The sequence below is a fragment of the Ornithorhynchus anatinus genome, chromosome X2, assembly GCF_004115215.2.
Source record: "Ornithorhynchus anatinus isolate Pmale09 chromosome X2, mOrnAna1.pri.v4, whole genome shotgun sequence".
NCBI lineage: Eukaryota > Metazoa > Chordata > Mammalia > Monotremata > Ornithorhynchidae > Ornithorhynchus > Ornithorhynchus anatinus.
This window is the reverse complement of record NC_041750.1, coordinates 3,648,268-3,783,613: the sequence shown is the minus strand read 5'-3', so window position 1 is coordinate 3,783,613 and position 135,346 is coordinate 3,648,268. Positions and strand designations below refer to the sequence as shown.

General features: G+C 58.0%; 9 protein-coding genes and 1 long non-coding RNA gene across 18 annotated transcripts; 6 read left to right on the top strand and 4 right to left on the bottom strand.

Moving 5' to 3' along the window:
• The first annotated feature begins 1,748 nt into the window (after nt 1–1,748).
• Nucleotides 1,749–20,895, top strand: RNF44 (ring finger protein 44). 5 transcript variants are annotated; one of them, XM_029053149.2, is made up of 11 exons: nt 1,749–1,933; nt 15,752–15,938; nt 16,041–16,260; nt 16,437–16,586; nt 18,653–18,784; nt 18,896–19,057; nt 19,439–19,575; nt 19,691–19,778; nt 19,905–20,026; nt 20,301–20,400; nt 20,612–20,895. In XM_029053149.2, exons 2-11 carry the CDS (start codon nt 15,832–15,834, stop codon nt 20,672–20,674), a joined length of 1,281 nt encoding a protein of 426 aa, XP_028908982.1. In that variant the 5' UTR covers nt 1,749–1,933; nt 15,752–15,831; the 3' UTR covers nt 20,675–20,895. The 5 variants fall into 5 exon arrangements, with proteins under 5 accessions (XP_028908982.1, XP_028908981.1, XP_028908980.1 ...); XM_029053148.2 differs by having other exon boundaries at nt 18,650–18,784; XM_029053147.2 differs by having other exon boundaries at nt 18,635–18,784.
• Nucleotides 20,896–26,779: 5,884 nt separating this feature from the next.
• FAF2 (Fas associated factor family member 2) lies at nt 26,780–46,552 on the bottom strand. 2 transcript variants are annotated; one of them, XR_003755436.2, is made up of 12 exons: nt 46,414–46,552; nt 35,808–35,876; nt 34,652–34,786; nt 33,565–33,641; nt 32,113–32,251; nt 31,782–31,867; nt 31,589–31,680; nt 30,247–30,424; nt 29,904–30,075; nt 29,581–29,724; nt 27,976–28,977; nt 26,780–27,589 (listed from the first exon to the last, which is right to left on the bottom strand). XR_003755436.2 is itself a non-coding variant. In XM_029052798.2 (11 exons), the coding sequence occupies exons 1-11, from the start codon at nt 46,474–46,476 to the stop codon at nt 28,795–28,797; spliced, it is 1,338 nt and encodes a 445-aa protein (XP_028908631.1). In that variant the 5' UTR covers nt 46,477–46,552; the 3' UTR covers nt 26,781–28,794. The 2 variants fall into 2 exon arrangements, 1 of the variants encoding a protein (XP_028908631.1); XM_029052798.2 differs by having other exon boundaries at nt 26,781–28,977.
• Nucleotides 46,553–48,847: 2,295 nt separating this feature from the next.
• CLTB (clathrin light chain B) lies at nt 48,848–58,270 on the top strand. 2 transcript variants are annotated; one of them, XM_029052372.2, is made up of 6 exons: nt 48,848–49,159; nt 53,677–53,723; nt 55,395–55,512; nt 55,722–55,833; nt 56,542–56,595; nt 57,745–58,270. In XM_029052372.2, exons 1-6 carry the CDS (start codon nt 48,973–48,975, stop codon nt 57,914–57,916), a joined length of 690 nt encoding a protein of 229 aa, XP_028908205.1. In that variant the 5' UTR covers nt 48,848–48,972; the 3' UTR covers nt 57,917–58,270. The 2 variants fall into 2 exon arrangements, with proteins under 2 accessions (XP_028908205.1, XP_028908206.1); XM_029052373.2 differs by lacking the exon at nt 56,542–56,595 and having other exon boundaries at nt 48,849–49,159.
• Nucleotides 58,271–60,091: 1,821 nt separating this feature from the next.
• HIGD2A (HIG1 hypoxia inducible domain family member 2A) lies at nt 60,092–61,705 on the bottom strand. The gene is made up of 2 exons (XM_029053412.2): nt 61,508–61,705; nt 60,092–60,434 (listed from the first exon to the last, which is right to left on the bottom strand). The coding sequence occupies exons 1-2, from the start codon at nt 61,659–61,661 to the stop codon at nt 60,256–60,258; spliced, it is 333 nt and encodes a 110-aa protein (XP_028909245.1). The 5' UTR covers nt 61,662–61,705; the 3' UTR covers nt 60,092–60,255.
• A 154-nt stretch (nt 61,706–61,859) lies between these two features.
• On the top strand, nt 61,860–66,913 carry NOP16 (NOP16 nucleolar protein). The gene is made up of 5 exons (XM_029053411.2): nt 61,860–62,021; nt 63,947–64,055; nt 65,706–65,784; nt 66,176–66,282; nt 66,535–66,913. The coding sequence occupies exons 1-5, from the start codon at nt 61,915–61,917 to the stop codon at nt 66,676–66,678; spliced, it is 546 nt and encodes a 181-aa protein (XP_028909244.1). The 5' UTR covers nt 61,860–61,914; the 3' UTR covers nt 66,679–66,913.
• A 597-nt stretch (nt 66,914–67,510) lies between these two features.
• ARL10 (ADP ribosylation factor like GTPase 10) lies at nt 67,511–72,042 on the bottom strand. The gene is made up of 4 exons (XM_029052492.1): nt 71,830–72,042; nt 70,979–71,147; nt 70,148–70,323; nt 67,511–68,844 (listed from the first exon to the last, which is right to left on the bottom strand). The coding sequence occupies exons 1-4, from the start codon at nt 71,977–71,979 to the stop codon at nt 68,665–68,667; spliced, it is 675 nt and encodes a 224-aa protein (XP_028908325.1). The 5' UTR covers nt 71,980–72,042; the 3' UTR covers nt 67,511–68,664.
• A 6,760-nt stretch (nt 72,043–78,802) lies between these two features.
• On the top strand, nt 78,803–92,403 carry KIAA1191 (KIAA1191 ortholog). Of its 3 annotated transcripts, none has more exons than XM_029053271.2 (9): nt 78,803–78,953; nt 82,465–82,575; nt 82,874–82,971; nt 85,916–86,106; nt 87,478–87,604; nt 89,379–89,503; nt 90,814–90,923; nt 91,188–91,330; nt 91,925–92,403. In XM_029053271.2, the coding sequence occupies exons 3-9, from the start codon at nt 82,944–82,946 to the stop codon at nt 92,131–92,133; spliced, it is 933 nt and encodes a 310-aa protein (XP_028909104.1). In that variant the 5' UTR covers nt 78,803–78,953; nt 82,465–82,575; nt 82,874–82,943; the 3' UTR covers nt 92,134–92,403. The 3 variants fall into 3 exon arrangements, with proteins under 3 accessions (XP_028909104.1, XP_028909103.1, XP_028909106.1); XM_029053270.2 differs by having other exon boundaries at nt 82,285–82,575; XM_029053273.2 differs by lacking the exon at nt 82,874–82,971 and having other exon boundaries at nt 78,804–78,953; nt 82,285–82,575.
• A 728-nt stretch (nt 92,404–93,131) lies between these two features.
• Nucleotides 93,132–109,011, bottom strand: SIMC1 (SUMO interacting motifs containing 1). Its single transcript, XM_029053342.1, has 11 exons — nt 108,903–109,011; nt 104,373–105,008; nt 102,904–103,136; nt 101,499–101,568; nt 100,386–100,537; nt 99,206–99,331; nt 98,774–98,902; nt 97,066–97,222; nt 95,728–95,812; nt 94,142–94,335; nt 93,132–93,155 (listed from the first exon to the last, which is right to left on the bottom strand). Exons 1-11 carry the CDS (start codon nt 108,972–108,974, stop codon nt 93,132–93,134), a joined length of 1,878 nt encoding a protein of 625 aa, XP_028909175.1. The 5' UTR covers nt 108,975–109,011.
• Nucleotides 109,012–111,690: 2,679 nt separating this feature from the next.
• THOC3 (THO complex 3) lies at nt 111,691–117,734 on the top strand. Its single transcript, XM_029052663.1, has 6 exons — nt 111,691–111,908; nt 113,506–113,662; nt 115,318–115,522; nt 115,974–116,135; nt 116,265–116,365; nt 116,953–117,734. The coding sequence occupies exons 1-6, from the start codon at nt 111,753–111,755 to the stop codon at nt 117,114–117,116; spliced, it is 945 nt and encodes a 314-aa protein (XP_028908496.1). The 5' UTR covers nt 111,691–111,752; the 3' UTR covers nt 117,117–117,734.
• A 7,236-nt stretch (nt 117,735–124,970) lies between these two features.
• Nucleotides 124,971–132,123, top strand: LOC114807348. The gene is made up of 3 exons (XR_003755415.2): nt 124,971–125,167; nt 129,326–129,377; nt 132,028–132,123. It is a non-coding gene; the product is annotated as an uncharacterized LOC114807348 (long non-coding RNA).
• The last annotated feature ends 3,223 nt before the right edge of the window (nt 132,124–135,346 follow it).

The following is a 135,346-nucleotide window of genomic DNA, read 5'->3' as shown; positions in this document are numbered from 1 at the left end:
ATGATGATAATAATGCATTTAAATGCTTGGTAGGTGCCAGGCACTGTACTAAACGCTGAGGATACGAACAAATCGGGTTGGATGTAGTCCCAATATTACAGGTGTGGGGTGGATGGAATAACTCTCCTCCTCCCCCTCTTCCGTCCCACCCCCTCAGCACTGTACTCGGCCGCTCAACTGTATATATCTTCATCACCCTATTTATTTTGTTTATTTTGTTTAATGAGATGTACATCACCCTGATTCTATTTATTTGCCATTGTTTTTATGAGATGTTCTTCCCCTTGACTCTTTTTATTGCCATTGTTCTTCTCTGCCTGTCTCCCCCGATTAGACTGTAAGCCCGTCAAAGGGCAGGGACTGTCTCTATCTGTTGCCGACTTGTACATTCCAAGCGTTTAGTACAGTGCTCTGCACATAGTAAGCGCTCAATAAATACTATTGAATGAATGAATAATAATAATAATAATGACCATTAAGGCATTTGTTAAGCGCTTTCTATGTGCCAGGTACTGTTCTAAGCTCTAGGGTAGATATTCATTCATTCAATCGATTTACTGAGCACTTACTGTGTGCACAGCACTCATGAGCCAATCAGGTTGGACACAGACCCTGTCCCACATGGGGCTCGCAATCTTTATCACCATTTTACAGATGAAGAAACTGAGGCCCAGAGAAGTGAAGTGACTTGCCCAAGGTCACAGAGCAGACAAGTGGAGGAGTTAGAATTAGAACCCAAGTCCTTCTGACTCCCAGGTACGGGCTCTATCTCCTGGCCATGCTGTTTCCCACCTGCATAATGGAGGCCTTTTATGGGCAAGGAATGTGTCTGTTTATTGTTGTATTGGACTCCCCCAAGCGCTTAGTCCAGTGTTGTGCACACAGGAAGTGCTCAATCAATACGATTGAATGAATCGAATGAGTGATTCATTCATGAATGAATATTACTATTAGAGGACAATGACTTATTAATGACTAATTAGAGGACAGTGACTAATCAATTAGAATGAACGACTGAATGAATGATCAATCGATTGAAAGAAGGGGTCTCTCCCCAGCCACGTGCCCTCTTGGAGGCGGCTGGGGGAGGATCGCGGCTTAGTGCAAAGAGCCCGGGCTTGGGAGTCGGAGGACGTGGGTTCGAATCCCGCCTCGTCCACCTGTCTGCCGTGTGACCTGGGGCAAGTCACTTCACTTCTCTGGGCCTCAGTTCCCTCGTCTGTAAAATGGGGATGAAGGGTGTGAGCCTCAGTGGGACAACCCGATGACCTTGTATCTACCCCAGCGCTTAGAATAGTGCTTGGCACCTAGTAAGGGCTTAACAAATACCATTATTATTATTATTATTATTATTATTGTTAGGTCTGGGGGAGGGAGCGCTGCTGGCCGCTTCCCCTGGGGGGCGCAGACGGCGAGGCCCGCGGCCGGTTCCATCTGGAGGGGGCGGCGGGGTCCCCCCCCGGCCCCGCGGCGCGGATGGTGCGGCCCGCGGCCGGTCCCACTGGGCGGCGGAGGGGAGCCGCCCTCCCGCGCCTGCGCAGAGGAGCGGGCGCCCACCCCCTCGCTCCGCGGCGCGGATGGTGCGGCCCGCGGCCGGTCCCACTGGGCGGCGGAGGGGAGGCGTGCGGCTGCGCAGCAGCGGCGGCGGGGGCGGGGAGGGGGGCGTGGCCCCCGCGCTCCGCGGCGCGGATGGTGCGGTCCGCGGACGGTTCCACTAGGCGGCGGGCGGCGGGGGGGGACCCGGAGGCAGGCGGGCGGCGGCGGGGGCTGCCGAGGCAACATGAGCAGAGGCTGAGCGCGCGGCGGCGGCGGCGCGCGCACCGGAGCCGGACGGAGCCTCGGGGGCGCTGCGGCCGCGAGCACGCCCCCTCCCCTCCCCCTCCGCCCGGGGGGCCGGACTGTGCCGGCCCGCTCAGCCCCGCAGCGACGCCAGGTAAGGCGCCCGGGCCCGGACCCCGGGGCCGCCCCCGTGCACGCCGACCTCGCGCGCAGCTGCACCGCGGGGTGGGGGGTGGGTGTCCCGGGGCGGAGAGGGGCCGCTGCTGCAAGTGTCTCGGGCCGAGCGGCGTTGGCAGCCGCCGCGGGGGGGATCAGTTGGGGGCGGAGGGGGAGGGGGGGAAGCGGCGCTCGGGAACCGATTGGCTGGATGAAGATTACATAACGGGGCGGGGGGAGGGGGGGAAGCGGCGACAACAGCGTTTGGCACAGAGTGAGCGCTGAACGAGGTGCTTTGGTGTAATTAAGCGCTCCCCGAGCCGGCCGGGGGGGCGACCTTTTCCCCCTCGCAGCGAGGCGAGCGGGGGAGGGCCGAGCCCGCCCCCTCCCCTCTGTTCCGCGGGCGGGACGCCGCGCCCCCCGCTCCGGTCCCGGCCGGGGCTCAGCTGGGGCGGCCGCCGGGACGGAAGAGGGGCGGGGGGCCGAGGACTACAAGCCCCGGCATGCTCTGCGCCGCGCCCTCGCGTCACGTGGTGCAGGGCCCTGGGGCCTCTCGGCGCGCATGCGCGCCCCCCCCGCCCGGTCACCCGGGTAACGCAGCCAGCCGCTCTCCCGGCCGGCCGGCAGGGGGCAGCAGCGCGCAGCGCCCCCCCTCCGAGCTCGCGCGCGCCCTCTCGTGGCGCCCCCGTGGTTGGCGGCGAAACGACAATAATAATAACTGTGGTATTTGTGAAGCGCCTACTATGAACCAGGCACTGTACTAAGCGCCGCGGTGGAGACAAGCAAATCGGGTTGGACCCCTTCGCCGTCCCACAGTCTCGATCCCCATCTTAGTAGTAACGGGAATGGTGGTGGTGGTTAAGCGCTTACTGTGTGCCAAGCTCTGTTCCAGGCGCTGGGGTAGATACAGGGTGATCAGGTGGCCCCGCGTGGGGCTCACAGTCTTCATCCCCATTTTACGGATGAGGGAACTGAGGCCTGGAGGAGCAAAGTGACTTGCCCAAGGTCACAGAGCCGAGAAGTGGTGGAGCTGGAATTAGAACCCATGACCTCTGACTCCCAAGTCTGTGCTCTTGCCTCTAAGCCACGCTGCTGCTTAGTGGCTTTGTGTGTGTGTGTGTGTGTGTGTGTGTATATATATATATATGTATGTAGGTATATGTAGAGAGAAAGCGAGCGCGAGTGCCCTCATTCTTTCAGTTCATTCAGTCGTATTTATTGATAGCTCACTCCTAGGCCCGAGTTCTAGTCCTGCTGTAAGTGTGCTGTTTGTCCTTGGAAAAAATCACTTAGCCTCTCTGGAGTAAATTCAGTGAGCCCCTTGGAACATCAGTCATTCAATAGTCCCTTTCCTGGCTCCGTGTGTGTGTGTTTCGACTTGGTATTTATTGTTTACCTTGTCCCAATCAAATCAGATCATCTAATCTAAGCAGTGTCTTAGAGCCCAGGGCCCCGATCTCATCCCCACTTTGCAGAAAAGGAAACGGGGGAGGGTTGCGGGAGGGGCCGGAGAGGTTAGTTGACTTTCCTGATGTCACACAGCAGGCCAGTGGTGGAGCTGGAGCCGGGCCCAGGGGCTCCACTCCCGATCCCCTGCTCTTTCCTGCTAGACTCCCCCTCCTCCCCTCCTCCTCTGGCCAAGTGGAGCTGAAGGAAGCCAAACAAACACAAGTCGTTAATTTGGGAGGAGGGGGAGGCCTCCCCCAGAGAGATGAAGGAAGTGGGGGGTGGGGGGGACCCTTCCGTCTCCTGGGGCGGAGAACTGTGGTGCAACGACAGCAGGAAGCCGAGCTGGGTCTGCAGACCCAGGCCTGCCTACCTTTCCGGCAGTTGCCCAAGGAGGTGAGATTCGCATCTGACACCTACCTTAGCCGCCTCCTCCTGGGGCCTGGCTCGGGGCCAGGGAACGCGGACTGCCAGGATGAAGCCTCCTGGAGAAGTTTCCCCTCTGGAATTCATTCAGTCATATTGATTAAGCGCTAACTGTGTGCAGAGCACCGTAGTGAGCGCTTGGGAAAGAACAGGACCTCAGTAAACAGTGACAGTCCCTGCCCACAACCAGCTCACAATCTGGACCGTCAATCAGTGGAATTTAGGGAGCGCTTACCGGGGACTAAGCGCTAAAGAGAGATCCTAGCCGGACCGCGGTTTGGTCAGCCTGGGGAAATACTTGCCGTCCTGGGTTTTTGTGTGTGCGTGTGATATTTGTTAAGCACTTACTGCGTGCCAGGCATTGTAAAAATGTGGGTATCTGTTAAGGGCTTACTATGTGCAGAGCCCTGCTCTAAGCGCTGGGGTGGATACAGGGTAATCAGGTTGTCCCACGTGGGGCTCACCGTCTTAATCCCCATTGTACAGATGAGGGAACTGAGGCACAGAGAAGTTAAGTGACTTGCCCAGAGTCACACAGCTAAGTGGCGGAGGCAGGATTAGGACCCCCGACTTCTGACTCCCAAGTCCGTGCTTTTGCCACTAGGCCATGCTGCTTCATATTTATTAAGTGCTTACTATGTGCCAAGCTCAGTTCTAAGTACTAGGGTAGATAGGGGCTGATCAGGTTGTCCCTAGTGGCAAGAGCAGGAGCTTGGGAGTCAGAGGTCGTGGGTTCTAATCCCGGCTCTGCCACTTGTCTGCCGGGTGACCTGGGCAAGCCACTTCTCTGTGCCTCAGTGACCTCCTCTGTCAAATGGGGATGAAGACTGCGAGCCCCACGTGGGACAAGCTGATGACCTTGTCTGCCCCAGCGCTTAGAACAGTGTTGAGCAAGTACCATCATTATTATTGTCATTAGTAGTAGTAGTAGTCTTCATCCCCATTTGACAGATGAGGGAACTGAGGCCCAGAGAAGTGAAGCGACTTGTCCAAGGTCACACAGCAGACAAGGGGCGGAAGGGGGATTGGAACCCACGACCTCTGACTTCCAACCCGGGCTCTTTCCACTAAACCACGCTGCTTCGTGTTTCTACCCAAGAATTTAGAACAGTACTTGGCATATAGTAAGTGCTTAACAAATACCACTCCATTAATAATAATAATAATCCCTGTTTGATTGAGGCAACTGAGGCCTAGAGGAAAGGAAATGACTCGCGCAAGGTCCCACAGCAGGCAGCTGGCGGAGGCGAAATTCGAACCCAGGCCCGGGCTCTAACCATTAGGCGCTCCCCCCCCCCCCGCCGCGCGCGTGCGCGTTTCGGTTCCCAGGCTCCCGCGAGCCCGCAGCGGGCCGGGGGCCGTGACATCATTGGCCACTCGGCCAATCCCCGCGCGCCGGACGTTAGTTCATTTGCATCGCCGCTCTCCATTGGCTGGGGGGGGACGCTCGGGTTTTCCGCCCCCCCCTCCCCTCCCCTCCCGTCCCCTTTTTCTTAAAGCGGCCACGCTGTAAATCCGAAGCCCCGGCGAAGCGGCTTCGGGACTCGGTTGGGTGCTGACGTCACCGCGGTGCAGCCTGGTAAGGCTGACGTCATCGCCGGGCAACAGCCTTCCCCGGGATTTTTCGGATTCCGGCACGGGCCCCGTGGACATCCGGGCGGGGGGAGGGGGCGGGGAGCGGGCCGCCCCCAGCCCAGGCCACGTGCTTTGAACTCAGCTCCCCCGGCCCCGAGGGATTTAACTCTTCGAGCTCGGATGCACTGGGCTCTGTTGTTTGGTGTGTTTTTTTGTTTTTTTTTTTTTAAACCTCATTGTTATTTTTTGACCAGCGTCTTCCGGGGCAACGGGTATTTCCACCAACGGCCCAAAGGACTGGCCATTCGGTTTTGGAGTCAGGCGGCCCCCACTTGGCGGGGGGGGGGATTTTGTGTCCGCAACCCCTTCCTCACCTCGAGCTCGCCGGAAGTTAGGGCTGGTGCATGAGCCCAAGGGGCGAGCTTTAGGATCGCTCGGGAGAGAACGATGACACAGTAAGTGCGAGGACCCCCCTCCCGCCCCCCCCCCGACGACAAGAGGGCGTGTCCTTGGGGTCTCGGCCCGGACCAGCGGGGGACGCCCCCTTCCGGTGCCCTGTGAGAGCCGCCCCTTCCCCCCCGGGAGGGACAAAGTTAGTAACCCCCGGGACCTTCCAACCCCGAGGGTCACCCGGGCTCTCTAATAATCATAGCAGTAACGGTCATAATAAACGGATCCTGCTGGTACGATTTTTTTTTTTTTTTTTTTGTTTTTAAACGTGACGTTCGGTGCCTCCGGAAGAGCCGCTGCGGGGGCGGGGGGCGGGGGGGAGACCGAGACCGGCCTCCCGAATGCAAGATGGCGGCGCGGGGCTCTCTGTGGGAGGGGGGTCACGTGCGCCCAGAGGGGGCCGCCGATTGGCTCCCGCGGGGGCGGGGGGCGGGGCCGGGGGGGGCGCAGGCGCGTTTAGGCGGCGGGGCGCGCGCCTCCGCGCGCGCCGCCGGTCCTCGGCCCCGCGCAGGCGCGCCGCTGGCTGTTGGGAAGCCAATGTGGGGTTGGTGCCTCGCGGCGGCCGCCGAGGCGGGCGGTTCTTAAAGGGCCAGGCCGCCCCGGAACGCGCCGCCCCCCCCCCCCCCCCGGGAGGAAACAAAGGGGCCCCGGAAGCGGGCCCGGGGGGCGGGGTTCTTAAAGGGGCCGGGCCCCCAGCCCCGGGCCCACCGGACGGGACGGGAGCGGAGCGGACAAAGGGAACGCGAGCCCGGGCTTCGTGGCACGGGTAAGTGCGGAGCGGGGCGGGGGCGGGAGCCGCCTCCCCTTTCCTTTGTTGTGGCTTTAGTTTCCCACCGAGCACATGGTCGGGGGGAGGGGGCGGGGAGCGGCCGCTCTTAAAGGCACAGGGACCCCCCCCGCCCCCGGGGAGGAGGCGACGAGGGACGAGTCGCTTTATTGTTGGGAAGGGCGTCGTTGCAGCGCGCGGGGCTCCCTAATAACAACGAGCGCACGGCGGGAAGCGCTTGGCAGGGGCGGCCGCTGCAATAAGAGTCGCCTCGTGAAGGGCTTGCGCCGTGCTAAGCGCGGGGGCAGGGTCACCGGCCGGGCCCCCGCCCTGAATCCCCATTTTGCAGAGGAGGGAACTGCGAAGGAAGGGGCCGAGCATCAGGTTGGTATTTGCGAAGCGCTTCCTCGGGGCAGAGCTGGCGCGGGGGGGGGGGGAGATCCAGGGGCATCGGGTGGTTCCCCCCCTCCCCTCCCCCCCTCCCCCGGTGAGGCTCCCGGTCTTCATCCCCATTTGACGGAGGAGGTCACCGAGGCCCGGGGAAGCGAGGCGAGGCGCCCGCGGTCACCCAGGTGGCGGAGCCCGGAGTCGAACTCGTGACCCGGGACGCCCCAGCCCGGGGCTCCTATAATAAGAAGAAGAAGTTGGTATTTGTTAAGCGCCTACTACGTGCCGAGCACTGTTCTAAGCGCGGGGGTAGACACAGGGGAATCAGGTTGCCCCACGAGGGGCTCACAGGCCTCATCCCCGTTTTCCAGATGAGGGAACTGAGGCCCAGAGAAGTGAAGTGACTCGCCCACAGTCACACAGCCGACAAGTGGCAGAGCCGGGATTCGAACTCATGAGCCCTGACTGCAAAGCCCTCGCTCTTTCCACTGAGCCCCGCTGCTTCTCTGGCCCCTGAGCCCCGCCGCCCCGCTGGCTAGAGAGGAGCGGATGGGGTTGGAGGCGGCCGTCCCCATTTCACAGACGAGGGAGCCGAGGCCCAGAGGAGCGGACGAGCGCCGGAGCCGGGATTCGAACTCACAACCTCCCGATCCCCGTCCGTCCCCCCCCCCCCCCAGGCCCCGGGTTCTGTCCGCTACACCCCGCCGCCCCTCCTATAAATACGACCGGAGGAAGCCGACGGAGGAGACGCGGCCCCTGACCCCCCGAGGAGCTTCCAGTCCAGCCGGGCGACACGAGGACGGACCGCGCCAGGCCCCCCCGGGGAATGTCGGAAATAAATTAAATTCCTTCCCCGTACCTGTAAAGATCCGGGCCGAAATGGCTTTGGAGGTGGTGGGCGCGCAAGGGCCGAGGCCGTGGGGAAGCCGAAGAGAAGCTGTAGGAATGAGGTGGGGGTCGGGAAGGTGACAGGGTGGGGAGATGATGCTCGGGACGGGGTCCGACGCATAGTAGGTGCTTAAGAGATACCCCCCCGGGGGGGGGGGAGATCATCTGTTTCTCCAGCTGGGGAAACCGAGTCACCGAAGGGCGAAGGCAGTTGGCCACAGGCCCGTGGCGGGGCTTGGTAGAGGGGTTACGGGAAGGATGCCTCCAAGTCAAGAGCGATTCAGCTTCGCGGCGCGAGGCCCGGGCGTCGCCGCGAGAAGCAGCGTGGCCTAGTGGAGAGAGCCCGGGCCCCGGAGTCGGCGGACCTGGGTTCGAATCTCCGCCCCGTCCCCGCTGGGCCACTCGGGTCGCTTTATTTCTCTGCGCCTCAGTTCCCTCGGCTGTACAAGTGGGGATTCCGTACCTGTCCCCTGTCCCAGCGCTCAGTATAGCGCTTGACCCGTATCACACGTTTTCCCCCACTTCAAAGCCCTACCGAAGGCTCACCTCCTCCGAGAGGCCTTCCCGGACTAAGCCCCCCTTTTCCTCAGCTCCCCCTCCCCTCCGCGTTGCCTCGACTCGCACCCTTTGCTCTCCCCGCCTCTCCCCACGGCACTCGTGTATATGTACGTACGCAGCTTTATAACTCCATTTATTTCTATCTGCCCGTTTACTTGTTTTGATGCGCATATATCTATGATTCTGTCTATATTGAGGCCCGTTGATTTGTCTTGATGTCTGTCTCCCCCATTCTAGACTGTAAGCCCAGCGTGGGCAGGAATTGTCTCTATTGCTGAACTGTACTTTCCAAGCGCTTCGTACAGCGCTCTGCACGCAGTAAGCGTTCTAGAAATGCGATCGAAGGAATCAGATGAATGTAGTAAGTGTTTACCATATACCCTTGTTATTATTCTTTATTACCGGGTTGCTGGGACTCCTAATCCCAACGAGGCAGGGATTTTGAGTGACTCTGCTGACCGAGGTGGTCTTGGATGGCCCTGGGCTGGGGCCCGGGGGTCTCGGGAGACACCCCCCCCCCCTCCGGTTTCCATCCAGGTAGTGATAATTGTATCTGTGAAGCACTTAGGGTGCTCCAGGCACTGTACTGAGCGCTGGAGCAAATCGGGTCGGACGCAGTCTCTGTCCCACGTGGGGCTCGCGGTCTCAAGCCCCGTTTTTACGGATTGAGGTGACTGAGGCACAGCGAGGTGAGGGGACTCGTCCGAGGTCACGCGGCAGACAGGTGGCGGAGCCGGGATGGGGACCCGCCACCCGCTGACTCTGTGCGGGGTCCTGTGCCGAGCACCGGTTGCAGGGGTGGTCTGGGCCCTCGGGGGGGTTTAGGATCCAGCAGGGGAGACAGACACCAAACAACCCACAGGCCGGGGAGGAAGAAGTGGTTGGCATAAGAAGCGGGCGCAAGCGTCCGTGCGGAAAGCCGTGCGTGCCCCCGCTCGCACCCGCCCTCCTGCCCTTCGCCTCCGCAGATCGCCACCCTCCCCGACTCCACCGCGCGAGGCTCAAATCACACCTCCAGGAAGCCTTCCCGGACTGATCTCTCCGCTCCCTCCCCTGCCCCCCGTCGAGCCCTTAGGTGCTCCCCCCCTCAACCCCAGCACTCGTCTACCTTTCTTTAAACCGTTGCTTCCCCCGCCGGCCGTTTACGTTGACATAAAAATTACGGTATTTGTCGCAGGGTACTGAGCACTGGGCTAGACGCAAGGACAGCCCCTGCCGACACGGGGCTCGTAACTGTTAATCTAAGGGGGAGGGAGAGCGGCTGTTGGGTCCCCGTTTTGTTTTGTTTTTTAACAGACGAGGAAACTAAAGCCCGGAGACGTTAACCGAGTTGTCCAAAGTCACGCAGGAGGCCACCGGCAGAGGCCGGATTAGAACCCAGGTCCTCGGGCTTCTATTTGTTAATTTTTAGCGGTCCTTGTTAGGCGTTTACGGTGGGCCGGGCACTGTTCTAAGCGCTGGGGTAGAGACGCGGTTGTCAGGTCGGACACGGCCCCTGTCCCTCATGGGGCTCACGGTCCCTATTTTACAGGTGAGGGAACCGAGGCCCGGAGACCTGAAGCGCCTGGCCCAAGGTCACACAGCAGACAAGAGGGGGAGTTTGGTTTAACGCCCGCCTGCCCCACTCGATCGAAAGCTCCTTGAGATCGGGGATGGTGTCTACTAACCGTAGGGTTGTCTCCCAAGTGCTTCGTACGGCGAGGGCGGGGATCTCCTGGACTCTCCCGAGTGCTCAGTGCAGTGCTCTGCGCCGAGTTAAGTGCTCCGGGAATACCATTGATCGCTTGACCTGGGGAGAAGAAAAGTGAGCGGGGGAGGGCCTCCCGGAGGAGGGGGCCGTTTCTATAGCGCTCCGGAGACGGCGGAGGTTCACCATGGATCGGAAAGGGGAGGGGGGATTCTCAGCTGCTCGTTGTGGGCGGGGAATGTGCCCGTTTGTTGTTGTATTGGACTCTCCCAAGCGCTCAGTACAGTGCCCTGCACGCCGTAAGCGCTCGATAAATACGATCGACTGAGCGAGCGAATTGTCCGGCCATCCGCAAGAGTCCCGTGGGAGAGCGGAGGATTCTCAAGGTTGGAGTCCACCGTGAAGAAGAGACACCCCCGCCCCTCCCCGTCCCTCCTCTCCCCGGGCCTGTAGAGAATAATAATAATAATGTTGGGATTTGCTAAGCGCTTACTATGTGCCGAGCACTGTTCTAAGCGCTGGGTTAGACACATGGGAATCAGGTTGTCCCACGTGGGGCTCACAGTCTTAATCCTCATTTTACAGATGAGGTAACTGAGGCACCGAGAAGTTAAGTGACTTGCCCAGAGTCACACAGCTGACAAGCGGCCGAGCCGGGATTCGAACCCATGACCTCTGACTCCAAAGCCCGTGCTCTTTCCACTGAGCCACGCTAGAGAAGCAGTGCGGCCTAGTGGCTAGATCCCGGGCCTGGGAATCGAAAGGACCTGGATTCTAATCCCGGTTCCGCCACTTACCTGCTGTGTGACCTTGGGCAAATCACTTCTCTGGGCCTCAGTTATCTCATCTGTAAAATGGGGATTGAGACTGGGAGCCCCACGTGGGACGGGGACGGTGTCCAACCCGATTTGCTCGTAGCCATTTCAGGGCTTAGTATAGTGCCCGGTTCATAGTAAGCGCTTAACAAATACCGTCATCGTTATTCTGTGCCTCGGTTCCCTCATGAGTAAAATGGGATTCAATGCCTGTTCGCCCTCCTACATAAACTGGGAGCCCCACGTGGGACCCGTTTATCAGGTATCTCCCCCTGCTCTCAGTACACTGCCTGGCATAGAGTAAGCGCCTAACGAATACCACAACTATTACGACTATGGTGTAATTACAGTATAATAATTGAGGTACTCATTAAGTGCTTACTTGATGCCATTCATTCCATTCATTCCATCCATTCAACCGTATTTATTGAGCACTCGCCGGGTGCCGAGCACTCGACCGAGCGCTTGGAAAGGACAATGGGGCAAGAGAGACAATCCCCGCTCACACCGGGCTTACAGTCTAGAAGGTGCCGAGACTGTACTAGATGTTGGGAGAGACGGCGGATCGGACACAGGGGTGGGGGGTGGCGATACGAGGACACGATTAGACATAGTCCCTGTCCCAAACGAGGCTCGCGGTCTAAAGGGGAGGAAGAGCGGGGAGTAATCTCCATGTTAACCGTGGTTTTCGTTAAGCGTTTACCCCGTGTCGGGCACTGTAGTACGCGCCGGGACAGATGCAACGATAATCGGGTCCCACTTGGGCTTCGCCGCCTGCGGAGGGAGAACGGGGTTCGAATCCCCATGCTGCAGGTGAGGAAACCGAGGCCCAGGCTTGGCCAAGGTCCCACCGCAGGCGGGTGGCGGAGCCGGGGTGAGAGCCCGGGTCTCCCGACCCCCAGGCCCGATGCGGAAGGAGGCAGGCCCGGGAAGCGGCTCCTCTCTTCTTGGGCCGTTCCAGGGGTGCAGAGGGGCAGGGTCCGGGGGAGGGACCTCACGCTCCCCCTCTCCTCTTCCTCTCCCCCTCCCCGCTGCCCTTCCTCCTCCTCCTCCTCCTCCCTCTCATTCATCCATGCGATTGTATTTATTGAGTGCTTCTCGTGTGCAAAGCGCCGTGCTAAGCGCTTGGGAGAGCACAGGAGAGCGGTGAATAATAACAACAATGTTGGTATTTGTTAAGCGCTTACTAGGTGCAGAGCACTGTTCTAAGCAATAGAATAGAATAGACCCAATCCCTAGGGACAGTGAGCTCCGGACCATTTCTGAGCTTCGACGGAGTTCCCGGGAACAGGCGAGAGAGAGCGAGGGGGAGAGATTGAGGAGGAAGGGCGGCGGGGGAGAGGAGAGGGAGAGACAGTCTTCTGTCCAGTGTCCGGTTAATTTGATCCATGTGGCCCGCTAATGCAAGACACACACACAAAACATCTACACCGAGGCCCAGATTATCAGCATGGGATGTCCACCCTCAGAACCTTAACCAGATTAATACCAGGTACACGTACGTGCACGCGTGCGCACGCGTGTTGAGTACGCGGGCGGGGGGAGCAGTCTGGGGGTCCCGAGCGCGGATTGGCCTCAGGGTGTCGGGATGGCGGGGGGGGCGGGAGACCCCGGGCCCACACCTCTTTTCCCTCGGAGACGGGACCGGGTTACGGGTGGGGGGCGGAGGGGAGGGAATCCCGGACTCGACGGCCCCGGTGGATGTGTCCCCGGGGGCGATAACGTCCATCGATCGGTCCCACCGATTGGAGTGTTTACCGTCTCCGGCTCACCGGAGCGAGCGCTCGGGAGAAGACGGCGTGAGGAGTTGGTAGACACGTTCCCGGCCCACGAGGAGTTTACCGTCTAGAGGGAGAGACGGGCATTAATAGAAATAATTAAATGACGGATGTGGACATAATTGCCGTGGGGCCGAGGCGGGGAGGGAAGCGCTCGAAACCAAGTGCGACGGTGCCGCAGAGGGGAGCGGGAAAAGAGGAATAAGACATTTATCAAGTGCCCTCCAGGTGCCCCGCTCCGGGTCCGACAGAAAATAATCTCATCGGACAGTCCCCGTCCCACAGGGAAGGAGAGCGGGCGTTGGTTCATTCATTTGTATTGATTGAGCGCTCACTGTGTGCAGAGCGCTGTACTCAGCGCTTGGAAAGTACAATTCGGCAACAGATGGGGACGATCCCCGCCCGACAACGGGCTCCCAGTCTAGAAGGGGGAAGACAGACAGCAAAACAAAGCAAGTAGACAGGCATCCATAGCATCAAAGCGGGTAAATAGAATTATAGGCACCTCATCTCCCCATTTTACAGCCGAGGGAACTGAGGCCCAGAGAGGTTAAGCCGGGTGCCCCGGGGTCTCGGGAACAGCTTGGACTGTGTGCGCTGCGGTGTCTGACCGCACGGTCTTGGATCCATCCAGGCGCTGCTTGGGTTGCTACTCGGTACTTACTGAGCAGTTAAATACCGTTTTTATTACTGTTTATTTACTGAATCTGACCTAATTATCTCAAATCTACCCCAGTGCTTGGCACATAATCCCTAAATTCGCGATTATTATTATTGTTGTTGCCGGTGTCCGACCTGATTATCTTGCATCTGTCTCATCACTTAGCTCGGTGCTTTGTATATAATAAGCCCTTAAATGCAGTTATCGTCGTCGTCGGACTGTGTTCGACCTGATTATCGTGTCTCCACCCCAGCATTTAGCTCAGTGCTTGGCACACAGTAAGCCCTTAAATACCGTTGTTCTTGTTAGACTGTCCCCGACCTGATGATCTACCCCAATGCCTAGTACAGAGCTTGGCACATTGTAAGCGCTTCACGAGTGCCGCGGTTATTATTATTCATTCGATAGTTTTTATTGAGCGCTTATTGTGTGCAGAGCACTGTACTAAGCGCTATCAGCATAAGACGCAGTCTCTGGCCTCGGGTTTACCAGTCTGAAGTGGGGAGCAACGCATAGGGATTGATTGGTTGATTGAGAAGCAGCATGGCGTAGTGGATAGAGCACAGGCCTGGGAATCACGAGGACCTGGGTTCTAATCCCGGCTCCACCACTTGCCCGCAGTGTGACCTCGGGCCAGTCACTTAGCTTCTGTGTGCCTCAGTTGCCTCCTCTGTAAAAGGGGGATGAAGATTGAGTCCTATGTGGGACAGGGACTGTGTCTGATCCGATCATCCCCTTTCTAAAACTCAGTGTTTAGTGCAGGGCCTAACACCTAGTAAATGCATAAGACTGTAAACTTGTTGTGGGCAGGGAATATGTCTGTTTTATTGTTACGTTGTTCAGTCCCGGACGCTTTGTGGTGCTCTGCACGTAGTAAGCGTTCAATAAATATGATTGAATGTAGGAATGAACAAATGCCGTAATTACTATTATTATTATTATTATTATCCGGTGGCGGGGGAATCTCCCGGGCCCTGCGTTGACAGAGGCCTGCTGGGGGCCAAGCTCTGTACTGGGCAGTTGTCCGGGGGCAGGGGGTGGGCTGGACCCACAGGCCCTTGTGGTCCGAGCTGGACTACAGTGCTCTGCACACAGTAAGCGCTCCGTAACTCTAGATTGCAAGCCCGTTGTGGGCGGGGATTGTCTCTCTCGTCATATGGTACTTTTCAAGTGCATAGAACCGTGTCCTGCACACAGAAAGCACTCAGTAACTCTAGACTGCAAGCCCGTTGTGGGCGGGGACTGTCCCTCTTTTTTGTCCTATTGGGCTTTCCAAGCGCGTGACACAGTGCTCTGCACACAGTCAGCGCTCGAGAAATACGAATGAATGAATGAATGAAATCTGAATGAATGAATGAATGAATGGACGTCGGCTGAATGGCTGCCTGGCCCGGGGGGAGTTCGCCGAGTGTCCAGCAGGGGGCAGGAGGGGCCGGGCGAGCGGCGGCCGGGGGGGGCGGGGCTCCGGGGGAGGCGAGGAGTTCGCAGGGTGGCCAGCAGGGGGCGGAGCTCCGGACGGGGCCGGGAGTTTGCGGAGTGACCAGCAGGGGGCAGCACGGGGGTCGGGAGTTTTGGGGGAATGGCCAGCAGGGGGCAGCACGGAGGCCGGGAGTTGGCGGAGTGGCCAGCAGGGGGCAGCACGGGGGCCGGAAGGTGGCGGAGTGGCCAGCAGGGGGCAGCACGGGGGCCGGGAGGTGGCGGAGTGGCCAGCAGGGGGCAGCACGGGGGCCGGGAGTTTTGCGGAGTGACCAGCAGGGGGCAGCACGGGGGCCGGGAGTTGGCGGAGTGGCCAGCAGGGGGCAGCACGGGGGCCGGGAGTTTTTGCGGAGTGACCAGCAGGGGGCGGCACGGGGGCCGAGAGTTGGCGGAGTGGCCAGCAGGGGGCAGCACCTGGGCCGGCCCTCGTTCGGGTCCGCGGCAAATCCATCTACCTCCGGCACAGAGTCCCGACACCCGAGTTGAACTGTCCTCTCCCAACGCTCGGTACGGTGCTCTGCACACAGGAAGGACCCAAGAAATACGATTGTCCGAACGAGTCCCAGCCCCGACCCGGCCAAGGGCCCCCTCGGTGACCGCGGACAATTCACCGTTCCCTCCCCGGGACGTGATGTGGATAAAATGAGAAGGTTGGAGTGGTCGGGCTCCGGGAAAATGAAAGCACCGCGGATCCGATGTCTAGGATGATGGTTGTTTCCCAGACCCTGGCAGGCCCCCCACCCCGGACCCCCACCCCTCCCCCCGCCCTACGCCGGGTGTTTCGGACGGGTCAGGGAGCGGAGGAGGGGGGAGAGGGAGGGCCGCCCGTACGTGCCCGTCCCGCTCCGGCCGGCCACCGGCCCCCTCCCGGCCCGCCTGACGCACCCCCTCTCCGCCCCCCAGCAGAGCCCGCGGGACTGGCACCGCCCCCCGCCCCGAGCCCGCGGCCCCGAAGCCCTCCCCGCCTGGCCGACGTCTCCCCAATGCGACCATGGGAACTGGCGGTGACTAGGCGGCCTCCCTCCGACCCCTTGGCCCAGCGGCGCTTCTCCGGGGGTCCCTGCGGCGTCCCGGCCCATCTCCGGCGAAGGTGAGGGGGTCCGGGAGGGGGCGGGGTCCGGGCGGCGGGGAGGACGGGGGGCGGGGGGAGGCGGGGTCCGGGCCCCCTGACCGGCGGCCCTCTGCGTCGCAGCCCGGCCACGCGGCGCCCTTGGGGTCGCCGGGACCGCCCCCCGGCCGCCGGGCCGGCCCAGGATGAGAACGCGGCCCGGCCCCCGTTCCCGCAGCCGCCGCCCCGCGCCCCGCTAGATGAGCCCCGAGCCTTCGCTCTCGCCAGCACAGCGCCCCGAATGCTGCACCCGGCCGCCCACCCGCCCCAGCAGACGCCATTCATGGTCGATCTCCACGAGCAGGTACGGCCGCGGGGCCCACCCGGAGGAGGGCTGGGCGTAGACGGTTAAGCCGCCCGACAAATGCCATCGACGGATCGCCGGCGGATCGGGAGCCGCCCGGGATCGGCCCGGGGGCCGAGGGGGCCTGGTCGCCGCCCCCCCCCGACTCAGCTTGGCTCCGGTTTTGCTTTTTCCAGGTTCATCAGGGCCCGGTCCCTCTGTCCTACACGGTTACCACGGTGACGGCCCAAGGCTTCCCCATCCCTGGGTGCAGCACGCAGCAGCTCCCAGGATGCTCCGTCATGTTCAGCGGTCAGCATTACCCCCTCTGCTGCCTCCCGCCCCCGGTGAGCAGGGGGAGCCCCGGGGGCGGGGGGCGGCGGGGCGGACGGACGGAGCCGAGAGCTCGTCGCACCCCTCGGCCACGTCGTCGTCGTCCCGTCTTTTATAAACGTTCACAACCCCCGCTTCGCGTGGTCCGTACCTTTCACCCCCTCCCGAGCCGGGAAGGCGGGCGTGTGACTCTCGGTCTTCTGTGGGCAGAGCACCGTGCCGGGGGGCGGAGCACCGGGCCGGGCTCCCGAGCACCGGAGGGGGTGCCTGCCCGTTGTCGAGCACCGTGCCGGGCACCTGGAGGGCGCGATCCGAGCGGTTGGTGCCGTCCCGGCCTCTGGGAGACTTAGGCTCTGGCGGGGGAGATGGGCGGGCGCGCCGAACCGGTGGGGATGAGCTTGGCGTCGTCGGTCGAATTTATCGAGAGCTTACTCTTGTGCAGAGCCCTGTACCGAGCTCTTGGGAGAGTATAAACGGACACGTTCCCCGCCCACAACGAGCCGACGGTCTAGATTGGGAGACAGACATTAGTAGAGATAGGTGAATGATAGGTATGGACAAAGTGGTGTGGGGCTGGGGGCGGGTGGTAAATAGAGGGGGCGAGTCAGGGCGACGCAGAGGGGAGAGGGAGAAGCGGAAAGGAAGGCTCAGTCAGGGAAGGCCTCTCGGAGGAGATGGGCCTTCGATGAGGCTTCGAAAGGGGGCGGGGTCCCCGTCCGTCGGATATGAGGAGAGAGGGAGGGTGTCGAAGACCTGAGGCGGGGCGTGGGCGAGAGGTCAGAGGCGAGCCAGACGAGATGGAGGTATAGCGAGAAGGTTGGCGGTAGAGGAGCAAAATGCGCGGGCCGGGCCGTAGCGGACGATCGGCGAGGGGCGGTAGGAGGGGGCGTGGAGATCGGGGGCTTTAAAGCCGAGGGTGCGGAGGCAGACCCAAAGGAGACGGGGGAGCGGGTCAAGGGTGGCCGACGGCGTCGGCCAACCCGGGGGCCGGACTGTCGCCCGTCGAAGCCCCGCGGGGGTGGGCCCTGGGAGGCCCTCACACCCCGCTCACCTCTGGTGACCGAGAGAACCCGGTTATGGACCAGCGCCGCAGGAGGGTCCTGCGGGTGATGGTGCCGTAAGGGGCACCTCCTCCCTCTCTCTCCGTCCTCGGTCTCAGTGCCGGGGGTGGGTTGGGGCGCCCCTTGTCCCCTTCGGCCAGGTGGAGACCCAGGGGGTGATGGGTGGATTGGGTCCCCGAGGAAAGAGATTCCCTGGTTTTCAGGTGGGTGGGCAGGCACCCCGCCCCCGCCCCTGCCCCTCCCTCCTCTGGCCCCTTCCCCCCACCCCGCCAACCCCAGAACCCGGAGCCGGGCTGGGACCCCAGCTGACCGCCTCCCCCTTTCTCTCCCCGAACCTGCCCCTCTCCCTTTTCCGCCATCTCTCTTTCTCTTTGTGGTACTCTGTCTCTCTGAGTGTTTGACCCTCTCCCTTTCTTTTTCCTCCCGTCTCTTCTGGTCTCTTCTTCTCTGTCCCCTCAACTCTCTTTTGCTCTGTCTCTGGTTGGCTTCATCTGTCCGTCTGACTTTCTCTGCCTCTCCACGTTGGTCTCTGTCTCCCTGCCTGTTTCTGCTCTCTGTCTCTTTGTTTCTATCCCTGGGTTTCTTTCGTTGCCCCCACCTGCCTTTCTGTGTCTCTGTTTCTCTTTGTCCCTGTCTCTCTCTCGCTCTGTCTCCACGTATCTTTCTATGTTTGTCTCTGAGTTTCTTTCTCCATCCTCCTGTCCGTCTCCTTCCGTCTTTTCTCTCTGTCCCTGTGTCTCTCTCTGTCTGTTTTTCTCTTTGTCCCTGTCTCTCTCTGTGTGTCTTGTTCCATCTGGCTTTCTCTTTGTCCCGTGTCTCTTCCGACTCTCTGTCCGGTTTTCTCCCTCTCCGTGCCTCTCCGTCCCCGCTTCTCTGTCTCCGTCCGCCTCTCCGTTCCTCTCTCTTTCTCCGTCCTCCTGGTCTCCATCCGCCTCGGTCTCCGCCTCCGTCGGTGTCGGCGTCTCTCCCCCCCCCCCGCCCGTGTCCGGCAGCTGATCCAGGCGTGTGCCCTGCAGCAGCTGCCCGTGTCCTACCAGACGTTCCCCCCGCTCATCTCCAGTGACCATTACATCCTGCACCCCCCACACCAGCCGCCCCACATGGCCCCCCTGGGCCAGTTCGTGCCTCTCCAGCCCCAGCACCCGCGCATGGTAAGTCGCGGGGCCGGGGGGCCGGGGGGCGGGGGGCGTCGAGGAGCCCGGCTGACCGCCCCCCCCCCCCCCCCCCGCCGCCCCTCGTGCTCTCTGTCTCCCCCGGCCCAGCCTCTGCAGAGGATAGACAACGACGTGGAGCTACGAGAACAGAACCCCATCGGGGCCTTCACCTACACTCCCCCCTCCCACCACACCCCGGCCCTCTCCCCCTCCGTCCCCCTGCATTACCTCCCCCACGACCCGCTGCACCAGGAACTGCCCTTCGGCGTGGTAAGTTGGGTCGGTCGAATCCGTTGAGCGCTTCCCCCGCGCGGAGCACTGTCCCGAGAGGACGGGAGGACGATAGACGCGTGCCCTGCCCGCGGCGAGCCTACGGTCTGGCGGGCGCGGGGGGCGGGCACCCCTCCTGGCGCCACCCTCCCGGCCGCCCTGCTTCCGGGCCCTCCTCCCGCTCCCCTCGGCCACCCTCCCCCCGGTGGGCACCGAGCCCGGGCAGGGGAGGGGGGGCGGCCGCGGGGACCCGCCCCCGGGCCGTTCCCGACGGTCCGTCCGGGGGTCCCCGAGCCCGGCGGGCGGTCCCCGGGCGGCGGGGGGGAACCGTCCCCTCCAGGGCGCTCCTCCTCCTCCTCCTCCTCCTCCTCTCTCCCTCAGCCGTACCCTCCCATGATGCCACGGAGACTGAGCGCCCAGAGATACCGACTGCAGCAGCCCCTGCCCCCGCCGCCCCCGCCCCCGCCTCCCCCGCCCCCGCCGCCGCCCTACTACCCCAGCTTCCTGCCGTATTTCCTGTAAGTACCCAGCCGGCCCCGGATCGGGACCGGGGGCGGTGGAGTCCGGTGGGAGCCCGGCTTGGCAGCCCTCCGCCCTCCGCCCGTCTCCCTCACGCCCCCGTCCTCTCCCCAGCTCCATGCTTCCCGTGTCACCGACGGCCGTGGGCCCCACGATCAGCCTGGATCTAGACGTGGATGACGTGGAGATGGAGAACTACGAGGTGACCGCTCCCCGCCGGGCCGGGCCTGCGGGGCTCCCTCCGCGAGCCGGGGGAGAGGACGGGGCCGGAGGGCGGTCCCGGCCCCCCGCCCTCTCACCCCCTCCTCCCCGTCCTCGTCCCGCACAGGCGTTGCTGAGCCTGGCCGAGCGGCTGGGGGAGGCCAAGCCCCGGGGGCTGACCAAAGCCGACATCGAGCAGCTGCCCTCGTACCGCTACAACCCCGAGAACCACCAGTCGGAGCAGACTCTGTGAGCGCCCCCCTCCCCGCCCCGGCCCCTCCGGACCCCCGGCCCGCCGCGGGCGGGGGACGCGTCCGTCCCGTTGTTCTAGCGCCCTGCGCACGGTGAGCGCTCAGTCGACGTGATGGACGTGACCGACTCGCCCCAGGCCTCGCCGCCCCTCCGGGTCACGTGGGGCCCCGGGCCCTCCCGAGGATCACCGAGCCCATCCCCCGCCTTTCCCCGGGCCTCCGGGGCGGCCCCCGAGGGCTCTGACCGGGGGGTGTCCGCCCCGCCCCCGCAGGTGCGTCGTCTGCTTCAGCGACTTCGAGGCCCGGCAGCTCCTCCGCGTCCTCCCCTGCAACCACGAGTTTCACGCCAAGTGCGTGGACAAGTGGCTGAAGGTAACGAGCACCCCCGGGGCGTCCCGAGGCCGGGAGGGAGGGGGCGGCTCCAAAAGGGCCGGGCCGGGCCCGCAGATCCCGGACCCCCCGGCCCGGGCAGACCCGGGGGGCGGGGGGTGGAAGGGCTGGGAGGGTGAGGGGGGGAGGACGACTCTCCCCTCGTGTCCCTCGGCTGCGCCCCCATCCCGGGCCCGCTCTCCCCCCAACGCAGGCAAACCGGACTTGCCCCATCTGCCGCGCGGACGCCTCGGAAGTGCACCGGGAGGCGGAGTGAGGGCCCCCGCCGCTCCCCCCCGCACGCCACCGCCGGAGACGGAGAGGACCTCGGGCGGCCCGGCCCGGCCCGGGGTCGGGGGGCGGGAGAACCCCGGCCCGCCTCATCCAGCGAGGCCCCGGCTCCCCCCGGACTCGCACTCCCAGCCCCGGGGCCCCTCTCCCCGGCCCCCGGCCCGCCCGCCCGCCCGAGCCGGTTCTGGGACTGCGCGCGCCATGGTCGGCCACGCCTCCGAGCCCCGCTCCAAAGACTGGCCCCTCCGGCCCCCCGGGCCCCGCTCCGCCTCCCCCGCCCCCCCGCCCGCCTGCCGTCCGCAGGGCCCCGGGGCCTCTCTCGTCTCTGCCCGCCCTCGGGGGGCCGGAGCCCGGGGGGCCTGCGAGGGGCCGACGGGGGTGGGCCGAGGATACGAACACCCTCCTCTCCCCCCGCTCCCCTCCCCGTGGGCGGCCACCCCCCCACCCAGCGATGGGGGTCATCGGAGCGAGTGCCGGCGGGGGGCGGTCCCCCGGGACGGACTCGACCGAGCGGGTTCCCCCCCGACCCCGACGGGACCGGAGGCCGAGCCCGGGGGGAGCCGGGAGTCCGGGCGCCCCGAGGGGCTCTCGCCCCCTTGCACTGAGACGGGGCGTCGCCCGCGGCGACTTAAGGGGTCGGATCCCTCCGTCTCTCCGGTGGAGCTCGGACGGGGCCGTCGGGCCCCGGGATCCCGGCCCCCTCCCCGGGCCCGACGGATCCAATCGGCAAGCCACAGGTGTGAGACCCCCCCCCCCCCACCTCACCCCCCAACCCCGTTCCCACAGGGGGTACCTGACAGCAACAGAGCGAAGACGGACAGGTCTGTGACTCCCTCCCTCCCTCCCACACCCCCCCCAGGCCTCCCACCGCCAAGCCTTTGCCCCGAGGCTCCCCGGGAGAGCCGGGGCCGCCCCCGCCCGCCGGCCGGCCCCCGCCAACCAGCCACTACATTCCAGCCCGGCCGCCGGGGACCCCCCGCCTCCACCCCGGGGGGTCCCAGCTGGACGCCTGGAGGGGCACGGGGTGTCGCGGCCCCTCTCCGCCCTCAGAAGGTCAGCGGGGTGGGGTCCCTCCCGCCCGCCTCCCTCCCCCAACCTCCAGGGACCAGCAGGTGACAAAGCCCGGTGGCGCTGGGGGATGGGAGCGGAGGGGGGTCTCGGCCCCCCTCCCCCCCCCCCCACCGCCCCAGGGCTTCCCCTTCCCCCGGGCGGGGAGCCCGGCGGCCCCCTCAGCCAGGCTCACGTCGGGACTAGGTCACAATCTCTCCTCCCTTCCCCGTCCCCACGGGCCGCTCTCCGGCGCAGCTTTAGAACTCGGGGGGACCCCGGGGGAGCGTGTCCTCCCCCCTCCCCTCCCAGGCAGACCCCGAGAGAGACCGGGGGAGCGGGCCGGGGCCACCGACCCCATCCAGCACCAGAATTTCCCCTCTCCGACGTTGTTTTGCATGGACCTATAACAAGCAGCAGTTTTTTCCAAATCGTGTGTGGGGGTTTGGGGGTGTCCTTTTTCTGTTGGTTTTTTTTTTTTTTGGTTTGTTTTCTGGGTTTTTTTCTGTCGGTTGGTTTTTTGGTTTTTTTTTTTCCCCCCCTTAAGTGAGTGGAAGAGTGTTAGGGCAAGGAAGAAAAAAAAAAAAACACACATATACAAAAAAAAAAAGCCAAGAAAAAAATCGTAACCTCTGTAAATGTTTCACCAATATGCATGCGTGTATGACCAGCTTGGACGTTGGTATTGGCCAGCTGTGGGGGAGGGAGGGTGGGGGCGAGGGCGGGGGTCTTTGTGCTCAGCTGATTACTGCCATGCAACTGTACTGCACATATCCACAAACGCCTGACCGTATGACCGTAAGATTTTCAGGGTATTTTTCACCTCCTCCGTTCCCCTCGTCTCCACCCCCCGCCCCCCTCCCCGCTTCCCCTTGCCGTGGGTCAGCACCCCCGTCCCGTCCCCCCGCCGGGACCACCGCCCTCAGCCCCGCTGGAGCCGGAGGAGCCCGGGCCCTGTGGGGAAACTGACTTCCTCCGGTCCGTTCCCGGGAGCCCGGATCCCGGCCGTCCTGCGGGGGGCCGGGGCGGGGGGGGGGGGACCCTCCCCGGGGCGAGGCCCCTGCTGGAGCGGGCCTGGCGGCACCTGAGATCTGAGGGAGGGTCTCCGGGCCGGTGGGGGGGGGACGGACGGGTCACCGCACCCCCTCCTCCCCCCCCCCCCCCCGTGAAGCCGAGGGTCCGCCGGCGTGGACCGCCCGCCCGAGGTAAGACGGCTCCGGGACCTTCTGGGGGAGCGTGGGGGGCGGGGGGAGGAGACCCCAGCAGAGGAGCCCCCCGGGCCCCCGACCCCTCCTCTCCCCCCCTCCCCTCCGGGGCCGCTGCCCTCCCCCAAAACGAGCCACGTGAGGAGGCCCGGCACATCTGAGCAGGCGGCCGCTCCAGCTCCTGTTGCCTCAGGGATGGTCCAACCACCATCGTTCTCTAGAGCAGCGGCCCGAACCCCCGCCCCCCGACCCCTCGGGACCAACTCCCTCCCCGCCATCGCCCCTCACGTCCCTCCCTGACGACGATAGCCAAAAGTCTTACTGTATATAGAACTCCAGGTGACATTTCTATATTTATAGTGAACAGTGTTGAAAAAACCCCTCTGTTTTACACAGACAAATCACACTCCCCGTCCCCCGCCCCCGCCACGCCACCCCGACGGACGACGAAGACGACAAAAAAAAAAAAACGGTTGGAAAACCCTTACGGTCCCCTGGGCGGCAGAAAACAAAGGCTCTCTCACAGCTCGTGTGCTGCAGAATTTTCCTGACGACAGCTAGGGGGAAATCAAAATCAAAGTGAAAAATGGGAAAAAAAAAAAAAAAAAGGAAAAAAGGACCATTTAAAAATGCCCAAAAAAAAGAAAAAAAAACCCCAATTATCTAGGATGTTTGTGATTTGCTGACTGCGCTGTAGGTGCCACTGTTACCAATGATTTTCCTGTGGTGGGAAAAGTGGATTGTTTTTACTGTTTTATTTTCACAGCTCCTGGGCGTCTGGTCGGGGAGCGACCGCCCCCCCCCACCCCCCCACCCCCCACCGGCTCCCAGGACCTGTGTTCTGTGTTAGAAAGTTTTTATATATATATATAAATATATATATATATAAATATATATATAATTTTTTTTTTGCTCTTGTTACTTGCACATTTTACAGTTACCTCATTTTTCCCATGTATGTATTTGAAGAAAATGCTAATATATAGAGAAAAAAAATGGTTCTTAAAGCTCTAAACGTGTGGTTTTTTTTCCATTCCATTGGATTCATATTGGTTTGTAGCCTTTAAGATAACTAGTATGTTGTATTATATATATGTGTATACTGATTGAAATTTTTAACAGATTTGTACTTTTTTTAAAATGAAAGTTGCTAGTTCTGCTTGACCTAGTAGTGCAATCATTATTTTTTTTAATGTTGTGGCTGATTAAGAGGGATATTCACTAATAAATGTATAATGTATACCAAGACGGTTGACAGGTCTTGACTGCTTTCTGTCCGGAGGGAGGAAGTAGGTCGGGGGTGATGGGAGAGAGAATCCCCCCCAGAGATTCTGATCGGTCGAAGGTATTGGCGTACCTACCGAGGGGAGGGCCGTGTGCTGAGCGCCTGCTGAGAGTAGGACGGTGGACCGGTCGCCTGCTGGAGGAGAGGTTAGTACCTAGCTCAGTGGAAGGCGCCAGAGGGCCTGAGTTCTAATCCCGGCCCCACCCCGTACCCGATGGGGGACCTTGGCCAAGTCACTTCTCTGTGCCTCATCTGCCAAATGGGGATTCAAAAGATCCCCGTCCTCCCTCTCAGTTTGACAGGGAACACCATGTGGGACCTGATTATCTCCTGTGTTCTCCGGTGTTTAGTACAGTGCTTGGCACGTAGTGAGCACTTAATACTATTATCATGATTATCATCAACAGAGGTGTGTACCGGGAACCTACGGAGGGGAGAACCACGTACCGAGTGCCTACTGAGACCAGAACATTGGACCAGCCGCCTATGGAGGAAAGAGCTCTGTACTGAACACCTGAGGAGAGAAATGTACCAGGTACCTACGAAGTCTGAGCACCTACCGAGAGCAAAAAATTGGACCAGAACAGTAGACTGGCCGCCTAGTGAGGGGAGACCTCAGTATTGAGTGCCTAACGAGAGCAGAGGAGTGTACTGGGCACCCGTGAAGGGGGAGAGTCCTGTACTGAGCACCTACTGAGAGCAGAGGGGAGTGTACCAGGTACCTGCAGAGGAGACAGCCCAGTACCGAGGGTTTACTGAGCAAAATATTGGACTGGCCACCTACTGAGTAGAGAGCCACTGACCTGAAGAGTGGACTGAGCACCTTCTGAGAGCAGACCACTGTGCTGGGTGCTTCGTTCCACCCAGCGAGATCACGGACGGACAGGGTCAAGAGGGCGTGATTGGGCACGGCGCAGACGACTTGCTCTATAATCATTTACTTGCCGTGGGGACTGGAGGGATGCCGATCCGTGGTGACAGTAAGAGAGTGGATCCTCATCTTCCTCATCATCACTGAATGCAGGGAGGGGAACCAAGCCCTTCGGTGGGCTACAGGAGCAGTAACTTACTGAGCGCCTCCCGACTTCAACACGCCAAACTACCAATAACAACTGGGGGACTGAAGATGCCTACCATACGCCAAGCACTGGGCTGAGCGCTGGGGTAGATACAAGACAATCAGATCGGACCCCGTCCCGTCCCTGCCCTGCTTGGGGCTCACAGTCTTAAAGGACAGGGATTGAACCCCCATCTTGCAGATGAGGAAACTGAGGCCCAGAGAAGTAACGACTCGCCCAAGGACACGGACCAGGTAAGCGGCCAAGCCCGGATTAGAACCCCCGTCCCCCGACTTCCATTTCTGGGCTCTTTAGGCCACGCTGCTTCTCGGCCGGCTGGCGTGCAGCTAAATAAATAGGAATTGCGCTGTGTGTTAAGCACTGGTTTGAACGTTGGGATCGATACAAGTTAAGCAGGGAAGCAGCAGGACCTAGTGGTTAGCGCACAGGCCCGGGACTCGGAAGGGCCCGGGTTCTAATCCCACCTCGGTTAGTTGTCTATTACGTGACTCTGGGCAAGTCACTTCACTGTGCCTCAATCACCTCATCTGTAACATGGGGATTAAGACTGTGAGCTTCATGTGGGACGGGGACTGTCCGACCTGATTAGCTTCTGTCTAGCCCAGCATCTAGAACAGTGTTTGACACATAGTGTGCGCTTGACAAATACCATCATCATCATTATTATTAGGTTGGACCCAGTCCCTATCCCACTTGGGGCTCACAGTTTAAGCAGGGTGGGGAACAGGCACTGAATCACCCAAGTGAGCAGGGAAGTGGCAGGGCCGGGATTAGAACCCAGATCCTCTGACTCGCAGGCCTGTGATCTTTCCACTAGGCCCTGCCGCTTCTCACCCCGCTCGCTAATTGCCGGGGGAAGATCTGGCAGAGGCTCGAGATTCGTTCCCCACCCGGAGAGAGCTTCCACTCTAGCGGAGGAAAGGCACAGCCTGGAATAAAAATCAGTAAAATAGCGAACCTAACTCTATTGTGCTTTCCTAAGCAGTTAGCACAGTGCTCTGGACAACAGCATGAATTCGAAAAGCACTACTGATGACCCGAAGTCTTCCCCAGGGCAGAGATTGGGTCTCCTCTCTTGGACTCCCCTGACCACTTAGGGAGCTCTGCTCACGATAGGTGCTCAGTAAATACTACCGATTGAGCCCTGCATTGGAGCCAATTAAGGTCAGTCTTTAAACGGAGTCAAGGTGGAACAGGTGAAATATTGAGCAGCTTTCCCCTTTTCCACCTTCTCCTTTCCCTCCATCCACACCTGGCCCCATCCCCCCTCCTTCCTCTCAACCAGTGGTATTTTTTGATCACTGGGTACAGGATGTTGTGCTAAGCGCTTAGCACAGAGTTGACAGACGCACTCCGTGCCCTCAGGGGGCTTAGAGTCTAGAGGCTTTTGTCCGCCTACTCGACCCCCGCTGCCTTCAACTCAGAAGACCCCTCTTAAGCTGCTTCCCCCGACAGAAGAGGCCCCACGCCGGGTGCTGCTGGAACTTTTGTTATAAAACATTTAATGTTAACCTACAATACAATGTAATCTTTATGGAAAAAATCTGAAAGTACACTCGATTGACTCAGTCCATCCCCGCATAACTCTTCGGGTGCAGGATGGGAAGGGGTAGAGCCCGGGAACAGCGAGGGCTACCTTCCCCGCCCGCCGCCTCGGAAACGGGGCTCTGAAGCGGAGCCCCTTGCTCGAGGACCCAAGCGGGGAAGTTGGCTCTACCGCCGGTTTTCCACGGGTGCCTTTAGCCCTCGGCGCCCTGGATAAAGTTTCATCTCGACCGCTCGGTTGACGGTGGACATCCTTTTATATCATAACGCGAGTTGTTTTTTTTTTCATTAAAAAAAAAAAAAAGGATAGGTGTCATCTTGTTCTCTTGGTTCCCTGCCGTTCCAACTCCGCAGCAGAGACGGGCACAAGGAGGACGACGCTTCCTTGGGAGTCGTGCGGGATGGGGATCGGGTACCTGCAGACGGCCGGAAGGGCGCGCCCGGCTGGAGGCGGCGGCCCTCTCGGAGGGCTCCCACGCGGTCTAGCGGCAGCGCTGTCCGGGAGGTGGGTTGGCCGGTGAGAGCCGATGACTCCTTCCCCCGTGACGTCTTCTCGGGTGAGCTGTGGGGTTCCCCCGCCCTGCCCTCCCGGGGCAAGGGCAGATCACACTGGTGTGGAGGGGAGGCGGATCGTGGCTGGCTCCCCTGGGGCGAGGACGATGACCCCCAGGGTGGCGAGATTTGGGGGAAGGGGTTGTGGGTGGACCCCCGAGACGGCAGGATTGTTTAGCCTCCTCCGCCTAAACCAAAGCAAGATGGCAGCTCCACGTTACCCACCCCCGCTCTCCCTCATAATTACTAGGGGGTCAAGGCCCCAGGATGAGGGGTGCCTTAGGGTCGCGTTCCCGAAAGGAAGGGGAGCTTTGACGTTTGAAAACCCAAAGAGTTTAGACCTTCAAAGGCACCTCTTCCTCAGGCCAGACCCTGCTAGTAATGCCACCTACCCTTCTCAACGGAAGGAACCAAGATAACCTTCCCAGTTCTCAGGGGCCTGACCTACAGCGCCCCCGGCCCACTGGGGACACCTCGTCCAGAAACTCGCCCTGACTGAGGGCCGGACGCTCCCTCCCCGAGGGCTCCCCGCGCCTCCCGTCAGCCAGATTCTGGGTCCGCGCTCCCTCCTCACCTCCCAAAACACGCCCGGCGGCTCTCGGGCCCACAGACGACGCGACCTTCTGTCTGCCGAAGCCAGCGGGGCCGGGGAGAAGGGAGGGAGGGCACATCCCCACCCCCGTCTCCGGCAGTCATGGCCCGGGCCCGCCGTGGGGTGTCGGGTGCGAGCCACGGGCACGTCCAGTCATCCTCGGTCGGGCAGGCCGGGGAAGGGGGCAAGGATAAGAGACGCCCCCGGAGAGGAAGGCAACCGACAACGGCCCCTCCTCGGGGTGGGGGCGCTGCTTCAGCTCACCGAGGACGGAGCCGGTCCCGTGCACAGAGAACTCGCGTGCTTCGGAATTGGCTTTTTATCAAATAAAATGAGGGGAAAAAAAAGACACCCAGGCCGGCCCCGTTCCTTTGGTCATTACAAAGCAACAGAAAAAGGAGAACGCTTGTCTCTTGGTGAGGAGCTGGAGGGGAGGCTTCTCTCTGCCCGCCCCCTTCCCTGTCTCCATCCGCCCGTCCCGGGGGGCGGGGGAGTTGCAGGGAAGACGGGCGCCGGGGGCTTTAGAGTTATTTTTCCGGAAAAAGCGAGGCAGAACGGACACCGCAAGGTCCCGGGCTGGTCCGAGTGGAAGGGGCGGGGAGGAAGTGGGGGTCCCTCTCGCAGGCAGTGTGGGTTCCGATCTCTCCGGAGGGCGGCAGCAGTCTTTTTAAAAAAAATATTGTATTATAATAATAATAATATGAATTTTCTCTCTTTTTTTTTCGTTCTCCATTCCTTCGTTCTGTTTGGGGGCAGAGGAGAGGGGGAGGGCGGGGGGAAGGGGGGCAGGGGACGACGGCGTCAGTCGTCCGTGAGGTCCTGAACGAACAGGACTTCGGTGTGGCTGAGTCCGGCCTCCTGCAGGGTGGGAGGGTTGGGCTGGTCCTCGGACGGGAGGCAGGGCAGCACGCGGCGGGGGAAATTGGCCTCGATCTGAAACTTCTCCGGACTCTCCTTCAAGGAGAACAGGAAGTCGTGGATTACCTGGAGTTGGGGAGGAGGAAGGGGAAGGACACACACACACACACACACGATCACTGCTGAGGACTCTCTCTAGACTGGAAGCTTGTTAGGGGCAGGGAACGGGTCTGCTAATTAGGTTACGTTGGACTCTCCCAAGTGCTTAGTACAGTGCTCTGCACATAGTAAGTGCTCAGTAAATACGATCTGTTGACTGACAGATCTCAGGGGCTGTTGGAAATTTTAAGATTCATCCTCCCTTTCCTGCTGTCCAACTGTGTAGGGCCGGTTCGAGGGGAAATAGAGTCTGGCTCGTTAACTTAGCCCTTCCGAGTCAGGGAAAAATGGGGAAGAGATCCAGAACCACCGGGGGCGGATCACGTCGCGGGCCCGGCCCGCTCCTGGCTCCTCAGAGGAGTCCAGAACCCCGGCTGAGGTCCCCGCCCTGGCAGATCAGGGAACGCGCCCTGCTCGACAGGAGGGCTTGCCCTCCCTGGCCTGTGCCATCGAGGCCTGACAAAAGAGATGATGCTCCCCAGGGGTGGCCGCGAGGGGAAGGGGCCGGCCGAGAAGGAGCCCGAGCCGCCACCTTGACCCCACTCTCCTGCCCTCCCCGCCGGAGCTCACCGTGAGCGACTGGGAGAAGTGGAATCTTCGCTCCACGCGGGAATCGTTGGGCAGCTTAAAAATGATCTTCACGCTCTCGGGGTCGTCTGGGGACGGCTCAGGGGGCAGGTGCTCGGACTTGCGCTCCTTCTCCTCCTGCAGGTTCTGGGGAACCATGCGGGGAGGGGGTTGGGAAAGCGGAGCCGACGGCGCCGCCACCCCCCCGGTTCCCTCCACCCCGCGGGTAACGAACGGCTCCCCCGACCCGGCCGGGGATGGGGCCGGGGAGACCTCGGGGCGGGATGTGCTCGGCGGGTCCGGCTCTTGGAGGCGGGCCCTCTTACCCGCCGCCGCCTCTCCTCCGCCAGCTTCTGCTGCTGGACCTCCTCCTCCTTGCGCCGCCTCTGCTCCCGCTCTTCCCGCTTCTTCCGCTCCTTCTCCTGGTCGGCCCGGAGGGAGGCCAGGTAGGCCTCGTCCTGCTGCTGCCTCAGCACTTGAGTCTGGTTCCTCTCTTCCCTGCGTGGGCCAGGCAGCGTTGGGAGGGGGCCACGGCGCTGACCCGCGGCCCCCACCAGCGCTCGCCCCCTCGGGCCGCCGCCTGGGCCGGGCAAGCGGAGGAGGGCGGTCGGCTGGGGGGAGAGAAGAGGCCCTCGGGGCCCGGCCACCCTCCCCGACCAGGACCGGTACCTCTCCAGGCGCTCAGACACCAGGTGTGTCTGATTGGCCTCCATGATGATGGTCAGCTGGTTGACCAGGTCGTCGGGCTGGATGAGGCCCTCGAGCCTTCCCACGACGGTCATCCTCCGATCCTTCAACATAATCATGGCCAGAAATGGGTACGTGTTCTCTCGCAAGGCCTGGGACACTGAGAGACAGACCAAACGGTTGGAGACGGGAAACGCGCTCTCTGAAGCCAGACGCGGTCGTGGAGGGGGCGCCCCCGCTCTCCTCCCCCACCATCGCTCCCCAAGCGGATGCCGGGTCCCGGGTAGACCAGCTGGCTACGCTGGGTCTGTTTATCGGACCGCACAATCGATCGCCGATCACGGCCCGGTGACGCCGCTCTGAGTTTCGGAATCGGCCGCGCGATCGATCGGTCGGTCGAATCGCTGATGGGATTTGAGCGCTTACTGCGTGCCGAGCGCTGTACTGCGCGCTTGGCAGAGGGCAATACGAGTTGGTACGACACGTTCCCTGCCCGCAAGCAGCTTCCGGTCTAGTGGACGCCTAAGGGGCCATTCGCTTTCTGAAACCTCATGTCCTATGGGAGCCCTCTGCCCATTCCTTTCTGATCCTCCCACCAACTGCCGCTTTGACCCTTTTGTTCCACCTTGGCACCTAAATACCGACAACTCCCCAGAGCCCCGATGAATGTACCGGACACGTAGGATCACTAAAGCACCGTCTGCTTTCCAGACCTCCTTTCCCCCCTTCCTTTCCTTTGTAGTGCATAGCTCTTGCGGGCAGGGAACGTGACTGCTAATTCTGTCATGTCGTACGCTCCCCAGTCCTTAATTCAGCGCTCTGCATATAGTAAGCGCTCAATAAATACGATTGATTTCAGCGTCTGTCCCCCAGACTAGAATGTAAGCTCCCTGAGGGCAGGGATCGGGTCTACTAATTCTGTCCTCTCCCAAGGGCTCAATCCAGTGCTCTGCACACAAAGGAGCTCCCTAACCCCGACCGACCGACCGCGGAGGTCGGTAGCATGAGCATGGAGGTGTTAGAGGTGCCAGCCCGAGCCCCCAGAGGCTGACCTCTCCCTCCCCAAAGCTGACTAGTTGGCCCGAAGGCCCAGGGCTTTTGGTGAGCTCTCTGTGGGCCACCAGGGGCTCGGCAGGCAAGGGCTGGAGATGGGGGCTGAGATCTGCGCTACCCTTAGCCCCATCCACTTTGGGGCGGCTGGGGGTGGGGATCAGCTGGACTCCCCAAGCAGTCAACGGCACGCCCTCCGGGGGCCCCACGGAACGACAGGACCCGACGCACCCCTGACGCACCCCCGAGCCGAGACAGCGGCAGGGCCACTTACCCCGGTAGCCCTCCGGCTTGTTTGTGGAGCACGCCCAGAAGAGCATCCTCGTGTTGATGAGGGCCACCACGTCAGGGGCGCAGAGCGTGTTGCTGTGGGGAGGGAGGACGCACACATGAGCCCCCCCCCCCCCCCCGATGCCGCTCGCCTCCGGCACCCCCCAGCCGACCACGGGCCCATCCCGGCCGCTCACCGGCAGAAGTGGTCCGAGTCCTGGTGGTCGTCCCCGTGCAGATACACCAACAGGAAGCGCAGCTCCCGCTTGGCGTCGTTCAGGGCCTGGGGGAAAGGGGCGACAGACGGACGGGGTGAGCGACTAATTCCCGGGGTCCACGCTGAGGCCGGCCCTTCCGCTCCGAGGCTTAACAGAATTCCGGGTCCCCGTGGATCTGGCTCAGGAGGCCCACAGGGAGAGGGGAAGAGTTGCGACTTCGGGGGCTTCCCTCCCAAGAAGTCCCCCGACGCTCGGAGCTCCTTGCTTCGCCTTGACGAGCAGAGCGGCCCCCGGGTGGTCTGGCACTGACCTGGCTGTAGGTCCCCTGGTAGAAGACCGGGTGCGTCCGCCCGTACTTCTCTTCGAACGTGTGCACGAACGACACGATGTCCCCGACGGGGTCGGTGACCCGGCTGCGGGGGTCCGGGCGGAGGAAGCGAAGGGCAAACCTGGGTGGGGAGCCAACGAGAGGGGCCGCGTCAGTGCCTGTTTCCCCCGGCCCGGATGCGAAGGGGGGAAAATATATATATATATATATATCGGGCTAAGTAGGTAAAGCCTCCCCAGCTGCCAATGTGGGCGGGGGCTCCTCTAGCCCCCAACCCTCGAAGGAGACAAAGAGGGCTCACCAAGTACCCCCTCTCGGGTGCCGGGCTGAAGCAATGTAGTCTCAGGCTGCCTCCCTGGGCCTGGGCGGCTCCAGGGACTCCCCGGTGGAAACTGCCCAGACCACGTAGTGCTGGGTGTAGGCCAACCTGCCCGCCCACGCCCTCGCCCACACTCCCGCCCACACCCCGGCCCTTGCTGGAGGAAAACAGCCACGGCCCTGAGGATGGTGCAAGGGGCAAGACAACCATACAGGTGCATTACTCTTTGCAAGCTCACTGGCTGGGACAAGTTCCGGCGGGCCTCCGGGTGACCGCACCCCTCGTCTCGTCACACACGCCCTGCCCTGGCCGCCCACCCCTATCAGGCAGGGCGCTCACGCTCTGGGGGCTCGGGGCGGCAGCTGGGCCGCCCATTGTCCCTCCCCGCTCCCCGCCAAGACCACAGAGGGGCCTGGCTTCCCCAGCCTGTTCTCTTTCGGGCCGGGCTTTCTCATCAGCTGCAGTCGATCGATGGCACTTACTAGGTGAGGAGCACCGTACCAGCACTTGGGTGAGCAGAGTACTAGTGATTAACAGACACATTCCCTGCCCACAACAAGCTTACAGGCTAGAGGGGGCTGAATAGGAATAAATGAGTCATTTATAACAGATCATTTAAAGATACAAACAAGTGCCGTGGGGGCACATTCTGCAAATGCAGCTGGCGCCGAGTCAATGCCTCGGACCGTTCGGGGCAGAGAAGGCGGCGGAGGCCCATTTGGTGACGGTGGCGGAGACGGGGAAGCGGGGTTGGGCCGGGAAGTGAGCGAGACGGATGTGGGGAGGTTGAGGGAGGCTGAAGACTTGAGGCGGCGAGGAGAGACGTGAGGGAGGGAGGGACTTGGGAGACAGAGGAAATGATCAGCGGACAGTGCCGGTGGGCTGGTTTCTGGAACCGGTCTGTGAGGCTGCCTGAAAACGTCGTCGGCTCCCGTCCCGCGCGGGACTTTGGGCCCCAACCTCTCACCTTGGGCAAGGACTGCACCGGCCGGCCCCCAAACGGCTCGCCGACTCAGCCGGCCAAGTCAGTGAAGACGGGCCACACCCCGGCCCTGGGTTTTTTTTGCCAGACGCCATTTGGCGGCCCCGGACACGGAAACGTGAGATACGCTTACCTAAAGATATCGAGTAACGTGTAGTACGTAAAGCGGAACGGAAGCATTATCAAATAATAACCCCAGCCTAGCAGGCCCTGAAATGGGAAAAGACACAGTCAGACATGCGACACGTTTCCGTCTCCCAGCATTTACTATTTAGATTTCGTCATTTTAACAAAGAAGATGGGAAGGCAAGAGTAAGGGTCGTGGGTGGGAGTGGAGAGGTGTGATCTTGGGAAGGAGTATATGTTGGAGTAGATACCAGCTAATCAGGTTGGACCCACTCTGTCCCACATGGGGCTCACAGTCCCCATTTTACAGATGAGGGAACTGAGGCATAGAAGTGAAGTGGCTTGCCCAAGGTCATACAGCAGACAAGCGGCGGAGCCAGGATTCAAACCCAAGCCCTTCTGCCTCCCAGATCCAGGCTCTTTCCGCTAGGCCACACTTTAGGCAGCCCCCTCCGTTCCTCCAAAGTGGAGGTTCGGGATCCTGATGCCCATCACCTAGGCAGAACCCTGGAGCAAAGGCATCCCAAAGAGCTCCTCCAGATTGAGTTGCCGTTGCTTTGGCTAATCTCCAGACTGTCCCATCCTCTGTTTGCGCAACCAAAGGTAGGTGAGCACTGTACTGCGAGCTTGGGAGAGTCCAACAGAGTGACGAGACCCAATCCCTGCCCTCGAGGAGCTCCGCAGGGCATCGCGCCGAGCGCTCGGGACGGTCCGACCAAGGGAGAGGACAGAGGGGGTTCCTGTCCTCGGGAAAGCTTACACTCTAACAGGAGCTTCATTCTCCCCTCGACTTGGTGGGGAGTCTGAGAACGCTTGCCTACACCGGTCCCGTGTTTCCGACAGTCGAAAGGGACGCTTTTGTGGCGACCGAATCGCCTGGGAAGAAACGCAGGAAGAGTCGGGAGGGGGCGACTCCCCCTACAGAAAAGGCAGATCACGACTGAAACACTGCTCTCGCTTAATGACTATTACTGTGGGGTTCGGGGAGAGATTCAGGGGACCCTCTGGTCTTCCTTCCTCTGTCGTCCGACAGACGTTCAAATGCCTCTAGGCCACCACCAGCATGTCCCGGGAGGAGGGGGAGAACTACTTGCCCTGGGTTGCGGCCGGGAAACGACGTAGCTGTAGATCCGGTGGTCTGCTGTGTTCACCTGCAGAGGCCGGGCGGGGGGCTGGGTGAAGACCCTCGGTACCCCCTCTTGTTCATTCAATCTGTCCTGTACGGCTGCCTGGGAGGTGGAAAGGTGACAGGTTTCAGGGTTTCAAGGGTCCTAGGGCATCTCTGCCTCCCAAGGTCTAAGGTCCGGTCAGCCCTCTCCTCTGAAACTCGCTTCCTCTCCACTGCCAAACCCTGCCGATTCTATTTCGGCAAGATTTCCCCAAACTATCCCGGCTGGGGTGATCCGGACAACCGTCCACTGATCCGGCCCTGGAACCGGCCTCCTAAGTCGACCTCTGATGCCGCCCTCGGGCTCAGAAGCCATCGGGGCTCCCAACTGTCCAGCCTCGGCCCCGTCACCCTCTCCCTCAGCCAAGTCGCCCCAACTGCCCCTCCTCCTCTCCCCTCTTTGCGATCCAGGTCTGTCTTCCTTTCCGGACACCCCTCTCCCCGAGTAATTCCAGGAACTCTTCGACTTCATCTTTCGGCCCAGAAATGGACCTCCCTGGACGCCACACTGATGATTTGGGGGCTACGTGCGTTGCGCTACCAACTTGTGGTTGTCTTGTTTTCCCTGCCATTACACTGTTCTTTGCGGGGTCACTTGCCCTTCTGCTCGCCCCACGTTGGCTTTCCACAGTGATTTCCTCCCAGGGGCCACTCAAGTCCTGCTGGCTGACTGAATGAAAGGGAGATTTATAGGGGACATCTGATACAAATTAGAGACCATCCCACCCCTATCAAAGGTGCGTGACTCTGTGTGCGCACGTATGATCCTGACAGCAAACTAGGCAAACTGTATGTCGAAATGAGGCAATGCCTCGGAATCCTAAACAAACAAATGCCAACAGGAAGCCCAGGGTACTTACGGTGGATTGCTTAAGAATTCCACCGACCCTATACTGTCTGGGACACAGCAAGGTGACGGCGTCCTCGAAGGCCGAGGCTCTGAGGAGCCAGAAGAGGCTGAACCTCAAACAAGATGGAGGGCTGGCTAATTTTTTAAAGGTTTCCCACTCTTCACTGGGCCAGGAAGTACATTATTAAGGAAGGAAAGAAGTGAGCCTGAAAGGGATTCCAGTTGGGGGTACCTCTATATTCCAGTTGTGCTGTTCCAGGGTCTGTCGACACTGGTCCATGGATTCAATGCCAGTCAAATCCTGGAAGGGAGGGATGAGGAGAGACATGTTACTACGGGGACGCAAATACAACATTAGGTTCGAGGGCCATTTCTGGGTCGTATCGGTCTGGCTTGAGAGAGTGCAGGGCTTGGACTTGAAGAAGGGAAGGGACTTCCGTTTTCTAAAAACTGACATTCACAACAAAAATGATAACCGAATTAATCAGCCGTATTTACTGAGCACAAACCAAAGTAGACGCGCTGGTGGGATTCCTCTCTTTTTCTACATTCTTCTTCCGGCTCAGATTCTGATCCAGGGCCAGAACTAGAGGACCTTTGCTCTCTCGGCTTTGCCAAGCCACGTGGTTTTGCTTTCGGCCTTGAGGCCGTGGTGGCAGCGGGTTGGCATTTGGGGTGAAGTCCCCCCAGAAAGTTGGTTCGGCAGACGAAAGGGTCTTGGCCGCACCGAGTTCCTCCCCATGTACGTCGCCTCATGGTAGTCCTGGCGAATGACTCTTTTTTTTCTTTTTTATGGTATTTGTTAAGCACTTACTATGTGCCAAGCACCGTTCTAAGCACTGGGGTAGATACAAGGTTATCAGATTGGATGCAGTCCCTGTCCCGCATAGGGCTCACCATCTTAATCCCCATCTTATAGATGAGGGAACTGAGGCCCAGAGAAGTGAAGTGACTTGCCCGAGGTCAGATAGCAGACAAGTGGCGGAGCCAGGATTAAAACTAGATCCTTCTGACTCCCAGGCCCAGGCTGTGGCCACCCGGCCACGATGCTCTGGCTTGAGCCCGCAGAGGCCAACACCAGCTTTCTGACGCCCGATTTCAAGGAAACCGTCCGCGAATGTCGGTCTTTACGTCGAGGCTCACTGACCCCCTTGATGGAAGATGGGTGAGATTTTTCATCCTAAACTGCAGGATGGGGCCTGGGAGATGTGGTTCCCTCTGATAATCCTGACCCTCACTCGGCCTCTCTCTCCCTTTCAAATAACAATGGTGATACTCGTTAAGTGCTTACTATGTGCCAAATAGTGGACTAAACGACGGGATTGATAGAAGATCATCAGATCCCACATGGGAGCCAAAGTCTAAATAGGAGAGAGCCCATGGATTGAATCTCCACTCTGCAGATGAGGGATCTGTGACACAGACTGGCCCATGGTCACACAGCAGATACGTGGAACAGCTGGAATTAGAACCCAGGTCCTCTGACTCCCCAGTCTCTGATTTCCATTAGGCCACGCTGCTTCTCCAAATACAAGGCAAATACTTGTCCCCAAATTTCTTTTAGCCATTATCGGGAGACGGGGCTTCTGAACATTTTACAAGGGGCAGTGTTCTATGGAGAAATCGTAATCTGTAGCTTTCAGTGGGGGAATTGTTCCACCTGGGGAAAAGCAGAATCCTCAAGGCGGAGTGTGGAACCAGCAAGTTTGAAAATGCCAGCCTCGCCGCTGCCGGGCCAGCTGAAGGTGAAAAGGGACCCGACAGGTCAAAATGGCCACGACGAGGATCACAGGCGCCTGGCTAGGGAGAGTTGAAAATCGGATTGCCCTCAGTTCTCGACAAGTTGGGATTTCTCTTTTGCACCACCTGCTTGCCCTCAATCACTCGATCAATCGTATATATTGAGCGCTGTGCACGGAGCACTGGATTAAATACATGAGAGAGTCCAGTGGAGTTGGTAGAAGTAGTCCCTGCCCACAACAAGCTTACAGTCTAGAGAGGGATACAGACATTAACATAAATAACATAATATTTAATACATTTATACCTTTGGCTGAAGCACAATGGGGGAGTGCATTCTCTATCTCTGGCTTATCTGTTTCTACACTTGTTTGCATCGAGCGCGTTTGTTGAGCCCTGGTGATGTTGAAGAAAGTAATGACGAAGATAACAATAATAGTAATTGTGGCATTTGTTAACCATTTCCTATGTGCCAAGCACTACACTAAGCGCTGGGGTACAGACAAGATGATCAGGTCAGACCCAATCCTCGTCCCACATGGGGCTCCCAGTCTCAGCCAGAAGGGCAACAGCTCCTGAATCCCCTTAACACAGATGAGGAAACTGAGACCCGGAGATGTGAGGTGACTTGTCCGAGGTGCTCCGGAAGGCCAGCGGCAGAGTGGGGATTAGAACCCAGGTCCTCTGACTCCCAGGGGTTCTCTGATTTTTCAAGAATGCGGGGGGTCGCATCCCGGCTTTAGCTCGCATCGATGAAAACTCTCACGGTGGCTCTCGCCCGGGCGAACCCCGCGGGTGACCATTTCCTGTGACTCCACGTGGCGCAGTGTCCTGCAGGCTCGCACTGTCAGAAGACGGGAAGGCTCCCCTAATCGGCCGCTGCGGTGTGCAAGCGCGTGTTCTGGTGGCACTGAGTGTATCCACATACTCTCCCCCTAATGAGCAGGCTGTTCGAATGGCGACACCGAAGAAGGACATGCTGAAAAACCTCCGATGAACAACTGAATGCTTCAAAGGTTGCTAGGTGCTCGCGTGTTTTCCACCTCTTTCCGGCTCCGGAGAACTGCAGCGAACCTTCGAAAGAGGCTTTAGAGGGAACATTCTTTCCGATCCAACTGCGGAAAATGCTGGGAAGGCAAATTCTATTGTCTCGTGCTCACGTTTGTGAGCAGAAATGTGAGGGGGCTGCTAGTAGGCTCCAGTACACATGCTCAATGCCTGCGATGTAAATTTAGACGCCCCCACCCCTCATTCTCCAGCTAACCCTGACCTACGTCACTTAACGATGCCCAACAGCCCGAATGGCAAAGTTGCCATTAAATTCTGTGACAATGAGGTGCTGGTACACAACACCCAGTTATCCCATAATGTGAGGGTTGTGTTCCCGGAAAACCTCACATTAAGGAAAACTCGCACGCGCACAAAGAGTCTCTTCAATAACGCGTCCCACGCTGAACCCCAGTATACTGGAAAAATGCTTCCCTGGCTCCCTAATCACCTTCCAGACAAAACAGATGCAAGGTAGCCTAATGGCTACAGTTCGGGCCTGGGAGTCCATGGACCTGGGTTCTAACTCTGGTTCCGCCGCTTGCCCGCTGTGTGCCCTTGGGCAAGTCACTGCACTTCTCTGGGCATCGGCTGTAAAATGGGGATTACGACTGTGAGCCCCACGTGGGACAGGGACTGTATCCAACCTGATTAGCCTGTATCTACCCGAGCGCTTAGTACAGAGCCTGGCACACAGAAAGCACTTGGCACATCATTAAAAAAAAAAACCCAAACATGCCTGGAGACGTGTTACGGTACAATGGAGCACAGAGTAAAGTGGAGTAGACCGATCAATTCACCGATTTTTCAAAGACTAACGTGCTTTAAAAAGCCACTCTCCATTTTGAAATCCACTGTAAGCACCTCAGTTTATACTATCACTAGGCGAAAAATAAAAACATTCAGCAGGGAAAAAAAAGTCCCCCTGGAAACATTCTCCACAAATATCAATAATTTTTATACAAATCTTTAGTTTTAAATGCATCACTGGGAATGTCCAAAAAAAAATAAAATACTTTAGTTCCTTATCGATTTCCTTCTTGTTTACATGCCTTTGGCCCAGTGTTTCAACAGCTCCCTTGAAATAATTAAAGAAAATGCTACCAATCCCTGTTTTACTCTGGACGCTGTCAGCAAAACCAAAAAACAGAGATAAAAGTTGAAAGCCTTTGGAGATGAAAAATAGGGAAATAATCAAAAGTCCCACCTTTCACACGACAGGACTAGAGTGATACTGACTAAATATAAACTCTTTTCATTTGGTGAAAAGGTGGGCACATTTGCCTCTTTCCCAAATAACCAGAGTTGGAGAATGGGATGAAAATGGCTCTAATTTCACTTTAATTTTCATACGGGCCACCTGTGGCTTCGAGTGTTAACAGGGCAGCCATCTGAAAAGGCTTAGACCACTTCTGAATGACGGCGAAATTCTGGGTTTGCATGCTCTGGGGGTAAGGATTTCTCGACTGAAGACTTCTCTATGTAGAAGTTTTTATCCCTCCTATCTAGAAAAGCATTTCTTTGCCCGTGAGCATTCATCGAAGTGACAGCCGTGGCCCGGGTATCGATGTCATAACAATTTTTCCCATTCGTCTCCCTGGAGGAAGTCCAAACTCTCCCAGGGTAGTCTCAAGACTCAATAGGAAAACCCAGGAGGAGAGAGATAGCTATGGGAAGATAACTATTCTGAAAGGACCCCCTCCTTTCGGGAATCCCGCAGAAAGCCGTGAGGAACAAAACTTTTTCTGCCCGCTGCCCCTCTCCCCCTGCACTGTCCAACGAATGGCGACTAAACAAAAATACGGAAAGGCGGTCAAAACGAAGTTTTACTAAAACCACCTCTCCTCCAAGAGGCCTTCCCCAACTAAGCCCTTATTTCCCCTACTCCCCCTCCCTTCTGCGTACAAATCATTTGGATTTGTACCCTTTATTCACCCGCACCTTCAGTCATTGGTATTTACCGAGCGCTTACTATGTGCAGAGCACTGTGCCAACTGCTCGGGAGAAGGCAATGTAACAATAATAGACATATTTCCTGCCTACAAAGAGCAGCCCCATAGCACTTAAGTACACATTCGGACTTTATGCCTCTCTCCCTCTCTAGACTGTAAGCTCCTCGTGGGCAGAGAACACCAACTCTGTGCTCTACCAACTGCTCTGCACACAATAAGTGCTCAACAGATCTCACTGAAAACAAGATTTGTCCCAATGTGATTTGTTGAACCAGAAGTCACAGGATTTTCATACTTTGGAATCTGGACCTCAGAGAATGGCTAAGCAGTGAATGAAGCTGATGGTAACCACCAACCACTCATATCTTTCAAATTTTTCCCTTTCCTCTGAAGTTACTATCATCGATGGCCTGAGGCATCGGGCACAGGGGTTTCTGCTCTGTCATCACCCCTGTGAGTTTCTAATCTCACACTCTGACTGCAGAAGGCAAGACTGGCGGAGAGATCAGTAATGCAAACCACTCTGGTGAAGCCTAATCAATAACACTGCACTTCTGACACCTTCCAACCAAAATAATTCACTCTACAAGAATTGCTTCCCCCGACTCTTGTCCAACCCTCTACCTTAGTTCCCTTAAAACTACAGCTCCTCAAAGGAAAACAAAAATCCCCGTGAACGAAGAGGTTTTCCAATCCCTGAGGTCTCGTCTCAGGATGTTAAGGATTCAAAGACGATAGATTCAGTAGATTCTTGGGGAAAAGAAAATCCTTACGGAAGTATTTCCATCTCTAATCATCACTAAAATGAGATTCAAACATGTCAGGAGCAGCTAAGACTTTGAGGACCGATCTTGAGGCCTGGTGGTCATCGTCAACTACCAAGAGTTCCCACCTACGCAGAGGTGGGTAAAGTGCTTCTTTTTTCCTGAATATTATATCTTTATGCTTTCAATTTCTGCCAGTGTGCCAAATCACCAGGATGAGCCATGTTTCATTGCGGAACTTTGTGCCCACTGAGATGCGGAAAGTCACCCCACCTCCCCTGGCCATAAAAACAGACTCTGCAGTTGGTGCAAGTTTACAGCCACTGACCTACTTTCTTTAACTTGTCCCCAGATTCAAAGACAATAATAAGTGACCAATTTCAAAACACAAGCTATAGGAAAATCTACCTGAGACCACATAGGTCTTTAATACCAAACCAGAGGAATTTTCAGAGATGAAATTGCATTTTTATTATCAAAAGTTTCCCCCGATTAGACTGTGAGCCCGGCGTTGGGCAGGGATCGTCTCTACCTGTTGCCGAATTGTCCAAGCGCTTAGTACAGTGCTCTGCACACAGTAAGCACTCAGTAAATACTATTGAATGAATGAAATGGATTTTTAATTTTTTGTTGGGGGGGGGAACCAAAAGGGTAAATGTTGTGTCTTGCAAAACCTAATCACAGAAGGTTCCAATTTCTGGCAGCGATAAAGTCACTGCAAAGGGCTGAATCTAAGCGCTCGCTCCAAAATCATCAGTTCCTCCTAGGGCACCACCCTTTTCCTTCTCGCTGATTTAAGTTGATTTACAGCAAATTTCCCCATGAATTACACTACAGGGAACCTCTGCGGTGAATTTTCCAGGAAGCAGAGAAATGGAGCGGAGAGGTACAACGGAGGGAGAGGCGGTGGGGCCTGGTGGACAGGGCACGGGCCTGGGAGTCAGAGGACCTGGGTTCTAATCCTGGCTCTGCCACCTGATACTGGGTGAGACCTTGGGCAAGTCACTCGATATTTTCTTTCTCTGTTTCCTCATCTCTAAGCGGGGGATAAGAAGATACCTGGTCTCCCTCAGACAGAGAGACCCAGGTGGAGCAGGGGTTGTGTTGAACGTGCTCACACCTGTATCCACCTTAGCTCTTAGCACAGGGTGAGTGCTTGACCTCACAGTGAGCACTCAACCTCATGATGAGCGCTTACCTCACAGTGAGCGCTTACCACAGAGTGAGTGCCTTACCTCACAGTGAGCGCTTTACCTCATAGTGAGCCCTTACCACAGAGTGAGCGCTTACCACAGAGTGAGCGCTTACCACAGAGTGAGCCCTTTACTTCAGAGTGAGTGCTTTACCTCAGAATGAGCGTTTATCTCAGAGTGAGCGCTCTACCTCAGACTGAGCGCTTATCTCACAGTGAGCGCTGACTGCACAGTGAGGACTTCACAGCGAGCGCTTACCACAGAGTGAGCGCTGATCTCATAGTGAGCCCTTTACTTCAGAGTGGGCGCCTTACCTCAGAATGAGCATTTACCTCAGAGTGTGCACTTTACCTCAGGGCGAGCGCTTATCTCACAGTGAGCGCTGACTACACAGTGAGGACTTCACAGCGAGCGTTTACCACAGAGTGAGCGCTTATCTCATGGTGACCCCTTTACTTCAGAGTGAGCGCTTTACCTCAGAATGAGCGTTTACCTCAGAGTGCGCACTTTACCTCAGGGCGAGCGCTCTACCTCAGACTGAGCGCTTATCTCACAGTGAGTGCTGACTGCACAGTGAGGACTTCACAGCGAGCGCTTACCACAGAGTGAGCGCTTACCTCACAGTGAGGACTTTGCCTCAGAGTGAGCGCTTATCTCATAGTGAGCACTTTCCCTCAGAGTGAGCGCTTTCCCTCAGAGTGAACGCTTATCTCACCGTGAGCCCTTTTACTTTACCTCATGGGGATGACTTTACCTCAGCGTGAGCGCTTATCTCTCAGTGAGCACTTTCCCTCAGCCTGAGCGCTTATCTCCCAGGGAGCCCTTTTACTTCAGAGTGAGCGCTTTACCTCAGGGCGAGCGTTTACCTCATAGTGAGCACTTTACCTCAGACTGAGCACTTATCTCACAGTGAGCGCTTTCCCTCAGAGTGAGCGCTGATCTCACAGTGAGCCCTTTTACTTCAGAGTGAGCGCTTTACCTCAGGGCGAGCGTTTACCTCATAGTGAGCGCTTTACCTCAGACTGAGCACTTATCTCACAGTGAGCGCTTTCCCTCAGAGTGAGCGCTGATCTCACAGTGAGACCTTTTACTTCAGAGTGAGCGCTTAACCTCAGAGTGTGCGCTTATCTCATAGTGAGCCCTTTACTTCAGAGTGAGCGCTTTACCTCAGAATGAGCGTTTACCTCAGAGTGCGCACTTTACCTCAGGGCGAGCGCTTTACCTCAGACTGAGCGCTTATCTCACAGTGAGCGCTGACTGCACAGTGAGGACTTCACAGCGAGCGCTTACCACAGAGTGAGCGCTTATCTCGGGGGGGGGGAAGCTTTAGTTGGCAGTGAGGGCTTACCACAGAATGAGCACTTATCTCACAGTGAGGACTTTGCCTCACAGTGAGCACTTTCCCTCAGAGTGAGCGCTTTACCTCAGAATGAGCGCTTCTCTCATAGTGAGCCCTTTTACTTCAGAGTGAGCGCTTATCTCATAGTGAGCCCTTTACTTCAGAGTGAGCGCTTTACCTCAGAATGAGCGTTTACCTCAGAGTGCGCACTTTACCTCAGGGTGAGCGCTTTACCTCAGACTGAGCACTTATCTCACAGTGAGCGCTGACTGCACAGTGAGGACTTCACAGCGAGCGCTTACCACAGAGTGAGCGCTTATCTCAGAGGGGGGGAGCTTTAGTTGGCAGTGAGTGCTTACCACAGAATGAGCGCTTATTTCACAGTGAGGACTTTGCCTCACAGTGAGCGCTTTCCCTCAGAGTGAGCGCTTATCTCACAGTGAGTGCTTTACCTCAGAATGAGCGCTTTCCCTCAGAGTGAGCGCTTATCTCATAGTGAGCCCTTTTACTTCAGAGTGAGCACTTTACCTCAGAATGAGCATTTACCTCATAGTGGGCGCTTTCCCTCAGACTGAGCGCTTATCTCATAGTGAGCGCTTTACCTCAGAGCGAGCGCTTTCCCTCAGACTGAGCGCTTTACCTCAGAGTGAGCCCTTATCTCCCAGTGAGCCCTTTTACTTCAGAGTGAGAGCTTTACCTCAGAGCGAGTGTTTACCTCATAGTGACCGCTTATCTCACAGTGAGCGCTTATCTCATAGCGAGTGCTTTCCCTCAGAGTGAGCGCTTATCTCACAGTGAGCGCTTTCCTCATAGTGAGCCCTTTTACTTCAGAGTGAGAGCTTTACCTCAGAGCAAGGGTTTACCTCATAGTGAGCGCTTTCCCTCAGAGCGAGCGCTGATCTCACAGTGAGCCCTTTTACTTCAGAGTGAGCGCTTTACCTCAGAGTGAGCGCTTATCTCATAGTGAGCACTTTCCCTCAGAGTGAGCGCTTATCTCCCAGTGAGCGCTTTCCCTCAGACTGAGTGCTTATCTCATAGTGAGCCCTTTTACTTCAGACCGAGTGCTTATCTCCCAGTGAGCGCTTTCCCTCAGCCTGAGCGCTTACCTCCCAGTGAGCCCTTTTACCTCAGAGTGAGCGCTTTCCCTCAGACTGAGCACTTATCTCCCAGTGAGCGCTTTCCCTCAGAGTAAGCGCTTATCTCATAGCGAGCGCTTTCCCTCAGAGTGAGCGCTTATCTCCCAGTGAGCCCTTTTACCTCAGAGTGAGCGCTTTCCCTCAGACTGAGCGCTTATCTCCCAGTGAGCGCTTTACCTCAGAGTGAGCGCTTATCTCATGCTCGGTCACTTGTCAGCTGTGTGACTTTGGGCAAGTCACTTAACTTCTCGGTGCCTCAGTTACCTCATCCGTAAAATGGGGATGCAGACTGTGAGCCCCACGTGGGGCACCACGATTTCCCCGTGTCTACCCCAGCGCTTAGAACAGTGCTCGGCACATAGTAAGCGCTTAACAAATACCAACATTATTATCTCATAGCGAGCGCTTTCCCTAAGCAGCGTGGCTCAGTGGAAAGAGCACGGGCTTTGGAGTCAGGGCTCATGAGTTCGAATCCCAGCTCTGCCACTTGTCGGCTGTGTGACTGTGGGCGAGTCACTTAACTTCTCTGTGCCTCAGTTCCCTCATCTGTAAAATGGGGATTAAGACTGTGAGCCCCACGTGGGACAACCTGATTCCCCTATGTCTACCCCAGCGCTTAGAAGAGTGCTCGGCACATAGTAAGCGCTTAACAAATACCAACATTATTATTATTATTTCACAGTGCACGCTTTTCTCATGGTGAGCCCTTTTACTTCAGAGTGAGCGCTTTCCCTCAGAGTGAGCGCTTATCTCACAGTGAGCGCTTTCCTCATAGTGAGCCCTTTTACTTCAGAGTGAGCGCTTTCCCTCAGAGCGAGCGTTTACCTCAGAGTGAGCGCATTCCCTCAGCCTGAGCGCTTATCTCCCAGTGAGCCCTTTTACTTCAGAGCGAGGGCTTTCCCTCAGAGTGAGCGCTTACCTCATAGCGAGCCCTTTTACTTCAGAGGGTGCGCTTTAATGTTGGTATTTGTTAAGCGCTTACTACGTGCCGAGCACTGTTCTAAGCGCTGGGGTAGACACAGGGGAATCAGGATGTCCCACGTGGGGCTCACAGTCTTCATCCCCATTCTACAGATGAGGTCACTGAGGCCCAGAGAAGTGAAGTGACTTGCCCACAGGCACACAGCTGCCAAGTGGCCGAGCCGGGATTCGAACTCATGACCTCTGACTCCAAAGCGCGTGCTCTTTCCACTGAGCCACGCTGCTTCTCTACCTCAGAGTGAGCGCTTCACCCCATGGGGATGACTTAACTTCTCTGTGCCTCAGTTCCCTCATCTGTAAAATGGGGATTAAGACTGTGAGCCCCACGTGGGACAACCTGATTCCCCTATGTCTACCCCAGCGCTTAGAACAGTGCTCGGCACATAGTAAGCGCTTAACAAATACCAACATTATTATTATTATTATGACTCTACCTCAGCGTGAGCGCTTATCTCCCGGTGCGCCCTTTTACTTCAGAGTGAGCGCTTTACCTCAGAGTGCGCGCTTTACCTCACGCTAAGCGATTAAAGCTTCCTCCTAGGTGAGGAAGACTCAACTTGAGTGTCGGGAAGCTGAAGAGGGAGGGGGGAGAAAGAGGGAGATGGGGAAGGTGAAGCGGACCAGCTGAAGAGGAGGAGGAGGAGGAAGGGGCCCTCTCTCTCCCCGCCGCCCCAGGCCCCCGCTACCTGGAACTGCAGCAGCTTCTCCGTCTGCTCCTGCGTTAAATCCCGCTCCTCAGGCGCCGCCATTTTGCCGCCGCCTCCTCAGCGCCCGTGACCCGTCCGCACCGTCACCCACCGGAAGTGACCTCAGCCGCGCCCCCTTCCGGGCGCCCCTGGGGCCGCCAGCACGGCGGAGGGACCCGAGCGCCGCCGGAAACACCCGAAGGCCCCCACGTGACTACGGCCGAGGGGCCACGTGATGGGACGGCGCCCTTCGGCCCCCGGCGGAAATCCCCGAAGGCGGGATTCGGGTGGTTCCGGGCCCGCCCACCCCTGTCCCCGCCACGGGAAATTCCTCCAGAATGGAAAAACAACCGGGGTAGAGCAGTGGAGGACCTCTCCCTCCTCATTTAGCTCCATTATCATAACGACCTTGATGCTATTTATTACTACTACTACTACTAATAATGCTGGTATTTGTTAAGCGCTTACTATGTGCAGAACACTGTTCTAAGCGCTGGGGGAGATTCTATTTAGTTGCCACTGTTTTTTACGAGATGTGCTTCCCCTTGACTCTATTTATTGCCATTGTTCTTGTCTGTCCGTCTCCCCGATTAGTAATAATAATAATAAGCAGCTTGGCTCGGGTACATAGCCCATAGTAAGCGCTTAACAAATACCAACATTATTATTATTATTATTATTATAATGTTGGTATTTGTTAAACGCTCACTATGTGCAGAGCACTGTTCTAAGCGCTGGGGTAGACACAGGGGAATCAGGTTGTCCCACGTGGGGCTCACCGTCTTCATCCCCATTTTACAGATGAGGTCACTGAGGCCCAGAGAAGTGAAGTGACTCGCCCACAGTCACACAGCTGACGAGTGGCATTAGATTAGACTGTAAACCCGTCGAAGGGCAGGGACTGTATCTGTTGCCGACTTGTTCATTCCAAGCGCTTAGTACAGTGCTCTGCATAGAGTAAGCGCTCAATAAATACTACTGAATGAGATACAGGGTAATCAGGTTGTCCCATATGAGGCTCACAGTTAATCCCCACGTGCCCCTCCGTGCATGCCCTGTTCTATGAGAATAATAATAATAATGTTGGTATTAAGCGCTTACTGAGTGCTTGAATTAATTTAATGTTTAATGTTGGTATTTCTTAAGCCCTTACTATGTACAGAGCGCTGTTCTAAGCGCAGGGGGAGATACAGGGTCATCAGGTGGCTCCACGTGAGGCTCCCAGTCTTCATCCCCATTTTACAGATGAGGGAACTGAGGCCCAGAGAAGTGAAGCGACTCGCCGACAGTCACCCAGCTGGCAAGGGGCGGAGTCGGAATTCGAACCCATGACCTCTGACGCCCAAGCCCGGGCTCTCAATGGAAAGAGCCCGGCCTTGGGAATCAGAGGTCATGGGTTCGAATCCCGCCCCTGCCGCTCGCCAGCTGTGGGACTTTGGGCAACTTCTCTGGGCCTCAGTTCCCTCATCTGGGAAATGGGGATGAAGACCAAGCCCCATGTGAGACAACCTGATCACCTTCTATCCCTCCAGTGCTCAGAACAGTGCCTTGCACATAGTAAGCGCTTAACAAATACCACCATTATTATTATTCTCGGGGCCTCAGTGACCTCATCTGGAAAATGGGGATGAAGACTATGAGCCCCACCTGGGACAACCTGATGACCTTGTACCCCTCCTCCCCACACAGCTTAGAACAGTGCTCGGCACAGAGCGTGACTCAGTGGAAAGAGCCCGGGCTTGGGAGTCAGAGGTCATGGGTTCGAGTCCCCGCTCTGCCACTTGTCAGCTGGGTGACCGTGGGCGAGTCACTTCACTTCTCTGGGCCTCATTTCCCTCATCTGTCAAATGGGGATGAAGACTGTGAGCCCTATGTGGGACAACCTGATGACCTGTATCTCCCCCAGCGCTTAGAACAGCGCTGTGCACATAGTAAGCGCTTCACAGAGACCAACATGATTACTTCTCTGGGCCTCGGTTCCCTCATCTGTCAAATGGGGATGAAGACTGTGAGCCCTATGTGGGCAACCTGATGACCTGTATCTCCCCCAGCGCTTAGAACAGCGCTCTGCACGTAGTAAGCGCTTCACAGAGACCAACATGATTACTTCTCTGGGCCTCAGTTCCCCCATCTGTCAAATGGGGATGAAGCCCGGGAGCCTCACGCGGGACAACCCGATGACCCCTGTATCTCCCCCGGCGCTTAGAAGAGCGCTCTGTACGTAGTAAGCGCTTCACAGATACCAACATGATGATCAATAAATACCAACAGGTTGATTGGGAAATGCCAAAAAAAAAAAAAAAAAGAGGCCGGCCACGCGGCGAGGCGCTCGTCCCGCTGCCGCCCCCTGGCGGCGGCGGCGGGCAGTGCGGAGGACGCCCCCTGGCGGCGGCGGCGGGCGGTGCGGCGGGTGACGTCACCGGCTCCTCCCGCAGCCGCTCCTGCAGTCGCTCGTGCAGCAGCAGCAGCAGGTCCTGCAGCTCTGCAACCCGTGCAACCGGTGCAACCGGTGCAGCTGCCGCGCCGGGGTCCCCCGGAGGTGGCGGCGGGGAGGCGAAAATGGCTGATGACTTCGGCTTCTTCTCGTCGTCGGAGAGCGGGGCGGCGGAGGCCCCCGAGGAGGACCCGGCCGCCGCCTTCCTGGCGCAGCAGGAGAGCGCCATCGCCGGCATCGAGAACGACGAGGGCTTCGGGCCGGCCGAAGGCGCCCCCGCCGCGGGCCCGCAGACCCCCGACACCCCCGCCGGTGAGGAAGGACCCCTGGGGCCCGCTCCACCCCTCTCCTCTCGCCCCCCTCACCCTATCCTCAGTCCTGCCCCCCAAGATCTACCCCCACTTTACTTTACCCCCCAGCCTTGCCTCCCACTCTGCCCTCAATCCTGCCCCCCATTCTACCCCCCGGCACCCCCACTCTACTCCTTAGCTTGCCTCCTCTACCCTCAGTCCTGTCCCCCAAGATCCACCCCCGCTTTACCCCCCGGCCTTGCCCCCCACTCTACCCTCAATCCTGCCCCCCAAGCTCTATCCCCATTTTACTCTCAGCCTTGCCCCACCGTCCCACCCCCACTCTGCCCCCCAGCGTGGACCCCACTCTACCCTCAGTCCTGCCCCCCAAAATCCACCCCCACTTTTCCTCCCCACTCTACCCTCAGTCCTGCCCCCCAAGATCTACCCCCACTTTCCCACTCCACCCTCAGTCCTGCCCCCCAGGATCTGCCCCCACTTTACCTCCCCACTCTACCCTCAGTCCTGCCCCCCAAGATCTGTCCCCACTTTACCTCCCCACTCTACCCTCAGTCCTACCCCCCAAGATCTACTCCTAGTCCTGCCCCCCAAGCCATACCCCCACTCCTCCCCCCCCCCAGCTTTTCCCCCCCACTCTACTCTTGGTCCTGCCCCCCAGGGTCAACCCCCAGCCTTGCCCACTGCCCCATCACCAGCTTTGCCCCCAACCCCACCCTGTCTTGCCCCCCAAGGCCTACCCCACTCTGCCCTCCCCCCAGTCTCACTCCAGCCCCCAACTCTGCCCATCTGCCCACAGGGCTCGGGCTGCGAGCCCATGCCATCCAGGGGCAGAGGGCAGGGGGCAGAGGGCGGGCGGGCCCGGGACAGATTCTGTGTGGAGACATTTCACCATGAGAAAGCAGAAACTCCCCTTCCCGCTTCAGACCTGGCATTCTTTGGCAACCCCGGAAAGGGACGAGAGGATAATGATGAGGGAACGAGGCCCACGCCAGCCTCATCAATCAGATTTATGGAGCGCTTTCCGTGTGCAGAGCACTGTACTAAGCACTTGGGAGAGTAAATACAATATAGGGATAAGCAGACACATTCCCCGCCCACAGCCAGCTTAATGGCTTGGGAATCAGGGGATCCGGGTTTGGATCGTAACAGCAATAATAATGATCGTGGTATTCGTCAAGCGCTTGCCGAATGCCAGACGCTGTGCTACATGTTGGGGGAGAGACAAGCTCATCAGTTTGGACACACATGGGGCTCACGGTCTTAATCCCCGTTTTACAGACGAGGTAACTGAGGCCCAGTGAAGTGACTAACCCAAGGTCATAAAGCAGACGCGTGGCGGAGCTCGGATTAGAACCAAGGTCCTTCTGGATTCTCTCCAGGAGGCCACACTGCTTTTTTGGTCCATCACTGGCCTGCCAGGTGTTCTTGGGCAAGCCACCTGACTTCTCTTGTCCTTTAATTTCCTCCGCTGTAAAGTAAGGTCTAAATACCTGCCCTCCCTCCCCCATTAATGGCAAGCCCCATGTGGGACAGGCCCGACCTGATTAATCAATCAGTGGTATTTATTGAGCCCTTACTCCGTGCGGTACTGAGCGCTTGGGAGAGTAGCGCTTAGAACAGTGCTCAGCACATAGTAAGCGCTTAACAAATACCAAAATTATTACAGTCCAACGGAATTAACTCGCATCCAGGCGTTTAGCAAATACCACGGTGGTTGTTAGGAGTGTTATTCAATGCCGGAGCTCTAAGCCAAGTGCTGGGTGGCTCCAGATAATCAGGGCCGACCCCGTCCCCCCTGCATTGGAAGAGACAGGGAGGGCAGATAATTTTATCCACCTTTTCCAGTTCTTGTCTGGGGGGTGTGGGGAGGGGGCTTGGTGGCTTTTACCCACTCATCCTAGGTAACTGTCACAGTTCTCTTCACTCCACCCCACCACGTACCCCCTGCCACTCTCCCATTTCCTCCTAAATAGCTGGTGATAGTAATAATAAGAATAATTATGGTATTTGTTAAGCACGTACTATATGCCAGGCAGCTCTGGAGTATAAGCAGGTCCATAACTGTGGTATTTGTTATACACTATGTGCCAAGCACTCCCCCTCTAAGGTCGATGTGGCAGGGAATGTGTGTGTTTATTGTTATATTATACTCTCCCAAGTGCTTAGTACAGTGCTCTGCACACAGCAAGTGCTCAGTAAATACAATTGACTACTAAGTGTTGGAATTAGAGGCAAGATAAGCGGTCCGTAATTGTATTTAAGTGCTTACTGTATGCCAACCACTGTGCTAAGCGCCATTGCAGTAGACAGAAGATAATCAGGTCCATAATGATGGTGTTGAAGTGCTTACCGTCTGCCAAGCACTGTGCCGAGCCCTGGGGTAGATGAAAGATAATCACGTCCCCCGTGGGGCTCACAGAGGAGGGAGCTGATGCAGGACTAACCTAGAGGAAAGAGGCCGGGCCTGGATTCTAAACCCGACAGGGCCGCTTGCCTGCTCGGTGACCTTGGACAAGTCACGTGGCTTCTCTGGGCTTCAGTTTCGTCATCTGTAAACTGGGGGTTAAATCCTGCTCCCTCCTACTCAGCCCGGGAGCCCCAGGTGGGACAGGGACTGTATCCGTCCTGATGTTCTTGTATCTACCCCTGCCCTTAGTACGGTCCTTGGCACTTAGTGAGCACTTAATAATTATTATTAGGGGGAATTAGAGTATTGATGGATGAGCAGATGGTCAGGCAGGGTGGAGTCGGGCCCTCAAATAGCTTAGAGGACTGGGTCTGAGTCCACCCTGGGGCGGGGTGGAGGTGGTGTGTGTTTTTGGGTTTTTTTATGGTATTTGTTAAGCGCCTACTATGAGGCCGGCCCCTTACTAAGCGCTGGCGTAGATCGGAGCTGGTCAGGTTGGACACAGTTCGGGTCTGACGTGGGGGTGACTGTCTTCATCCCCATTTTCCAAGTGAGGTTGGTTCCAACTCCCCGGCGAAGTGCGATCTGAGGACTTGGGAAGTTGGGAAGGAGACATCTGGAGGCAGACGGAGCCGAGCGGAGGCGGGAACATCTGGGACGACCCCTGGATGGTCCGAGCTTCTCTTTGGAAGCTCCCTTCGGGCCGCATCTGGCTGTCGCCTGTCTGCCCGGAGTTTCGCTCCGCTGAAAGGCCGCCACGTTTCCGCCAGAAGTTGCAGCTGAACCACTAGTAATAATAATAATAATAAATATGGGAAGCGGCATGGCCTGTTGGGTAGAGCACAGGCCTGGAAGTCAGTCAGTCATATTTATTGAGCGTTTATTCTGTGTACAGAGCACTGTACTAACCCCTTGGGAGAATACAATGTCAGAAGGACCTGGGTTCTACTGCCGGCTCCGCCACTCGTCTGCCCGGTGACCTTGGGCCAGTCACTTCACTGGCCCTCAGTTCTCTCATCTGTAAAATGGGGATTAAGACTCTGAGCCCCATGTGGGACAGGGACTGTGTCCAACCCGATTAGCTTAGGAGAATGCCTGGCTCATAGTAAATGCTTAACAGATACCATCGTAATCATTATTATTATTGTTACATTTGCTCGCCTGAGAGGCTACCAGGTTTCCACTGGAAGTTGCAGCTGAACTGCTAGTGGTAATCGTATTGTTGATATTTAAATGCTCAATCAGTGGTATTTATTATATGCAGAGCGTGGTACTAAGCACTCAGGAGATAATGGAGTCTTTCAGCACTCACTATGTGCCAAGCACTGGGGAAGAGACAGGATGATCAGGCCGGACACAGCCTCTGGCCCACACAGGACTCGCAGACTGAGGCGGGAGGGAGCTCAGGTATCAAATCCCCATTTTCCAGATGAGGAAACTGAGGCCCAGAGCAAAGGAGTGACTTGCCTTAGGCCCACAGCAGGCAGGTGACTGAGCTGGGATTAGAACCCAGGTCCCTTGGCTCCCGGGCCTCCGCTCTTCACACTGGGCCATGCTGCTTCCTGTCCCAGTGTGAGGGCAGTTCTTACCCTCAAGGAGCGTACATTCTATTAGAAATTAATCGGGGATTCATCGGGGAAGACCTGGAGGCAGATTTCACTGGGGCGTGTAAAGCGCGGGGATAAATCAATTTATTTATTCTCTTTTAAGCTCTGTCAAAAGTACAGTGACTCTCCCCTCCTTCAAAGCCTTATCCAAGGCCCATCTCCTCCGGGAGGCTTTCCCTGACTACGCCCTCCTTTCCTCTTCTCCCACTCCCTTCTGCGTCCCCCTGACTCGCTCCCAGCCCCACGGCACTTATGTCCATATCCGTCATTTATTTCTATTCATGTCCGTCTCCCCCTCCAGACTGTAAGCTCGCTGTGGGCAGGGAATGTGTCTGTTTTTGGTTCGAGTGTACTCTCCCCAGTGCTTAGTACAGTGCTGTGCGCATGGTAAGCACTCAGTAAATAGGATCTGACTGACTGATGACCGCTGGGGTGTTTGTCAGACACCGATGCCAGGGTCTTGGTGGCCGAGAGCAATAACTCCTCTTTTCTCTCTCTTTCTAGCCGCCTTCGAGGACCTGGGAACCACTGTCAATGGAGACGTATTTCAGGTGAGCCACTTTCCTCCCATCTCGGCGGCGTCTCTGTGGGCTGAGAGAAGCAGCGCGGCTCAGTGGAAAGAACCCGGGCTTGGGAGTCTGAGGTCATGGGTTCGAATCCCGGCTCTGCCACTTATCAGCTGTGTGACTGTGGGCGAGTCACTTAACTTCTCTGTGCCTCAGTTACCTCATCTGTAAAATGGGGTTGAAGACTGTGAGCCTCATGAGGGACAACCTGATTACCCTGTATACCCCAGCGCTTAGAACAGTGCTCTGCCCATAGTAAGTGCTTAACAAATACCAACATTCTTATTATTATTATTCTAACCCCGGCTCTGCCACTTGTCAGCTGTGCGACTTGGGGCGAATCACTTCACTCCCCTGGGCCTCAGCGACCTCATCTGTAAAATGGGGATTAAAACCGTGAGTCCCATGTGGGACGGGGACCGTGTCCTAGCTGATTAGATTGTATGTAACCCAGCGCTCAGAACAGTGCCTGGCGCATAGTAAGTGCTGAACAAATATTATTAAAAAAAGAAAGAAATGCCGGCTTCATGGCGTTATCTTCTTCTCCCAAGAAGGCTTGCTGAGGTCGTTGTGGGTAGGGAATGTATCTGTTTATGGTTATATTGTACTCTCCCAAGCGCTTAGAACAGGGCTTTGCATGGAGTAAGCGCCTCAACAAATACGACTTGCCCCCCAAGGTCGCCCAGCAGACAAGTGGCGGGGCTGATCCCGCCCCCCGGGGCCCTGCTCTAACCACTAGACCACCCTGCTCTTCCTGCCCACGTCCCAAGGGTGGGGCCGGATGTTATCCGGTTTATTCCGCAGCAGGGGCGGAGCGTCCCGGGCCTTTGTTCGTCCGTGCGCGGGTGTGAGAGGATAGAGCCCTGAATGGGCTTCTTGTGCCGGAAAATCTGAGGGCTGGCAAGCCGGCTGGCTGGATTTGGACGTCCCGAGCCGCCCTCGGGTCCACCGGTCCTTGGGGATTGGGCGGACGGGCGGACGGGAGGGGATGCCAGAAGTCCACGGAGGAGGGGCCCGACCCGGTTTCCATAGAAAACCTCCCCCGCCTGCTGCCCTTCGAGGGGTTCCCAGCATCCTCGCGGTGGGGGCGGGGGCGGTGGGGGGGTAAAGGTCGCGATGGGCGATCCGACGGTCACGTGACCGCTCCTCCCTTCCCAGGCCTCCGCCTCGGTGATCGGGCAGGGAGCCTTTTTTTAATTAAAAAAAAAAAAGTCTTTGTTAAGCGCTTCCTAGATGCCAGACACTGTACAAAGCACTGGGGCGATCAAGATAATCAAGTTGGGCACAGTCCAGGTCCCATATGGGGCTCCCATTCTTAACTTATTGAGTGCTTCCTGTGTGCAGAGCACTGGACTAAGTGCTTGGCAGAATACGAAGTAACAGTGGACACGTTCCCCGCCCGCAATGAGCTCATGGTGTTGGCCCTCCTGCTGTGTGACCTTGGGGAAGTCATTTCGCTTCTCTATGCCTGTGACCTCCTCTGGAAAATGGGGATGAAGATTGTGAGCCCCACGTGTGTCCAACCTGGTGATCCCGTGTCCACCCCAGCGCTTAGAACGGTGCCTGGCACATAGGAAGCGCTTCACAGATAGCATTAAAAAAAAAAAGGAGCTGAGGAGGAAGGGGCTGAGTGCGAGATGCCCTTGCCTTTCTCAGGAAGCGAACGGTCCCTCGGATGGCTACGCCGCCATCGCTCGAGCCGACCGGTTGACCCAGGAGCCCGAAAGCATCCGCAAGTGGAGAGAGGAGCAGAAGAAGCGACTGCAGGAGCTGGGTAAGGGGGAGCAGGACCCCGGCGGCCCGTGGTGGTCCGGGCGGGGACGGTCTGCAAGTCCTCCTTGGCTGGGACCCTCGGGACCCTCCCCGAGAGCCCTGGTGGCCCCGGGCGAGAGCGGCGGAGGGGGTGGGAGAGGGGCCGGGGGAGTGGACCGGCTTTTTAACTAGAAATCCGTGTCTTCTCCCGCCCCCGCCACGAACCTTTAGATGCCGCCTCCAAGGTGACCGAGCAGGAGTGGCGGGAAAAGGCCCAAAAGGACCTGGAGGAGTGGAATGTGCGGCAGAACGAGCAAATGGAAAAGAACAAGGTCAACAACAGGTGCGTGGAGCCAAGGAGGCCTTCGGGGGGCGGGCGGGGGGGGTGGGGTCTCCCAGCCCCTCCCGCAGCACTTAACACCATCTCCCCCCACCCCACGCCGCTCCTTCTTCTCACCGGCCTCCCCGCTGAGGAGGAGACCGGGGAGCGGAGTGCGCCGCTCGTCGAAGAGGCGGGGTGACCGAGGCCCAGAGCGGCCGACGGCGCGCAGCGACCGAAGTCGCGGGCCAGGCCCGGGTCCCTGCCCACGGCCCCGCCCGGTAGACCTTTCTGCCTCCACTGGGGAGACCGAGGCCCGGGGGACGGGTCCTTTGGGAAACCGCCATCTCGGGGGTCTCCGGCACCCACCGGAGAGTCTCGTCCGATCCGGCTGCCGCCGGCCCGCGCCACCCCCGGCGGTGCCTCCGACCCATCCGGTGTCCCTGTCAGGGTGGGATCCCAGGGGCGCCCGTCCCCCCCCTCACCCTGGCGGGGTCTTAGAGGGAGGGTCCGGTCCCGGTTGGCCCTCTGGTCTAACTAACACCCGGCTCCTTTCGCCCGGGAACTTTGTCAGTGCTTTCTAAGTCTCCGCTGCCGTGCCTTTTAACTTCTGTCCGCTCAGAGACCACTAACGCTCTTTCTTCTCTTTCTCTTTAACGCTCCGCCTTTCCGCCTCTCGCTCCCTGCACCCCGACATCCTGCCCCCGCATCCCCCTTCCCTCACCCCCAAAGGATCGCTGACAAGGCATTCTACCAGCAGCCAGATGCCGATGTCATAGGCTACGTGTACGTGTCTGCCGTGCCCCCCGACCCCGGCCGTCTCCCCCGACCCGTCGTGGGGTCGGGGTCCCGGCTGGGAGGGGCTCAGGGTTGGGGTCCGGCGGGGGTGGACCGGTTGGGGTGGTTTCGGGGGTCCTGGTGGGAAGGGGGCACCCCCTGCCGACTGAGTGGGCAAGGAAGAGTCCGGGAGAGGAGGTCATTAATGATAGTATTAAGTGCTGATGATAATATTAACTGGGTCACGGAGAAGTGAAGTGACCCGCCCAAGGACAGTCGTCCCAAGGGACATTCCCCGGGGCTGGGGTCGGCCCCGGGAACCTAAATGGGACGCTGCTGGGTCCAGACTAGAGATCCCCTACCCCGGACCAGGAGTTTCATTCCGGCATATATTAAAAGCCGGGAAGCAGGGTGGTCTAGCGGTTTGCACCCTGCCCTGGGAGCCAGAAGGACCTGGGTTCTAATCCCCGCTTTGCCACTTGTCTTCTGGGTGACCTCGGGCAAGTGACTCCACTCCCTGGCCTCAGTTACCGCATCTGAAAAATGAGGGGTTAAGACTGTGAGCCTCAGCTGGGACAAGGACTGTGTCCAAATTAACTTGTATCCACCCCAGGGTTTAGAACGGTGCCTGGCACGTAATAAGCATTTAAGAAATACCATAAAATAATTTTTTAAAAAAGCACTTTGTTCTGAGCACCGGGATAGAATGGAAGCGGGGTGGGTACCGTGCCCGTCCCATCCAGGGTTCCCGGTCTAAGAGGGAGAGACTGTGGGTCTCTCATCCTCACTTAGGGGACGAAAGGCGCTTCAGAGAGAATAAGCGACTTGCCCGGAGTCACACAGCAAGCCGGGGACAGAACTGGGATTCGAACCGGGGCCCACCAGGGCCACAGAAGTTCGTACCTCCCCCAGGGCTTAGAACAGTGCTTGCCATGCAGTAAGCACTTAACAAAGACCGTCGTCGTCATCATTATTATTACCGTTGCCTGGGTCCCCAAACCCGAGCCGGGCGAATGACACCGGGCGGGCCGGGCCAGAAGCCCGGGATGGCGGGCCCGGGCAGGGAAGCGCCAGGGTGCGGGCAGAGCGGGCCGACGGGGGTCGGGGTGGGCGGAGGTCCAGCCCGGCGGTGACTTCCCCCCCCCCGCCTCCCCTCAGGGCGTCGGAAGAGGCCTTCCTGAAGGAGTCCAAGGAGGAGGCGCCCGGCAGCGAGTGGGAGAAGGTGGCCCAGCTGTGCGACTTCAACCCCAAGAGCAGCAAGCAGAGCAAGGACGTCTCCCGCATGCGCTCAGTGCTCATCTCCCTGAAGCAGACCCCGCTGGCCCGTTAGGGAAACCAAAGAGCGGAGGGCGGGGAGGAGGAGGAGGAAGAGGAGGAGGAGCAACAACAAGCAAGCGGCAGCTGCTACTTCCGCTCTGAAGCCCACCGTCAGCTTCTCCCCTTATGGCCACAGCACAAAACCAGTCGTTCCCCCCCAGCTCCCTCTCCCCAAGTCCGGAGGTCCGACCCGGCTTCCCTCCCACCCCCCACATACACACACACTCCTTCCCCAGTTGCCCCACTGCTCCCGGAGTCTGGTTGTGATTGCCCCCCACCCTCCCTAACTGCCCCCCCCACTTGGTTTCTTTTTTTTTCTTGGCTTAAAGGGTGTGTTGTTATCTCTTTTTACACTTATTTATTACCATCTTCGTTTCTTTGGAAGCCACTGTTTGTGTCGGGGCCGTTTGTGTTGGGATCAGTCCCCCCTCCTCCTTCCGGGGGGGGACCTGCCGGAGGGATGGGAAGGGAGAGAGGTCTCCCAAAGCCGCCCCTTCTCCCTCGGTTTCCCGTCGCGCCCGGCTCCCGGAGCGGGGAGTCCAAGAGGAAGCGACCCACAGAGAGCAGGGGTCATGGGTCCGGCACTCAGCACAGTGCCTGGCACATAGTAAGCACTCATTAACGCGTACCATGCCGAGAAGCAGCGTGGCATAGCGGATAGAGCAGGGCCTGGGAGTTTTAATTCCCGCTACTTGCCTGCCGGGTGGCCTTGGGCAAGTCGCTTCACTGCTCTCTGCCTCAGTTACCTCACCTGTCAAACGGGGATGGAGACTGCGCACCGAGTGGGACGAAGCCCGATTTTCTTGAATCCACCCCAGCGCTCGGTACCGTGCTTGGCACGTGGTAAGCGCTTAATAAATACCGGTTTTCTCATTGAGAAGAAGGATCCCAAGGGCTCCGGGGGATTTGAAGTCGGCCCGGGCTGAGGACAACACACGGGAGGAGTTCGGGAGCCAGCTGGCCTGACTGGCTAACGCCCTCCTCGACCCCCATCGGGGACCAGCTTGATGGGGGGCGACTGAGGCCCACAGATTTGGGCCGGCAGGAAACCAGGACTCCGTTAGCCTGAGATGGAGTCAGAGCCTGGGCTTTCCGTGCCTGCTTCCCCTGGACAAATCAATCGATCAAGTTTTGCTTATTGAGCGCTTACTGATGATGGTATTTGTTAAGCGTTTACTGTGTGCAGAGCACTGTATTAAGCGCTTGTTGGGACATATTCCGGGGGGTGGGATGAGTATCAAAGTGCTTGACGTGGGATTAAGTGCACAGGAGAGTCGTGTGGGCCGGGGGGAATAGGGTGGGGAGATGAGTTTAGTCAGGGAAGGCTTCCTGGAGGAGGATTTTGTTTTTTTTTTTAAAGCAGGGTTTTGCAGAAGGAGGGAGCAGTGATTTGTATTATTCCTGCTGCTCTGTATTGCTTCTCCCCAGTCCTGGGGATTTGGGCCCTGGCCCAGGCGAGATGTAGGTAAGAAATCAGTCAGTCCTATTTACTGAGCGCTTACCATGTGCAGAGCACTTGTACTAAATGAAGTAGAGAAGCAGTGGGGCTAGTGCAAAGAGCATGGGCTTGGGAGTCAGAGGTTGTGGGTTCTAATTCTGGCTCCACCACTTGTCAGCTGACTGGGCGAGCCACTTAATTTCTCTGTGCCTCAGTTAATTCATCTGCAAAATGGGGATTAAGACTGAGCCCTGACAACCTGATAATCTTGTATCTACCCCAGTGCTTAGCACTTAATACCATCATTATTAAGTGCTTGGGAGAGGACAGTATAACAATTAACAGACAGTTCCTTGCCTACATTGAGCTTACAGTCTAGAGGAATGAATTTTGCCCAATATGGGGTTTGAACCCTGACTTTGAGTCCTACTCTCTACTGCATGAAGGCCCATTTCCAGGACACATTTTTGGAGACAGCAAGATAGCAAAGGTAGAGAACTCTTTCACCATCCCACGTTGCCCGGGTACAGGGGCATTCGGAGATGGGGGGAGAGATGGGTCCTTGCGCGTATTGCCTCGGACACGGTGGGGCTACTACGTCTTGAGTTTGGGTGGGGACACAACCCAATCCCAGCGTTAGAGGGGGAAGACCCTTCTGTTTACCTCGGATGACCTTGGCGGGGGGTGGGGGCATTCAAAGAGGTGTCAGGGGGTCACTGAGGCTCCGGATCAATGACCTTCACCCAACTCTACCGCATCCAACTCGTGAAACTTTAATGTTTCAATGTGACAGCATTACACAGCGGTGCCAGAGCACCCCAGAGCCTCCCACCCCCAAGCCGCCCCCCGCGTGGGTGGGATTGGGACAGTCGGGGGCGCGGGAAGACGGTCCCCTCGATAGGACAGGTGCGGGCTCAGGGAGAGACTCCGTTGCGGGCTTTCAGGGCCGAGGCCGCCAAGCCCACCAAGATGGCGGTGAGCGTGAAGCCCTGGGCGGCGATCCGCGTCCTCATCATCATCTGGGACTTCTGTTTGTTGCCGCTGTGGAAGCAGTAGAGTCCGTAGGACAGCGCGGCGGCCGTGGCCAGGCAACCTGCAGCGGGGTAGGGGAACTCGGACGCTGGCCAACGGAAGATGGCCCATGGGCTCCGTCCCCCCATATCCCACCCGTCAATTGTATTTATTGAGCGCTTACTGTGTGCCGAGCACTGGGAGAATACAGCAAGAAATAGGCACATTCCCTGCCCACAAATAGCTTACGGTCTAGAAGGGGAGGCAGACGTTAATATAAAGAAATTCCAGCTGGTTTTAATGGTGACCATGAACCCCAGCTGGTTCTTGGGGGAAACGGGGGGGTGAGGGACGGGTTCCAGGAGGCTGAACCCCACTAGACCCTTCCTGGGGCAGGCCTGAGGGAAGCCGAATTAGTAGCATGGCCTTGGGAGTCAGGATGTGGGTTCTAATTCCGCCTCCGCCCCTTGTCTGCTGTGTGACGGTGGGCAAGGCACTGCACTTCTCTGGGCCTCAATCATCTCATCTGTAAAATGGGGATTAAGATTTTGAGGCCTGTGTGGGGTGGGGGCTGTGTCCCACCCATTTATCTTGTCTCTACCCCATTCATTCTGTCAACGGTATTTATTGAACGCTTGCTGGGTGCACAGCACTGTACTAAGCGCTTGGAAAGTACAACAGAGAAGCAGCGTGGCTCAGTGGAAAGAGCCCGGGCTTGGGAGGCAAAGGTCATGGGTTCGAAACCCGGCTTTGCCACTTGTCAGCTGGGTGACTGTGGGCGAGTCACTTTCACTTCTCTGGGCCTCAGTCCCCTCATCTGTAAAATGGGGGGTGAAGACTGGGAGCCTCACGTGGGACAACCTGATGACCCTGTGTCTCCCCCAGCGCTTAGAATAGTGATCTGCACAGAGTAAGCGCTTAACAAATACCAACATTATTATTTAATTCCCTTATTAGTAGTATTAACCTGACGCCCAGGCCCTAACCACTAGGCCACACTACTTCCCGTTGGTGCTCCCCCAATCTGGTTCCGCCCGGCTTCCTCTCCCCCCCCCCCAGGTGTCCCCCCCCCTTTTGGTTCCGCCCGGCCCGCTGTCCCCACCCTTTCGGTTCCGCCCCGACCCTACGACCTTCGCATCCCCACGCCTCCCTCACCGATGGGCACCACCGGGTTCTCTCGAGTCTTGCGCAGGAACTTCTCCCTGAAACCCTCCGCCTTATAGTGAGCGCTGGGGTTGAAGCCTTCGATGACCGGCGGTTCGGAGGGGTCAAACGGCGCCGCGGGGACCCCCGGGCCGGAGCCCGCCATCTCGCCCCGCTCGGCCCGGCCCCCTCCCCGCGCAGGCGCGGTGGGAGGTGGCGCCGCCGAGTCCGCGGAGGACTACATTTCCCAGAAGGCCCCGGGGGTGCCGCCGAGTCCGAGGAGGACTACATTTCCCAGAAGGCCCCGGCGGCGGCGAGTCCGAGGAAGACTACATTTCCCAGAAGGCCCCGGGTGGGCGGCCGGAAGTGTCCGGGGCCGGTCCTTGGGCTTCGGTGCCGGCGGGTCCCCGGTGTCCGCCATGCCCAAAGCCAAGGGAAAGACGCGGCGGCAGAAGTTCGGTTACAACGTCAACCGGAAGCGGCTCAACCGGGCCGCCCGCCGCAAAACGGCGCCCCGGATCGCGTGGTGAGGGACTCTCCGCCGACCCGTGCTAGCCCAGCGCTTCGCACGTGGCGCTCAGTAAATAATCTACCCTTACTGTAATAATGTTGGTATTTGTTAAGCGCTTACTAGGTGCCGAGCACTGCTCTAAGCGCGGGGGGAGAGACAGGGTCATCAGCTTGTCCCCCGTGAGGCTCCCAGTTGATCCCCATTTTCCAGATGAGGTCACTGAGGCCCAGAGAAGTGAAGTGACTTGCCCACGGTCACCCAGCTGACGAGTGGCAGAGCCGGGATTCGAACCCATGACCTCTGACTCCCAAGCCCGGGCTCTTTCCACTGAGCCACGCTGCCTTTATTATAAACTCCTTGTCAAATTATAAGCTCCTTGTCAACGGGCGCCGCCTCCACCAACTCGTGGTTCGGTCCTTTCCCGAGCGCTTAGTACAGTGCTTCGCACGTGGCGCTCAGTAAATAATCGGCCTTTATTAAAAGCTCTTTGTGAACGGGGGCCGCCTCCACCAACTCGTGGTTCGGTCCTTTCCCGAGCGCTTAGTACAGTGCTTCGCACGTGGCGCTCAGTAAATAATCTGCCTTTATTAAAAGCTCTTTGTGAACGGGGGCCGCCTCCACCAACTCGTGGTTCGGTCCTCTCCCGAGCGCTTAGTACAATGCTTCGCACGTGGCGCTCAGTAAATAATGTATCTTCATTAAAAGCTCTTTGTGAACGGGGGCCGCCTCCACCAACTCGTGGTTCGCTCCTCTCCCGAGCGCCTAGTACAGTGCTTCACACGTGGCGCTCAGTAAATAATCTATCTTTATTAAAAGCTCTTAGTGAACGGGGGCCGCTTCCACCAACTCGTGGTTCGCTCCTCTCCCGAGCGCTTAGTACAGCGCTTCGCACGTGGCGCTTACTAAATAATCTACCTTTATTGTAAGCTCCTTGTCAACGGGGGCCGCCTCCACTAACTCGGTGGTTCGCCCCTCTCCCGAGCGCTTAGTACAGCGCTTCGCACGTGGCGCTCAGTAAATAGTCTATATTTATTAGAACCCAAGACCTCTGACCCTCCAGCACGTGCTCTTTCCACTGAGCCACGCCACTCTACATTTATCATTAACCTCCTTGTCCACCAACTCTGTGGCGTGGTCCCCTTCCGAGCGCTTAGTACAGTGGTTCGCACACAGCGCTCAGTAAATGCTATTAATTTATTATCCTCCCCTTGTGAGCAGGGAACGTGCCTACCGACTCTCGTATTGGATTCTCCCAGGCGCTTAGTACAGTGTGCTGCACACGGGAAGTGCTCAATGAACACCATTGATCGATTGTCAGCTCCTTGTGAGCAGGGAACGTGTGTACCAACTCTGTACTGGACTCTCCCAAACGCTTCGTGCAGTGCTCCGCACCCAGGAAGCGCTCAGTAAATTCCACTGATTGATTGTAAGCTTCTCGTGAACTTGGCTACCCGTCCTGTTCTACCGTCACAAGTGCCTAGTCGAGTGCCGTGCACACAGTAAGCGCTCAATAAATACCATTAATTGTTTGAAGGAGAGCCGGGGGTGGGGGAAGCCAGGAAGGCCGGGGCTTGGGGGGCTTCTTCATCCGGCGGGGGCTCCGGGGTCCTCCTGGGTAGAGAAGCGGCGTGGCTCAGTGGAAAGAGCACGGGCTGAGGAGTCAGAAGTCATGGGTTCTAATCCCGGCTCCGCCGCTTGTCAGCTGGGTGTCTTTGGGCACTTCTCTGGGCCTCAGTTCCTTCATCTGTCAAATGGGGATGAAGACTGTGAGCTCCATGCGGGACAACCTGATCACCGGGTATCCTCCCCAGCACTTAGAACAGTGCTTGGCACCTAGTAAGAGCTTAAACAAATGCCGTTATTATTATTATTATTGTTATTATTATTATTATTATTATTATTAACCTGCGACCTCCTCCCTCTGTCTGGTGTTTCCGCAGCTCACACATCCGCCACGCCTGGGACCATGGCAAGTCCGTGCGCCAGAACCTGGCCGAGATGGGGCTGGCGATGGATCCCAACAAGGCCGTGCCCATCCGCAAGAAGCAGGTAGAGGGGCGGGTGCGGGGGCCGCCACCTGGATTTATCCTCTCTCCTCACCCCTCCCTCAGCCCCGCCGCACTTCCCTCCGTACCCGTAATTTATTTATCCCCGTTAACATCTGTCTCCCCCTCTAGACTGGAAGCTCGTTGCGGGCAGGGAACGGAAAGAGCCCGGGTTTGGGAGTCAGAGGTCGCGGCTTCAGCCGTGTGACCTCGGTTACGACATCTGTAAAATGGGGATTAAGTCTGTGAGCCCCACGTGGGACAACCCGATTTCCTTACGAAGAACAGTGCTCGGAACACAGTAACCACTTAACGAATAGCATCGTTATTATTGGACTCTCCCGAGGGTTTAGTACAGTGCTCTGCACACAGTATGGGCTCAGAAAATACCCTCGATTGGGGGTAGTCTTGGGCTTCCGCTGACGGGCCCGGAGTCAGATGACCTGAGTTCTAATCCCTCCCACTCCACTCTTTATCTGCTGTGGGGCCTCGGGTGACTTACTTCAGTTCTCTGGGCTTCCGTTTGCTCCTCTGTGAAAATGGGTACTTATTGTCCCTCTTCCTGGGAGTATGAGTCCCAGCGGAGACCTGATGATCGTGTATCTCCCCCGGAGCTCAGTACAGTACTTGGCTCGTAGTAAGTGCTTAACAAATACCACAGTGATCATTGTTCTTGTCAGTAGGGGTCCCGGACACTGAGCCTTGGGATGGAGACCCTCTGTCTTTGCCTTGCCCAGAGTTATCACCTGGTTTGAGTCATCTCCCCCGCTTTGGTCACGCCCTCCCATCTTCAAAGCCCTTCTAAAATCACATCTCCCTCCCTGATTAATCTCTCACCACCCACTCTAATCCCACTGGCCTCCTCACCTAAACACTTGGACCCCCCCCCCCCCCCCCAGCATTTATATACATCTCTTCCTACTCCTTTAGGGCCAACCTGTAATTTATTTTAAAGCCCGTGTCCCCTGCTAGGCTATAAACTCCTTGAGGGTGGGGATTGAGTGGCCTGGTGGATAGAGCCCGGGCCCCGGGGGCCCGAAGGACCCGGGTTCTAACCCCGGTCCCGCCACTCATCTGCCGTGAGACCTTAGACAAGTCGCCCCGCTTCCCTGGGCCTCGGCGACCTCATCTGGAAAATAATGATCACGATGATGGTGTTTGTTAAGTGCTAACTATGTGCCAGACGCTGTTCTAAGCACTGGGGTAGATACAAGGGAATCAGGTTGTCCCCCGTGGGGCTCACAGTCTTCATCCCCATTTTCCAGATGAGGTAACTGGGGCACAGAGAAGTGAAGCGACTTGCCCAAAGTCACACAGCTGACAAGTGCCAGAGGTGGGATTAGAACCCACGACCTCTGACTCCTAAGCCCGGGCTCTTGCTCCGAAGCCACGCTGCTTCAGAAATGGGGGTGCAGACCGTGAGCCCCACGTGGGACGGGGGCCGTGTCCAACCCGATTAGCTTGTATCTACCCCAGCGCCTAGTTCAGAGCCTGGCACCTAGTTAACGCTGGACAAGCAGCCCCGTTATTATTATCACGACTTCCCTTGTACTCTTCCGAGCGCGTCCTCGGCGCGGCGCTCCAAGACTTCGGATTTCCGGCTCCCCCGGCTGGAGTCTCCTGACATCAGGGCTGCCGGTGTCCCCTTCCTCAGGCGCAGGTGACGGCGATGGAGGTGGACGGCCCCGTGGAGAGGCGCAAGGCGCTCATCAGGAAGCCCTACGTCCTCAACGGTGAGTGCCGGGGGTCACCGCCAGCTCCGCCTTCCCCACGGGCGGGACGGCCACCTGGTTGGGGACCCTTTGGGGACGAGGGGTGGCCCGGCACTCCCTTCTTCGGGGGCCCGGATCCGTCCCGTCGGGGCTCACGCTTGCCTTCCGGCTGACGTTTGATATTCGCCGCACCCCCAGAACCACAGCGCTTTCGTACTTATCTTTAATTGTACCTTAAAAGTTATTCACAGTAGCGTCTGTATCCTCCTCTAGTCTGCAAGCTCGTCACGGGCAGGGAACGCCTCTGCTAATTCTGCTGTCGTACTGTCCCGAACGCTTAGTGTAGCGCACGGCACCGAGTAAGCGCTTAAGAAATGCCATCGACCGATGGGTCCGCTCTCTCCCTCCCCAGACCTGGAGGCTGAGGCCAGCCTGCCTGAGAAGAAGGGGAACACCCTCTCCCGGGACCTCATCGACTATGTCCGCTACATGGTGGAGAACCACGGGGAGGACTATAAGGTGAGGGACTGTGGGGAGAGGGGTAAGTGACCCCAACTTCCCTTAGGGGGGCCGGTATGGCCGGTGAGGGGGGGACGGGGTGCTACACGGATCAGGGTGCAGTCCTCACCCCTGGACCTCGGTCCGAGACGAGGCCGGAGGGTCTCCCCGAGTGGGCCCGGGCGCGGGGGGCACCGTGGCCGGCAGCGGAGGAATGGAAGGTCGGTCCCGCCGCCTCTCCCAATCCCGCTCCTCCGCCCCTCGCCCCCTCAGGCCATGGCCCGGGACGAGAAGAACTATTACCAAGACACGCCGAAGCAGATCAAGAGCAAAATCAACGTGTACAAGCGTTTCTACCCCGAGGAGTTCCAGGCCTTCGTCACCTCCCTGCAGCAGAGCAAGATGGAGTGCCAGTGAACGGGCCCAAGGTGGGATCCCCCGGCGGGCAGAGGCCGGGGGACGGACGGGTTCCCTGTGGGCACCGGCTCCCAGCCAGTTGGCTCTCCAGAGGGAAGAGGCGAGAACTGAAGTCCGTCTGGTTGTTCAGCACGCCTCCCGCCGGGCCCAGCCGAGAGGGCGAGAGCGAACCTCCCGCGCCGGGGGTGGCAGGTCTGGCTGGCCCGTGGACCGATTAAAGCTTCTTCTCTTTGCCCGTGGTGGAATTGGCTGGCTCTGGGGCCAGGCTGGGGTTGAATGGCCCTGGGCTGGGTCGAGGGTGGGACGATTCCCTGTGGTCGGGACAGGGTTACAGGGGGGAATCGACATCCCGGGGGCTAGGGTTTCCTGTTTCCCGTCTCTCTTTCCTGGGTGTCAGCAGCAGGGGGGAAAAGATGCTTGGAGGCACTGTGGTGTGGTGTGGGAGGAGAAATAGCAGAATCTCTTTCACATCTCTCCCCAGCCTCTTTCTCTCTGTCTCTCTCCCCCTCTCCTGTCTCTTTTCCCCCCTCCCACACACACACAGTCATATTCTATTCCCTTGGAATGCTCCTAGGTGAGACTTGAGAAGCCGTGTGGCCTAGTGGAAAGCCCACGGGCCTGGGAGTCAGAAGGTCAAGGGTTCTAATCCCCGCTCCGCCACTCGTCTGCTGCGTGGCCTTGGGCAAGCCATTTCCCTTCTCTCTGCCTCAGTTGCCTCATCTGTAAAATGGGGGTGAAGAACGTGAGCCCTGTGTGAGACTTGTAATGTGTCCAACCGGATCTGCTTGTATCCACCCCAGGGTTTAGTATAGTGCCTGGCACATAGTAAGGTCTTAACAAATACCATTATTATTATTATCATATCATTATGGTAATAATAATCTCAGCTTTTTCCCATGCCCGCTGATCTCGGGCAAGTCACTTAACTTCCCCGGGCCTCGGTTTCCTCATCTGTAGAACGAGGCTTAAATACCCGTTCTCCCTCCCCCTTCGACTGCGAGCCCCATTTAGGACAAGGACCGTGTCCAACCTGATTATCGTGTGGATACCCAAGCGCTTTATAGGGCGCTTGGCACATAATAAGCGCTTAGCAGAGACTACAACGATTCTTCATTATTATCCCTTTCCCTCCTAAGTCTCCGGGCCTCCACTGGGTACAGAGGGAATCTGGGAAAACGAGCTGCAGGGGACGTTCACGTCACAGGATGGGGAAAGGGGTGAGGGCGAAGAGCCCCCTACTCTTGGTTCAGGCAGGGAGGGGGAAGAGGCTGTTTCTCGGGGAGAGGGGGCGGGGTGCCGCGACCCCAGCATAGGCCCCTCCGGACCCCTACACGCGTCACATCACACGTCGGGTTCCTTTGTCACCGAGGGGACGGGGGACTCGTTCAAGTCACCCACTGTTCCAGGCCTTGAGTTAGGGCTGCCTTCCTCAACGTGCCACGCACCAAACGCTGAAGAAATATCACCCGTCGATCGACTGACAGAGCAAGAGCGGAGTGGGGCGAATGGCAGTTCTCTGCCAGGCTGAGGTGAGCCCGCTGTCAGCGGACGGCAGCTGGGCACGACCGAGAAGCCGCGGTTCCCCCAGAGCGGGCGTGGGCAACTGGGGGACATCTTGCTTCCCAGGCGTTTCGGGGGCCAGGACCCCAGGAGAACATGCGGGTCTGGAGGAGAACAGGCAGGAAAATCCAGGCGCGACTGCCGGCAATCCCGTCAGCCCCCTGGCTTGACCAGAGACACCGGGCCGGAGCCTACTCGTGCTGCCAGACGCTGGCCACGGTCGGCGGCCACTGAGGGGAAAAGTCACCGGAAAGGACACTTCCTGCCCAGAAAAGACAGGGTGGCACCGTTGTCCCCACAGGCAAGGGAGGGAGGAAAGGCCAAGCCGGTCCCAGGGCCACCATCTTCCCTGAGCCAGGGTCTTGCCGCCAGGTCTGCTCATTCCTCTCGGCACGGGGGGCCGGGGGCGGTCAACTAGAGAACCGGTCAAGCCTGGGACAGAAGCTCCAGCAGCAGAGTCCGGACGTGGAGGACGTAGGGGGCGGCGGCCCCGGGGCCGGCCGGGGCCACGCTGGTCGGGAGGAGGAAGAACTCCCGCTGCCCGTCGAAGCCGTGAAGATCCAGCTCCCGCTGTAGCTCGTCCAAGCTCAGGGCTCCGCTCTTGTCCTGGGGGGCGGGGGGCGGAAACACCGGATGGATTGCGGAAAACCCACTCGGGGCTCGGACCCGTGCTCGCCCACTCCTCGGGGCTTGGGCTGCCCCGCCGGCTGGAAGGAATTCCAGCTTTGCCGACTGAGAGGAGGACGTGGGTGGATGAGGCCTTGCCAGAAGGGTGGGGCCTCCCCCAAAGGGGAAGAGAGGGGCGGCTTGACTCATTTTCTCCTCTTTCCTCCACTGCCTGTCGCTTGGCAAAAGGGGGCAACGGTGTGTAATAATAATGGTATTTGTCAAGCGCTTACTATGTACCAGGTACTGTCCTAAGCGCTGGGGTGGACACAGACAGATGGGGTTGGACACGGTCCCCGTCCCACGTGGGGCTCACCGTCTCAATCCCCATTTTCCAGATGAGGGAACTGAGGCCCTGAGAAGTGCCCAAGGTCACATGGTGGAGCCGGAATTAGAACCCAGGTCCTCCCGACTCCCAGGCTTGTGCTCTTTCCACTAGGTCAGGCTTCTAATGGAGAAGCGCCTCCATTTTGCAGCCTAGGCGGGACCCTGACTCTCCCACTCCCCAATTCTTGCTTTCTCCGCCGCCCTAAGGATCGCACAGACCGAGGAGCGATTCGATCCCCAATCCAGTTGTCAGTCCATGTGGGGTCCTAACCAAGCCCCACCCTCATGGGATAGCGGCTAGAGCCACGGGCCTGGGAGGCCGGTCATCGGTTCTAATCCCGGCTCCACCACTTGCCTGCTGCATGGCCTTGGGCAAGTCACTTCACTTCTCTGGGCTCAGTTCCCTCATCCGTAAAAGGGGGATGAAGACTCAGCCCCATGCGGGACAGTGTCCGACCCGATTTGCTTGTATCCCCCCTACAGCGCTTAGAACAGTGCCTGGCACAAAGTCAGCGCTTAACAAATACCACGGTTTTATTATTATTCTCTGGGCCTCAATCACCTCATCTGTAAAAAGGGGGTCGAGACGGAGCTCCAGGCGGGACAGGGACTGTGTCCAAACCCGATTTGTTAGTATCCACCCCAGCGCTTACTACAGTGCCCGGCGCAAGGTCAGCGCTTAACAAACACCACAGCCATCGTCCTCATCCCTCCCCCTCTGGGTCCTCCAGGCCTCGCTTCCCATCGTCGGGGGCTTCCGAAAGCCCACCTCCTCCAGGAAGCCTCCCCAGCACATCACCTCCTCCGGAAGCCTTCCCAGGTGAGTTCCGGAGGAGGACGGGGGCGAGGGCTCCCCCAGACCAACTGCCCCAAGCCCCTACATCCTGGCTGTGCCTCCCCGGTGCCCGATGCCCACCTGCTTGTTGGCGACGACCAGCACCGGGAGGTCAGGGTCCTCTGCCAGGAGCATGTGCAGCTCCTGCCTGGCACAGGGGAGGCGCGGCCGGTCGGCGGAGTCCACCACGAACACCAGGACGTCCGCCTGGCTCAGGAACTCCTTCCAGTAGAAGCGCAGGTTCTGGCCGCCCCCCACTGAGGGCGGACGAGGGGACTACGGTCACACCCTCCGCCCGGGGAGGGGCACGGAGCGTCCAACCGGCCCCTCGCTGCGGACCTGGGTTCTAATCCCGCCTGCTATGTCACCTTGGGCAAGTCACTTTTCTGGGCCTCAGAGATTGCTGTACGGTACTCTCCCAAACACTTGATACAGCGCTCTGCGCACAGGAAGTGCTCAGTAAATACGATCGACTGATGGGCTGGCAACTCGTGGGCAGGGAATATATCTGTTATAGCGTTCTATTGTCCTCTGCCAAGCACAGAGCCGTGCACACAGTAAGCACTCAATAAATACGACTGACCGACCGACCGACTACTACTACCTCCAGTCTCTCCCCTCGGCCTCCACGGTCCACGGCCTTCTACCCCAGGGCCGCCTGAACCTCAGCCTCCCGCCCCTCGGCCTCCCGCCCCTCGGCCTACTTCCCCTCAGCCTCCCGCCCCTCAGTTGCCCTCCCCTCGGCCTCCCACCCCTCGGTCTCCTGCCCCTCGGCCTCCCGCCCCTCAGCCTCCCACCCCTTGGCCTACTTTCCCTCAGCCTCCTGCCCCTCGGCCTCCCACCCCTTGTCCTACTTCCCCTCGGCCTCCCACGCCTCGGCCTCCCACCCCGGTCCTCGTCGGCTGGGCTCACCCTCCAAGAGGTCCATCCGGAAAGCCCGGGTGGGCAGCCGCACGGAGTTGAAGCCCCAGGTGGGGGCCGTGTGGCCCTCGGCGGCCTGTCCGGCCAGGCAGCGGAGGAGGCTGCTCTTCCCGGCCCCGTCCAGGCCCAGCACCAGCACCTGACGCTCGTCCCCAGCCAGCTGCCAAGGGACCACGGGGGCATTGGGAGGGACGGACGGGCCCGGGGCCAGGGACCCGGGTTCTAATCCCTGCTCCGACCGAGGCCGGCTGTGTGACCGTGGACAAGTCTCTTTACCTCTCTGGGCTCAGGTTCCTCACCTACACAATGGCCAGAAGCCTCCTGCTCTCCCACCATGAAAAATGGTGAATCTCATGTGGAAAACCAATTTGTCTGATCTCATTATACAGGATTTACCCCCTAATACCAGCAAGCTCCTCTAGCCACCTCCAAAGGATGCCCACCGCCCAGCCCCCTCTCCGGAGGATGCCCACGGCCCACCTCCGGGGGATGCCGACCGCCCTCTCCGGAGGATGCTCACCGCCCACCTCTGGGGGATGCCCACTGCCCACTGCCCATCTCCGGAGGCTGCCCACCATCCGGCCCCCCTCTGGAGGATGCCCTCGGCCCACCTCTGGGGGATGCCCACTTCCACCCCCCTCCCTGGAGGATGCCCACCGCCCACCTCTGGGGGATGCCCACTTCCACCCCCCTCCCTGGAGGATGCCCACCGCCCACCTCTGGGGGATGCCCACTTCCATCCCCCTCCCTGGAGGATGCCCACCGCCCACCTCTGGGGGATGCCCACTTCCATCCCCCTCCCTGGAGGATGCCCACCGCCCACTGCCCACCGCCCGCCTTACCTCCCGGGGTTGGGGGCGGGGGGGACGGGAACGGCAGTAGGATTTCCAGAGGGCAAAGAGGGCGGAGGCCAGGCCGGCGGCGGCGGCCACCCCCCCCAGGACCAGCAGCAGCAGCAGGCGCCGGCCGGGGCCCAACGCCCGGGGCCCCATCGGCCAGCGCAGGGCCAGAGCCGGGCCACCGCCGGGACCCAGCCCCAACCCCCCAAGCGGGGCGGGGACCCCACCCACCCACCCATCCATCCATCCATCCACCCATTGCTAGCTGCACCGTCATCACCAATCAGAATGCATCCCAACAACAACAATAAGGAGGAGGAGGAAGATGCGGGTGGCCTTTGTTAAGCGCTTACTACGTGCCAGGCACTCTGCTAAGCGCTGGGGGAGATGGAAGGTCGACTTGGCTTCTATCTACCCCGACACTCTTTTTATCATGATGATGATGCTAGCTGTTAAGAGTTTACTATAGGCTGGGGGGGGGGGGGATAGAAGCTTATCTTTGCTTCTATCTACCCCAGCACTTTTATTATTATTATTATTATTATTATGGTATTCGGTAAGCGCTTACTATAGGACAAGGACTGCTCTAAGCACTGGGGGAGATAGAAGCTCATCTTTGCTTCTATCTACCCTGCCACTTTTATTATTATTATTATTATGGTATTCGGTAAGCGCTTACTATAGGACAAGGACTGCTCTAAGCACTGGGGGAGATAGAAGCTCATCTTTGCTTCTATCTACCCTGGCACTTTTTTTATTATTATTATTATTATGGTATTCGGTAAGCGCTTACTATAGGACAAGGACTGCTCTAAGCACTGGGGGAGATAGAAGCTCATCTTTGCTTCTATCTACCCTGGCACTTTTTATTATCATTATTATTATTATTATTATTATTTTGTGGTATTTGTTAAGCGCTTACTATTGGCCCAGGACTGTTCTAAGCACTGGGGGAGATGGAAGCTCATCTTTGCTTCTATCCACCCTGGCATTTTTATTATTATTATGATGGTATTTGTTAAGCGCTACTTATAGGCCAAGGACTGCTCTAAGCACCGGGGGAGATACAAGCTCATCTTTGTTTCTATCCCCCCTGGCACTTTTATCATTATTATCATTATTATTATTATGGTATTTCTTAAGCGTTTACTATATGACAAGGACTGTTCTAAGCGCTGGGGGAGATACAAGCTCATCTTTCCTTCTATCTACCCTTTTAGTATTATTATTATCATTACCCTTTTAGTATTATTATTATCATTATTGTGGTATTTGTTAAACGTTTACTACTATGCTGGGGGAGATACAAGCTCATCTTTCCTTCTATCTACCCTTTTAGTATTATTATCATTACCCTTTTAGTGTTATTATTATCGTTATTGTGGTATTAAACGTTTACTATGTGCCAAGGACTGTTCTCAGCACTGGGGTAGACTCAACCTCATCTTTGCTTGTAATTACCCCGGCACTTTTTATCATCATCATCATTATTATTATTATAGTATTTGTTAAGTGCTTACTATAGGCCAAGGACTGTTCTCAGCACTGGGGGAGACAAGAGGTCATCTTTGCTTGTATCTACCCTGACACTTTTTATTATTAATATTATTATTATTATTATTGTATTTGTTAAGCACTTACTATGGGCCAAGGGATGTTCTCACTGCTGGGGGAGATAGAAGGTCATCTTTGCTTGTATCTACCCTGGCACTTTTTATTTTTATTATTATTAAGGTATTTATTAAGCACTTACTATAGGCCAAGGACTGGTCTCAGCGCTGGGGGAGATAGAAGCTCATTTTTGCTTCCACCTTGGCAATTTTATTATTATTATTATTATGGTATTTGTTAAGCACTTACTATAAGCCAAGGACTGTTCTCAGCACTGGGGGAGATACAAGCTCATCTTTACTTGTATCCTTCCTGGCACTTTTTATTATTATTATTACGGTATTTGTTAAGCAATTACTAAAGGCCAAGGACTGTTCTCAGCGCTGGGGGAGATACAAGCTTAACTTTGCTTGTAACTACCCCGGCACGTTATTATTATTATTATTATTATTATTATGGTATTTGTTAAGCACTTACTATAGGCCAAGGACTGTTCTCAGCTCTCGGGGAGATAGAAGGTTATCTTTGCTTGCATCTACCCCAACACTTTTAGTATTATTATTGTTATTATTATTATGGTATTTGTTAAGTGCTTACTATATGCCAAGAACTGTTCTCAGCACTGGTGGAGTTACAAGCTCATCTTTGCTTGTAAGTACCCTGGGGCTTTTAATATTATTATTTTTATTATGATGATTATTATTATGGTATTTGTTAAGCAGTTCTAGAGGCTAAGAACTGTTCTAAGCGCTGGGGGAGATACAAGCTCATCTTTGCTTCTACCTACCCCAGCACTTTTTAAAAAATTATTATTATTATTATGGTATTTGTTAAGCGCTTACAGGCCAAGAACTGTTCTAAGCGCTGCGGGAGATAGAAGGTAATCTTTGTATCTACCCCAGCGCATTATTATTATTATTATTATAATTATGGTATTTGTTAAGCACTTACTATATGCCAAGGTCTGTTCTAAGCTCTAGGGTAGACAAAAGGTCATCTTTGATTGTATCTACCCCAGGGCTTTTAAAAAAAATTATTATTATTATAATATTTGTTAAGCGCTTACTATTTGCCAAGGATTGTTCTAAGCACTGGGGTAGATGATAAAAGGTCAACTTTGTTTATACCTACCCCAGCGCTTTTTAAAAAATTATTAATATTATTGTATTTGTTAAGCACTTACTATGTCCCGAGGACTGCTTCCAGTGTTCTTTGACAAACAGACGCTTTCTCACCTTTAGGAGTTTCCCATTAGTCATCTAGACTGTAAACTCACTGTGGATGACACAGTCCCCGTCCCACATGGGGCTCATGGTCTTCATCCCCATTTTACAGATGAGGTAACTGAGGCCCAGAGAAGTGAAGCAACTAGTCCAAAGTCATAGAGCGGAGACCTGGAGGAGGCGAGATTAGAATCCAGGTCCTTCTGACTCCCAGGCCCGTGATTTTTTGTGCTAGGCCACACTGTTTCCCAGAGTGCGTAGGAGAGTACAATGGCCAACTTTTCCTGTTCACGAGGAAGAGGATGTGGACAGACCAAAATAATGGACGTAAATCCCTTCAATCATTTGTTTAAATCCCCCGCAGTGAGGATTTTAAGCAGCGGCAGTGGGTGTTACCTCCGCTGATTTTAGAATTTGGGGAAGCTGTGACTCTGAAGTCAAAAGCTGTGTCTCATATATAGTTTTTGTATTTATCTGATTTCATCTATTGACGCCAAACCCCTCCTTAATTTATTCTTAGACTGTGAGCAGGGGTCCCTGGCTGGATCCAACTCTCCCCTGTGCAGTCTTCCCCAGCACTCAGTACGACACTCTGCATTCGTTCATTCGGTCGTATTTATTGAGCGCTTACTGTGTGCGGAGCACTGTAGTAAGCACTTGGAAAGTACAATTCAGCAACAGATAGCGACAATCCTGACCCAAAAATGGGCTCACAGTCTAGATGGGGGGAGAGACGGCTGACAAAAGCAAACAAGTAGACAGGCATCGATAAGAAGCGCTTAATAAATGCCACAGTAGCAGCAGCGTGGCCTAATGGACAGAGCCAGGGACTTCAGTCCATCAGTCAGTGGTATTTATTGAGCGCTTACCATTTGCAGAGTACTTGGGAGAGTCCAGTACAACAGATTGGTAGACATATTCCCTGCCCGTTTACAGTCTAGAGGGGGAGACAGCCAAAATACCAGAATTATTATTAAATATTAAAATTATTCGTGTGAAATGGGGATTAAGACAACCTGATGACCTCGTATCTACCCCAGCGCTTAACAAATACCATAAAAATTATTAACAAAAAACTATTCTCATTATTATTATTAACATGAAGTGAGCTGGCTAACGTGAAGGAGCAGTTGACATTCACACTGGCTTTAGCGGCCAATTCTCACCAACTGGGGGAGGGTGAAGCTATTTATAAAGGGGACGAGATCCATCTTTTGGAACTGGTGGATAGGCAGTAAATCCAAGCAGAGGGGAAAAAGCAGTGAGCAGGTAAGCCATCTGACTTTATCCATTCATTCAGTCGTATTTATTGAGCGCTTACTGCGTGCAGGGCGCTGTACTAAGCGCTTGGAGTCTATAATTGGGCAACAGATAGGGACCATCCCTGCCCAACAAGGGGCTCACAGTTAAAAGGGGGGAGACAGCAAAACAAAACAAGTAGACAGGCAAAGTAGACTTTATTGTTTTCCTTTCTTTCTCTTCTCCCTTGCCCTTCCACTGCCTTGGCTCAGGAAAAAGGAGGTGCCGGGGGGAAAGGGGAGTAGATTCTTGGCTAGCTTAAAGTACAGCGCTTAGAGCAGTGCTTTGCACAGAGGAAGTGTTTAACAAATGCCATCGTTATTATTATTATTATTACAGCCTGCAGTTCCAGACAACATTAATAACTGTGGTATTTATTAGGTGCTTACTCCGTACCAAGCACTGTTCTGGGTGCTGGGAGAGGCGTCCCTGTCCCACAGTCGAAAAGGGAGGGAGAACAGACGTTTAATCCTCATTTGACAGATAATAATAATGATGGTATTTGTGAAGCGCTTACTATGTGCCAAGCACTGTTCTGAGGCCCAGAGAAGTAAAGCGACTTGCCCAAAGTCACCCAGCAGGCAAGGGGTGGAGGCGGGATTAGAACCCAGGACCTCTGACTCCCAGGCCTGGGCTCTTTCCACTAGGACCACGCTGCTTCTCAAACTCCATTAAGAACAGAATAACAGAATGTGTCTGTTTACTGTTCTATTGTCCTCTCCCAAGCGCTTAGTACAGTGCTCTGCACACAGTCGGCGCTCAATAAGTAGGATTGAATAAATGAATATGGGGCTCACAGTCTAACGGGGAGGGAGAGCAGGTATTGAATCCCCCATTTTGCAGAAGGGGAAACAAAGGTTCAGAAAAGAGAAGTGACTTGTCCACACTCACTCGCTCACTTACTTGGATCCACCCCAGCGCTTAGTACAGTGTCTGGCACATAATAAGCCCTTAACAAATACCATAATCATAATAATTATTACCTTGTATCTTCCCTGGCGCTTAGAACAGTGCTTGATGCATAGTAAGCGCTTAACAAATACCATAATAATTATTATTAGTAATTGTAATTCTTGTATCTATCCCAGGGCTTAGAACAATGCTTGACACATAGTAAACTCTTAACAAACACCATAATAATAATAATTATTACCTTGTATCTATCCTGGTGCTTAGAACAATACTTGACACATAGTAAGAGCTTAACAAACACCATAATCAATATTACTATTATTTCGTCTCTATCCCGGCATTTAGAACAGTGCTTGACAAATACCATAATAAATATTATTATTATTTTGTCTCTATCCCGGTGTTTAGAACAGTGCTTGACTCATAGTAAGTGTTTAACAAACACTATAATAATAATTATTATCTTGTCTCTATCCCGGGCGCTTAGAACAATGCTTGACACATAGTAAGCACTTAACAAATACCATATTAATTACTATTACTCTCCTAAGGGCTTAGTACAGTGTCCTGCACACAGTAAGAAGCAGCGTGGCTCAGTGGAAAGAGCACAGGCCTGGGAGTCGGAGGACGTGGGTTCGAATCCCCCTCCGCCACTTGTCTGCTGTGTGACGCTGGGCAAGCCTCTTCATTTCCCTGAGCCTCAGTTCCCTCATCTGTAAAATGGGGCTGAAGACTCGACCAATATGATCATTATTAATAGTAAGCACCTAAGCAATACCATTAATAATAATAAGCACTTAACCAATACGATCAATAATAATAATTATTATAAGCACTTAACCAGTACCATTAATAGTGATAACAATAAGCACTCGACCAATACGATCATTATTAATAGTAAGCACTTAAGCAATACCATTGATAATAATCAGCACTTAACCAATACGATAAATAATAATAATAATTATAAGCACTTAACCAGTACCGTTAATAATGATAACGATAAGCACTCGACCAATACGATTATTATTAATAGTAAGCACTTAAGCAATGCCATTGATAATGATAAGCACTTAACCAATGCCATTAATAATAACAAGCACTTAACCAATACGATCAATAATAATAATAATAATTATAAGCACTTAACCAGTACCATTAATAGTGATAACGATGAGCACTCGACCAGTACGATTATTATTAATAGTAAGCACTTAAGCAATGTCATTGATAATGATAAGCACTTAACCAATACCATTAATAATAATAAGCACTTAACCAATACGATCAATAATAATAATAATAATTATAAGCACTTAACCAGTACCGTTAATAGTGATAACGATGAGCACTCGACCAGTACGATTATTATTAATAGTAAGCACTTAAGCAATGTCATTGATAATGATAAGCACTTAACCAATACCATTAATAATAATAAGCACTTAACCAATACGATCAATAATAATAATAATTATAAGCACTTAACCAGTACCGTTAATAGTGATAACGATGAGCACTCGACCAATACGATTATTATGAATAGTAAGCCCTTAAGCAATACCATTAATAATAATAGTAAGCCCTTAAGCAATACCATTGATAATAATAGTAAGCCCTTAAGCAATACCATTAATAATAGTAAGCCCTTAAGCAATACCATTAATAATGACAATAAGCACGTAACCAATACCATGAATAACCACCACCAGAGCAATAATAAGGGCAATAATAATCGTGGACCGTCGAACGGGGCGGCGGTCGGCCCTCCCGGAGGCGACGATCCTCCCCCTGCCCGCTAGGGGTCAGGCCGGGTCGCCGGCGGGCGGGCGGGCGGGCGGGGGACTACAAGTCCCGGCAGGCCGTGCGGCGGGGGCGGCGCTGCGATTGGCCCCCGCGGTCTCGCGAGGTTTGGAGGGCGCGGCGGCGAGCGGGCGTCGGGGCCGGGCTCCTGGGGGGTCGCCGGGCTCCTGCGGCCGCTGTCGGGCGCCATGGGGCCCCTCGGCCCCACGCCTCAGCGCAGCCCCAGACGCGGGGCCGCCCACACCCGCTAGGCCCGGGCCACGGCCGCTGCCGGAACAGGTAGGACCACCGGAAGGGAGGAAGGGCCGCCGCCGCCGCCGCCATAGAGACATTCACTCATCCACTCACTCACTCACTTCTTCATTCACTCATTCGCACACTCCTTCAATCACTCATTCATTTATTCACTCACTCAGTCAGTCATTCATTCACTCATTCATTTATTCACTCATTCAATCAGTCAGTCATTCACTCACTTCTTCATTCACTCATTCATTTATTCACACACTCCTTCGTTCACTCATTCATTTATTCACTCACTCAGTCCTGCATTCATTCACTCAGTCACTCATTCCTTCATTCACTCATTCATTTATTCACTCATTCATTCAGCCAGTCATTCACTCACTCACTTCTTCCTTCACTCATTCACCTATTCACACACTCCTTCATTCACTCATTTATTCACTCACTCACTTCGTCATTCATTTACTCAGTCAGTCATTCACTCATTCTTTCATTCACTCATTCATTTATTCACTCATTCATTCACTCACTTCATTCACTCATTCATTTATTCACACACTCCTTCATTCACTCATTCATTTATTCACTCACTCAGTCCTTCATTCATTCACTCAGTCAGTCATTCATTCACTCCTTCATTCACTCCTTCATTTATTCACTCATTCAATCAGTCGGTCATTCACTCACTTCTTCATTCACTCATTCATTTATTCACACACTCCTTCATTCACTCATTCATTTATTCACTCACTCAGTCCTGCATTCATTCACTCAGTCACTCATTCCTTCATTCACTCATTCATTTATTCACTCATTCATTCACTCATTCATTTATTCACACACTCCTTCATTCACTCATTCATTTATTCACTCACTCAGTCCTTCATTCATTCACTCCTTCATTCACTCATTCATTTATTCACTGATTCAATCAGTCAGTCATTCACTCACTTCTTCATTCACTCATTCATTTATGCACACACTCCTTCATTCACTCATTCATTTATTCACTCACTCAGTCCTTCATTCACTCAGGCAGTCATTCACTCACTCCTTCATTCACTCATTCATTTATTCACTCATTCATTCATTCAGTCACTCACTCACTTCTTCATTCATTTATTCACTCACTCACTCATTCATTCAGTCATTCACTCATTCACTCACTTCTTCATTCACTCATTCATTTATTCACTCCCTCCCTCCATTCACTCATTCATTATCAGTAATTCACTCATTCACTCACTTCTTCAGTCACTCATTCATTCAGTCACTCATTCACTCACTAAGTCCTTCATTAATTCAGTTAGTCAGTCACTCACTCCATTCACGCATTCATTTATTCTCTCACTCATTCATTCAGTCATTCACTCATTCATTTATTCACTCATTCATTCATTCGTATAGCCTGAGCGCTCACAGTGCGCAGAGCGCTGTGCTAAGCGCTCGAAGGCTTCTCGGAGGAGATTGAGCCCAGCTTGGACTTTCCCCACCAGCCCCCGCCCGGGGCCCGTATTTATTCACTCATCCATTCAATCATTCGGTCGTTTCGACAGAGCGCTCACTGCGTGCAGAGCACCGTGCTAAGCGTTCAAAGGCTTCCCGGAGGAGACTGAGCCCACCTTGGGCTTCTCCCACCATCCTCTGCCCCCCCCGTGCCCGTATTCATTCATATTTACTAATAATTATTATTATATTAAGCGCTTACTATGTGCCAAGCACTGTTCTAAGCACTGGGGTAGATACAAGGTAATGAGGTTGTCCCATGTAGGGCTCCCAGGCTTAATCCCCATTTTCCAGATGAGGGAACTGAGGCACAGAGAAGTGAAGTGACTTGCCCAAGGTCACACAGCAGCCAAGTGGCAGAGGCAGAATTAGAACCCACGTCCTCTGATTCCTAAACCCGTGCTCTTTCCACTAAGCCACACTACCGAGCGCTTACTGTGTGCAGAGCACTGTACTAAGCACTCGGAGGAGATTGAGCCTACAATCTTGCCCCACCATCCTCCACCCGCCCCGGGCCCAAATTCATTCAATGCTTACTGTGTGCAAAGCAGTGTACTAAGCGCTTGGAAAGTACAGTTTGGCAGTAAAGAGAGACAGTCTCTGCCCACACCGGGCTCACCAGTGGGGCTGTTTGGAGGGGTTTTTGTGTGCGGGGCAAATCGGGGAGGGGGCACAGCTGGGGAAGGGGTATATGGGGGGGAGGCCTGGGGTCTGTATTGGGGAGGGGGAGCTGGGGGTCTGTATTGGGGGGAGGGAGGCCTGTCGTGTGGGTGCAAATGGGGGAGGGGGCACGGCTTGGGGGTGTATGTATGGGGGGAGGACTGGGGTCTGTATTGGGGGGAGGGAGGGCTGTCGTGTGGGTGCAAATTGGGGAGGGGGCACGCCTGGGGGTGTTTATAGCAGGGGAGCGGGGAGGCCCGGGGGTCTGTATTGGGGAGGGCCGGGGGCCGTCATGTGGGTGCGAGTGATTGGGGAGGGGGACCGGCCCTGTGGGTGCAAATTGGGGAGGGGCACGGCTTGGGGGGGCGGTGGGAAGGACCAGGGTCTGTCATGTGGGTGCAGATTGGTGAGGAGGGGGAGATGGTTAGCTGCCTGTGGGTATGAATGGGTGAGGGGTGGGTATATATTTATGGGGGTGGGCGATCTGGTGGGTGTGTCTGCTGGAGGGCTGTCATGTGGGTGTGAATTGGAGGAGGGGTAGGGTTGTGGGGGACAGCCTGCTCTACATATTGAGGGCGGGGGGCCGCTGGTGTGTGTGTGTGTGAAGGGCTTGGAGGGGTGTCCGTATTTGGGGAGAGGGGGAGGCCCGGTGTGGGTACAGGGGGAAGGGGCTCAACTTTAAGCAGGGGCGGGTGAGGGGGTGTTTGAGGGGAGGGGGTACCCCGAGGGGCCGTCGTGGGTGTGAATTGGTAGGAAGGGGCTTGGAGAGAGAGGGGAAGAGAGGAAGGGGTCAGCCGGTATGTATGATGAGGATGCTGGGGTCTGTCAGTTGGTGGGGAGGGGGCGCAGGTGTGTGTGTGGTGCTGGAGGTGGGTGGGGATTCATTCCATCGTATTTATTGAGCGCTTACTGGGGGCAGAGCACTGGACTAGGCGCTCGGAATGTACAGTTCGACAGTTCATTCAATTCGATAGTATTTATCGAGCGCTCACTGTGCAGAGCACTGGACTAAGCGCTTGGAATGGACAATTCGGCAACAGATAGAGACCATCCCTGCCCACCGACGGGCTCCCGGTCTAAACGACTGGTGGCAACTGGCCCCGTGTATGTCAGGTCGGGGGCGGGGGGGGGGGTGGGGAGGAGCCGCGGGGAGGGGCGTCGGCCTCACCCGCCCTGCCTCGGGGTGCCTGGGTTGTAGAGAATCTGGCCGGCGTCACCCCCCGGACCCACATCGTCTCCCCCGGACCGACTTCTTCCCAGCAGACCCCCCCCCCCCGAACCACCCAAGCCGGGGGGAGGGGACACCTGGCCGCGTCGGCTCCGACTCTGTGACCCGAGCCCACGGGAGAACTTTGTTCTGCTTCTGCGTTTCCGTCAGAGCCCCTGCATGGAATCCGGTCGGGAAACTTGGCTAATTCAGCGTCGCCTGCAGAATGTGCTTTTTTGATCACCTCTTTGGATCAGCCTGACTTTCACAGGTTTGGGCCTGGTAAGGTGACGTTTTCTCTGTTGTCTTGTCGGGTCCCCCACCCCAGGGATGTCCCTTTTTTTTTTGTTTGTTTGCGAATAACGCGGTTGGGGTTGCTCCCTCTTGGGAGAGTCGTGAAAAATCGGAGGCTTCTGGAAAATCTACCAGAGAGGGTCGGCTCATCCCATGTCACGTTCATCCGTGATCCTTGCATGCCTGTGCTCCATTAAACGCACCTACAAAAATCCCCTGGCTTATCGACGCGTCGGCTGCCTTGGGCTCCCCGCAGATGAAAATGCCCTGTGTCGTTTCTTATCAGGTGGCAGGGCATCAAAGCTCCGGATTTCTCACCTCCACCACCACCACCACCACCACAACAATCTGCTCTCATGGCATCGAGAGAGCCCGATGTTCCCGGTAACCTGAATTCTTTCCACTTATCGTGCCTATCGCAGTCCGACGCACGCAGGGGGAGGGATCGGGCCGTTGGGCCCCGGGTTTGCTTTCTCTACTCTCCCAGGCGCTTAGGACGGCGCTCGGCGCTCAGTAAATACGACCGAATGTGCCGGAGCTTGAGTAAAGATAGTCGATTCTCGAACTGGCGGTGCAAGGCGACATTGTTCTGATGCCCCACTTTTTTTTGTAGTTGTTGTATTTTTTAATTGGTAACTAAGCGCTTCCTAGGTGCCGAGCACTCTTCCGAGTGCTGGGGTAGACTCCAGTTAATTATTCCACGTACAGCCCCGGTCCCAAAGTCAAGTAGTTGGGGAGAATGGATTTTGAATCTCTGTTTTTGCAATTGAAAAAACCGAGACACAGAGAATAATAATAGTAATTATGGAATAAAGTGCTTACTCTGGGCCAGGTATTGAACTAAACGCTGGGCTGGGTACAAGCACATTAGGCTGGACACAGTTCCTGTCCTGCATAGGCCTCCCAGTCTTAGAGATGAGGGAACTGAGGCACAGAGAAGTGGAGCAACTTGCCCAAGGTCACACAGCGGGCAAGCGGCGGAGCCAGGATTAAAACCCAGGTCCTCTGGCTCCCGGGCCTGGGATTCATCCATCAGGCCACACTGCTTCTCACTCTGGAGTGAGCAAGCGGTGAATTTCCCAGTTGATTTTCGGGGGCGAAATCCACAGCGCCCAAAATGGGGTCCAGCCAGTGGATCTCGTCAGCGTTCCCCAAGAACAGATGCCTAATAACCAGGGGCGAGGGAGTCTTCACTTTGTCCCCATGAAGACTAGAAGTCGCTCTCTCGCCCGCTGGAGCCTTTTTTAGCTGGTTTCGCTTTGAAATTCACCACGGGGGCAAATCCTGGGTCTCTACCAGGCTAATAATTGACTTGTAGGGTTGTTGTTTGCCTCACCAAAAGCCGATAATTAGACCCGAGGGCCGGAGCGACTTGGAAATATGTGCTAGAGTCTTTCCGAGGCCCCAGCAAGAAACAACAGGAAGGCCTTAAACTTACTTTTAAGGCAGTGGATTAGTAGCAGTAACAATAATAGTAATTATGGCATTTGTTAAGCGCTTGCTATGGGCCAGGCACAGTACTAAGCGCTTGGGGAGATACAAGGTCATCGGGTTGTCCCACGTGGGGCTCACCGTCTTCATCCCCATTTTAAAGATGAGGTCACTGAGGCACAGAGAAGTTAAGCCACTTGCCCAAAGTGTGCTGTACTAGGTGCCTGAGAAGTACCATATGGCTAGCCAGGTGCCTCGTGCCCTGCCCGCAGGAAGCTCCCACGCTGCGGGTATCAGCGATATTTATTGAGCGCCTCTGACCAGCTTTTCCCATTTATGCTTATGACCATTCTCGTTTATGAGCTATTCTCAGCTGTGCCCATTTTTTCTGGGGAAAAAAATGAAAGACACGGACCTCGCCCTCAGAGTTGACCGTCTAGTGGTGGTGGCGGGAAAAATTAATTGTAGTTAGCAACAAATGAGAAAACCAGGATGATTTTTATTGTCGAGAACAGACCCGGCCCCAGCAGCTTGTAGAGGATGCATTCGTATTTGCCCACCCAGTCACCTCATCCTCACTTCATCCTCACCACCATTGCGATAAACTCTGTCTGTTGGGTGATCATCAATTCACGGCTCCATCCCCGACCTCCAGAAGACCCCCATAGACGCCTTCAGACGTCTGAATCCTTGGGGCGTTTACCGTGCGCTAAGCACTGCCCTAAGTGCTTGGGAGAGGACAGTGTCATAACTGTTGGCGGTCAGAGTCCTCACTTCCCGGCCAGGGCCCACCCCAAAAGAAAGCCGCCGTCGTGTGTTAGTGTTTCATCGTTCCTGTTGTGTCTGGCTCTCCTACGGTCTGAGACGATGAAGCCTCCGAGGGACGGGGTGTCCTATCCCCGACTGGGTTTTCTCTCCCCGGTGCTCCGAACGCTGTATGCACCTATAGTCTTATTTTACTAGAATAATAATCGGGGTATTTGTTAAGGGCTTGCTCTGCACCGCTCGCTGTACAACGCGCCGGGGTGGAAACAAGCCAGTCGGGCTGGACTCGGTCCCAGTCCCAACAGGGCTGGCGGTCCCCAGTTGATTGAAGAGGAAGGAGGGCCAGAGAAGTTAACGACCTGCCCAAGGTCGCACAGCAGGCAGGTGGAGGAGGAGGGGTTAGAACCCAGGGCTTCTGGCTCCCAGGCTCGGGCTCTGGTTACAGGGAACAGCTAAAACTGGATCCGACATGGCGGGGCATGGTAGTACCTGAAGCCGAAAGGAGACTTGCTAGAGCCACTGCGAGGGCCTGCGGGACCCCAGCTGACCGGCTTGATGCCCCACTGAGGCTCCGATAATATAACAATTGTGGCATTTGTTAAGCTCTTACTAGGTGCCAGGCACTGTGCTGAGTGCTGGAGGTAGATACAAGGTAATTGGGTTGGACACAGTTCCTGCCCCACGTACTACTCCCAGGCTGTATCCCCGTTTTACAGAGGAGTTAACCGAGGCCCAGCGAAGTAATGATAATAATGATGACATCTGTTAAGCGCTTACTATGTGCCAAGCGAGTGACCTGGACAAGATCACACAGCGGACGGGCGGCGGAACCAGGATTAGAACACGGGTCCTTCCGCCTCCCAGGCCCGTGCCCTAGCCACTTCTCCAGCCTTTCCTTCCCGTAGCCCCGCAAACGTGCCTCTGGTGGGGTCGGGACCCCTCCCGGCCTTCCGGGCAGCGATAATCCGGCAAGCGTATTGTGTTACAGAGGCGCTTTTCGCCATGAAGGAGGGACCCGCCCCCGGGGAGACAAAACCGTCTTCCGGTTTCCCTAGTGCCCGCTCTCCGGCCGGGGCGGTCACTGGGTTCGAGTTCCCCCGAGAGAGATGGTGACGGGGGTGTCCGTCCTCAGCTCTGGAGCCCGGCCAGGGCGGGTCGGCCGGGAAGATGTCCCTCCCGGTGGGAATGCACCGGCGGGCGTTCAGCTACGACGACGCCCTGGAGGACCTCACCCCGATGACCCCTCCCCCAGCGGACATGGGCAGCAACGTCCTGTGGAAAGAACCCGTCATCCCGGAGCGCAAGTACCAGCAGCTATCCAAGGTACCCGCAGCGGCCCCCCGCCGACGGGCGGATGCCCGGCGCTCCCTTGGGGGGCTGCCGTTGTAGCCAGGGCGACGGGGCCCAGCGTGAGGGCGAGCCTCTGGGACGGCGGAGATGCCGGGAGCCCAAGAAGGAGGGGAGAGGGAGGGGAGACGGCCGGCCTCGAGGTGGGGGACCCCCACATCTCCCTTCTTCCGAACACCCAGCCAGAGAACCGCGCCTCCCCCCAGCCCGTCTCGAGTCGAGTGGGAAAGGCCCTCTCTGATCCTCCTCCTCCTCCTCCTCCTCACAGCCGGTGTGGCCAAGGCGGTCGAGCTTCCGCGTCTGATCCCGGGAACGGAAGCGTGTCCGTGAATCGGGCTGCCGGCTGAGCGGGAGCTTCCGTAGATTTATCGATTCTGGGCAGGGACCCTAGAAACACTTCTGTGGCCAAAGCCATCCCCGCCGCAGAAGCCTTCCACTGGGCAACCTCAAGGCAGTCCAGACGTGGAAATGGGGCTCCGTTCACTCGCTGAGAAACGGCGTGCTGTTTTACCCATTCCAGAACGCCTGAAATATTTTGTTTGAAGGCCACTGGCCATTGGCCTCCATCAGCTTTAAACAGGGAGTAGACCGGCTCTTTTAAGAAGTTTAAAAAGAGCCCTAGAATCCTTGAAGTTTTGCAGGAAAAAGTCGCCTGTCGCTATGGTTTAAATTCCCGGACCTGGGCACGGGTAGCGTCAGATTTCGTGGTAATAATAATAATAATGTTGGTATTTGTTAAGCGCTTACTATGTGCCGAGCACTGTTCTAAGCGCTGGGGTAGACACAGGGGAATCAGGTTGTCCCACGTGGGGCTCACAGTCTTAATCCCCATTTTACAGATGAGGTAACTGAGGCACCGAGAAGTTAAGTGACTTGCCCAAAGTCACACAGCTGACAAGTGGTAGAGCCGGGGTTCGAACCCATGACCTCTGACTCCAAAGCCCGTGCTCTTTCCAGTGAGCCACGCTGCTTCTCTGACTGTATTAAGTCAGACTCTCTCTGACTCTGACTGTAGGTTTTTCCCCTATCGATCCCCGCCTGCCTTGAGAGAAAAGCAATGCCTTTAGGTTGGCCCTCCATCCGCACGCGGGCACGTCCTCCCCCAGCTCAAGCTTAAGACGATCAGCAGGATCCGTTTAATGTCCGCGGCGTCGAGATGGGCCCGAAGCGCCTTTCTTGAGCCGGCCCGTCCCCGGGCTGTGTCTCGGACAGCGGTCGCTCCCCTGGCAGCTCGCACCCCTCCCGGAGATCTCTCCTGGGCGGGAGGGGGAGTCGGCGTGGGACCCCAGTCACCCCACCTCTGCCCCCCTCCCTTCTCAACCCCCTCTCCCCGCCTCTCCGGCACAGGTTGAGGAAGGGGAGCCCACTGTGTTCTCGCCCACCCTCACCCCCTCCTCATCCAGCGACAGTATGAGCAAGATTCCGGTGGTGAAGGCCAAGGCTACCCACGTCATCATGAATTCCCTAATTACAAGTAAGAACCCTCTGACGTCTCTTGGGGCCCAGGGGGTCGGGGGCGGAAGTTGCCGCACTTAGGATACGATCCCCTCCCCACCCCGTTCTGTGACTCACGGGACCCGTCTCTCATCCTTGGGGTGCCTCGGTAGAAAATAGCCGTAGCTTTCCCCCCAAATAAGGGTGCTGATTTACTTTTAATCTTTTTATGGCATCTGTTAGGTGCTTACTATGCGCCAGACGCTGTTCTGAGCACTGGTGTAGTTACCAGTAAATAAGGTTAGATGAGGTCCATGTCCCTCATGGGGCATACAGTCTTAATCCCTCTTTTACAGATGAGGTAACTGAGGACCAGCGACGTGAAGTGATTCACCCAAAGTCACACAGCAGGCAGGTGGAGGGGTCGGAATTAGAACCTAGGTCCCCCCGACTCCCAGACCCGGGCTCTACCCACTAGGCCGTGCCGCCTAGCGTCGGCAGCGGCTCTGCCCGGTCTCGCCCCCTCTCGATTTCCCCATAGTGGCCTTTTTTTTTTTTCTTTTCCTCAATCTGAAGACGGTCAGAGAAGTCTTTTCGTCTGTCGCCAGTGAGGGGCAAGAGCCCGACCCTCAGGAAGTGAACGAGCGTCCCCCAAAAGTCATTTCACCTTTTCCTTGCACCCTCCGCCCGGGGGGTCCCGCACCCAAACCAGACCCCTTCCCTCCACGTCTCACCAAGAGCCTGACCGGTGAATGGCTCGGATTAGGCAAGCTGCAGTTAAAAGGTGCGACGGAGACTAGACCGTAAGCTCATCCTGGACGGGGGGTGTCTCTACTAACCCTTGTACTGGACTCTCCCAAGTGCTTAGGACAGGGCTGTGCACACAGTAAGCATTCAGTAAATAACCCCGATTGATCGGTGGATTGATTTGAGGGCGGAAGTGGTGTGCCAGGACCGGGCCGCGTTCCGGAAGCCGGCCCCGTGTGGCATTTGGCTCAGCCTCGGCCCCTCCTGCTGGAGAGACCCCCGGGCCGCCGGACCCCGCCGTGGGTGGAAGGGGGGCGGCCCCACCACGGTCGACGGAGGCCATCGATTCCGTCGGGGTTCCCTCAAAGGGAAGGGGCGTGGGCCTGAGTTCAGAAAGCGGGGTGTCCGCCATCTGGGCCGGACGGCAAGAGAGGGATACGGGGAGGGTCCCGAGGTTATCGGAAGCAGCGGGGGCGTCACCGGCAGCTTCGCGTGGGGCTGTGGTTCTGTGGGGCGGCTCCGCGCTCGGAGGCCGAGGACGGGAGTGGGGAGGACCCCTCCCCTGTCCGCCGGGCCGGGTTCCGGGGGTCCAGAAGCGCCTGGACTGACAGCCAACGGGCGCGTCTCCAGCCGGGCGGGCCGTTCTGGAGCTCCCACTGCCCCGCCACCACCGCAGTTGTTTCTCAGCTGGTGTCAGGATCCCTGACACCTCAGCCCTGTGATTCATTCAGTCGTATTTATCGAGCGCTTCCTGTGACACAAAGCAGTGTCCTAAGCGCTTGGGAGAGTTCACTGTAACAGACACATTTCCGGCCCACAACAGATTTACCCGGCGGTGACCCAAGTCATCATCGAAGCCTGTGGAATTGGGTTTTTTTTTAAAAAAGGGCTTCAGGGCAGTCCGAGAAACATACATCTTGTGGATTTCATAGCGAGGGGCTGATGGTTCCTAGGGAGAGTAGCCCTGGAGGCCGCTCGGGACTACCCTTCCCGCCCCGGGCACTTCTGGGGTCACCGTGAATCAATCTTTTTTTCTTTTTCTTTTCTTCCCCCCTTGCCCGTCGCAGAGCAGACGCAGGAGAGCATTCAGCGTTTTGAGCAGCAGGCCGGGCTGAGGGACGCCGGCTACACCCCGCACAAGGGCCTCACCACCGAGGAGACCAAGTACCACCGGATGGCGGAAGCCGTGCACGTAAGTCTCGCCCCTTGACCTGGTCCGGCGGCCAAGCTCCTGCTCTTCTGGGCCCACGGAGGGGCCGGCCGCTCCATCTCACCATCAGCGTGACCCTCATTCACGCCCGAAAGGAATCGTACCACCCTGCCCGGCCCCCCCGCCCCTCAGAGATAAAAGCGAGGGTGAAACGCCAGCGGGTGAAACCTCAAACTCAAAATTCAACGTGGATTTGAAGTGGGGAAAAGAAAAAATTGAAAAACCAGGAAAGAGGCCTCTCCCCTGCCTCTCAGTTGGGTGAAAGATCGTTCTGGCCGGAAGCGCCCGGATCTCGTCAATCTGAGCTTGAGATTTCTGGCTCCGGGGCTGCTAAAACTGTTAGGAGCTCAGCGTGAATCAAAGGGGAAATGACCAGCAGTCGAGCAGTGGCATTTATTGAGTGCTTATTATGGGCACTGTACTGAGCGCTTGGGAGAGTCCAGTGGAACCGAATCAGGAGACACGTTTGCTGTCCGTAACGAGCTTCAGGCTAGAGGATGAGTTTACAATCTCCCTGTGGGGCAGAGGTCCCTCCCTTGGCTCACCGCCGCCAACCCGAAATAGTTCCTTCCCCTCCCATCCAAGGGTCACCTCTGCTTCCCTCGTCAGAGAAGATCGATCTTGCCCCCTTCCCGTTGATTGTGTCAATGCCACCGGCCAGAGACCCACTTAACGCCCTCAGCCCTGGCACACCCGGAGTGCCCGGCCGACGAATGCGTCCTCGACCCCAGGTTGCGCTCGATGCCGGCCCCCACCCAGGGAATTCGGAGCAGCTACTCGGGTGCCAGCCTCTGGGTTTCTCCTGGCAGCCGGTCTTGACCACCACCTCTGACCCTCACTGAGGTTGGCACGGGCCACCGAGGCAGACTTACCCACGGGTCCCGCCCAGGCGGACCGACCACAGCTCTCCTTGCCCACGAAGCCCTCCCGACAGCCCTCGCTAGCGTATTTTTGGGGGGCGCGGGGGTGACCCCATGGTAAATGCCGTAACATCTGCTCAGGGGCAAGAGGCTGGATCTCGTGCTTCCCCGGACGCTCGGTAAAGTACACTCTACCCAATAGGTGCCCAAGAGATACCTTTAATATACTACTGATTAGGCCTAGAAGTGTTTTAAGGCCAGCAGAAGAGCGTCCAATCTTCCCATCTTTGGGCTCGAAAGGTTCTTTACGTCCGGGTATGAGAATCAGTATAAGCAATGTGGAGTTTAATTTTTTTTTTGAACTTTACAGGTTTAAAACCAACTCCCCCCCTTCTTTCCTTTCTTCCGACCCCCGTTTTCTTTTCCTTTCAGAAGTTAAAGCTGCAAAGCGGAGAGATGACAAAGGATGAGCAGCAGGCCTCCTCCTCGGCCCAGTCCACCCCCAGCGGCACCCCGCACTCGTCGCCCAGACAGAAGAACAGGTGGGCGGCCCCCTCCCCGGCTCGCCCCGGGCCAGGGCCGCCCGCCGCCGAGCTTCGGGCTCAACCCCCGGGCCCGGGCGGGAGGGACGCCGGGTCGAAGTCCGGCTTCCGAGTCGGCCTTCGGGCCAGGGAGTCACTAGTCTGCCCCGGGCCCGGTGGGGGCCTGGTTTCCCTCCGGCCGATGCTTCTGTTCCTCCGGGGCCCGGGTGGCCGCCGGAGGCCGGCGGTCAATTCACCCCCGCTTCCTTCCTTCCTTCCTTCCAGAGGCTGGTTCGGCCACGGACCCACCACCTCCCTCCCCGGCCCGGATTTGGGCCCCGTGGACCCCGGGCCCGGCGACCGGGATCGGGCCGCCTCTGAAAAGTGGAGCCTCTTCGGCCCCCGGACCCTCCAGAAGTCAGATTCAGGTATCGTTTGGGGAAGACCCCCCCCCCCCCCCCCGCCCCGACCCCCTCCCGCCTCCCGTCGCCCCGCAGTGCATGAGAGTGCACTGGTGCACTCGGTGCATGTCCTCGGGCAAGTCACTTCACTTCTGCGCCTCAGTCCCCTCGTCCGCAGAATGGGGATGGAGAGCGCGAGCCCCACGTGGGACGGGGACGGTTATGATTGTGAGACCACAGTTCTTCAGAGAGTGAGGGGGAGGGAAAGCATCTCTTTTACAGATGAGAAAACGGAGGTTCCGAGTAGTGGAGGGATTTGTCTGTGGCAGGCGAGTGGCGGAGCCAGGATTAGATCCAGGGTCTTCTGAGGCCCGGGCTGTTTCTGTTAAGTCCCCGGCTAGTAGCAGCAGCACGTAGTGAGCGCCTGCTGGGCGCTCAGCTCGCCTAAGGCGAAGCGTCCCGGTCCACGGGCTCGTTGCCCCCCGGCCGGGGACAGAGGCGGCTTCTGTGTACTGGGGTCGATTTCTCCCCCTTCGGCCTGGGTGCGTCTGAGTCCACGGCCTCGGGGCGGGACTCACGCGGCTCCCCTCGCCCTCTTCTCCCCCGCCGCCGCCGCTTCAGGTGGCTTCTCCGTCCAGTCGTACAGAGGTGCCCAGAAGCCGAGCCCCATGGAGCTCCTGCGGGCCCAGGCCGCCCGCATGGCAGACGAGCCCGCCGCCCTGAAGCCCCCCAAGATGGACATCCCCCCGCTGGAGGGGAAGAAGCCGGCGCCCAGGGCCCACAACCTCAAGCCGCGGGACCTGAACGTGCTCACCCCCACTGGGTTTTAGGCACCGCCCCCTCCCCCCTCCGGGGCGGGGGGCCGCACCACCCCGTCTCCCCACACCCCCTTTCGCCGTTGCCGGCGGCCTAGCGGGAACCGGCTCCCCGCCGGCCTCGCCCCCCGGAACCCCCCGGGAGGGTCGGCCCGAGGATCCCGCTCTCCCATCCCCTCTCCCCCCGACGCATCCGACCGCGGCCCCGGGCCCGCCTGTAGAACCGGGCCGCCGCCGTCGTCATCGCCGCCGCGGCGGGAAAGCATTAAACCCAACTAGACGCTGGCGGCCCCTCTTCCTTCCCGTGGGGGCGGCGAGCGCGGGCAGCCTCCCGCCGCCGCGTTTGACCGTCTCGCCGTCGGTCCTATCTACTGAGCGCTTACTGTGCGCGGAGCGGTGTAGCGAACGCGTGGGAGAGTCCACCGCCGGTTTAACCGACGCACTCCCCGCCCACAGCGAGCTCAGGGTCCGGGGGCGGGGGGGACTAGAGCGACTTCGCTTCGGTTCGAGACCGCCCTCGGGGAAGACGGGTCGGGGGGTGTTTTTTGGAGGTGGGGGTCGTGGCTCGGGGTCTTAGCGGGGTGCGCGTGTGCGCGCGTGGGGGGTTCGGCTTCGTCCTCATTCTGGCCCCTGACCCTACCTCTCTGTGCCGAGAGAAAGGACCTGTTAGCTTCCGTGTGGTGGGAAAATGTTTTGGGGGAACCTCTGCCCCAGAGCAGGAGGTCAGAGCTATAATAAGCGTGGTATTAACTGCCCGTAACGTGCCAGACGTTGGACGGGACGCTGGGGGGGAGATGGAAACTGATCAGGTTGGACACCCGAGGAGCAGCGGGGCCTAGTGGGATGAAGCCCGGACCCGGGGTCCTAATCCCGGCTCTGCCGGGTCACCTTGGGCGAGTCGCCTTACGTCTCCGTGCCGCGCTTCCCTCGTCTGTAAAATGAGGGTGACGACCGTCGAGTCCCCCGTGGACTCCGTCCATCCCGACTGGCTCGCCTTGACTCGGGCGCTCGGTTCAGGGCCCGGCCCGGAATGAGCCCTTTAACAGATAGCATCAAAAAAGACCATTTTTGGCCCCCGGGCAGCCTCACCGTCTGAGCCAGGAGGGGAGGAATCGACCTCAACAGGCCAGAGGGGCCGTTTTCCCCCCGCAGAGCGGGGAGGGGCGAAGGACCGATGACGTCGGGCCTCCCTAATGTTCGGCACAGAGTTAAGCGCGCGATAAATGACTTTCTGAGGATCACTGGATTTCCCGTTCCCCGGACGGCTCTGGTCCGGGGCCCGTCCCGCGGCCCCCGGACACACGGCCCCTGGGATGGGCCGGGGAGGGAAGGAGGAAACTACACTCTCTCCTTGCAATATAAATTATTTATTACAAAATATACAATTTGAGGGCTGGGGGGAGAGAGAGCGTGTGTGCGTGATGGGCGGTTGCTAGGTTTCAAAGGGGAGGAGGAGCTTGAGCTGCAGGGGCGGGGCTGGGGGTGGCCAAGGAGACGGCGGGGTTCGAGATGTAGCCAATGAGAAGGCGGGGCTCGAGATGTAGCCAATGAGGGGAGGCGGGGTTCGAGATGTAGCCAATGAGGGAAGGCGGGGCTCGAGATGTAGCCAATGAGAGAAGGCGGGGCCTGAGACGTAGCTAATGAAAGGTGCGCTTTGAGATGTAGCCAATGGGAGAAGGCGGGGCTCGAGACGTAGCCAATGGGAGAAGGGGCTCGAGACGTAGCCAATGGGAGAAGGCGGGGCTCGAGATGCAGCCGATGGGAGAAGGCGGAGCTCGAGACGCAGCCAATGAGAGAAGGCGGGGCTCGAGACGTAGCCAATGAGAAGGCGGGAGCCCGCCCTGCAGGGGGCGGGCTCGGAGTACAGCCAATGGGGAGGCGGGGCTCGAGCTGTAGCCAAGGAGAGAAGGGGGGGGATTTAAGCGGTGGCCAATGAGGAGGCGGGAGCCTGCAGGGGGCGGGGTCAGAGAGGGGCGCGGCGGGCGGCGGCGGCGGCGGCGGGGGGGAGGAGGGCGAGGAGGGCGAGGAAGAGGCGGCCGAGGCGGCGCAGCGCGCGGTGCAGGGGCGGGGCTCCGGGCGCGCTTGGCAGGCGCTGTCGGAGCGCTTGCAGCCCCAGCTCCACGTCCAGCGGCGTCACCTCGTCCTCCGCCGCCGCCGCCCCCCGCGCCTCCCGGATCAGCAGCTCCTTGCGCTCCGACACCGGGCTGCGCAGGTGCTCTGCGGGAGGGAGGGACCCGCCGCGCTCAGACCCCCGGAATCACGGCGCTGCTTGTCAAGCGCCTCCTACGTGCCCAGCACCGCGCCAAGCGCCGGGGGAGACACGGGGGCGTCGGCCGGGTCCCACGTGGGGCCCCCAGTCTTCATCCCCCTTTGACGGATGAGGTCACCGAGGCCCAGAGAATAATCGTCCCGTCGGTGTCTGGTAAGCGCCTACTATGCGCCCACCACGGCGCTCTGCACTGTGTGCCGGTCAAGCGCGGCTCGGCGGAAAGAGCCCGGCCCCGGGAGGCCCAGGTCACGGGTTCGAATCCCGACTCTGCCCCTTGTCAGCTGGGTGACCGTGGGCCGGTCACTTCCCTTCTCCGGGCCTCAGTGACCTCGTCTGGAAAATGGGGATTAACCGCGAGCCTCCCGTGGGACAACCCGATGCCCCCGGATCTCCCCCGGCGCTCGGCACAGCGCTCCGCACGTGGTAAGCGCTTAACCAACACCAACGTTATTATCCTCTGGGCCTCGGTGACCTCGTCTGTCAAACGGGGAGGAACTGGGAGCCTCCGGCCGGACCGCCTCATTCCCCCGTCTCTCCCCCGGCGCTCAGAACAGCGCTCCGCACGTGGTAAGCGCTTAACCAACACCAACGTTGTTCTCTGGGCCTCGGTTCCCTCGTCTGTAAAACGGGGATGAAGACCGGGAGCCTCCGGCGGGACCGCCTCATTCCCCCGTACCTCCCCCGGCGCTCAGAACAGCGCTCCGCACGTGGTAAGCGCTTAACCAATGCCAACGTTATTATTAATCGGTCCCGGCCGGCAGGGGAGGGCGGCTCGGCGAGCGGGAGGGCCGGAGGTTAAGTCGGGTGACCGGTGGTGGCCGGCGGCGGTTTAATATTCATTCAGTAGTATTTACTGAGCGCTCACTACGCTGCAGAGCGCTGTACGGGGCGCTCGGACCGTACAGATCGGCGGAGCCAGGCCATTACATTCCCGCCGATACCCGGGAGGAGGCCCCGGGGCCTCTCGGCCGGCCCTTTTTCAATTTTATGGTATTTAAGCGCTGACTACGTGTGCCTCTGCTCCGAGGCGGGCGCGAGCTGATCGGGTTGGACTCGGCCCCCGACCCTCCCGGGGCTCCCCGTCCCAACCCCCCCATTTCGCAGACGAGGTAACCGAGGGCCAGAGAGGGCGAACCGCCCGGCGGGCGGAGCCGGGATTAGAACCCAGGTCCTTCCGACTCCCGGGCCAGGACGAGCGCCGAGCCCCCGTGGGATTCCGGAGACCGGGGGAAGTCTGGCGGGGGAGCGGGAAGGCCCAGGATGGCGGGGCTGAATTTCCCGGGTCCGGGGGGTGGGGGGTTCGGATCGACCGTGCCCGCCCCTCCCCGCCGGCCGCTTACCCGTTAGAACGTGCTGGTAACTGATCAGGAGTAATTGCAGATGTTCTATCAGCTCGTCCCAACTCTGCCACTTCTCCTCCTCGTCCTGCGGCGGAGACCGAAATCAGACGTCGGTGGCCTCGGGGCCGGAGGCGCCCCTCCTCGAGAGCGACGTCCCCTCTCCCCCCCCCCCGCCGCCCCCCGGAGAGGAGCACGGAGGGTCCGTATTAAGTGCTCGGGGACAGCGACGACGGTAAGAACGGTAATCGACGGGCCGGTTGGGCCCGGGCTACGGGCGAAGCGCTGGGGGAGGTACGCGATCGTCAGGTCGGACACAGTCCCCGCCTCGCAAGGGTCGCGAGCGGGAGGGAGGACCGGTGTTTAGTCCCCGGTTTAGACACGAGGACGCCGAGGCACAGATCGGTTAGGGGCCTGTCCGCCCGGCAGAAAAATGGGGGAGCCGGGATCAGAAGAATGATAATAGTAATGATGACGATAACTATGTAACGATGATACGTAACAGTAATAATAATAATAGCGACCGTGGTGTCTGCCAAGCGCTTACTATGTGCCGAACACCGTTCCGAGCACTGGGGTAGATACAGGGTCATCAGGTTGTCCCGCCCGGGGCGCCCAGCCTTCATCCCCGTTCTCCAGACGAGGTAACTTTGGCTGAGGGAAGTGAAGTGACTCGCCCCAGGTCACCCGGCAGACCGGGATTAGAACCCGGGTCCTCCCGACTCCCAGGTCCGGGTTCTATCCGCCAGGCCGGGCTTGGGAGTCAGAGGTCGTGAGTTCGAATCCCGGCTCCGCCGCTTGTCAGCCGGGTGACCGTGGGCGAGTCGCTTCGCTTCTCTGGGCCTCAGTTCCCTCATCTGTAAAATGGGGATGAAGACTGGGAGCCCCACGTGGGACGACCCGATTCCCCTGGGTCTACCCCAGCGCTTAGAACAGCGCTCTGCACGTAGTAAGCGCTTAACAAATGCCACCATTACTATTATTATTCCCCGGGCCTCAGTGACCTCCTCTGTCAAATGGGGATTAACCGTGAGCCTCACGTGGGACGACCCGATGACCCCGTATCTACCCCGGCGCTCAGTACGGCGCTCCGCACGTAGTGAGCGCTTAACAGATACCGACGTTATCACGAGGCCGAGCCGCTTCTCAGCAGACCGTTGACCGGAAGCTCGTTCCGGGCAGGGGACGCGTCCGCCGATTCCGTCGTGCTGGACCCCCCCCCGGAGTTTAGGACACGTAGTGAGCGCTCAGCCGACGGGACGATCGGGGCGGGGCCGGGACGCGTCCCCGGCGCCGAGCCCGGAGTCGGGGAGGGGGTCCGTACCGGGGGCGGGTACCCACCCGGCAGGGGAGCAGCGACGTGGCGTTGGCCAGGAAGTGCAGGGCCTGAGCCAGGGACAGGGGCAGGGTGGTGGGCTCCTTGCAGCTGTGAAAGAACATCATCTCTAGCAGTTTGCAGCGGAGCAGGTGGCTCTCCATGGTGGTGAAGAAGATCTTCCTGGAAACCAGAGGGAGGAAGAATAATAATAATGATGTCGGTATTTGTTAAGCGCTCACTATGGGCCGAGCGCCGTTCTGAGCGCTGGGGTAAACACAGGGGAATCAGGTCGTCCCACGTGGGGCTCCCAGTCTTCATCCCCATTTTACAGATGAGGGAACTGAGGCGCCGAGAAGTGAAGTGACTCGCCCACGGTCACCCGGCCGACAAGTGGCAGAGCCGGGATTCGAACTCATGAGCCCTGACTCCAAAGCCCGTGCTCTTTCCACTGCGCCACGCTGCTTCTCCATAATGACCTTGGTATTTGTTAAGCGCCTCACTGTGGGCCGAGCACCGTTCTAAGCGCCGGCGGAGATGCGGGGCCATCGGCTCGTCCCACGTGAGGCTCACGGTTAATCCCCATTTTACAGATGAGGCCCAGAGAAGTGAAGTGACCGGCCCACCCACGGTCACGCGGCCGACGAGTGGCAGAGCCGGGATCCGAACTCGTGACCTCTGACTCCCAAGCCCACGCCCCGCCGGCCCGCCGACCTCCCCGCCCGGGTCCCGCCTCTGTCCTGGACCCCCCCTCCCTCCTCAAATCCCCCGGTGACCCTCCCCCGCTTCGAAGCCTTCTCGAAGGCCCATCTCCTCCGGGAGGCCTTCCCCCTTCTCCCACTCCCTTCTGCCTCACCCTGACGTCCCCCCTTCCGGCCCCACGCCACTTAAATCCGTAACCGCGGGTGTATTTATTTGTCCTGCCGTCTCTCTCCCCCCGTCTCGACCGTGAGCCCGTCGGTGGGCAGGCAACGTGTCTGTGGACCGTTGTACTCTCCCGAGGGCTCGGCACAGAGCTTCGCACGCGCTAGGCGCTCGGTAAATACGACCGGACGGGGGGTGCTCGGGAAACGCCCGTGACCGACCGGATGGGAGGAGGCGGGGGGCCCGCTTTGCCGGGGAGAGGGGATGGGAGGTCGGGGGATTATCCCCTCGCTGCCGAGCCGCCTCTCGGGCAGGCCCGGCCCCTCGGGGGGAGGGCAGCCCTCCGCCGGGTACACGGCGTCCGCCCGGCCGAAAAGCGGGTGGTGTTTGTGCCCCGGGCCCGAGGTCGGCTCCGTCCGCCGGCCCCCGCCCCATGGGGGGGGGGGCTGGGTTTCCAAGGCGACCGCCCCATCGGCTGAGCGGAGGCCCGGGGGGGTGGCCGGGTAACGGCTAACCGGGCGGGGCCCGGGCCGCGGGGTTGGCAGAGATCTTGTTTACAGCTCAGCTCTGGGGTGCCGCCCGGGGGAGAGCGCTCCGTCCGCCCGGTCACGTCGGCCGGGGGACGGAGGGGCGGCCGGCCGCGGGGGGGGGGACGGGAGGTGGGAAGGGTCTCCCCCGGCCCCCGCGGCGGAGCTGAACCCAACTGCCGGAACGGAGCCTCCCCGTGCCCGCCCGGAGGTGTCCCCGGGTGACCCCCCCCCCCCCCGAGCGCCCATCTGGGGCTGCGGGGGGAGAGAGGACGGGAGGGATGGGATGGGACGGTCCGGCCGGGGCCGCCCAGGCGGGAGGCCGCGGCGCCCGACCTCTCACCTCTGGCCGCGCTCGGGGATGGCCAGCACCGCGTCGAACATCTTGTTGGCGATCTTGGCGGAGCTGCAGGTTGGGGAGCGGTCCACCTCCACGGCCATGGACAGCATCCGCTGCAGGCAGCACACCACCCTGTGCCCGCCGCCCCGCGGGTCGGGAGATGGGCCGGACTCGGCGAGGACCCCCCAGCCTCGCCTCGGGGCGGCCCGGGCGGAGGAGGACGCGGGGCGGGGCGGGGGGGGGGGGGGGGCCCGCCATCCCCGGGGTCGGGGTCTCCCCCAGGGAGCTCTCCGGGCCCTCCCCTCGCGGTTATCTGCGTCCGGCCCCTCTCCCCTTAATCCAGTCCCGTTCCCCTCCAGGTGGGTCTGGGGGGGGGTCCGAGAGGCGCGACGGGCCCCGAGCCGCCTCCCCGGGCCGGCGCGGCCCGACACTCACTGCTGACTGCCTTCCGGCCCGTCGCGTGCGGGGTTCGGCCAGGTGCCGCCGGCCTGGGGGTCCTGGTCCCGGTCCTGGTCGGTCCCCATGCCGGTCACTTCCCGGACCAGCCAGGAGATCACGTCCCTGCCACGGACGGGGAGCGGGCGCTGGAGCGTGGCACGGCGCGGGCGTCGCGGGGGCCCCTCGGACCGCGGGCGGGCGGCGGCGGCCTCGCCCCGTGGCCTCCAGTGGGGCCGGGACCCCCCTTCTCCCTCACCCCTCCCACGTGGAGGGTCGGGCCCGTTGGGATCGAGAAGCAGCGCGGCCCGGTGGAAAGCGCCCGGGGGCCGGGAGACAGAGGGAGGACCCACGTTCTCATCCCGGCTCTGCCACCCGTCCGCCGCGCGGCCTTCTGAAGTCGCTTCACTTCTCTGGGCCACGCTGTAAAACGGGGACGAAGACCGGGAGCCCCTCGTGGGATACGGACTGGGCCCGTCCTGATGAGCCCGTATCCCCTAGCACGCCGTCTGGCACGCGGTGAGTGGTTAGCACACGTACTATGACGTATAATAATAGAATGTCATATTAATAGTAACACCGCCAAAGTCGGGGAAGGTCTCTTGGAGCCGAGCCTTTAATGGGGCACGATGCCAACCGGTGGGTCAGCCGGGTGCCGCTGCACCGACGGTCTTGTAACGGCCCCAGTGCTCAGTACAGTGCTTGGCACAGAGTAAGCGCTTCGGCGATTCCCAGTTCTACCGGTCTCCCGCAGGAGCCCAGTGCAGTGTGCTGCACCCAAGAGGGGCTCGATAAATAGTCTGGGTGATGATAGTAAATACGGTCGTCGTTAAGCGCTTACTGTGCGCCGGGCAAGTGCTGGGGGAGTTGGAAGGCAATCGGGCTGGGCGCAGTCCGTGTAGTAATCGGGCGGGGCTCACGATCACGATCGGTTACAGACGAGGTCACTGAGGCACAGAGGAGTGAAGTCACTTGCCCAAAGTCACCCAGCTGACGAGGGGCGGAGCTGGGATCCGAACCCACGATCTCTGACTCCCAAGCCCGAGCCCGCCTAATACGTCGCCCGGGGCGGAGTAAGCGCTCGACAGATACCGCGGTCGTCGTGGTCATTATCGTTATCGCCTTCCCCCGAGGCCCGGGAGCTGGGGCTCCCGGGGGCCGGGGGCGGGGGGGGGGTCACCTGATGTTGTTCGGCTGCTTGTCGCAGGAGAGCACGGAGCTGACGATGGACCCCTGCAGCTGCTGCCAGTGGCGCCGCAGGGCGTTCTGGAAGTCGTCCTGCAGCGTCTGCACCACGTAGCGCAGGAAGTAGAGGCGGCGGGGCGGCGGCGCCTGCCGGGGAGGAGGCGGAGCGCGGGGTCACCCCGAGGGGTGCCCGGGGCGGGGGGGGGGGGGGCGCCCCCCTGGAGGCGAAGCTTCCGCCTCCTGACTCGCTGGGGGTGAGGGGCGAAGAGGGCCGTCTCCCCGTCGCCGGGTCCACCCCTGCCCGTCGGCGGAGGTCCGGAGAGAGGGCGTGGGGGTAAATGTCCATACCACCTGGCTCTCGGGACCGGTTGCCCCGAAAGGAGCCCTGGGTTTTCACTCCGGGCCGCCCCTTCCTCTCCCTCCCCCGACCGGGCCCTCATCCCCGGGCTGCTCTCGTCCCTGCCCCGGGCCCCCCACGCCCGGGCCCGGGTTGTTGGGGTTCCCCTCGGTAAACGCCGCGACCGTGGGCACCAAGCTGGAGAAGCAGCGTGGCTCAGCGGCTACAGCACAGGGCAGGGAGTCAGGCGGTCGCGGGTCCTAACCCCGGCGGCGCCGTGTGTCTGCTGCGTGACCTCGGGCAGGTCACTTCACTTCCCTGGGCCTCAGTGCCCTCATTATAAAATGGGGATTGAGACCGTGAGCCCCACGTGGGGCAGGGACTGTATCCGACAGGATTTGCTGCGCTCTACCCCAGCGCTTAGCACGGTGCCCGGCACATAGTAAGCGCTTAACACATGCAACGGTTCTTCGGAGCCGCACCAGCCCGGCATATGCGCCGGGGCCCGGTGCCCCGGCCGTGGGACCGTTTCCGTGGGCACCGCGGTCCGGACCCCCGACCCGTGCTTGCTCCGCGGGGGCCTTGAGGTGCCCCGGGACCGGCCCCACCTCCCCCGGTCAGTGGCCCCAGCGGCCTAGCGGGGACCACCAAGCCCCTCGGGAGACCCTCGGGCTTTCGGGGGGGAAGGTGGACGTGGGCCGCGGGGTCCCCGCCGACGTCGGGATTTGGTGGGGGGAGGGGGTCCCTCCGCCCGGGTGAGCGGGGCCGTACCTGCGCCTCCATGACAGACCGAAGCATCTCCCAGTTCCACTGCACCGAGTTGACGTTGGCGGGGTGCAGCCTGAAAGCCAAGCGGTGGCCGTCAGCCTCGGGGCCACCGGGCCGGCCCGGGGTGGGGGTGGGGGGGTCACGGCGGAACCCCAACCCCCTCCCCGCTCCGGAGACGGGCCCCCACCCCCGGCCTCACCCCGACACCCGCCCCCTCCCTCCCTCCCTCCCTCCGGCAATAAGTTCGATCTCCTATTTACTGAGCGCCTATTGTGTGCGGAGCACTCGGGAGAGAACGAGGACGGAATAGAACAATAAAGTGGCCACTCCAGGGACCGGAAGCTCCTCGAGGGCAGGAAGCCAGCCTACAAACTCTACTTATTGGACCCTCTCAAGCTCTCAGTCCAGTGCTCTGCACACCGTGCGCACGCTCTATCCGACTCTCCCAACGCTTAGACCGTCAGGTCCTCGAGGTCCTGTCGGGTCCTCGGGGAAGCGGCCCGGCCTGGTGGCCTGAACCCGGACCTGGGTTCCAATCCCAGCTCCGCCACTTGTCTGGCGTGTGACCTTGGGCAAGGCACTTCACTTGTTCATTCCGTCGTATTTTCGAGCGCTTACCGTGTGCAGGGCACTAGACTGAGCGCTCGGAAAGTACAGTCGGGCAACAGATAGAGACGATCCCTACCCGACGACGGGCTCACGGTCTAGAAGTGAAGTAATAACGCTGGTATTTGTTAAGCGCTTACTATGTGCAGAGCCCTGTTCTGAGCGCCGGGGGAGATACAGGGTAATCAGGTCGTCCCACGCGAGGCTCACGGTTAATCCCCATATTACAGATGAGGTAATATGAGGCGCAGAGAAGGGAAGCGACTCGCCCACGGTCACACGGCTGCCAAGTGGCAGGGCCGGGAGTCGAACCCACGACCTCTGACTCCGAAGCCCGGGCTCTTTCCGCGGAGCCACCCAAGGTGACGCACCACGGACGAGCGGCGGAGCCGGGATGAGAAGCTAGGTCCGGATGAGGTAACTGAGGCCCGGAAAAATGAAGCGACTCGTCCAAGGTCACCCGCGGCGGACAGGCGGCGGAGCCGGCACAGGAACCGGGTCCGGCCGACTCCCCGGCCCGTGCTCTATCCTCTCGGCCACCCTGCTCCTTCTCCCCGCGACTTGGGCCGCGCGCCCCGGGTGGGACGCAGACGGTGTCCGGTCGCCTTGAACCACCCCGGTGCTCGGCCTAGTTCTCGGGACGTAGTAAGCGCCCTCCACCGACCCCAATTTTTACGTTCCCGACGGCCAGTGAGTGATTATCGGTCGGGGGGCGGTGCCCGCGGCGGGCTAGCCCCGGGAGGACGGACCGGATGCCACGTCCCCCGGCCGACCCCCCCCCGGCCCGGGAGCCCCCCCGTACTGCTGGATCTTCAGGAGCAGCACGTAGGCGTCTTTGAGGAGGTCCAAGCTGTCGGTGACCAGCAGGATCTTGTGGATGACGTGGGCCACCAGGTCCCCGGGCGGGTAGTGCTGGGGGGACACGAAGTCCATGAGGAGCTGCAGCGTGGCCCGGGGGACGTCCTCCTCCATGGTGCTGGCGATCATGCTCAGCCTCCGCTGGGGGATGGGCTCCGCCGGGCGGACCCCCTGCCTCTGCGGAGACGACGGGCCCACCCGACTGTACTCTCCCGGGGCTCGCGCCGGTGCTCTGCACGTGGGACGCTGGAAGCTCCTGGGGGGCAGGGCTGGTGGCCGCTGACCCTATTCGACTCTCCCGGGGCTCGGCACGCGGGCCGGTCCACCGCCCGGGGGGCGGGGCTCGCCGTCGCTGACTCTGCTCGACTCTCCCGGGGCTCGGTCCGGTGCTCGGCGCCCCGTAATCCATCGTGGTACTCGTTAAGCGCTTACCACGTGGCACGCACTGCTCCGGGCGCCGGGGTAGACCCGAGCTGTAACCGGGTCGGAAGCGGTCCCCGTTGGTTCGTTCGGTCGTATTTATTGAGCGCTTACCGTGCGCCGAGCACCGGACTAAGCGCTTGGAGAGTGCAGTTCGGCAGCAGATAGAGACCGTCCCTACCCGACGACGGGCTCACGGTCTAGAGGCGGGGAGACAGACCACGGAACCAAACGTGGACGGGCATCACCCGCGTGCCCCGTCCTACATGGAGCTCGCTGTCTTCATCCCCGTTTTACAGAAGGGGGGACTGAGGCACAGAGAGACTCAGGGATTCGCCCAAGGTCACCCCAGCGCTCAGTACAGTGCCTGGCACAAAATAAGCGCTCACCAAACGCCACGGTTATTATTAAGGCCAATCGTAACGCGATTAGCTCGGATTCCCTCCGGTGCTTAGGACGGCGCCTGACACGTAGAGAAGCAGCGTGGCTCAGTGGAAAGAGCACGGGCTTTGGAGTCAGGGCTCATGAGTTCGAATCCCGGCTCTGCCACTTGTCGGCCGGGTGACCGTGGGCGAGTCACTTCACTTCTCTGGGCCTCAGTTCCCTCATCTGTAAAATGGGGATGAAGACTGGGAGCCCCACGTGGGACGACCTGATTCCCCTATGTCTACCCCAGCGCTTAGAACGGTGCTCGGCACATAGTGAGCGCTTAACAAATACCAACATTATTATTACGTAGTAAGTGCTCGACAGACACCATCATTATTCGAAGAAACTGGAGGGTCCCCTAAGGTGCCCCTCGCTCTCCCCACCCTCTGACCCCTCCTCAGACCCTGCCCCCATCGACTCCACCCCCGGCTCCTCCCTTGACCCCCGGTTCCAACCCCTGGCTCCTGTCCCTTCTTCTCTGGTCACCCCAGCCCCCCGCCCCGGTCCGCCTGGGTCCCTCCCCGGGTCTCCCCCCCCGGCCGGCCGGGGCCTCTGCGAGCTCACCTCTAGCACATCCTTGTCCTGGATGAGGGTCTGGAAGAAGAGGTGGTGCACCGGGGGTCTCTGGAAATACTTCAGTCTGTGCAAACAGGGCCGGCCGTGGGCCCGGCCGGCGGGGGAAGGGCCGGCCGCCCCGGCCGGGGGCTCCTCCGCCCGGGACGGGCCGGCGAACGGGGCAGGCGGCGGGTCTTCGGACGGCTCGGCGGGGCCGCCCCCGTCCCGCTCCCCGCGGGCCCCCGGCGACGGGGAGCGGGTGTCGGAGGCGAGGCGCAGGCGCCCCGGGGACCCCACGCCGCCGTTCCTCGAAGCGGGGCTGCAGCCCGGCTCCGAGCCGGACCCCGGAGAGGGGCGACGCCCCGGCCCCTCTGCGGCCGGGGGACGGAGGTCCTTCCCGACCCCCGACGGCGGCCGTCCGGGAGCCTGGTGGCCGCCGCCTGTCCACCCCTCTTCATCCTGGACGCGCGGGGCGGCCCCCGAGGGACCCGGGGCCGCACGGGGGTCTCTGGCGCGGGGGAACCCGGGCGGGCCGGCCCGGTCGTCGTGGTGGTGGTCGTCGTCCGGCCCCGTCAGGTCGATCACCCCCGGCCCGTCGGGGGCCTGGGTGGTCGGCGCCGCCTCCTGGGTTAAGTCGATGAAGTCCTGTGGGCCAACGGCAGGGAGAAGCCAGGCGGAAGCTCAGGGGACCGCTCTCCATCTCAGCCCGACTCTCGATCGAGCGCGGGTCCCGAGCACCTACTGGGGGGCAGAGCACGGGAGAGTCCAACTGCTCTGGTCCCGGCCCGCGAGGGGCTTCCTGTCTACTGGGGGCACGGTGCTGGACTGAGCCCTGGGGAGAGGCCTAAAAGACTTAGTGAACGTGATCCCGCCCCTCGGAGAGCTTACAGTCGCGGCTTAGTGGAAAGAGCCTGGGCTTCGGAGCCAGAGGTCACGGGTTCGACTCCCGGCTCTGCCACTCGTCAGCTGTGTGACTGTGGGCGAGTCGCTTCACTGGGCCTCAGTGACCTCATCTGTAAAATTGGTGATTAACCGGGATCCTCACGTGGGACAACCTGATGACCCTGTATGACCCCCGCAGCGCTTAGAACAGTGCTCGGCACGTAGTAAGCGCTTAACAAAAACCAACATAAGCAGCGTGGCTCGGTGGACAGAGCACGGGTTGGGGAGTCAGAGATCATGAGTTCAAATCCCGGCTCCGCCACTTGTCAGCTGTGTGACTTGGGGCGAGTCACTTAACTTCTCGGCCCCTCAGTTCCCTCATCTGCAAAATGGGGATGAAGACTGGGAGCCCCATGTGGGACAACCTGATCACCTTGTATCCCCCCAGCACTTAGAACGGTGCTTTGTACATAGTAAGCGCTTAAATGAGAAGCAGCGTGGCGCAGTGGAAAGAGCACGGGCTTTGGAGTCAGGGCTCATGAGCTCGAATCCCGGCTCCGCCACTTGTCGGCCGGGTGACTGTGGGCGAGTCACTTCACTTCTCTGGGCCTCAGTTCCCTCATCTGTAAAATGGGGATGAAGACTGGGAGCCCCACGTGGGACGACCTGATTCCCCTGTGTTTACCCCAGAGCTTAGAACGGTGCTCGGCACATAGTGAGCGCTTAACAAATACAAATACCAACATTATTGTTATTATTACAGTCTTCTGCGTGCGCAGCACTGGACGAGGGCGCTTGGGAGAGTAGGATAGAGTTAGCGGGCCCGATCCCTGACCTCAAGGAGCTTCCAGGCTGGTGGGGGAGACTGGACCTGAAACAATTTACTAGCGGACGGGGGGGCTTTTCCACGCAAGGAGCACCGGGCCGCCCGGCTCGAGTGCTCCACAGCCGACCCCTGCCCCAGCTCTCGCATCCGAAGTTTCTGACCCCCTTGAAGGGAGCTCTGCAGAGTCGTCATTTCCTGCCGAAGCATTCCTCCACATCTCTTTTGATTTCCCCCACCCCAGTTCACACAGACACACACGGAGACACCCACAGTTGCCCACAGATGCGCACCGACGAACGCCCGCTCACACAGTTTACCCCCATCTGCCCTCAGATCTTCCCCGACTGTTTTACCTACTCTAAAGCCCGGAAGCCACCGCTGACTCAGACTGAAACAATCAGGATGACATTTCCTGGAATTGGTTGTTGGACGGGAAGAGGAGGGCAGGGCTCACCCCACTGAAACTCCGGTCGGAAGGGGGGAAGAGATCGGGCCCGGCCCCTGGACGACTCCCCCCCGCCCCGTCCATCTGCCCAGGGGGCAGGCGGGTCGGGTTCTCCCCTGGACAAGACGGAGGACGTAGCCTTCGCCGGCCCTCAACCGTCCGTCGGATTTTAAGGTGTCGAAAGCGCCTCTCCTTCCCCGTCCCGCCTCTGCCTCCTCTCTTCCCGAGCTTCGCCCGGGCCCATTCGGAATCTCCCTCCTTCCCTTGCCGCAACTGCCCTCCGTCCCCCCGGCCTCATCCCTCTACCCCGGGCCAAATGTCAGTCGGAAGCCAGTCCTAATAATCACAACAATGTTGGTATTTGTTAAGCGCTTACTATGTGCCGAGCACCGTTCTAAGCGCTGGGGACAGGGGAATCAGGTTGTCCCACGTGGGGCTCACAGTCTTAATCCCCATTTTACAGATGAGGTAACTGAGGCACAGAGAAGTTAAGTGACTTGCCCAAAGTCACCCAGCTAACAAGTGGCCGAGCCGGGATTCGAACCCATGAACTCTGACTCCAGAGCCCCGTGCTCTTTCCACTGAGCCACACTGCTTCTCTTAGGGTCCTCCTGGGGGTGCCCGGGGTAGGGGGGTCAGGGAGGTGGACCGGGGACAAGGGGGCATTTCTTCTGCAGGGAACGGGCGGGAGAGGGGCTCTCACAAGGTCCAAGCTGGGTCCGGCAGGGTCCCGGCTCGAACCTCGGCCCGTTTAAAAGCTGCGTCTGAACGTGGGGTTCGGGACGGTTCCGTCCAGGAGGGGAGAGCCCCTCACCGGCCCCCCGCGGCCTTTCACCCCGACCCGCTCAGCAGCAGGCGGAGGGGAATGGAGAGGGAAGGGTCTTGTGGCCGGTGTGTCCGAGCTTCGGGAAGGGGCCACGGGTCCCGCCCGAGGTCCTTTCCCAGTTCGGTTGTCGGATGGCCTCCTCCGCGGGATGCTGGTGTTCCCTGTTTCCGTGAACTTGCCGATATTCCCAGTGGCCGATCTTAGCCGGGGGGACCCTCCCCGCCGAAAGCGGAGGGCACAGACAGAACCTACCCTCGAGGGGCATTTGGAGTCTAAAATATTTATGTAACAATTGAGGTGCTAAGCCCCTCGGAGAGAACAGCCGAGTCAGACACGATGAGAAGCAGCACGGCACAGGAGATGGAGCTCGGGCCCGGGAGTCGGAAGGACACGGGTCCTCATCCCGGCTCCGCCACCTGTTGAGGGACCTTGGGCAAATCTCTTAATCTCTCTGGGCCTCAGTTCCCTCGTCTGTAAAACGGGGATTGAGACCGTGAGCCCCACGTGGAGCAGGGACTGTGTCCAACCCGATTTGCTTGCATCCACCCCAGCGCTTAGTACAGCGCCTGGTCCATAGGAAGCACTTAACAGATACCATAATTATTATTATTACAATTTACTGTGCGGGCGCAGAGCACCGGACTAAGCACTTGGGAGAATCCACTACGATTAGCGAGCCACAATCCCTGTCCTCAAGGAGCTCTGAGTGCGGGGCACTGGGCGAAACGCTTGGGAGAGTCCAACGGTTGGTAGATAGGATTCCCGCCCGCAAAGGGCAGACAGTCGAGCGGGGGGAAAACGACATTTTTCCCGTCGCGTCTTGTCGCCAAACCCTTCCTCACCTTACACCGGGAGGGTCGGTGTTTTTCTTTCTTTTCCAGAATTTAGTGGAGCGCCCTCCCCACGGTAAGCACTTAATCAATACCACCAATACCACCACTAGCTCTGAGAGAGAGTTTTAGGGGCCGGGGTGGTTCCCCGCGTCCTCTGCCCGTCCCTTTTCCATCCCCTTTCCGAGGGGACACGGGTGCCGATCTGTCCACTCCGAGCGCTTAGTACAAGACCGTGAGCCTCACGTGGGCCACCCTGAGGCCCCCGTACATAGGAAGCGCTTAACAAATACCAACATTATTATTGCAGTGCCCTGCACATAGTAAGCGCTCAGTAAATACTATCGAATGAATGAATGAAAGGTGCCAGATGGACAGGGAGAGACAAAGCGGGCGAGGGCTCCCGGCCAGGGAATGCGAACTGGAAACGAAACCAAGCGGGAAGTCCGAACGGAGGGAGGAGTGGGCCTCCCTGGCTGCGGGACCACCTGCCCGCTGTTCTCACCCACCACCAGATTGCCCCTCGCCGGCCCGAGCAGAGTGGAAAGATTTGGGGGGGGGGGGGGGGGGGGGGGGAAGTGCCGCGGGGATAACGGGGGAGGAAAGAGGATGGGGAAAGGGGAGGAGAGAGGATGGGGAAAGGGGAGGAGAGAGGATGGGGAAAGGAGGGGGTGGGGAGATGAAGGAGAGAGGTGGGGAGGAGGAAGAGGAGGGGGCGTCTGTGCCTTACCACCACCCTGAGCGCGGGGATCCGGGCGGGGAGCACGACATGGTCCTTAGCAGGGAGGCCCCCGCCCGCCATGGCGGCCTCCTCTCCTCCCCTCCCGGGGAGGGGCGGGACGGCCTCCCCCCGACACCCGCCCAACCAACTCTCCTCCCCTCTGCAAAGCCCTCCGGAGAGCTCTCCTCCTCCAGGAGGCCTTCCCAGCCTGCCCCCACCCCCCCCATTCATTCCATTGTACTTATTGTTTAATAATAATGTCGGTGCAGAGCACCGTTCCAAGCGCCGGGGGAGAGACAGGGGAATGAGGTGGTTCCCGCGGGAGGGTCCCAGTCTTCAACCCCCTTTTACAGATGAGGGAGCTGAGGCCCAGAGAAGAAGAATCACGCTGGTATTTATTAAGCGCTTACTACGTGCAGAGCACCGTTCTGAGCGCTGGGGGAGATACAGGGGAATGAGGTGGTCCCACGTGAGGCTCCCAGTCTTCATTCCCCTTTTACAGATGAGGGAACTGAGGCCCAGAGAATAATAATAACGTTGGTATTTGTTAAGCGCTTACTATGTGCCGAGCACTGTTCTAAGCGCTGGGATAGATACAGGGCAATCAGGCTGTCCCACGTGAGGCTCACAGTCTTAATCCCCATTTTTACAGATGAGGGAACTGAGGCACCGAGAAGTGAAGTGATTTATCCAAAGTCACACAGCGGACAGGCGGCGGAGCCGGGATTAGAACCCATGACCTCTGACTCCTAAGCCCTAGCTCTTTCCACTGAGCCACGCCAGAAAAGTGAAGTGACTCGCCCACAGTCACCCAGCTGACAAGGGGCAGAGTCGGGATTCGAACCCACGCCCTCCGACTCCCACGCCCGGGCTCTTTCCACTGAGCCACGTTGTTTAATGATGTTGGTATTTGTTAGGCGCTTACTATGTGCAGGGCACTGTTCTAAGCGCTGGGGGAGATCTAGGGTCATCAGGTGGTCCCACGTGAGGCTCACGGTTAATCTCCATTTTACCGATGAGGTCACTGAGGCCCAGAGAAGTGACTTGCCCACAGTCACACAGATGACAAGTGGCAGAGTTGGGATTCGAACCCATGACCCATCACAGTTCAGACTGTGAGCCCCTTAGGGGGCAGGGATTGTCCCTCTCTGTTGCCCGATTGTACATTCCAGGCGCTCAGTACAGTGCTCTGCACAGAGTAGGCTTTCAATAAATAGGATTGAATGACTGAATTGAGCGCTTACTCTGTGCAGAGCTCTGTACTGAGCGCTTGGAAAGTACAATTCGGCCACAGAGAGGGACAATCCCTGCCCCCTAAGGGGCTCACAGTCTAGAAGGGGGACGAGTTAATCAGCTAAAGCGCTTACTGTGTGCCAGGCACTGTACTAAGCGCTGAGGTAGATATAAGCAAATCGGGTTTGCTACCTATCTTTAAATGATATATTATTAATGACTTATTTATTCATATTAATGTCTCTCTCCCCTTCTAGACTGTAAACTCGTTATGGACAGGGAACGTGTACGTTCATTCTTGGGTATTGTGCTCTCCCAAGCGCTTAGTGCAGTGTTCAGCACATACTAAGCACTCAATAAATACCGTTGTGCTTTATTACTGTGCTTGGCAGGAAGTAAGCCATTTAATAAACAGCACAATTAGTTTTATTATAATTAGGGGTAATAATAATACAGCTATTCCCCCGGAACTAGTGCGCCTGCGCAGCTCTGCCCCAGCCTCCCGCCCCTTTTTTCGGCTGGGCCTAGTGCGCCCGCGCAGCTCCTCAGCAGCACCGCCCCCCCCCCCCCCCCTCCCCTTTTTCGGTAGGGCCTAGTGCGCCTGCGCCGTTCTGTACCACCCTCCCGCAGCTTTTTCGGCTGAATCTAGTGCGCCCGCGCAACTCCGCACCACTCCCCCTTTCTTTTTTGGCTGGGCCTAGCGCGCCTGCGCAGTTCAGCACCACCCCACCGCCCTTTTTTCGGCTGGGTGTAGTGCGCCTGCGCGACTCCACATCCCGCTTCCCCTTTTTCGGCTGGGTCTAGCGCGCCTGCGCGGCTCCGCACCTCCCTCCCTCCCCTTTCTGGCTGGTCCGAGTGCGCCTGCGCGACTGCGGCTCGGGGGGGGGGGGAAGCACCCTTTTTTCGGCTGGGCGTAGTGCGCCTGCGCAGCTCCGCATCCCGTCCCCCTTTTTTTCGCCTGGGTCTAGCGCGCCTGCGCGGCTTCCCCCCCGCCCCTTTCTGGCTGGTCCGAGTGCGCCTGCGCGACTCCGGCTCGGGCACCTCCCTCCTTTTTTCGGCTGGGCATAGTGCGCCTGCGCAGCTCCGCATCCCGTCCCCCCTTTTTTCGCCTGGGTCTAGCGCGCCTGCGCGGCTTCCCCCCCCCGCCCCTTTCTGGCTGGTCCGAGTGCGCCTGCGCGACTCCGGCTCGGGCACCTCCCTCCTTTTTTGGCTGGGCATAGTGCGCCTGCGCAGCTCCTCACCCCCCTCCCCTCCGGCTGGGTCTAGCGCGCCTGCGCGACTCCGCACCCCCCCCTCCCGCCCCTCTCTGGCAGGTCCGAGGGCGCCTGCGCAGCTCCTCACCCCCCCCCCCCCCCGCTCCTTTCTGGCTGGTCCGAGTGCGCCTGCGCGGCTTCGCACCTCCCTCCCGCCCCTTTCAGGCGGGTCCGAGTGCGGCTGCGTCGTGTCTGGTCCCGGGCCATGGCGGCGGTGTCGGCGGCGTCGTCGGGCGGGGCGGTGGGCGGCGGGGCCGGCGGCGGAGGAGGCTGTTCGGGGCCGGCGGCGGGGTCGGCGCTGGGCCCGGGGGGCCCCGGGGGCCCGGGGGCGTGGTGCGGGCCGGCGGGGGGCCCGTCGCGCTACGTGTCGGGCATGCAGGACCTCTTCCGCGGCCACGGCAAGACCCGGGAGTTCCCGGCGCACAGCGCCAAGGTGCACTCGGTGGCCTGGAGCTGCGACGGCCGGCGCCTCGCCTCGGGATCCTTCGACAAGACGGCCAGCGTCTTCCTCCTCGACAAGGACCGTCTGGTGCGGGGGGGACGCGGGGGTCCGGGGCGGGGGGGGGAGACACACGCCGCCTCCCCCGGGACCGGCTGCCGCCGCTGCACGGACACGGGGCCCGAGCCGTCTTTTTCAGAATTCATTAGAAGCACGATGATGGTGGCCGTGTTTCTTAAGCCCCGGCTGTGCGCCGAGCACCGGTCTAAGCGCCGGGAGGGATGCTGCCCCATGCACGGCTCGTGGTCTCCATCCCCCCTTTGCAGATGAGGAAACTGAGGCCTAGGAAAGTGGCCTGCCCAAAGGCACACAGCTGACAAGCGGCGGAGCCCGCAGAGTAATAATAATGTGGTATTTGTTAAGCGCTTACTATGTGCCGAGCACTGTTCTAAGCGCTGGGGGGGATGCGAGGCCATCAGGTTGCCCCCTGCACGGCTCGTAGTCTTCATCCCCCCTTTGCAGATGAGGAAACTGAGGCCTAGGAAAGTGGCCTGCCCAAAGGCACACAGCTGACAAGCGGCGGAGCCCGCAGAGTAATAATAATGTGGTATTTGTTAAGCGCTTACTATGTGCCGAGCACTGTTCTAAGCGCTGGGGGGGATGCGAGGCCATCAGGTTGCCCCCTGCACGGCTCGTAGTCTTCATCCCCCCTTTGCAGATGAGGAAACTGAGGCCTAGGAAAGTGGCCTGCCCAAAGGCACACAGCTGACAAGCGGCGGAGCCCGCAGAGTAATAATAATGTGGTATTTGTTAAGCGCTTACTATGTGCCGAGCACTGTTCTAAGCGCTGGGGGGGAATGCGAGGCCATCAGGTTGCCCCCTGCACGGCTCGTAGTCTTCATCCCCCCTTTGCAGATGAGGAAACTGAGGCATCCCCGCTTTCCGGATGAGGGAACCGAGGCCCATGGAAATGACTTTCATTCAGTCGTATTTACCGAGCGCTTACTCTGTCTCTGCACGTAGTAAACGCTCAATAAATACTATTGAATGAACGAATGCAGAGCACTGGACGAAGCGCTTGGAGTGTGCAATTCGGCAACAGAGACCATCCCTGCTCAGTGACAGGCTCACAGTCTTAATGGGGAAATTGACTTGCCCAAAGTCACACAGCTGATAGACGGCAGAACCCAGATAATAATAATATGTTGATATTTTTATAATAATAATGTTGATATTCTTAAGTGCTATGTGCAGAGCACTGTTCTAAACGCTGGGTGGGGGGGATACAGCGTCATCAGGTTGTCCCACGTGAGGCTCACAGTCTTCATCCCCGTTTTACAGATGAGGTGCTGAGGCACCGAGAAGTGAAGTGACTTGCCCACAGTCACACAGGTGGCGGAGCCGGGATTAGAACCCATGACCTCTGACTCCTAAGCCCGGGCTCTTTCCACTGAGCCACGCTGCTTCCCCTTATTTGTCCCCCCCTTCCAGCCCCACGGCACTTAGGTTCACATCCATAATTTCTTTGTTAATGTCCATTTCCCCATCTAGACTGTGAGCACATGGTGGGCAGGGAATGTGTCTGTTGATTGTTGTGCTCTCCCAAGCGCTTAGTCCAGTGCTCTGCACACACTCATCGCTCAGTAAATACGATCGAATGAATAATTGAACGAATATCTTCCCTCAGGCCAAGGAGAACAACTACAGGGGTCACGGGGACAGCGTGGACCAGCTGTGCTGGCATCCCAACAGCCCCGACCTCTTCGTCACGGCGTCCGGGGACAAGACCATCCGCATCTGGGACGTCCGGACCACCAAATGCATCGCTACCGTGAACACCAAAGGTGAGCGGGTCAAGGGGATCGATCGATGCGGCTTGTGGGCGGGGAATGGGTCTGTTTATTGTTGTATTATCCTCTCCCCAGCGCTTAATAGGGTGCTCTGCACCCAGTAAGCGCTCAGTAAATACCCCTGACCGACTGACTTTGGAAGGGGCTGGCAGGAAGCACGTCTCAGAGAAGCCACCTGGCTTATTGGAAAGAGCACAGGCTCCCAAGCCTCAAAGGATGTGGGTTCTAATCCCGGCTCCACCACTTGTCCGCTGTATAACCTTGGGGAATCCGCTTCTCTGTGCCTCAGTGACCCTATCTGTTAAGTGGGGACTAAAGTTGAGCCCCACGTGGGACAACCCGCTTACTATGTATCTACCCCAGTGCTTAGAACAGTGCTTGGCACATAATAAGCGCTCAGCAAATGCCATCATTATTATTAGTGTCCCAGAAACATGGGGGGGGGACAGAACGCTGGTTCTTGAGGTTTGTTGTTGTTATTTATGGTATTACACGTTTACTATGTGCCAGGCACTGTACTGAGCGCTGGGATAGAGCTTGTGGGCAGGGAATGTGTATGTTATATTGTCGTGTGGTATTCTCTCAAGGGCTTGGGCGGGGGGGGTGCTGTGCACCCAGTAAGGGCTTAATAAATACGATTATCAGAGTCTGCTAACTCTGCCGTACTCTCCCAGGTGCTTAAGACCGTGCTCTGGGCCCACGGAAGACTGTAAGGTCCTCAAGAGCTCGGTCTGTGTACCAACTCTACCGTACTGTCCCAGCTGCTTAGTACAGTGCTCTGGACACACTAGACTATGAGCTCCTCAAGGGCTGCGATCGTTTTTACGTTATACTCTCCCAGACCCCTGGTACAGTGCTTTCTGCGTACGGGAGGCCGTCAGCTTCCCGGGGGGCAGGGATCGGGGGTACTAACTCGGTTGTCCCCTCCCAAGCGCTCAGTACAGTACTCTCCCCACAGTAAGTGCTCAAGAAATCCGGGTGACCGTTGGGTTGGCCCGCGGCAGGTCAGAATTGGTGGTTGGAGGGTAGCGTGTATTTTTTACGGGAGACGGTGTCCTCGCTGAAGGCAAGAAGGCGGAGAAGGCATCCGTGAGCTCGGCAGGGGATCAGAGGTGGCTTCGTACAGAGCGCTCGACTAAGGGCTTGGGAGGATACAGGATGACAGAGTTGGTAGACACACCCTTTGCCCCCAAGGAGCTTGTAGTCAATCAATCAGTGGTATTTATTGAGCGTTTACTGAGGGCAGTGCCGTACTAAGCGCCTGGCAGAGTCCAATATAACAGAGTTAGCGCCTGGCTGAGTCCACTATAACGGAGTTGGTAGCCACGGCCCCTGCCCTCAACGAGCTTACGATCGAGAGGGTGTTGCTATTCTATTTATTGCTATTGTTCTTGTCTTTCCATCTCCCCCGATTAGACCGTAAGCCCGTCAAAGGGCAGGGACCGTCTCTATCTGTTACCGATTTGTCCATTCCAAGTGCTTAGTACAGTGCTCTGCACATAGTAAGCGCTCAATAAATACTATTGAATGAATGCGTGAGTATTCCGAGGGGGTGGGAAGGCCGCATCCCCTCCCTGTAATCCCCCCCGGGAGCCGGGGTCGTGACCCCCGTCAAGACCCCGTCCTTCCCTCCGTCCCGCCGGCGCCAGGGGAAAACATCAACATCTGCTGGAGCCCGGACGGACAGACCATCGCGGTGGGCAACAAGGACGACGTGGTGACCTTCATCGACGCCAAGACGCACCGCTCCAAAGCGGAGGAGCAGTTCAAGTTCGAGGTGAACGAGATCTCCTGGAACAATGACAACAACATGTTCTTCCTGACCAACGGCAACGGCTGCATCAACATCCTCAGGTGAGCCGGGCCGGGCCTCGGTGGGGGGCTCCCGGTCTGTTGTGTGCGGCGCGCTGTGCTGAGGGCTGGGGAGAGGAACCTAGAGTGAACAGGCAGGCCCTCGAGGAGCCTCCGGCGTCCTGCGTGCAGAACTCTGTGCTGAGGGCTTGGGGGGGGGCCAGTAGAGCGAGTAGATCTGGACCCTGCCTGTGATCTGCCCTCCCCTCCGGGCACCCCCTTCTGGGCTTAGGGGTGCCGCCGACCCCTCTGCCCTCCCCCCGGTCCCCGGGGGGGTCGGGACGGCACCGTGGTGGGAGAGCCGACCGGCCCGAGGCCTCCCGGAGCCGGCGGGGGCCGGACGCTGGGGAGCAGAGTCGGGGCGGGCCGGTGGGGGAAGGTTGCTGAGTGGCGGGAGGGTGGGCGGGGGTCCGAGGGCCGAGCCCCCGAGCGTGACCCGCCCGGCCCCCTCCAGCTACCCAGAGCTGAAGCCCGTGCAGTCCATCAACGCCCACCCCTCCAACTGCATCTGCATCAAGTTCGATCCCACGGGCAAGTACTTCGCCACCGGGAGCGCGGATGCCCTGGTCAGCCTCTGGGACGTCGACGAGCTCGTCTGCGTGCGCTGCTTCTCCAGGTGGGTCCCCGCGGCTGCCCTCCCCCGCCCCCCCGGCCCCCGGCCCCGCCGCCGTCCTCCCCTACCCACACCAACTCCACCCTCACAGCCGCCCTCTCCCCCCTCCGCCCTCGCGCACGCGGGTGGCAGGTTAGACTGGCCCGTCCGGACCCTGAGCTTCAGCCACGACGGGAAGATGCTCGCGTCGGCGTCGGAGGACCACTTCATCGACATCGCTGAGGTGGAGACAGGTAACTATCGGGATTCCCGGGGGGCCTCCCCACCGCCACCGAGTCACCCCCTCCTGTAGGTGGACGCCCTCCCCGTCACCCCCGACCCCCCAGTGCCCTCCCCTGACCCCCAGAAACACTTCGGAAGCATAGTGTGGGGAGATTTATTGAGCTTAAGGCACTGTACCGAATGCCCGGTGGACTTCAGAAGCCCCCGACCCGCTCCCCGCAAGGTGAGGTGGGAGGGGGCAAGGGGATTGTTTTGAAGCGAATGGTGAGGAGTTTGTCGGATGGGACGGTGGTAGCGGGCCCCCCGTATTCAGGGTTAGTTTTGGGGGGATGCCGGGGTCCGCTCCGAACGAAAGCAGAGTTGTCCGCGACGGGGGCCACGGCTCGGCACGCCCGGCGAGAGGTGCCCACGGCTCGGGACCGTGGGGCGGGCGGGCAGAGGGGCATCAGTGTCGACCGCCTCCCCCACGCTCCAGAAGGCGGGCCCAAGCCTCCGGGATCCGGGGGGGGGCCGGAACGCCGGGGTCCCCGGGCTTCCCCTGGGGTCGGGGGGTGGCGGGGACTGACGTTCCCCGGGGCGGGCTGTGCGGCCGCCGCAGGGGACAAGCTGTGGGAGGTGCAGTGCGAGTCTCCGACGTTCACGGTGGCCTGGCACCCCAAGAGGCCGCTGCTGGCCTTCGCCTGCGACGACAAGGACGGCAAGTACGACAGCAGCCGCGAGGCCGGGACCGTCAAGCTCTTCGGCCTCCCCAACGACTCCTGAGCCGCGGTGGCGTCCGGGTGGGGACGGGCCCCCGGGGGGGTCACGAGACCCTCCCGCCGCCGCCTCGGACGCTCCACGGCCGATCCGGTTTGGCCTGGTTCTCGCCCCGTTCGTTTTAAGCCGGGATGACCTGAAGCCCTCCCCGCCCCTTGGCATCGAGTGGCCTGGGCATCGGCATCCTGCCCATTAAGGCCGCCGATCCCAACACGCTCCCCCCCCCCCCCCGTGTCGACCGGCACGGAGGGTGGGATGGCCTCTGCGGACCACCGGGATTCCTACCGGTCTCCCGTCTCCTTTCTCCCCCCGGGCCGGGGTGGAACCCCGGGGGACTCGGGGAGTTCACGTTCAGAGTGGGCGCGAGTCCCCGGGCGAGGGCCGAGACTGCGGGGTCCCGCGGGCAACCGGCAGCCTCGGACCCACCTCGGGAGGGTCACTGGGCACGGGTTAGGGGGTGCGGGCAGCGGTCAGACCCCTGGGGTCTTTCACCACCTCTTCCTGCCCATGTGCCCAGAATCTCAGGAACCTGGGGCGGGATGGGGAAGAAGTGACTTTTTTTCTTGTATTTTTAATATTTTGATAATTCTGGTTTTATTAATAAAAGTGACCTGGTTACCAGCCTCTCTTTGCCTGCGTTTTTTTTTTTTAACGGTATCCGTTACGCACTTACTGTGCGCCGGGCGCTGTACTAGGTACAAGGTAATCATTGGACACAGTCCCTGTCCCACGTGAGGCTCACAGTCTTCACTCCCCTTTTACAGGGGAGGGAACTGAGGCACAGAGAAGTGAAGTGACTTGTCTAAGGTCACACAGCAGACAAGTGGCGGAGCTGGAATTAGAACCCAGGTCCTGCTGCTTCCCGGGCCTGGGCTCGGGGGGCAAGGGGCAAGACAGCCTTTTCCTCAGTGGGTTTTGATGTGGAAATGGAGCAGGTTGGTGAGGGGCTCCTGGAGCCATGAAACAGCGAGGGCTTGTGGACAGAGGTCAGGCCTGTGAGGCAGAGGAACTGGGTTCTAATCCCAGATCTACCACTCGTCTGTTGTGTGACCTCGGGCAAGTCATTTCACATCTCTGGGCCTCAGTTCCCTCATCTGTATAATGGGGATTCAATACCCGTTCTCCCTCGTACTTGGATGGGGAGCCACCTGTGGGACCTGACTACCTTGTATCTACCTCAGTGTTCATTCATTGGTATTTATTGAGAGCTTAGTGTGTGCAAAGTACTGTACTAAGCACTTGGGAGAGTACACTGCAATAATAAACAGATGCATAATAATAATGTTGGTATTTGTTAAGGGCTTACTATGTGCCGAGCACTGTTCTAAGCGCTGGGGTAGACACAGGGGAATCAGGTTGTCCCACCGTGGGGCTCACAGTCTTAATCCCCATTTTACAGATGAGGTAACTGAGGCAGCGAGAAGTTAAGTGACTTGCCCGCAGTCAACTGACAAGTGGCAGAGCCGGGATTCGAATCCATGACCTCTGGCTCCAAAGCCCGTGCTCTTTCTGAATTTACAGTCTAGAGGGGGAGGTAATAATAATAATAATAATAATGTTGGTATTTGTTTAGCGCTTACTATGTGCCGAGCACTGTTCTAAGCGCTGGGGTAGACATAGGGGAATCAGGTTGTCCCACGCGGGGCTCACAGTCTTCATCCCCATTTTACAGATGAGGGAACTGAGGCACAGAGAAGTTGTGACTCGCCCACAGTCACACAGCCGACAAGTGGCAGAGCCGGGATTCGAACTCATGAGCCCTGACTCCAAAGCCCATGCTCTTTCCACTGAGCCACGCTGCTTCTCTATAGAGTCTCTGTAGACTATAGACATAGGTAAATAAATGAGAGATAGGGACATAAGTGGTGTGGGGCTGGGAGGGGGGATGAATAAAGGGAAGCAAGTCAGGGCGATGCAGAAGGGAGTGGGAGAAGAGGGAAGGAGGGCTTAGTCAGGGAAGGCCTCTTGGAGGAGAGGGGCCTTCAATTAGGCTTTGAAGGCTGGGAGGGTCATCGTCCGTCCGATACGAGGAGGGAGGGCGTTCCAGGCTGGAGGCGGGAGGTGGGTGAGAGGTCGGAGGCCAGATGGACGAGACGGGGGGGGGGACGGTGAGAAGGTTGGGCATTAGAGGAGTGAGGTGTGCGGCCTGGGTTGGAGTAGGAGAGCAGTGAGGTGAGGAAGGAGGGGGCGAGGGGAAGGAGTGTTTTGAAGCTGATGGTGAGGAGGCTTGGCTTGTTGCCGAGGTGGATGGGCAACCCCTGGAGGTTCTTGAGGAGGGGGGAACGATGGCCTGAACGTTTTTGCGGGAAAATGATCAGGCCGGAAGACTGAAGTATGGATTGGAGTGGGGAGAGACAGGAGGCAGGGAGGCCCATACGGTAAGCAAGGCGGGATAGGATAAGGGCTTGGATTAACGAGTGTTTAGTACAGTGCTCAGGACGTGGAAAGTGCTTCCCAGTGCCCCGCTCCGCCTCCGGATCTTTGCCACTAGAGGGTAGTGAAACCAAGCCTACTGAAGACCTTGGTGGTTAGTTTTGGATTTGTTTCATCTGAAAGTCCCTCCACCCCCCAATTGATGTCTTTAGGGGGCCGCGGGGGCCCGTATTGGGGTCCTCAATCGGGCCGGGCACCCCGCCCACAAGTCTCTCCTCCACCCATCCAAACAGGCTGGCGTTATAGGAAGCCTGTTCCCATGCCTAACAGCAGCTGAGGCGTCCTGAAAACAGGCGTTCTGGAAGAACGGTGGCCCAGAAGGTGCGGTGTTCTCTCCTTCCTCCTTTTCTCCTCCTTTCCCTGACCGGGGGGTGCCTGTCTCCCCTTAGACCCTTTTCTCAGATATTATATGCGGGGTTTAAACAAACTAGAAAAGAAATTCCGAGCCAAAGAGGCCGTGGCCGAGTGCTATTGATGCCTGTCTACCTGCTATGTTTTGTTAGCCGTCTCCCCTTTCTAGGCTGTGAGCCCGTTGTCGGGTAGGCATTGTCTCTATCTGTTGCCCAGTTGTATTTTTCCAAGCTCTTAGTAGAGTGCCCTGCACAGAGTGAGCGCTCAATAAATACGATGGAATGAATGAACGTTTGCGGTGAGGCCCTGTCAGCGGCTCTCCTCCTCCCAGCCTGTCCCTCGGCCCATTTCCCCACCTCGGTGCCCAAATGGGCGTTGTATCTGGGGGTTTGGGCACAGTCACAACTGACCAGAACTCAAACATCCGTTTATTCGATCGTATTTGCCACGGCTCTGGCACGTAGGAAGCGCAGTGCCGTTAGGCTGGATCGATCCTGGATCGGAGGCCCGGCCCACCTGAGTTCATAATAATAATAATGATGGTATTTGTTAAGCGCTCACCATGTGCCAAGCACTGTTCTAAGGGCTGGGAGGGGGATACAAGGTAATTAGGTTGTCCCACGTGGGGCTCACAGTCTTAATCCCCATTTTACAGATGAGGGAACTGAAGCACAGAGAAGTGAAGTGACTTGCCCCAAGTCACACAGCTGACAAGTGGCAGAGCCGGGATTAGAACCCACGACCTCCGACTCCCAAGCCCATGCTCTTCCCACTGAGCCGTGCTGTCATTCATTCAATTGTATCTATTGAGCGCTTAACTGTGGGCAGAGCACTGTGCTAAGCACTTGGGAGGGTACGATAGAACAATAATTGGGCCAGGCAGGGGTGTGTTTGTGTGGTTGGAGGCCGGGGGACGAGGGGGAGACACGGTCCGACACCCACCTACACCGTTCTTGCCATTTCACAGTTCTCGGGCCCTTCCGCCGGTGTTCAGAAATATCCCCCTTCATGGGAAAGGGTGGATAAATTAGGAGACGGGGCTGAGTAGGTGAGGTGTGAAGGAGCATCCTGTCTCGGGTGGGGATGGGGGGGCTGTGCAGGTGATAATGGGGGGGGGGGACTGTGGTTTGGAGGGGTCTATCTGGGAGTCCTCCTTTCCCCCCAGTCAGAGATGACACCGTCCAGGTCTGAGCTGGGGCTTGGAGAGTGAGTAATAATAATAATAATAATAATGGTATTTGATAAGCACTTTACTATGTGCCAAGCACTGTTCTAAGCTCTGGGGTAGATACAAGGTCATCAGGTTGTCCCACTTGGGGCTCACAATCTTCACATTTTACCGATGAGGTCACTGAGGTGCAGAGAAGTTAAGTGACTGGCCCAAAGTCACACAGCTGACACGTGGTGGAGCCAGGAGTAGAACCCATGACCTCTGACTCCCAAGCCCGGGCTCTTTCCACTAAGCCACGCTACTTCTCTGCAGGCCAGGGGAAGTTTGAAGAGACAAGGCTTTCGGGGAGCTGTGGGTGGAGAAATTAATAATAATAATAATAATAATAATGGTACTTGTTAAGCGCTGACTTTGTCCGAAGCACTGTTCTAAACACTGGCGTAAATACAAATTAATCAGGTTGGATGCAGTCCCTATCCCACATAGGGTGCACACTCTTAATCCCCATTTTAATAATAATAATTATGGCATTTGTTAAGTGCTTATTATGTGCCAGGCACTGTACTAAGTGCTGGGCTGGATAGAAGCAAATTGGGTTGGACACTGTCCCAGGTGGGACTCGCCGTCTCAATCCCCATTTTACAGATGAGGGAACTGAGGCCCAGAGAAGTGAAGTGACTTGACCAAGGTCACACAGCCGACATGTGGTAGAGCCGGGATTAGAACCCATGACCTTCTGGCTCTATCCTGGCATTTGTTCAATCAATCAACCGTGTATTGAGCACTTACTGCGGGCAGAGCAGTGTGCTAAGCGCTTGGGAGAGAACGCTGTAACGGAGACTGGTAGACGCGTTCCCTGCCCACAACTAGCCCAGTGTCTTGACCCAGATAGGCCGGGGCAGTAAAGATATTTTATTAATGATGTGTATATCTCTATAATTCTATTTATTTTGATGCTATTGATGTCCATCTACTTCTGTTTTGTTGTCTGTCTCCCCGCTTCTAGATATTGAATGAATGAAAGGGATCGCCTCTCTCTGTTGCCCAGTTGGACTTTCCAAGCGCTTAGTACAGTGCTCCGCACACAGTAAGCGCTCAACAAATACGACTGAATGAATCTCTAAAATAATAATCGAGTGATGGGAAGAGAACTCCTTTCCACAACAACAGCCTCAAGCCCCTTCCCCAGCCTCTTCCCCCTCACCACACAGCCCGGCACCAATTAATTGAGCGTGTTCATCAGGGACTCCAGCTGGGAATAAGTGGGTTGGATTCATTAGTCAAGAATGAAGCTAATCTGGAGAGGGTGTGAAAACAGCACAACAGGCCTGAGGAATTTCAGGGGAGGCCGGCTGCCCAGGACAAGATGTATGAAGTCCTCGCCACGCACTGGGAGGGGGAAGGGGAGTCTGCCAAGGGGTGGGCTATGGATTAAGCACCGGCTCTGCACCCAGGAAGCGCTCGTGAAATACGCTTGAGCGAAAGAATGAATGCTCGAGCCCCTCTCTTTTCACCACTGGTGAAATCTTCTCTTAAATTTTCACAAAAATATCAATAGGCGTATTTGTTAAGCACTTACTATGTTAGAGGCCCTGTAATACTAATGATTGTGGTATTCCTTAAGCGTTTACTGGGTGCCAAGCATTGTAATCATACTTAAAAATAATTTGGTATTTGTTAATGATAGTGTTTGTTAAGCGCTTACTAGGTGCCGAGCACTGTTCTAAGCGCTGGGGTAGATCATGGTAATCAGGTTGTCCCACGTGAGGCTCACAGTCTTCATCCCCATTTTACAGATGAGGGAACTGAGGCACCGAGAAGCGAAGTGACTTGCCCAAAGTCACACAACTGACAGGTGGAGGAGCTGGGATTAGAACCCGTAACCTCTGACTCCTAAACCTGGGCTCTTTCCACTGAGCCACGCTGCTTCTCTAAGTGCTCACTATGTGCCAAGCACTGTAATAATAATAATTGTGGTATTCATACAGTTGTATTTATTGAGCACTTACTGCGTGGAGAGCTCTGTACTAAGCGCTTGGAAGAGTATAATATAACAATAAACAGACGCAGTCCCTGCCCACAATGATCTCACAGTGACAAGCACTGTAATAATAATTACTGATAATTATGGTGTTCGTTAGCCAAGCCCGCTAATAAAAATGAATAATAACTGTGGTATTTGTTAAGCGCTTACTATGTGCCGAGCACTGTTCTAAGCGCCGGGGGAGATAAAAAGTAATCAGGTTGTCCCACATAGGGCTCACAGTCTTAATCCCCATTTTACAGATAAGGTCACTGAGACACAGAGAAGTGAAGTGACTGGCCCAAAGTCACACGGCCGGTAAGTGGCGGAGGCGGAATTAGAACCCACGACCCCTGACTCTCAGATAGTGTGGGTCCGATCTGATTGCATTGTTCAGTCCTCTCAACTGTTAGCTCTCTGTGGGCAGGGAATGGGTTATATTGTACTCTCCTAAGCCTTTAGTACAGCGCTCTGCAAACGATAAGCGTTCGATAGATACGATTTACTGGCTGATCTCAACGCTCAGCACCTACTATGTGCTTCACAAATACCACAGTCATCATTAGGTGCCAGAAATAAAAAAATACCAGTCACGGAGGTGCATGGTGCCGGAACAGCGGCGGTTGGGGGGGAGACGCCAGTTGAGAACTGGGATAAACTGGGGCGGCTGATCAAATAGACCACCCTGACCACCTGACACTGGCCCGTTGGCTTTCAAGGCCTCCCAGTAGCTCGCCACCCATCCCCCTGCTCCGCTCCGCAGTGGAGAACAAACTCCTCTAATTGAACATATGTAGAGTTATTTTTAATTCATTAGACCCACACCACGGAGGGTGTCGATGGTAAACAAAAGACATTTGTCAAAATTAGTTGTTCCAGCAAAAAAAAAAAAAACCCCGTCCCCCCACCCCACCCCTCCTCCAATCCCACTCGGATAATAACCGTGGTATTTGTTAAACGCCTCTTATGTGCCACTGGGGTGGAAGCGAGGAAAGCGGGTTGGACACCGTCCCTGTCCCACATGGGGCTCACAGATTATCGTGGGTTGGTTCAGCGCTTACGATGTGCTAAACACTGGGCCGAGCTCCGGGGTAGATACCAGTAACCATAGTAACCAGGTTGGACACAGTGGGCCTCAGGGAGGAGAACTGGGATTTCATCCCCATTTTACAGATAGGGAAGCGGAGACCCTCCATGAACTAAATTAACGCGTTTCTCCCCCTCTAGACTGGAAGGGTGTCAGCTCCCCGTGGCCAGAGGTCACCCTTCCGAAAAGCAGCTTGGCCTAGAGCATGAGCCTGGGGGTCAGAAGGACCTGGGTTCTAATCCCAACTCCTCCACTTGTCTGCTGTGTGGCCTTGGGTAAATCGCTCAACTTTTCTGTGCCTCAGTTACCTCAGCTGTAAACTGGGGGTTAAGATTGTGGTTCCCCATGTGGGACGGGGATTGTGTCCAACCCGATTTGCTTGTATCTATCCCAGCTCTTAGTTTAAGTGCCTGGCACATAGAAAGGATTTAACAAATGCCACAATAAACATCCCCGAGCGCCTGGTATCGTGCATCGCACCTGGTGGGCTCTTAAAAAACGCCTCCCTGATTCCATGTCTGGTTTGGATTTTGCACCTGAAACGACTGGACCCCGGATTGCCTCGGCTCGTTCCCCGGGGACAGGGAGTTGTGGGGGGGAGTTACAACGTGGTTTATGGTGGGTAGTTGGGGATTGGAGCTGTTAATCTTTTCCGTGCCTCAGTTTCCCCATCTGGAAAGTGCCCCCACCACCACCCTGAGGAAATTCCGTAGGGAATGGGATGGGAGGGAGCAGATGTTTGTGCCTCCTTTTCCAAACGGGGAGAGAAGGAGGCAGAAAGGCATGGAAAACTCATTCATCAAGATGGCAGCCGGGAGGCCCCGAGTCCCAGAGACACCTGGGGCCCATTTGGGACAATTAATGGGCCCAGTCCTCCCTCCCACCCTCTTCCTCGTGACAGCCATGTGACCTGCCCATTCCAACCGCCCTCCACAACTGCTCACCGAAGGAGACAGACTCTTGTGTACACGGTTGTACGGTCTCATGGAGACGTAAGTAGGGGAAATTAAAGGCAGCATGATGTAGTGGCTGGAGCATGGGCCTGGAAGTCAGAAGGTCATGGGTTCTAATCCCCGCTCTGCCTCTTGCCTGCTGTGTGACCTTGGGCAAGTCACTGTGCTTCTCTGGCCCTCCGTTACCTCATCTGTAAAATGGGGATTGAGAGTGAGCCCCACCCGATAATAATAATAATAATGTTGGTATTTGTTAAGCTCTTATTATGTGCAGAGCACTGAGCCCCACCCGATAATAATAATAATAAAGTTGGTATTTGTTAAGCTCTTATTATGTGCAGAGCACTGAGCCCCACCCGATAATAATAATAATAATGTTGGTATTTATTAAGCTCTTATTATGTGCAGAGCACTGTTCTAAGCGCTGGAGTAGATACAGGTTGCCCCACGTGAGGCTCACGGTTCATCCCCATTTTACAGATGAGATAACTGAGGCACAGAGAAGTTAAGGGACTTGCCCACAGTCACAGAGCTGACAGGTGCTGGAGCTGGGATTCGAACTCATGACCGCTGACTCCCAAGCCCGGGCATTTTCCGCTGAGCCTCGCTGCTTCTCATGGGACGGGGACCCAATTTGCTTATATCCAGCGCTTACTACAGTGCCTGGTGCCTAGTAAGCACTTAAATACCATTATTATTATTATTAGTTCCGGGAAGAGGAGTGGGAAAAACGTCCGAGGAAATGGAGGGCCGGGACAGGAGAGGAGCAATCAGGGAAGGCCGGTGGGAGGAGGCGGCTTTTTAGAAGCTGGGGGGGGGGGGAATACAGTTTGGAGAAGTTTGAGGGAGTTTCAGGGATGGGGGGAGAAAGGCGTGAGACGGACAGACGGCGGGGAGAAGAGGTGGACAACCAGAAACCAGAAGCGGCAGGGGAGAGCGCTCACTGTGTGCAAGGCACTGTACTAAGCGCTGGCAGACAATACCCAGGTGGGAACTTAGACCCGATCCCCGCCCCAGGGCGGACTCACAATCTCAGGGTGTAAGTGGGGAGAAGGACCTGGAGACAGACACACCAGGAGAGATGAAACACTAAAACACCGCACTGACCAGCGCACAGAAGAAAAACGAAATCAGTAGGGAGCTGTGACTAGGAGGGGCAGAATTTTAGCTCCTTTGAATTGAGCCCCCCAGAGCAGCCCCCTCTCCGCTCCGAGGGGGTGGAGGGCAGGGACCCTAGGCAACCCCCGGGGCCCCATCTCAGACCCTCAGGGACTCTTCTCAGCCCCCCAGGACAGACTGCACCTCCTCCTTCCCCCTGGGACCCGCCTCGATTCCCCGGGCCCGTCTGCAGACCTCTGGACCCTCCTCAAATCCACTGGAATGGTCTGCAGCACCCCCAGGACCCTCCCCAATCCCCCCGGACCTTCCTCAAATCTACCGGTACCGTCTGCAGCTCCCTGGGACCCTCCCCAATCCCCCTGGGCCCTCCTCCATCCCAGGACCGTCTGCAGCCCCTCTGAGATCCTCCTCAAATCCACCGGCCCCATCTGCGGCCCCCCAGGACCCTCCCCGACCCCCTGGAACCTCCTCAAGCCCCAGAACCGACTACAGCCCCCCTGGACCCTCCTCCATCCCCAGGATCGACCGCAGCCCATCCCCACCCCCGGGACCCTCCCACGCTTTCTCCCGACCCCCACAGCCCTCCATCGTGACCCGACGGGAATTTCTCCGGACCCCCCGGGTCCCCCTCCCTCTTCCCACTCCTCCCCGCCCGCCCCTTCCCCCGCCTCAATCACCACCATTGTCTCCCGCTCCGCGCTCCCGCCCTGCACCCCACGTTCTGCACCCCCTCACTCTCCACCCCTCTGCTCTGCACCCCCCCGTTTTGCGCCCCCCTCCTTCCGTCCCGTCTGTCTGCCCCCCTCTCAGCACTCCCTTTCTCTGCACCCCTGCTCTCCCCCTTCCTCTCCCCACCCCCTTGCTCTGCACCCGTTTTCTGCCCTCCACTCTGCACCCGTTTTCTGCCCCCTTTCTCCACCCCCTCACTCTGAACCCATGCTTTCTTCCCCCCGCTTTCTCCACCCCTCACTCTGCAGCCATGCTTTCTGCTCCCTTTTTCTCCACCCTCTCATTCTGCACCCCGGCTTTCTGCCCCGTCTTTCTCCACCTCCTCACACTGCACCCCTGCTTTCCACCCTTCCACTCCGCACCCCCTTGCTCTCCACCCCCGCTTTTTCCCCCCTTCTCTGCACCCGTTTTCCACCCTTCCACTCCACACTCCCTCACTCTGCACCCCATCTTTCTCTCCCCTCTTTGCATCCCTGCTTTCCAGCTCTGCTTTCTGTCCCCTTTCTCTGCACCCCTACTTTCTCCCCTTCTCGGAACCCCTGATTTCCATCCCTCCACTCCACACTCCTTCACTCTGCACCCCTCCTTTCTACCCTTCCACTCTGCACCCCTTGCCCTGCACCCCTGCTTTCTACCCCTCCACTCTGCACCCCTGCTTTCCCCCTCCATTCTACACTCACTCTATCCCCTTGCTCTGCACCCATTTTCTATCCCCTCACTCTGCATCTATTTTCTGCTCCCACTCTCTGCACCCCTGCTTTCCAACCTTCCACTCTACACCCCCTTGCTCTGCACCCCTGCTTTCTATCCCCCTCTCCGCACCCCTACTTTCCAACTCTCCATTCTAAAACCCCTCTCTGCCCCCCAACACTCTGAGCTTTCTATCCTCCCACTCTCCCATTTTCCCTGCTCTCCCTGCTCCCCCTTCTTTCCGAGTGATGTCGGCGTGACCGCAACTCATTTCCTAGCGTTTTTCAATGGGGGCGTTCCCGGGGCTGGTGGGGTGATGGAGAGAGGTATTTGTATTTATTGAACACTTGTTTTGTGCAGAGCACTGGACTAAGTCGTGGAGAGTGTATAATATAAGAGTTGGTAGACGTGTTCCCTCCCCACATCTAGCTTAATCTCCAAGAGATTCCTGAACTTTGTCCTGGGCAAGTGGGCTCCAGGTGTGACCCCAAAGGTCACACCTTGGAGGGAATGTGTTATGTTGTTCTAGTGTCCTCTCCCAACTGCTTAGTCCAGTGCTCTGCACACAGTAAGTACTAATAAATATGATTGACTGACCGACTGACCTGGCCCACTCCTCTGCTGTGAAGTCGGGCCCTGAAGGTGGGGCGATACCCACTTTTCTGTGGTATTTGTTAAGCGCTTGCTCTGTACCAGGCTCTGTGCTAAGCACTGGGGTAGGTGCAAGTTATTCAGGTTGGACACAGTCCCTGTCCCAGATAGAGCTCACAGTCTTAGTCCCCATTTTACAGATGAGGTAACTAAGGCCCAGAAAAGTGAAGTGACTTGTCCAAGGTCACACAGCCTTCTGACTCCTGGGCCCGGGCTCTAGCTATTAGGTCAAGCTGTTTCCCAAAGTTCAAGGTTCTTTCCAGGCTAAAGTCATCTGTTAGAGGACAAGGGATCAATCATCAACCAATCAATTAATGGTATTTATTGACTGTTTACTATGTGCAGAGCAAGGTACTAAGCGCTTGGGAGAGTGCAACAGAATTAACAGATATTTTCCCCGCCCACAGCGAGTTTAGAGGGATCACTGGGAAGGTGAACGACCTCATCCAGGGTCACACCTCCGATGGCAAGCCGTTCCGAGGAGCTTGAAGATGAGAGGCTTCTGGGGATTGGTGACCTCCTACGTGACAACTGGCTCTCTGGACGAGAGTCAGGGATGGAGAGGGGAGAGTCAGGGGGGTGGGATGGTCCTTGCTGGGTCACTGGGGAAGAGTCAGGGTTGGAGAGGGGAGAGTCAGGGATGTGGGATGGTCCATCTCTAACCATGAGGGCGGGTGTCAGGAAGACGATCATCAGCGGCTTTCTCCAAAAGTCCCGGTGCTAATGTCAGAGACCAAACCCCGGGCTGGGGGGCGAGGGACTTGAGTGCGGAATTCTCATCCTCAGGAAAGTGGAATTCCCCTCAAGTCCTAAAAAGGGCTAAATTTAAGTGTCCACATCTCCCCACTCCTCCCTCCTTCCCAGTGTCACCTCCCAGACTTTCCTCCTCGTGTGCCCCCCACCCCTTCCAGCCTTCCATGAACGCCCACCGCCCACCCATCCCCAGGTCTGGGCAGTTAGAGGAGGAGGGAAGAAGGAAGCTCACCTCAAATGTCCTTGTCTCCCCAGCTCCCCCGCCCCAGCCCCCACCGGACGGACGCACAGACAGACCGAGAGCCGTGTAAGTTCGTTTTCTTTGTTGCGTTTGATTCTCTTTTTTACATCCGTTCTTAGCTTTGTGCGTCATACAAAGGTGGACAGCGGGGGCCATGGCTTCAGATCAGAGTCTGGGAGAGCGGAGGTGGGGGGGGGATAGGGGAGGAGGCTGGGGGGCGGGACTGGGCCCCCTCGCCCCCCACGAACACCCTAGACACATTCTAATGACACGGTGCCAACACGGGACACGTTACAAATGTCTTTATTGGATGTCCTCCGAGATTAATGACAGCAGGATGGTCACCGGACCCTGGCCCCAGGAGACCCCAAATTTCCTGTCCCCTTAGAGGAGGCTTCCGGTGGCGAGAGGTGGAGGAAGCCTAGCCTAGCGAAGAGCGGCAGGAGGAGCGGGTCAGCTTTCTCCTTGGACTCCTGGCCTGTGTCTCAAAGCTGGGAAGGGCTCTGGTTGAGGGGGCGGTGTCCCCTCGGAATCAGAGAAATGGGTTCTCTTTTGGGGGGAAGGGGAGTCCCTGGGGTCTGCGTGAGAGATGGGGGGGGGGGTCGGTCGGGTCAGTCTGAGGGGTCTCCTCCTGGGTCCCGCGCTGGGACCCCGAACAGAGATGGGGGAAGTGGGTCACCGGGATGACGAGGGCAGGCCTCTCCAGAGACGCCCACCGCTGTGGCCCCAGAAGGATCCCCCCAGGAAATGGGGAGGTGGCCTGGGGTCCTCCAGTGACACCTCCCCCCCCCCCAGTGGCTCCCAGTCTTCCCCAGTGCCCAGGAACTCCTACAGCAGAGGCTGTAGGGAATGAGAAATACTGATGGCACTGATGCCCGTGCTCACACCACACACACACACACACACCACCAACACCACACACTCCCTCCAGGCTCCTCTCCCTTCAGACGCTCCAAAGCCACCTGTCCCCCACCGCCCCCCTCCAAACAGAGGCCTCCACCCCTCAGGAGAAGACAGTCCAACGTTAGCGGCTTCCATGTCCACCGGAAGGCCCCTCCCTGCCCCCATATATACCGCTCTTGCACACACGCCCTCACTCACACCAGTTATGCTCCCCAAGCACGCACAGGGAAACAGATTTCGGGAGTCCTGCACGTAGGTGGGTGACATGGGGTTTCGAGCTCATTTGTGGTCCTTGTTTCTCACTCTCGTTCCTGGGGATCACAGTGCGGGGGGATCTCACCCAAGCCCTCAGATCGTGCTGGCCTTCAGTGTCTGGGCGTTGGTGCGGGGGGTGCCCTTTGGGGTTGCGAGGGGGTGCTGTCAGATGCCGAGGAGTAGTGATTTCCCCTGGTCTCTGGCTTTAGTCCATGTGGTCCTCTTAGCTGAATTTTTTTTTGCGGTATTTAAGTGCTTACTATCTGCCAGGCACTGTACTAAGGTGCTGGAATTTTCCAACCCTTCTGCACAATGGAAACTCAACTCAAGATAGGCCTTCCGGCTTTACCCTCGTACTCGGCTGGGGGGTGGGGGCGGGGGGCAGTCTCTGCTTGCTCCCGCCCCTCCCTACACATTATGGTTCTGGTGCACGTGTGTGGTCACACGTGTGCTTGGTACATGGATACCCCTGACTCTCCTTGAGCCGCTGAGCAGATGGAACCTCTCCCCGGGGTCCCGGCCTGTCTTACACGTGTCACCTACCCCCCCTCCCTGCCACCTGCCTGTTGTCCTACACGTGTATGCATTCCGCACATGTGGGCTGACATCGAGGACCTACTTAGGCACGTTGGGAGGGACGTGCGTGGCTTGCTGGGGGTGAGACCGTGGGGGTGGCTGACCCTTGACGGGTGAACGGGTGGGAAGATGTTCTTCGGCGCCAAAAGGGCTGGTGGAAAAAAGGCGGGACTGGCAAGTGGAGACTGGGATTTTAGCCCCAGCTCTGCCACGGGGCTGCGGGCATGGCTTTGGTCAAGTTACTTAGCCTCCCTGGGCCTCAGTTTCCTCCTTTGGAAAATGAGGATAAGATAAGAAGGCCATCTGGTTGGAAAAGCCTAAACCCAAAGGAGTGGACGCTGGGGGATTGTCATGTCATGGCTTTGGGGAGAGAGGAGGTGTCATTGCGGACACACAACTTCGGGGGGACCCCCCCATGGTGCCAGGGAAGCTCCTTTTGAGTCTCAGCAATTATAGGACCCCCTCAGCCTTGGCGAGACTCCCATCAGCTCCTGCTTCCAGTGCCCTGGTACCACAGGACTTGGCTACTCCCCCCACAGGAATTCCTCGGGGGGAAACCGACACGGGCCCCCCAGATCCTCTCCCCTCCCTCCGGGGTTTGGGGAGGCAGACAGTGACCATCCTGCGGGGCGACAGAGACAACCGGTGGACGGAGACGGGGGAGCGGGGAGGGGAAGAAGGGAATTACCCTGTTTCAGACACAGCCAAGATGGACGGGGACATGACACATAGATACAGGCAACACACACACACACAAAAACACGGCCCGGTGGGGTCAGGGGTCGGGGGGACGCGGGGGGCACGAGGGGGGACTGGCCCCTGACAAAGGAGGAGGATGAGAGGGATGGTAGCCCCCAGCAGTTGGGAGAAAAGGGGTTTCCCAGCGGGGGCGGGGTGGGCGGGGGGCGAGTACACAACACACGACTCCCTTTTGGCTATCCTAACAGAGTCTTTTCTCTGGCTCTTCTTGGAAATATTGCAGTCTAACTGATATGGCTTTAACTATTGAAGACGGACAGAGAAGACACCGTGAGAAACTGCTTGCTCGGTCGGAATAAAAGCAAAAAATCCTCTAAAATGGAAAAACCCCTGGAATGCAAAAGAGGTCGGAGGGGGTCTTGGTGGGTAGGAGGGGCGGGGAAGGGAAGGAGAATTGCACGGGGGGGTGGGGGGGTGGGAGGAGGGGCAGAAAGGGGATCACAAGAAGGGGGTCAATAAATCAATCAGTATTTAACTGAGCGATTACTGTGCGCAGAGCGCCAGTACCGAGCGCTTGGGAGAGTCCAATCTAACATAATTGGTAGGCTGGATTCCTACCACAACGAGGTTCCAGTCTTTCTCTGCCTGGGTTCCCCAGGTTCTGGCTTCATAGGGCAGGGGGTGGTCCCGCCTGGGGGACTGCGGGAAAACCTTCTCGATTCCCGCTTTGGACCCCCGAGGAGGAAAATTTGAGTGCTGGGAGGGGGATAATGACCAGAGGCCTTGATCCTGGGTTACTCCCGAGTTTCTGCCCTAGCACAGAGAACCCCTAAGGGTGAAGGAGCCCTCTCCAGGAAAATCCCACCACGCCCTAGCCCCCCCACCCCAAGCCCTCTCCCCAAATACAGTTTTGTCCCAGTCTCTCACACGCACACCTGCGTTCTGCCACCGTCCTCCAAGCCCCCCTGACTGCTCCCACCCCCCACCCACCATCTCAGTCGTTGATATTTACTGAGTACTTACTGTTTGCAGAACACTGGATTAAGCGCTTAAATGGCAGCCCTCTGGGTGAGGAGGCGATGCCAACCTGCTTGGGGAGAGGGGGGGCCGCAGGTGGATGGGCTATTCTCCGGCATGGGAGGCATCCCGGGCCTTTGCTCTTTCCGCTAGGTCTAGGCCGCTTCCTTTGCCTTGGCTAAACAAACGGAGCAAATGGGATGTCCTTTTTTATCCAGGGGGCTTTGCAAATCATACTCCTGGCCTCATGCCAGTGAAATAACAGAGTGGAAGAGCTGAAATGCAGAGGACTAAGGACCGGGGGGGATTGGAGGACTGGTCGGGGCTGGGGAAGGGCGAGGGAAGCTCTACCCGGCCGGATAGAGAGGGGACGGTCAAGGCCAGTCGGTCATTCCAACGCTTAGAGCAGTGCTTGACCCATGGTAAGCGCTTGACAATGATAATAATCATAATTGTGGTATGCGTTAAGCGCTTACTGTGGTGCCAGGCACTGTACTAAATGTTGGGGTAGACACAAGCAAATCGAGGTGGACACAGTCCCTGTCCCACAAGGGGCTTGCAGTCTTAATCCCCATTTTACGGATGAGGGAAGTGAGGGTCGGGGAAGTGAAGTGAATTGCCCAAGGTCACACAGCAACGCTTAACAAATAACCCCAGTTATTATACTGTCCCATACACACGTTCTTGCACACACGCTCACCGTCACGCTCATCATGTACATTATTCACCCTAATCCCCGCTCTGCTCCTCAAAACCCTTCCAGATCCCAACCCTGTCAATCCACCCCTCGCCTCCTATACCGTCTCTTCTAAAGGGGTCCTTATAGGGGAAGAAAGTCGGGGACATGGTCCCCCAAGTTCTTTAGCCAAGACACCGTCCCCCGGCGCTTTGTACAGTGCCTGGCACATGGTAAGCACACTTAAATACCATTATTATTATTATCGTCCCTCTCCTTGAGGGACTGCATGGGAGTCACGCTCCAAACAACCATCCAGATCCTCTGGATTGTAAGCTCCTTCCGCGCAGGGATCGTATCTACCAACTCTTTTGGACTGTTCTCTCCCAAGCGCTCAATACAGTGCTCTACACATAGTAGACTGTCTGCTCCTTGAGGGCAAGGATCATGTCTACTGACCCTAGCATACTCTCCCAAGTGCTCGGTCAAGTGCTCTACCCGCAAGTGGTGCTCAATCAATAGCCCCCCCGCCCTCTGGACCGTAAGGTCCTTTTGGGCAGGGAACACATCTGTTCATTGTATTCTCCTAAACGTTTAGTACAGTGCTCTGCACACAGTAAGCGCTTAATAAATACACCTGACCCACTGACTGGATCCAGGACAGGCTAGTGCTGTCTCTCTCCCCCAAGGGGCTGGGGCTCGGACCCTTGGTATTCTGTTCAAGCGCTCGGTTTGTGCCAAGCACTGTACCGAGCGCTACTTCTCCACAGTGGCTCTGCCGTGGCCCGACGCTTTCGCCGGAAAGGGCTGGAGCTTGTGGGATTTCCAGGCCTCCTGGGCACACACCGAGCCCCCTCCCCTAAAACCCCATCCCATCAGGGAGGCTCTTCTGCCCCTCACATCACTTGGAAGCACCTGGAAAGGTTGAGGCAGGCCCGGGTAAGGGGGTGGTGGGGGGGAGGTGTCTCTCTGGGGAGCAGGAGGAAGGGGGTGGGGGTGGGAAGGGAGGGGGCACAAGCCCGCTTGGTCTGATTCGCGATACGGGCTGCGGTGGTCCCCGATGGCTCAAGCAGTTGTGGGGGGTGGGGGATGGTGGAAATCTAGGGTAGGGGGCACCCGAGGCGCCAGGCCCGATGGTGGGGGAGGGTGGGGGGTGGGGAGGGGGAGAGGAAGCACCCCAGACCCCAGGGGAGACCTCTCGCTGTCCGGCGGGGGGAGGGGGGCATCCTGCCCTCCCTCACCCCCACCCAATGGCTTTACAATCGAGAGGCACCAAAAAAGAAATGCATGAAAACACCGAGGGGGGAACCTGGTAGGGAGAGAGGCCGGAGCCCCTCCATCTCTTGCTTTACCCTGACCCCTCCTTTGGTGGCCGGGGTCGGCAGAGGTCACGGGGGGAGGAGGAGGAGGAGGGGGTAGCCACAGGACCTGGAGGAAGGGGGGGCAGAATTTGGGGGAGCCCCTGCTGAGATGGGGAGGGAGGGGTGTCTACCTCTCCTGCTCCAGCTCCCCCGGGCAGGGCTGCCCCAAGCGTCAGGATGGTCTGGGGTGGGTCTGGGGCGGGGGTCTCTCGTCCCCCAGCTGCCCCCTGGAAGGCCCGATCCCTAGAGCCTCCTGTGAGTTTGGTCCTTGACCTGACCCCGTCGCCGGGGCAATGACCCCAGTCCCCGGCCCTTTGGTCCAGTTTGCCCTCATTCTGCCGCCCCCCCTCCCCTCACCCCTCTGGGGCTGGGCTGAGGGCGGGCGAGAGGTTTTTTTGGGGGGGTGGTCTTCGAGTCCCCCCAGCCCTGGGCCTGGGCTGCAGGGTCAGCAAGTGGTTTCTATTTGGTCTGGATTGTCTATCCACCCCAGGTGGACAGGGGACCCTGGCATCCTGGCAGTTCCCCCCTCCACTCCAGCCCTTGGGTTG

What these genes read in the sequence shown, in the direction of transcription:
- NOP16 (XM_029053411.2), top strand. Translation starts at nt 61,915, where the DNA reads ATGCCCAAAGCCAAGGGAAAGACGCGGCGGCAGAAGTTCGGTTACAAC. An exon ending in ACGGCGCCCCGGATCGCGTG is followed by an intron (nt 62,022 to 63,946) that starts GTGAGGGACTCT and finishes GTGTTTCCGCAG; the next exon opens with CTCACACATCCGCCACGCCT. An exon ending in ACCACGGGGAGGACTATAAG is followed by an intron (nt 66,283 to 66,534) that starts GTGAGGGACTGT and finishes TCGCCCCCTCAG; the next exon opens with GCCATGGCCCGGGACGAGAA.
- FAF2 (XM_029052798.2), bottom strand. Translation starts at nt 46,476, where the DNA reads ATGGCGGCGCCTGAGGAGCGGGATTTAACGCAGGAGCAGACGGAGAAG. An exon ending in AGCACAACTGGAATATAGAG is followed by an intron (nt 34,787 to 35,807) that starts GTACCCCCAACT and finishes TCCACCTCCCAG; the next exon opens with GCAGCCGTACAGGACAGATT. An exon ending in ACGTTACTCGATATCTTTAG is followed by an intron (nt 32,252 to 33,564) that starts GTAAGCGTATCT and finishes CTCCCCACCCAG; the next exon opens with GTTTGCCCTTCGCTTCCTCC.
- THOC3 (XM_029052663.1), top strand. Translation starts at nt 111,753, where the DNA reads ATGCAGGACCTCTTCCGCGGCCACGGCAAGACCCGGGAGTTCCCGGCG. An exon ending in CGCTACCGTGAACACCAAAG is followed by an intron (nt 113,663 to 115,317) that starts GTGAGCGGGTCA and finishes CGCCGGCGCCAG; the next exon opens with GGGAAAACATCAACATCTGC. An exon ending in GGCTGCATCAACATCCTCAG is followed by an intron (nt 115,523 to 115,973) that starts GTGAGCCGGGCC and finishes GGCCCCCTCCAG; the next exon opens with CTACCCAGAGCTGAAGCCCG.
- HIGD2A (XM_029053412.2), bottom strand. Translation starts at nt 61,661, where the DNA reads ATGGCGGGCTCCGGCCCGGGGGTCCCCGCGGCGCCGTTTGACCCCTCC. An exon ending in GAACCCGGTGGTGCCCATCG is followed by an intron (nt 60,435 to 61,507) that starts GTGAGGGAGGCG and finishes ACCCCGCTGCAG; the next exon opens with GTTGCCTGGCCACGGCCGCC.
- SIMC1 (XM_029053342.1), bottom strand. Translation starts at nt 108,974, where the DNA reads ATGGCGGGCGGGGGCCTCCCTGCTAAGGACCATGTCGTGCTCCCCGCC. An exon ending in AAGCAGCCGAACAACATCAG is followed by an intron (nt 99,332 to 100,385) that starts GTGACCCCCCCC and finishes CGTCCGTGGCAG; the next exon opens with GGACGTGATCTCCTGGCTGG. An exon ending in CGTCGCTGCTCCCCTGCCGG is followed by an intron (nt 95,813 to 97,065) that starts GTGGGTACCCGC and finishes TCTCCGCCGCAG; the next exon opens with GACGAGGAGGAGAAGTGGCA.
- RNF44 (XM_029053145.2), top strand. Translation starts at nt 15,832, where the DNA reads ATGCGACCATGGGAACTGGCGGTGACTAGGCGGCCTCCCTCCGACCCC. An exon ending in AGCCCCAGCACCCGCGCATG is followed by an intron (nt 18,785 to 18,895) that starts GTAAGTCGCGGG and finishes CCCCCGGCCCAG; the next exon opens with CCTCTGCAGAGGATAGACAA. An exon ending in AGGAACTGCCCTTCGGCGTG is followed by an intron (nt 19,058 to 19,438) that starts GTAAGTTGGGTC and finishes TCTCTCCCTCAG; the next exon opens with CCGTACCCTCCCATGATGCC.
- ARL10 (XM_029052492.1), bottom strand. Translation starts at nt 71,979, where the DNA reads ATGGGGCCCCGGGCGTTGGGCCCCGGCCGGCGCCTGCTGCTGCTGCTG. An exon ending in CCGGATGGACCTCTTGGAGG is followed by an intron (nt 70,324 to 70,978) that starts GTGAGCCCAGCC and finishes GTCCGCCCTCAG; the next exon opens with TGGGGGGCGGCCAGAACCTG. An exon ending in TGGTCGTCGCCAACAAGCAG is followed by an intron (nt 68,845 to 70,147) that starts GTGGGCATCGGG and finishes CCCGCCCCCCAG; the next exon opens with GACAAGAGCGGAGCCCTGAG.
- KIAA1191 (XM_029053271.2), top strand. Translation starts at nt 82,944, where the DNA reads ATGGCATCGAGAGAGCCCGATGTTCCCG. An exon ending in GGATGGCGGAAGCCGTGCAC is followed by an intron (nt 89,504 to 90,813) that starts GTAAGTCTCGCC and finishes TTTTCCTTTCAG; the next exon opens with AAGTTAAAGCTGCAAAGCGG. An exon ending in TCGCCCAGACAGAAGAACAG is followed by an intron (nt 90,924 to 91,187) that starts GTGGGCGGCCCC and finishes CCTTCCTTCCAG; the next exon opens with AGGCTGGTTCGGCCACGGAC.
- CLTB (XM_029052372.2), top strand. Translation starts at nt 48,973, where the DNA reads ATGGCTGATGACTTCGGCTTCTTCTCGTCGTCGGAGAGCGGGGCGGCG. An exon ending in GAAGCGACTGCAGGAGCTGG is followed by an intron (nt 55,513 to 55,721) that starts GTAAGGGGGAGC and finishes ACGAACCTTTAG; the next exon opens with ATGCCGCCTCCAAGGTGACC. An exon ending in AAGAACAAGGTCAACAACAG is followed by an intron (nt 55,834 to 56,541) that starts GTGCGTGGAGCC and finishes TCACCCCCAAAG; the next exon opens with GATCGCTGACAAGGCATTCT.